The sequence below is a fragment of the Myodes glareolus genome, chromosome 8 (assembly GCF_982192425.1).
Source record: "Myodes glareolus chromosome 8, mMyoGla1.1, whole genome shotgun sequence".
NCBI classification, from domain to species: Eukaryota; Metazoa; Chordata; class Mammalia; order Rodentia; family Cricetidae; genus Myodes; species Myodes glareolus.
The window spans coordinates 33867116-34011294 of NC_142033.1; the positions used below are offsets into that span (position 1 = coordinate 33867116).

At 44.4% G+C, this 144179-nt stretch overlaps 3 protein-coding genes across 5 annotated transcripts; 2 read left to right on the top strand and 1 right to left on the bottom strand.

Moving 5' to 3' along the window:
- Positions 1-20180: 20180 nt before the first annotated feature.
- Spata18 (spermatogenesis associated 18) lies at positions 20181-51499 on the bottom strand. 3 transcript variants are annotated; one of them, XR_007227887.3, is made up of 13 exons: positions 51186-51499; positions 44272-44377; positions 44020-44135; positions 42682-42791; positions 34898-34993; positions 33063-33362; positions 31298-31574; positions 30065-30223; positions 28491-28666; positions 24448-24621; positions 22912-22995; positions 20626-20671; positions 20181-20333 (listed from the first exon to the last, which is right to left on the bottom strand). XR_007227887.3 is itself a non-coding variant. In XM_048415229.3 (13 exons), exons 1-13 carry the CDS (start codon positions 51270-51272, stop codon positions 20326-20328), a joined length of 1689 nt encoding a protein of 562 aa, XP_048271186.3. In that variant the 5' UTR covers positions 51273-51498; the 3' UTR covers positions 20181-20325. The 3 variants fall into 3 exon arrangements, 2 of the variants coding, with proteins under 2 accessions (XP_048271186.3, XP_048271188.3); XM_048415229.3 differs by having other exon boundaries at positions 24498-24621; positions 51186-51498; XM_048415231.3 differs by lacking the exon at positions 34898-34993 and having other exon boundaries at positions 24498-24621; positions 51186-51496.
- Positions 51500-56157: 4658 nt separating this feature from the next.
- Positions 56158-68748, top strand: Sgcb (sarcoglycan beta). The gene is made up of 6 exons (XM_048415087.3): positions 56158-56223; positions 59454-59663; positions 62231-62416; positions 63101-63292; positions 63570-63701; positions 66086-68748. Exons 1-6 carry the CDS (start codon positions 56185-56187, stop codon positions 66287-66289), a joined length of 963 nt encoding a protein of 320 aa, XP_048271044.1. The 5' UTR covers positions 56158-56184; the 3' UTR covers positions 66290-68748.
- Positions 68749-71343: 2595 nt separating this feature from the next.
- Positions 71344-104779, top strand: Lrrc66 (leucine rich repeat containing 66). Its single transcript, XM_048415181.3, is given in 7 exon segments — positions 71344-71483; positions 71743-72210; positions 93231-93400; positions 101262-101451; positions 102557-104063; positions 104065-104217; positions 104219-104779. Coding segments are annotated over 7 exon segments (2682 nt in total). The 5' UTR covers positions 71344-71392; the 3' UTR covers positions 104322-104779.
- Positions 104780-144179: the final 39400 nt, after the last annotated feature.

The window sequence follows — 144179 nt, forward strand, 5'->3', positions numbered from 1 at the left end:
AGAAAGAAAGGAAGGAAGGAAGGAAGGAAAAAAGAAAGAAAGGAAGGAAGGAATTTATTTAATACAAAAAGGTGAGGGGAGTAGTGATGAGAGGGAGAATACAGGAATATCAGAGAATCTGCTAGAAGCTCACAGGCCAACTAGCCTAGAAGATGAAAAGGAACAGAAACAATAAGAGGGACCCTTCCTCAGCAAGGTTCTGACTCCAGAAAGTTGATCTCTGACCTACACACACACACACACACACACACACACACACACACACACCATATACACAGTTGCAATAATAAACTTTAAAAAGATTTTCAAGTTAAGGGAGTTTGAAAATTCATGATCTGGGACCTGGGGCAGTGGCACCAAAAGTCAACCAAATACTGTACCTGACAGGCCTGGACAGCACTACAAAGAACAAAAATGTGAAGGAGAGATGGGAAAGACATACAAATGGAGTGGTGTGCTCTATTGAGAGAGACAGAACTGGAGATGGTGAAGATTGGTGTTGACTCCGGGCCAAGGCCTCTTGTCGGCGTTGGGAAACATGGCAGATGTACTTTTGCTTCTGTATTACGAGTGCACTATATTTAATCAAACTGACTTTTTCCCAGACCTCCTTTGCTGCATTAAGGCAGTATCTTGAGCATATATAAGGCCCCAAAGCCTACATCCACAGTGACACATTTCCTCCAACAAGGTCATACCCACTCCACCAAAGACACAACTCCTAGTAGAACCACTCTCCTTGGGGACCATTTTCTCTCAAATCACCATAATTTCTTAGCATACCATGTTGCCAACATTCACAGCCCCGTCGGTATTCCCAGAACTCTGACCTGAAATGAAAAGTGTTTATAGTCACTCACAGCACTTTCGTGAGCCCAGGGACAACACGTGCTCCACGAGACAGGTCCTTAAGAGAACACCCCGCACCCCTTGCTCTGCTCCAGTGCGTGACAGAGTTGCCTACAGCATTTGGAAGCATTATTCTTACTTAGAATGGCTTTTCTTAGGGAGCCTCTAAACAAGTGAGAAAACTGGACTATAAAGGGAAATGCACGTCGTTACAGAGAATCATTCCAAAGTTTTTCTTGCTGGTTTGCAAAGAAGCTTTCCAAGAACCGAGTTTTGGTTTCCAGAAGTCCTCCGTGCTATCTGACTATGGAACATTCTACTGAATTTTTTTCTCGGTGGATACATTTTGGGAAATATTCTAAAAAACACTTCCAGCGTAGCATCAGCCAAAACTGAATGACTCAGAAAAGGAAAGGCAGAAACTGCCTCTTTTCCATGTGGCCTGGACCCTGGCAAGCAGAAAGCCTCCCTACAACCGGCTCCTTGGTGTTGGAGAAATGGAATTTCATAAAGAATGAGCAGTTCTCCAGCATGACATCAGAGCCAGGATAAGCAGAGAGGAGACTTGCTCTAAGAAGCATCAGGTCTCTTTCCCCAGGATACGGAGAGCGATTCAGTCCCTTCAGAAGCTTGTCCTAGATACTGGAGTCGAGAGGGAAAGACAGACAGCACATGGCGTCTGGGGCAGAGATGGGGTCAAAGAATTTGCGTACATTCAACAGCTGATGCTGTTTAGGACTTTTTCCTCAGCACCTCTGATGGCCCACATGGAGCCTATGATGAAGAAGGCAAATATTTTCCTACAACTAAAAATATAAGTCATACAGTGAAGTGGAAAGTTTTCAACCCCATTTCTTCATAATGTGGGTGGATTTCTTCTTAATACTTTTCCCATAAAACTGCACAGTGTTTCTCCTCAGACGTCAACAGTAGCCTAAGGGCAGCTGATGGAAACTGGGGCAACCACGCCATGAGTTGGAGCATCTCTTGACCAAACATCATGTCTAGAGCGGAGCTAAGCCCAATATGTGCTTATTCCCAGGGTGGCGGTTATCCCTGTTTCTTACAGCAAAGGTTGGAAGTTGTATTTGAGTATCTTGGCCTTCATAAATTGTGGTAAATAGAGTCCTTTTCTTTTTCTTTCTCCAGTGTAATTGAGCAACTGACATCACTACTCTTGGTCACAGAAGAATAACAGAGTCAGCTGTTGCCCCATGTGTTTCCAGGGCCTGTGACAGGTTTGTGGGTCCCTTTCACAACAGCTCCAGCTTCAAGGTCAAAGTGTCCTTGAGTGCCTACTACAGTGATCTTTCTTTCCCTTTGTCTTTCTGGACTAAAACCTTAAGCTTTAGTGAATGTCAGGTTTAAAAGCCCAACCTCTCTCATTAGATAAAAAGAAAATGTTCCAGGAATTTGGTCAGCTGAGTGTGAAGGGCCTAAGCCCCTATGATGTTCTCAGATGGAGAGATAAGCAAAAACCTATGAGCATCCTCTTGGTGGGTTATCTGAACAAATATGGCTGCAACTGCACCTGGGCCCTGTGCAGTGTGGTCTCCGCGGCCAGGCCCTGTACAGTACACACAACACCCAGGTCCTTTGCAGTGTGGTCTCTGCGGTCAGCCCCTTTGCAGTGTGGTCTCCGCACCCAGGCCCTGGGCAGTGTGGTCTCTGAGGCCAGACCCTTTGCAGTGCACACTACACCCCGGCCCTGTGCAGTGTGGTCTTTGCACCTAGGACCTTTAGTGTGGTCCCCGCACCCAGGCCAGTAACGCTGCACCTCCTCTTGTTAAGAGGTCTATTCTGGCCAGGCAGTGGTGGTGCATGCCTTTAATTCCAGCACTCGGGAGGCAGAGGCAGGCAGATCTCTGTGAGTTTAAGGCCAGTCTAGCATGCACAAAGCCCAGAACTCAAGTTTTCAAAAAGATCATAGGAGAGATGGACAGGATTTGGCTGAGAAGGCCCAAGCAGGATGGAAGGGCAAGTAAAGATCTATCTATCTTAGAAGGATAACAGAACAAGAGAAGGAAGAGGCTGCTCCTGGGAGACAGAAGGTCATGGGTGTACCTATCTTCCCTGAGTGAGGAGAGCACAGCAGCCAGGAGGCCACCTTGCCCTACAGGCTGTTAGGACCGTGTAAGGTGACCTTGAAAGACAATTGGTAGAATGTTTAGTCCTTCTAGGGTTCAGCTTTCCATCTGAGATCCCTAGTTTTCTGTCTGTTGGGTTAAAAAAAAACAGTCCATTGGTCTGCAAGATACTCACCCTCTTAGAACAAAACAAGTATACCTCCTGTTCCTTTGTCTAGAGTAGCTAGCCAAGTAGGAACTGGACTGTGTTGTGGCCAGGGCCAAGAAGATGGAGGAAGGGTGGGGAGGACATTCAACACTGACCTGTTGACTAGACCACACACTAAGAACCTACAAATCTCATCCAAGATGCCAGCAGAACCTGCAAAGAGAGAGCCAAGCTAGTCAGATATCAGAAACTTGAATTATGCATCCCAAATGATGAGCACACAGACTCATGATGCCCATCCCGTACTCACTTGGGTACCAAGCAAAGGGCATACAGATGTGTAATGTCCATCCCATACTCGCTTGGGTACCAAAAGATGGGTACACAGACTCATGATTCTCGTTCCATACTCACTTGGGCACCATCTTGAGGAAGAGTTAGGGAAAGAAGAGATTTAAAATACTATAAAATTATTCTCTCAGACACCGGATCAAACATAAGTTTCAACCGTGGGTGTAAACTGGATTAGGGTCATTCCAGTCCCCAAAATGACAAGATTGAGAAGGTGCTGTAAGCGTGTTACCAGTTCTGTGTCAGTGCAGATACTTTCTCTACTCCTCTGGGTAGAGAGAGGCCATTGCAGGTTCATCAGAACACTGAATTCTAATCACCTAAGGTCTACACATCCTCCTTCTGTGACAATTCTCCTGTGTGTCTCACATAAAGTGTGCCTGGTTGGCCTTTCTATCCCCGTTGGACAAACAATAAATGGAGAGGTCTAAGTCAAAAGCTAGGAGGTGACAGGTCTAGAAGGAAGGATCTGATGTCTCTAAGCCAGTTCTCTGTGTACCCATCAAGTGAATGTCGCGAATGTCGCAGCTCCGTTTCCACCAAGGACTGCAAAGCCAGCTTGTCACAGGCCATGGGTGCTGCTCTCTAGACACACCCCACTCCTCCCAAGAGTAAATGCTGGACTGAGATGGCCACCACGCCAAGCCCATCTGCCTCTGCGCTGGTCGTCACCCCAAGCATCCGCGAAGCCCTGCTGAAGCTCCAGGCCCCGTCTCTCATGTCATTTCACGCTAAGGACGCTTACTTGGCAGTTTTCTCCCTCCTACAACACTTCCCTGGGGCTGCAGCCATGTGCTGCAGCTCAAATCAACTCTGGAAAAGACACATACTGACTGGGTCTGTAACAACGCTCCTTGGTCTTTCTTGCTATTTCCTGGAAAACCATTTTCGAACGCATATTGAAGCCAAACGACTGCAGACCCAGGCACACTATTGTCCAGAAAGGCGTTTGTCATTTCCTAAACCAGTTACAAGCCAAGTTCAGGTTCACAGGAAGCCCCTGAGGTCAGACAGTGTTTCCAAGGTTCCAAGATATGAGCTGGGCTCCCTTTAAGGTGTGCTGGAAATCTAGAATGGAAGTGATGGTTTCTAAACAAGCTCCCCTTGGCCTGTGGGCCCCAGCTGCTCCAGTTTCATTAAGGTGACTCCTCTCAGCCTTCAGATCTTACTTCCCATCAGGCTGAGCCTGGTCCTGATTAAAGTTGTGGTGAGAACCATATGGCAGTCAGAGAGGGGGAGGCTGGATAACAAGCCCCTCCAGGTTTATGCTGGTAAAAGAGCCCAGGAGCTGCCTGGGAGTTCTCCAAGTTGGGCTCCCCATAAAACCCAAGCTTGTGCGCTGCCTGTGTTCATATATTCAAGTTAATTGAGTTTTTAATTATTAAAAGTGAGAGCAGCCAGGGAAAGGATTTACCAAGCAAAGTATTAAACGATGACTAAGGTCCAGATTCTGCTGTCGTCTGTAGTAATAGGAAAACAGGGGGCGGGGCTGTGACCATTCCCTATTTTGCTAGACTTTTACATCTGCAGAGTGGAAGGAATCGCACCTTCAGCTTTTGGCTTCCATTAGATTAGACCAAATTCTTGTGCTTGGAAATACCGACATTTGACGTCAAAACTGGCTGTATGAGGAGGAATAGTGCCCTGGGCTGGAGCAGAGCAGAAATTATACCAGTCACATGACTCGTGTATGATGGGGAATCTCAGAACAGCCTCATTACTAAACGAAGTGGTACATGGATCTTTGTTCCAGTGCTCGTGAGTTCATTATGATCAAAACAGAAGTGTAGGTTCCTTCCCTCGGCGTTCTTAGCTTTTCTCCCTGTCTTAAAGTCATGCAAAGTATTTCAAAGTAGGGTAACGACATACAGCCAGATGTTCCTGCCTCCTTACTGAGGCAGATGTTTAATTTTTTTAGAATATATTTATTTTTTACTTGTGCATGTGTATTCCTATATCTGTATTTATGCGTCTGGGCATGAAGCTACCTACAGAGATCAAAGAGAGTGTTAGACTCCCCAGGAACTGTAGCTGAAGGGAGTTCAAGGGAATGTTGGGAACTGAACTCCAATCCTCTGCAAGAGCAGCAAGCTCTCTTAACTGTAGAGCCATCTCTCCAGCCCCCATTTGTTTTCTTGTTAATTGGCACAATGATTACCGCAATTTATGAGTACTGTCTGATGTTTTAATGCACATATATTGTATAATGATCAAATCAAATAAATAAGCACATCACTTCAAATATTTATCATTCCCCTGTGGTGAAACATTCAAAACACTCCCTTTGGGCTGTTGAAGGCTACTCGGCCTACCAACTGTCTGCTCTCTTTCTCATTTAAAAAAAAATTATTAAGTCCTTATGCACAATTCTTATTACTTTTCCAAAAAATGTTTTCAGTGCATCTTGTAGGAAAACCCATCTGCCATCTTGACCCGCACACTAAACTGCCCCTCTGTTCCTAAGACAAGGCCCAACCCAAGGTTAAAATCCTGGGGTCCTAAAACGGCCATGACGGTCTGTGGTCAGGAACTGCAGGCCAGAAAATGCAGAGACTGGGGGACACTAGGGTCAGAGGGCTGGGACTCGGAGACAATGGGGACAGAGGCCTTGGGACTAGGTGGAGTTTCACAGGGAAGAAAGAAAGAACTGATAACTTCCACATCTGCTTCTCTACTGTTCTGTGGTTTGTGTTTTCAGTGCATCTTTTTAGCCCCTGTTCTGTATGGGTAAATTTAATTCTTACAAACATCCCATTTTACATCAAGAGAAATAAATGTCTTAGTTTACTTTTCTATTGCCACGATAAGACACCATGACCAATTCAACTTATAAAAGGAAATGTTTAGGGGCTGGAGAGATGGTTCAGTGGTTAAGAGCACTGCCTGCTCTTCCAAAGGTCCTGAGTTCAATTCCTAGCAACCACATGGTGGCTCACAACCATCTGTAATGAGGTCTGGTGCCCTCTTCTGGCCTGCAGGCATACACACAAACAGAATATTGTATACATAATAAATAAATAAACAAATAAACAAACAAATAAATAAATAGGAAATGTTTATTGGGGCTCAAAGTTCCATAGAGGTAGAGTTGGTGATCATCATGGTAGGGGCATAGCATCAGACAGACAAGCATGATGCTGTCGCTGAGAACTCACATCCTGACCTATGGGTAGGAAGCCAAGAGAGAGAGCTAACTTACTCCCAATGACACAACCTCTCCAGCAAAGCCACACCTCCTAACCCTTCCCAAATAGTTCCACTGGTTGGAGACCAAGTATTCAAACATTCAAATATATGCCCCCTATGGCAGGGGGGCATTCTCATTCAAACCACCTCAGTAAGTCTCTGGGAAGTTATTCAATGTCCTCAAGTTCACAAAGGAGCCATGGGCAGAGCAAAAGTCTACAGATGAAACCACCTGATCCTGGTACCCAAAGGGTAGAGTTGGTTCTTATTCAATGATGGAGCTGTATGTGGCTCCAGAAGACAGGAATGAGAGTATGAGGCCAGAGAAAGTGGACAGGTTGGTTGACACCTCAGAGGCAGGGGCCAGTGTTTGTGCCTTTGGGTCTACCAGTATTTGCCACTCAGCTCCACTGATGTGGTTTAGATATGATTGGAGCATGTCCTCCAAAGGTCCCTGTTCTGGAAGCTTGGTCTGAAGCATAGTAGTATTGAAGTGGTAGAACCTCTAATAGGGAGACCTAGTGGAAAACATTTGCTCCTGGAAGATACACCATCATGAGTGACTTAATGTTTCCCCACAAAACTGGAGCAGGACTTGAGGGGCTGAGAGTAATTCTCATGAGATTTTGTCTTAGTTAGGGTTTCTGTTTCTAATAGACACCGTGATTGTGGCTACTTTTATTAAAGAAAAACACTTAATTGGGGTCGGCTTTTAGGTTCAGAGGTTTAGTCTGTTATCGTCATGGAGAGAGGGATGGTTGCATGCAGTTAAACATGGTGCTAGAGAGGGGCTGTGAGCTCTACATCTAGCAAGAAGAGAGGGGCAGTGGGCCTGGACTGAGTTTCTGAAACCTTAAAGCCTCCCTGTAATACATTTCCTCCAACAAAGACCACACCTACAAGGCCATGTGTCCTAATAGTGCCCCTCCCTATGGGTCTGTGGGGGCCATTTTCATCCAAACCTCCATACTCCTAACCTCTGTTCAGGGTTGCCTGTGAACAAAATGCCCCTAAATCTGTGACATCCTGGAGTTGCCATCCTCATGAAGGGATCATGTTACCCCACATTTGAAGCTTCTGACCTGAGGGTTTACAGTTGGCATGCACTTCTCTCAGAAGCTACTCTGAGAGGCATGGGAAGCTTCAAGAATCGCGGCCGGCCAGACTCTGAACCTTCTCTTTTTGTCCCAAGCTTCTCTAGCAGGACGCTTCTCCCAGTCAAGCAAAACCACGCAGATTCAGTCTCCAGCTTGTGTCACGTCCAGGTCTGAGGTGGGCAGTATGTTTCTGTGCTTTCCAAGAATGGATCAAATCCCATCCTGCTTGGGATGGTCCTGGAAAAGTAGGGCTAAGTTAGGAAGAAACCATCCCTGGGAAGAGGCAATATTTCCATCTCAATGCACCCTACTCTCCTAAGTTACTTGGAACCCCACGTTCCCTGGGGAGCCCAGGAGGTCTGCTGTTCTTAGAGCCCTGAAAGAGGGGAAGCGATGAAGTCATGCCCAGCTGTCTTCTCTCAACAAAGCTCGGGGATGTTCTGTTTTACATCACCCTGTCCCTGCTCCTCTGCCTTTGCTGTGCTTCCCCCAGGGCTCTGGGACTTCAGAGCACAAAGGTCTTTTGTCAAGCGGAGTCCTGGGACTGGGGCTGACACAGTAGGCAGGACTATGAGACACTGGGGTGTCATGAAGCAGGCAGGCCCCCAGCATCTGCTGATTGTGACTACACGCGCACATGTAAGAGGAACAAATGGATCACAAGACACCGAAGCAGTGACCTGGAGTTCTGACAATAAAAAAAAAAAACAAAAAAAAAAACAGGCCTCTCACCTATGGGAAATCTTGGAGAAAGGCCACGGAGGGTGTGAGAAGAGCCCACGTGGACAGCTTCCTATAAAGGACTCACCCAACAGGCTGAATTCATGCCCTGTCCCCATGTATGCTATTTTACATGCTTCAGGGAAAAAACTTAGGTGCAGCCTCACAAACACCCATTTGCAAGTCAGGCACATGCCCTTTATCTGAGCATTTGGGAGACAGAAACAGATAGACCTCTGTGTAGTCTGGTCTATCTAGTGAGTTTCAGGTCAGCCAGGACTATTTAGACTCTTTAAAAAGGAAGGAAAAAAGAAGAAAGGAAGGAAGGAAGGAAGGAAGGAAGGAAGGAAGGAAGGAAGGAAGGAAGGAAGGAAGAAAGAAAGAAAGGAAGGAAGGAAGGAAGGAAGGGGGAGAAAGAAAAGGAAAGAAAAAGAAAAAGAAATTGGTTAATGTAAGTCAGACTGAGTTTGTTTTACTGTCTTAAAGCTTAAGGAACTAAAACAATACTCTGATTTCCCCTCCCTAAACTATGTCTATCCTTTTTGAAAACAGCAGTGAGTGGACTTGTTTTATGTGAGTAGCAGCCATCCTCGTTCACGTAAAGTGAACAGCCAAGATTAGTCCTGGTCTTTATTCCATCATTTTTTTTATGTGTGTGGGTGTTTTCCCTGCATGTATGGAAGTGTACTCACTGGATGCCTGGTATTCATAGAAGCCAGAAGAAGTCCCCTGGTCCTCTGGAACTGGCAGCTGTAAGACACCGTGGCTGCTGAGACTGGAACCCCAGACTCCCTGCAAGAGTAGCCAGTGCCCCTAACAGCTGAGCCCTCTCTCCAACCCCTTTTTTTTCTGATGTTAAAAATCAAAACAGAGGCCTGCTGGCAGTCCAGTGGTTGACTTTGTGCATGGATCCTGCTGGTGACCCAGTGGTTGGCATCGTGCACAGGTTCCCATAACTGTACTGTACTTCTTGGGTTCCCATAACTGTACTGCCGTCGCTGGATATTTAGAAATTAGTGACTATATTTAAGTGCCTTTAATTGTCTGAGAAAGGGGATCTTAGCAGAGAGGAGTCTTAACTGGGCCCCTCAAGGCAAAATCTGAACACTCCTTGGTTTGGGGGCTGCAGAGTGCCAGTGTTAAGGCTGATTTTAGCTCTCCAACATAAAGTCAAAAAGACACGCATTTCAGAACTCAGCCAAGGGGCCCACAGCAGAGCTGCTCCAGCAGTCAGCGGGCCTCCAGTATCTGCCAGTATCGGTCTTTCCCACGCAAGATGTTCTCTTTCAATAAGAATGGTGAAGATATTTTACTCAAATAAGACAGCCTCTGGCTGCTGAATTCCTTCTCAGTTTTATTTACTGCTCCTTTGAAAGGTCAAGCATGCTGTTTTTAGAGCAGCCGGTAATGGCATCTGTACGTCAGATGAACAGTCAGCTCAGTGGTCAGGGTGGGACCCGGAACACCCCAGGAGTAAGGTGGCAGAGGACTGGTGGGATCCGTGCCCACAGCCGTGTCTCCAGACACAGAAACTGGCGATCTCCGTTTCTCACGCACGCCACTCTTCAATCTGGAGACAATAGAGATAAGTTACTGATAACGTGTTGTTTCTGGGACGAGAAAGTCAGTTCTTGGGTTTGATTCTGTTTCCAACAAGGCTTAATGAACAGACACAAATCAAGCGGGACCCCTCAGCCGAGCTGAGCTGGTTTGCAGACAAGGCAGTACATTCAGAGCTTGGAGAACACATTCCCGACCTCCCTTAAGATGTTGATGTGGCTCAATCTAGAGTTCTTCCATTGTTTCCCGATACTGCGCTAAAACGTTAGTGAGTTATTGCTTAAATTACCTCACTTGAATTCAAATGCTGGTTTGTTCTTCTTTTCCTAAAGACCAGCCCCCCCCAAAAAAAAAAGGAAGAAGGAAAATCATAAAGAAGCCCAGTTTGAGGAAAGTGGTTTCATGGGGATGTGGGAGCAGGGGTGCATTGGCATGGGGTGTCTCTTAGATAAGTCTTTTCTAGAACTTTGAAGATGTCACTTAAAGCGGTCCCGAAGCCTCCTCCTCTCCCCCGGGTTCTCAGCAGGTCGTTGGGCTCTGTGCATCTCCAGGGGAAACTGTTCCCACGTGGTCCTGGTCTGTCTCAACACTACCACGCTCTCCCTCTGCGGCTGCGGCTTCTCCTCAATAAGGAACCCGATTCCCAGTTTTCATCAGCTGTGTTCCTAGACAGCTTGGGGAGGGCAATTTTGGCTTGGTTTGCAGGGATTTGTTTGTTTTCAGTTGCAGTAAGACTTCTTTTTTAATATGATTTTTATTAATATTTTGAGAATTTATACAAGCAAACAATGTATTTTGATTATATTTACCCCAACTCCTGCCCCTAACTCCTCCCAGATCCAGTCTCCACTGTAGCAGCAGGCTTCTTGTTGGGTTCCAGGCTGCCCAGCTAGCTTAGACCAGAAATAATCACACAGAAGCCCTATTATTTAAATCACTGCTTGGCCCATTAGCTCTAGCTTCTTATTGGCTAACTCTTGCATATTAATTTAACCCATTTCTGGTAATCTGTACATCACCACGAGGTCGTGCCCTACTAGCAAAGTTTCAGCACGTCTATCTCCCGTGGCTCCATGGCATCTCTCTGACTCTGTCCTTCCTTCTCCCAGCATTCAGTGCAGTTTTCCACGCCTACCTAAGTTCTGCCTTGCTATAGGTCCAAAGCAGTGTCTTTATTCATTAATGGTAATCACAGCAGCACACAGAGGGGACTCCCACATCACTCCATCTATCCCCACTCCATCCCAATGTGTGTCTTTTGACCATCTGTTGAGTCTCACCATCTATCTACTCACACACTCACGGGTGGGAGGCCAGCCACTTGATGGCGATCAGTCTAGCAGGGCCACACCCCTAAGGAAAACTGATTTTCCCTCTCCCAGAAGCTATCAGATATCGACAGCTCTTCAGGGGTCTGGGCTCACGAGCCCTCCATGCTCAATGTTGTCTGGCTTGACCTTGTGCTAATTTTTTCCGTAGGGAACTATAGCTCCTATCAGCCAAGCTCTGACCCTGACAGAAAATTCCTGTCCAGAATGCACAAAGAACTGAAAAATATGGAACACTAAAAAGCTCAACTACAGTAAGGGCTATGGAACTGAACAGAGGGTGTCGGAAGAACAAATGCAGTTTGTAAATGTTCACCATCCTTAACCATCAGAGGGCACAAGTTAAAACGACTTTTAGATTTCATCTTCCCTCAGTCAGAACGGCTAAAATCGACAAAAGGTAAGTGTTGTGGAGGCTGTGGGGTTGAGGGTGAAACACTTCCTCACTCTCGGTTGGGAGTGCAAACTGGTACAGCCGCTAAGGAAATCAGAGTGACAGTTTCTCAGGAAACCGGAAGTAGGTCTCCTACATGAACCAGCTCGACCGGTGGCATAGTCCCAAAGGACTCCATGTCCTACCACAGACACGTGCTCATTCATGCTCACTGTCATCCTCATCACAGCGGCTGAGACACAGAAACAGCCTAGATGTTCATCAGCTGATGAGTGGATCACGAAACCGTCGCTATGCACAGTGGGGTTCTACTCAGCTATACAGAGAAAGGAGATTTGTAGGTAAATGAATGGAACCAGTCAACTTGATGGTAGCCCGGATGCAGACAGATGTCATGCGTTCTCACTCATACAGGAAGACAAGAAAAGTAACACTAAAGCCGAGACTGTGTGCACCCCTCTCTGTCCATGTGCCTGGCTGAGTTCTCATGCACCAGGCACGTGCAGATGTCTTTGGAGGACGGAAGAGGGCGTCAGATCCCCTGGAGCAATCGTGAGCCATGGTGTGTGTGCTAGGAATCAGCTCAGGTCTTCTGCCGCAGCAGTAAGAGCAAAAATTGATGTCCCAAACATTCCATGGCATTGTGTCTCCAAGTAAGAACTCTAGGTTGACACAATGAGGTGTTAGATTGAAATTTAAAAAAACAAAAACAAAAACTTACCCCACCCTTCCCCTTGAGCTTATAAATTTGGTTCTTTAGCCTTAAGGGAATCAAATACATAAATCCTTTATCAGGTGTTACGACATAGTTGCTCACAATTAATTTTCTGACACTCTATATTTTATATTGACCAGCTATTGTCCAAATTTATAGTGAGCTTTTAATCCAGTAATGAAGTTGCAGATATAATCTGAGGGCTTTCTACCTTCTGCATTTGAGCCATTACCTACCTCGCAAGTGTGTACCTCTCATTTCCTAAGCAACATTGCCATCTAGTGGCTCCTGTCATATATTTCCCAGGGAAATTCTGGGTCACAGGCCTGGAGCTCCCCTAGGAAATCCAGCCCCTAGAATTCCTTCCCATCGTGGCCTCAGCTAGTCAGGGGGAGAGAGGTCCTGCTGTGAACTATTACAACTTTGGTTTTCAAACTTCCCTGTCGTTTTATAGTACCTCATCACCATTGGCTAGTCAAAGGAGAAAAGCCGAACTTGAACAAAGGAACGTTAAAAAGAAATGTCATTTCCATCAGACATTTCTTATAGCGCTATTAACCCAGCCAAGCCTCACAAATGCTGTCTCGCTCAAGTTGGGGTTACCTGTGGCTCTTTCTCTAGAATCTACTTTGCGCCCCTGAGACGTTTTGGGTGGTGGGAAACTAAACTGGGCTTTGAAAGAAAAGAGGGGAAACGCTTCATTTTCATCAGGGATCGAGGCAAGTTCATTTCAGACAGTTTGGGGATCACTGGTATTTTTTGAAGTAGGTCAAGCTTTTCTACCAGGTGTCTGAGGAAATTCCAGTAATGAAAGGCCATATGGGGAGTCTGACGTTCAGATATCACTTTGCCTCCTCTAGAGACAAGCAGAGTCATCACAAGCCTGGGTCACCCAGGTAGCTTTTGGCTCCCTTTGACACGTGACATGACTGTTCAGACATGTCTACAGGGCCTCAAGCCCTAGTTATACTCCATCTTTCAGTTATGTACGCTGAACACAGATCTCTACAATGTAAGCAAATGAGGAAATATATCTTCTCAACAACAACAAAATCATCCGGACACTAAAAACAAGAAAATGCTGACCTCTGTGAAAGAGAAATAAAATTAGCATTCTTTTTCACCCTCTTTTATCGGTTATAAATGTATAGCTTATAATTTGCTTTGTGTTTTAGATGTAAGTGTAGAAAAAGATTAAATATACTCAACTTTCAGTGACGTGCATATTCCTGGGTTAAGATAAATGCTTGAACACACTCAGAGGTTTGTGGGTTAGCGCGGCATTTTCTGTTTAGAAAGTTCTATGGAAATATGTTGGGCCTGTGCCATTCTGTTTGTGGGGTTACCAAAGCCTGGCCTTGGGCAGATATTTTCAAACCTGCTTATGTGTACTGACTAGTTTTATGTGTTTTTTTTTACATTTTTTTTATTAATTTATAAAAGTTTCCATTTCCGCCCCTCCTCCCAAACCCCTCCCACTCCCTCCACTCCCTCTTCTCCTCCCTCTCCAGCCCTAAGAGCAGTCTGGGTTTCCTGCCCTGTGGGAAGTTCAAGTTCCTCCCCCCTCCCACAAGCTAGAGTCATATGAAAGGAGTGAACCGCAGTTGAGAAAATGTCCTCATAAGATCCAGCTGTAAGGCGTTTTCTCAGTTAGTGATGGGTGGGGCATCACGGTGGGTGGTGCTATCCCTGTGTTGGTGGTCCTGGGTTCTATAAGGAAGCGGGCCATTGGAGCAAGCCGGTAAGCCACACTCCTCTACGACCTCTGCATCAGTTCCTGCCTCCGGGTTCCTGCCCTATTGGAGTTCCTGTCCTGACTTCCTTTGATGATGAACAGTGATGTGGAAGTGCAAGCCAGAGAAACCCTTTCCTTCCCAAGTTGCTTTGGTCATGGTGTCCATCACAGCAAGGATAACCCTAGGGCAGGCTAATACAAATAACCCAGAGACTCTTAATAAGCTTGGTGGGAAACCCAAAAAGGCATCTCTGATGTGATTAGCAGGTGTTTTTATCAAAAGTTTGAGAAACACTAGCTAATATTTTTATTGAACTCAATGAGCTAAGAAAAACCATAGGTCAGATTTATTGTACATATAACTAGCGTTTAAATGTGTTGCTTTTTTAATACTCTAAAAATTTAAAGTTTGGAATTACTTGAAAGTTCAGTAAAATTAATGCATTATATAAATCAGGACGTATATGAATCTTTATGTGAAATGCCATTTGTTGTCTTCAATTCACTTGTACTTACATTGAAGGTTGGGGGCTAGTATTTAGGGTGAAATGAATTTTTATCAAAGAGATAAGATCAACTGAAACCCAGGGAAAGGGACAAATTCAAAGAGAACCAGGGAGAAATTAGAAATGAAGATGTAAAGATAGGGAATTTAAAGGAAAACATACATGCTGGATAAATTCTGGCATCAGCATAATAAATCAGGAATTTTATTTCATAATAGTTTCATACCACAATTTTATAATAGTTAATATATACTATATTATATATATAATTTATTATACATAACATTATTGTGTATAATATTACATACATGTACATATATAATAGAAAGTAAAGATAAACATGTATAAAGAACACAATTAAGAGATTGCCTATTTGCATCTTTTATTCAATAACTGGTTGTATTAGTACATATTTCACTATTATAATAAAATACTTGAGGCAAGTTACTTTTTTCAAAGGCTTTATTGTGGCTCAGGGTCCTGAAGGTGCAAGGTCTAAGGGACACATGGAGAGATGACCTCCTTGCTAACAGTCCACAGACAGCACGGAACACCACACAGCAGAAACTAGCGAGTCCATGTATGAGCATGTCTCTTCTGCAGCCACCAGGACTGAATTGCACCCCACCTAATGACTCTATGACCTAATACTAACCACTTCCCAAAAGCCTAACTTCTAAACATCAGAGAATTAAGATTTCATCCCCAGAATGCCTCACGGTGGGAGTTAAATTTCAACAGGCGCACACCCTGGCCATACCACTCGGCACCAAAGCGCTCACTAATCAGTGACTTGGCCAGTGTGCTTAGTCAAAGGTGTGGCTCTAATACGTTATTCACTTGTAGAAGCTAATACAATGGTTTTCAGTAATCAATAGTATATTTAATTCTGAAAAAGAAAAAAATGCACCCTAAAGACACGCACGTCCTGGACCAGGGTTTCTATAATGCTATTCTGAAAGACCTCCCCTAAAAGCTTTTTCCAACAACACGGATGCCCACCAGCACACCAGGAAAACCTTCTCGAAAGATAATGAAGGAGCCTTGCTCCATCCTACCACATGCTCAAGACTCACAGGGATGGACCAATACTGTTTTATCACAGGGCGCCAGGACTTGTTCCCTGAACCAAAGAGACAGAAGTATCAATGGGACTGTAACACCTCGGGCCCCAATGTCCCGAACATTCAAACATGGGAAGTGAGTTTCTAAGGAACCTGATTCGCAGTATGACACCCAAGATCTTCTGGCCATTGCCCAGTTACTAAGTAGTCTTTCTAGTACATTTTACAACATATTTTAATACATCATTCCCATACTAAAAGTCTAAGAATACGTATAACGCAATTTGTAATTAAATCAACAATATACCACTTGCCACTCTCCTATGTCACTCACCCGGTAGAAGGGCAAATAGATGCCCAGTTTTGATGATTAACTGTTGGCGACACTATGCAAAATGTGTTCATGCTGACCCCTGCTGGACTATTTTTCAAGTGTAAAATTGTCCGGTTCCATTTCATTTGCAATGAGAAAGCGATTCATGGTTTGTTTTTTTTTTTTTTTTAAGGCCTCTGCTCATTCCTGTATTAAGGCTAACATACCATTCTAAATCTCATTCATTCATATGACTCCTGGGCTCACAGTTCCACCATCCAATGCAGTTTGTAAATTTTCTAGCTTCTTTAAAGTCCCATAACATCTTATCCTTAACTACAGGTATGAAATTTTTCAAAGCAACACCACTAAGAAATTTCCCACCAGTTCTAGCCTTACAGAATGAGGCTGGCAACCCTAACCCCACTACAGGATGTGCGGTGTTCCTAAAAGCCGATCAGAATGATGGGCAAATGCCCTCTAACTTAAAGATACAATGGGTGGAGCCAACAGCTGTGCTAGAGGGAAACATTCAAAGCGGTGTCCTCTGTGAACTGCTTCTGCCTTCTCACACTGGCTTCCTTAACGATGCCAGGATTATAAACTCCTTCTGCCCCCGCCCCGTGTGTGTGTGTGTGTGTGTGTGTGTGTGTGTGTGTGATGTGTTCTCTATGTGTGTGCATATGGATATTGGTGCACGTATGCACCATGTTGTGTGTGGAGGCTAGGAACTATTGTCAAGTGTCTTCCTCCATTTGCCTCTGCCTTATTTTTGAGATAACACCCCCCTCCCCTCCCCGACCTGGGCTCACCTGGTCTGCTCTAGCAGGGGGCCTGTCTCTACCTTCCCAGCATGCTCAGCCTTACAGTGCTGGAATCCAAACTCAGATGTCTACAGATGAACAGCAAGCTCCTGTCTGCCCGGGATGTTCTCCCCAGCTCCACGGCTTTGTCCTGTATAGAGATATTTGCCTGATAATAGTTTGAATCCTTCAATTGACCTGTAGCATTTCTTTACTGTATTTACTGGGCCTTTCTGTGTATTTTTTTTCTTTTTCTTTGTTGAGACAAGGCCATCCTAGGTGGCTTAGGCTGCCCTAGAATTCACTAAATAGCCTAAGCTGGCCTTAAACTTTCGACAATCCTCCTGCGTTGGCTTCCCAAGTCCTGAGGTTACAGCTGTATGGTACAAGCCTGGCTTCCTTATTTCGTGTGAATTCATATCTGTTATTTACGACAAGAAAAGCACCCAGCTAGATGAGACATTGAACTCCATAAAGTCAGCCCTTTCTCTACATAGACATCCTTGGCACTGTGGAGCAAATCTGAGGTGTGTGTGTGTGTGTGTGTGTGTGTGTGTGTGTGTGTGTGTGTGTGTGAAAGAGAGAGAGAGAGAGAGAGATTTTCCATTCAAACAAACCAAGAACTAGTGTTGTGTACCAAAATAAGCAGAAGAAAATGAGACAGGGTCTTACTCTAAAGCAAAAGACATTGAAACAAGACTGTAGAGTGCACTGAACAAAAGGCTCCTTCTATACAAAGCCACAGGCGCGCCTAGCTATTGTGGGGAAATACTGAAATAATGGAAATAAAAACAGTTAAGCGGGGTCCAGGGGGCATCCTGAACAGGTCAGGGGAGCTGTGGATAAGACAAAACAAACCAGGTTGGCTTCCCCATGGGCCGCAGCTCTCAGAGTCAACCTGGGGCAGGCTGCAGCCAGTATTTACTTGATGAATGTGTGGGTTGGTGGAGGTGGGGGGAGCCTGAGAAGCTGGAGGGAAGGCGTGTCAGAGTACAGCGCTCTACTGTGGTTTCATCATGAGATGCTGAGCAATAACGCAGACACCCACACTGACCCAGAGTGCCAACCAGAGCTTTCCAGCCTCCAACACCCAGATGCCATGAGGACAGGCTAGCCTCCTCTGGGTTCATCGATGCCTTCCAAAAGATGCGTTTGACTTTCTCTGCATGGCTATAGCTCTGATTAGAAACTTGAGAAATGGCAGGCGGCTCAGTAGAATTGAGAGCAAATAACTGGACTGCTTTTTCCAAATTAGATGGCACATGTGGGAGAGGGAAGAGAGAATAAAAAAGCTTAAGATATAGGGGCCTTCTCAATGCTTAGTAAGATTTTAAGAAAGACCTTTTGTCACATAACACAAGTGACTATTGTACAATTTTAGCACAAAATTGGTTGTTCAGGGAAGCTGTAGCTGCCTAAGTTGAATAAGCCTGGCTTTTAACTGAAATGTAATCAAAAATGGCCCAGCACTTCAAAAAGTCAGCTCCAAGTGCCAAGGTGCCTCCTGGTACCCTCCTGGTACCGAGGTGCAGTCATAGCCAGTGATGTCACAGACAGACGCTGGGTAAATTCAGCACTTAGAGCTTTACTTTTTATCTTCAAGGATGGTCCTTGCCCATTATTTATTGAAAAGTTTTATTAAAAGTTGTTTATAGTCAGTATATTATGTCCTTTATTAAATCCATGTGACCATACAGGTTGTGCTAACTTTAGCCTTTATTCCAGGATATCCAAAGTAAAGTATTGAGGAGCCTGTTAGGATTAAAAGAGCTCTCATTTTCATCCAATCTGCTCATTCTATAATGAAACTGAGGCTCAGAGAAGTCAAGTGACTTGTTTAAGGCTACACAGCAAGCTAATGGTCAGGAGGCAACCACACACCACCACGGCACATAGTGTTCCTTTCAGAACAAGTCCTGGCATCAGCGAGATCATGGTCAAAAAAATAAAGTCACAAAGAGGAAGAAATCCACACCTCAGAATGAGTTGCAGATCGTAAGATTCAGGGAGCAAAGACCGGGGCGGGACAGGGCGGATCTACTCCCACCCTCAAGCAGAGCCACAAGATGCTCAGAGAGGTTTGCTTTTGTCCACCCCCACCAGAAAGCATCAGATGCTGCCTTGCACTCGGTCCTCAGAGTGACAAGCCTGTGGCCTGTGTGAAAGGGAAATCAAAAAAAGCAAAGAACCGCTGTTTACCTGGAGAGAGTAGTCGCCCGTTCCTACCTTCACTGTATGCTCTCAAGCACATTGCAGTGAAGCAGTCAAAAGAGATAAACTCGGCTTAAAATCAGCAGATCAAGCCCCTCACTTGGGGCCCTGAATGAGTGTACTCTGGCCAGAGGGCTTTCATGGGAGGTCTTCACTTACAACCAGAGAAGAAAGCGGGAGGTGAGCTTTATATTTTACACATGCATTAAAACATTGGCAGTCCCAGTGATGAGATAAATGGCAGATGGTGAACACTGATCTCACACTGATGTCTAGACACAGCACTGCTCTGTAGGAAGCCCTCTCTCGGGGCCCACTTCCGGGGCATCTTGTATCACTCAACATTAATCTATCTGTAATAAGTTGCCGGTATATATATATGCTGCTTAATTCATCAGTTCGTTAAGCTTGGTTGTTAATTGATTGTCAATCGCTAGTTGACTAAGTTTGCTGATTGATTGTATATCTTGCAAGAAAACGTGTAAAGGGGGAGATGTGGGGGAGTTTGTTCTCAGCCGCTTGACGCTAAAGCTTCTGGATCTGAGCTGATTAAATGGCACCTGTACACAAAAAGGGAAAGGAAAGAAAGAAGGAGGGAACGAAGAAATGAAGGAAGAAAGGAGAAAATAGAAAACCCCCAGGAGCTTTGCCATTCAGCCAAAGCACAGAGAGAGAAGCAAGCTAATTGCTCTGTCTTTTTAAAATGAAAATCTTCTTATTGTCCACATTTTCCTTGAAGTGAGTGTTACCAGGATGAGTTTCCCAACCTGAGACTATGGATATCCTGAAATCCTTGAGAGGGGATCAGAACACTGAAACTGTGGTTTCAGGGAGCTCAAAGCTGATGAGCACTTTTGACTGCTCTGTAAATGAAATCGCTTGTCCTTCCTTTGGGATTCAGCTGGACAATGACGTCTGCTGGCACTTCTAGAGTGGGCTCTGAAAGAGCCCAGTACTTGGGGAAGGAAGTCCTTACCTTTGTAATGGACTTTGTTCTAACGAATATGATCCTATATGCCTGTATCATTGTTTTATGAAATTAATGGGATCCGCTCCTTCAAAACGAAAGGACGTGCTATGGACCTAGAGTGACAAAGGCACTGAGCCGAAGCATTAAACTCTCTGTGCGGAGTGACACACAGAATTGCCTTTTCATTTCATGTTAAATGAGGTCGGAGGCAGACGAGGCAGGTGGGTGGAGGCACTGAGGAAGCTGGCTGTTCCAATGGGCTGTGGCAAACGAACGTGGCTGGTGGTTTTAATATCCTAGGGAGAAAAATAAACAGCTTGTTACTATGGTCACGTTTGCACATCCTTCAGAGCTGCCCAAATGAAAAGGGCCATAGCAGTTAAATCTCTGCAAGGAGGTGGTACTTCTGTAACCCATGAGACCAGCCCAGGCACCACCAGCGAGACGGCCCAGACACGAATGAATAGGGTGAATTGGTGAAGAGAGATCTCCCCGTCCCATGAATAATGACGGCTCTCCAAAATGAGGCATAATATAGAGGATATTTAAGAAGCAGAAGGCTCGCTCCGTCCTGACTGTCACACTTACTTGGCAATGTACATCTTATTGGAGAAGGACTCCGACTTCGAGATATCTGAAAACATGAAAGAGCAATGTGAATTAAACAAGATAGAGCAGATTCCTGGGACATGGGTAAGTCTTAAAAGCAGCCAGGGAGTTTCTCTGAGGTACTGCACCACATGAGTCTTCCTAGGCTTTTGAAGTAAATGTACACCTAATTTGGTTTAAATTATATCGGTGATTAGAAGTTGGGTTCGATGGTTTAAGAGAAGAGAAAACTTTTTAACATGATTAGTAAGAGCTAGAATTATGACAGAGTCAATGACTTAATGGGAGAGAATCTTTTTGACACAATTAACCAACAAAAGCTAAAATTATGACATAAACTCAAAGACTCTTTATAAAAGTTTTCGTGTCCAAATCCTGCCCTACTAAGGAAGGTCTGAGCATACACAAAAGAATGCTTTTCAGATCTTACCATTACCTTCCCTAAGCAGAAACTACCACTCTGTGACTTCACGCCTGGTACCAGCTACAAGCCGGTTTCTTGTTGTGAACTCTCAAACTTGTTAGGTAAATGCATACTGTCCAAGGCGGAATCTATTCTGTGGGGATCGTAGCCTTAATTAAACCCAAAAGGAAGGCCAATAAAAACATTTACATTTCCTCTTGGAGGTGCCTATCTTTGTTGAAGAGAGAGAGAGAGAGAGAGAGAGAGAGAGAGATGGAGATGGGCGGAGAAAGGAGATTGGCTCGGTTTCACCTTTGAAATATATTTTATGTCCTCATCTACACTTGGGTCTATGTTGCTCTCCCTGAGCAGAGAATGATAAAGAAAAGGGGTTTCAGACATGTCTCAGGACTCACTCAGTGCAGGGGACACTCCCCTTGCATAGAATTTCTACTGAGAATCCAGAGTTCAAGTCTTCAGGGCTGGAGAAGCATCTACTAATACTAGCCTACCGACTACTGTCTCCTCTGATACACTGTTTCCTCTTGGGATGGGGAGACGTCCTATTATGATGCTGTCAAGGTTCCCTTTTTCTTTATCAGGTCACTAAATGCATGGTCCTCTTTTCCACCTTCTTCACACACTTATTTATTTATGTAATTAAGTCTTATTAAAAAAACCCCAATAGCAAAAGGACCGTGTCCACTGCGGATCTTTTCCACTTCCCTAGCATTTATGTGGTTTGCTTCCTCTATAACATCAGATCATTCTAAAAGACCAAACCGAATGCCAGCTTTTATGCTGATTCCTCAACACCTCCAGGTTTTTACATCGCAGACTATATTACACCACATCACCCATGGACCTCTCAACTTGATCTGCATCATGACCATCCAACTAAGTTGTTCACGGTACGCTGATCTTCCTAAATGGTGGCCCATTCATGGAGAAGACCGCATCTGGTTATTTTTGTGTCCCTCTCACATCTGGCCTTTGAGTTATGTTTGAGAAGGAGCCTGCAGCAGGGATAATGGATGCTTGCTAAACTCCGAGGGGGTGGTCGGTCTGTTCTGCTTGGTTCTGCAGAGGAAGCCCTGCCACTGCATTGCCAGAGACATTTGGGAGATGTGAGGTATTGCCACCTGTAGTCCTCATTCGCTGCTTTCTCCTTGAGAACAAAGTCAAACACACATAGAAAGGATCTCCATTTAAAGGAATGGTAGATCGGTAGCCTGTCTATCTTGGTCCAGCCCCACTGTCAACAGATGCTGACTAAATGTTATTTGGTGAAGAATAATGTTGAGTCATTGTGATGTTTTTAGGGATGCAAATAGAGTTTCCAGAAATATTTTTATGCTATTTTAAGTTAAATAGATTAGTAACTTTTCTAAGGATTAATATGCAACGAAACTAATTTTATCTTTTCTACTTTGAATTTGGAAACAACTTGATACTTTAACTAGCCATTAGAAAATATTTCGAGCCGGACTCGAAGTAATCCCTCCAGCTCATGTGCTAATTTCTATAAAAACCAGGGCCTGTGTTCAGATCTGTGACTCAAGTGCCGCGTGTTCATCTGTCTGTTCTCTAACAGCCTGTTCAAGGGTGAAAAGAACAAACCGCTTAAATGAGTAAAGTCCTTTATTCCTTGAAAGACCTAAACAGGAAAACTGAAGACAAGCGCTTCTATTTTTCTCTAGGCTGCTAAATTGCTTAGCCATAGTCACGTACGAGAGAAAAACTCCCTGAGGGGTTGGTGTCAGGACAATCGCCTCTCTTTCTACCTATGGGTTCGCAAACACCCCTTGCACAGGAAAGTATCACTGTAGATTTTCTGCAGCAACGATTTGACAGGAATGTACCGTGCTTAATCCAATGCGGTTACGGGGGCAGACGGGGCTCAAACTCCTGCTGCGGCAGCGAGCTACAGGTCGCACAGAACTCCACTGAGGAGAGAAAGAGAGGCAGAGAAAGAGTCATGAGTTCATGAAAGCTGATCTGGCTCACCCCAGACTTTCTGACAGGACGGCGATTTCCCTCATCGCCAGAGTAAGTGACGTTCCTAGTATTTCCTGCGACACAGTATTGGGCAAGAACTTCTCCCGCAAAATCCCATTATAGTGAACTTGAGGGTATCCACATTCTGGTGCTCAGAGTATTTTCGTGTGTAAGCTGTTAGATGTCACATTTGGCTTTGGGATTCAAGGCTGTTTGTTCACTTTAAGTATCTACCATGTAAATGAAGCTCTGGGGTCGTATGTGCTACAGGGTAAATCGGTCTCGCTGAACTCAATGAGAGGCCTCTGCTGGCCAGCTTCTGAGTCCTGATGAAGAAAATTATACTCCAAGTGCATGGGAGATGTGCTGTTTTGATTGTGTGTCAATAAAAAAAAGGGCAAATGTGTGTTTGTGGGAGAGGAGATCAATAGGCAACAACTATTGGACAGGATCGTAAAAACTGCAAACGAGGAAAAAAAAATGTGACCTAGTCACCTCCTTCCCTTCCAAATTGCACTTCATTAGTAAAATCTTCCTAACAGAGAGTTGTAAGGGCAAGAATCCTGTGTTATGAAAATGTTCAATGGAGAACGTGTGTGTTGTCATATGGACAAAATCCAATTTTGATAAGGTCAATTTTTGACACACAAAACATTTTTATGGAGAAAGTTTTCACTACAACGAGTTTTTAACTTGTAAAACAACACCAACATTCTAAGTTTTTTAAAATAAACTTCTCTGTTCTACTGTGTGCAGCCTCAAAGCACCATGGCTTTCACCCAGTTCAGAAAACAGGGATTAAAACCACCACCTTGGCTTCGCTCTGGACCAAGGAACCCCCTTCAGAACTCACCTAGTCCTTTCTAGGAAAGGATGAAGTAAATAATACATCAATGTCTGTGCATATCCAAGGTCCCTGTGGCCATGAATCCCAGTACACAAACTCCTTACTCTCACACACATGCACACACACACACACACACACACATGCAAGACTCCATTTGGGAGGTTTCAAAAACATCTCTAACTAAGAACTATAAGAAACACCCCTCCAAAGCAAATAATTCCTTTCTCCCCACCCCCTCTGCCCCATTTTCTTCCGTCCTTCCCTTCCCTATACATCATACCAAGGAGAGAAAAACAGGATACATGTATAATTTCCCCCAAATGAAGAATTAGGAATGTCAAAATATCTCTAAGACGGAGCAGATAAATGAGTCATGGCTAACTCCGTCTTTAGACAGAAGGGCAGCAACAAAGTCACTGCCAGGGAATTGCAAAGAATTGTGGGACAGTCCAAAAATCAGGCCGCTGTTTTTTTCATTCTCCTTTGTATGAAATCTTATCAAACTCTATCAACTTCTTTTATAGAATCTTTGGGTTTATAAATGTTCTCGAACTTGTGAATCAAACACTGGGGATGAACTGTCACTATGCAAGGCCACCGTACAAAAGCCCCTCTCTTGGTGACAGCTTCTCCCTTCATGATGACACAGTCATTCTCCATGAGAGCAGGCCACACGTGATAAAAGACCAAGGGAGCAGTGAAATCCGAGTCATAACTGCGGCGGTACCTGTGGGAATGCACAAGAGAACACAGAAGGTAAGAAACTGCTTTTCCATGGTAGGGATCAAACCCAGAGGTTTGCGCGTGCTAGACATACATTGTACCGCTGGGGCATGGCCACCAGCTGGAAGCTAAGCATTCTGTAGCAAGGCTAGGGGGAACTCAACTGAAAAATTCCGTTTTGGCTTGGCTTAGACTTGAACAGGGCCAAGATCCTCATTCTGTGGTTAAGGAGACGGACACATTGTTAGAACAAAAGCCAGAAACAGCTAGCCTCTGGCAGAGACTTGCTACGAACACATGTCAACAAACTTCATTCCGTCTCTAGTCTTCTCAGAATCCTAAGAGCTATAATTCTAGAAAATACTAGAGGCATAGACAAAGTTCTCTGAGGCTTTCTATAATATCTCTCATGCTGTCTCTGAGAACAAAACAGCATAAATCTAGGCAAATGTTTGCATGAACAGATTGAAATGTGACTCAGTGGTCACATCTACAGAGGAACCATCAGCAGATCAATCAGTATCAGAATGAAGATGCTGGAGGCTCCCTCACAATTTCTTATGTTTGTGGATATTTTGTGGCATGAATGTCTGGGCTCTGTGTTCATGCAGTGCCTGAGGAGGTCAGATCTTCTGGAGCTGGAGTTACAGACAGCTGTGGGATGCTGAGAATTGAACCCTGTTCTTTGTTCTCCCTCTGGAAGAACAGCCAGTGCTCTTGACCACTGAGCCATCGCTGCAGCCCTCTTCATTTGGTGACAAGTCAACATATTTTTCAGTGACTTGGGTAAAATGTAGAAAAAAAAAATTGCTCAAAAGCAGGCAGAAAAAAACCCAAAACCTAGATGACGGCACCCAATAAATAGCTCAATAGGCTGGAACAGTAAGCCAGGGGTAGGAAGACAACGCAGTGTGAGCACACGAGAGCGTGCAGGTGGAGTGTGGAAAGCGGGTAAGCACACAAACAGGGAACACGGCTCTGGGCAAAGCACAAACAGCAAACAAGAGCAAGCTTAGTTTTACTTGAAATGGGAAAATGCCATTTTCATAATAAAAAAACTTCTGTAATTTAGTTAGATTGATAGAAAGGAATAAATAGGGATGGAAAGGTGCTAGTCCCTCTCAGTTGCCCACTGCAGTCTAGGTTCCTTTATCCGATTTTTTGATTCTTCCTTTCAAAGGAAAACTCAACAGAGCTCAGTGCCCAGGCCAAGGATCAGAGTTACTTGTCAAGGAGTCCCCAGTCCACATCACGTGAAAGACTATGATGCCGTGAGGCCAAGGAAAGGATTTCAGGAATGCTCCCAGGGAAAGGAGCTAAATGCCAGGTACTAAATGCTCTAATGTGTTCTGTGACTTTCTAAAACACTCTGCCCCTTTGTATTTGAGGGGGATTGCTTCAGGACCCAGCAGACACCAGGGTCGCCAGATGTTTATGTGCCTTGTATAAAATGGTCTCAAAGGCTGAATATGTGGTGTAAATGTGTAATTCTAACACTTGAGAGGCTAAGGTAGAAGGACTGAGTTAAAGTCAGTCTTATGTAGTTAATGAGCTCCAGGCTAGCTTGAGCTGTGCAGTAAGACTGACTATAAATAGATAGATGATAAATAGATAGATAGGTAGGTAGATGATAGATATATAGATAACAGATACATAGATAGATAGATACATAGATACATAGATAGATAGATAGATAAATGATAGATAGATAACAGATAAATAGATAGATAGATACATAGATAGATAGATAGATGATAGATATATAGATAACAGATACATAGATAGATAGATACATAGATAGATACATAGATACATAGATACATAGATACATAGATAGATGATAGATATATAGATAACAGATACATAGATAGATAGATACATAGATAGATAGATAGATGATAGATATATAGATAACAGATACATAGATAGATAGATACATAGATAGATAGATAGATGATAGATATATAGATAACAGATACATAGATAGATAGATACATAGATACATAGATAGATAGATAGATAGATAGATAGATAGATAGATAGATAGATGATAGATATATAGATAACAGATACATAGATAGATACATAGATACATAGATAGATAGATAGATAGATGATAGATATATAGATAACAGATACATAGATAGATAGATAGATACATAGATACATAGATAGATGATAGATATATAGATAACAGATACATAGATAGATACATAGATACATAGATAGATAGATAGATGATAGATATATAGATAACAGATACATAGATAGATACATAGATACATAGATAGATACATAGATACATAGATAGATGATAGACAGATAATGTTACATTTTTATATAACCTATGGAATTTATCCTGCATACTTTAAGTCACATCTAGATTGTTTGGCAATACTTAATACAATGTAAATGAGGTATAACAATTATTCTGTACTGTTTAAGAGATGATAAGGAAAAATAGTTTATACATGTTCAGGTTTTTTTTCCCTCATATTTTAAACCCCTGGCTGGTTCACTCAACAGTTAGGGACCTCTAGACACAGAGAAACAACAAGAGGATCACATTCAATTATAGTTAGGAACCCTAATTTCAACTGCTCAGCCATTTAGGTTTCCTCTGGTTAAAAGCATGTGGATGGAGAGACCCAACAGTTGTCCACAAACCAAAGTAGGTGGCCATCTGAATGATAATACCCATATTCCAAAGAAGAAGGAAAATAAAGATGGAAGGTGTTAAGCATCTGTGCAGAGAAAAAGACCCAACTGCAGGGCAATGTCCACACATCCAGCTCTTCTGAAGTGGATACACACTGGGAACAGTGACCTGAAAGACACTAGAACAGATCAAGAGCATGGATCAAACTAACCAGAAAACCCATTCTTGTTGTGAGAGAAAGATGCGTGGTTTCCCTCATCAGGAAGCGTTCAGGAATGCTGGGCAGCTACCTATCCTGAACTATGGCTAAAACAAAGACCCAGAGTTCATATTCCTAAACACTCACAACATGCCCGGCACCATCCCCAATGCTCCATCTGAGTGATCTTAGCTAGCCTTCTACAGGCCTGGGGAAGAAGCATTACAAACCCCACTCCTTGAAAGAGAAGAGATCTGAAGAACAGAAAAATAAAGGACCGTTCCGAAGATCACAGCGTGACTAGGTAGAGTCAGGATTTAAACCTAGGCAGCTTGAGGCTAGAGCTGGCCTTCTTTACCACTAGCTTGGCCTCTCCTCAGGTAGACAAGATCTTTCCAAATCTCAGGGAATATTTCAGCTTATTTCAGCTTCTTCTGATTAGAAGAATATTCACCGTGTGAAATTTGGCAGAATCTAACGGTTCTAGACGGGAGTCCGGCACACCAGTCTGCATGGAGTATGCCTGCTGTTTATGAACCACAGCCTCCCAAGTGCCATGCTGCAACCACGGCAGAAAACAGCGCACGCCTTGGTGAAGATGTGCGCATCCCTAACAGACGCCTGGACTGCTTCAGAGGTTGATGGTGCGCCAGTGTCTTGGAACATCAACCTCTGACCTCCTCAAGAGTGTCCGTCTGCACACATATGCACACACATGCATATACCATACACAATAATAACAATAATAATAATAATTTTTAACTGTGTTTGTAGTCACAGAATGCATGTTTTTAAATTTCCAATGATCCAGCAAGACTCCAGGCTACTCCTTAGGTCTCCCCAAAGCTAATATATTCAGTGAAGAGTGAGCCCAAGGAGGATCCAGATGATGGTCCAGAGAAACTCATGGCACGGGAGTGGCTACTGATCTCTCTACCCGTGGTTCTTTCCCATTCATCTTCCCAGGGAGCGGAGACAGTGAGCATCTTTTAGCACCTGCTCCTGTGTCTCTTACTTGCAATCATTAAAGACCTCTCCGTCGGCCCCAAATGCGATATCCAGCGGTGGATCCAAGGACTGCATTGCGAAGGCAATGCAGCATATCTCCTGGATGAAGTCACTGAGGACGCAGAAGTCAACTTCAGGAGGGAATGAGATCTTGGGGTTGACGTTCATGGCACGGATCACATCCTGAAAAACAAATGATGGCATCAATTGGCGGCAACATCCAGAGGATTCTCAATACCATGTGGCTGATGGGAGATGGAAAAGAGCATGTGCATGAAAATACATGAATCCAAAAAGGGGGCGGGTGTACCATGAGGAGAAGGAGGATGCTGCTCACTGGCAGGGAAAGAAAAGAGAAGACACAGCAGAAACAAGCCGGTAGCAAGAAGAATCCCTCTTTTAGAAACTGAAGGAAAAAAGGACAAAAATTTTAAAAACTGAAGGAAGAGGCCTATGGTGTTTATTAGTTCATATGTGTGTGGGGGGGTACATGTTGTTATGGGTGTGAGCACATATGAATGTGGAGTTCATAGGTTAATGATGGATGTTTTTCTCTATTGTTCTCAGTCTTGTTTTTTGAGACAGGGTCTCTCGCTGAACCTGATTTAGATAGGCTGTCAGGCCAGCCAGCGAGTTCCAGAGATCTACCTGTCTGCTGTGATTATAGACATGTGCCACCTCATCCAGATTTTATGTGTGTGCCTGGGACCTGAACTCAGGTCTTCACCCTTCCGTGATGGCATTTTGCCAACTGAGCCATCTTCCCTCCTGACTTTTCTTCCATGAGTAAATGTGGGAGATGCATGCCAAAAACTCTGGCTATTCCTCCACTACACCATAGTATAAGTAAAATAGCTGGCTTTTTACAATAGACAAATGGCCCGCCTCCTTTCGTGGGCCCCTCCCAGCAGCTCTGAGGCTCCCTGTCAGAGATTAGAAAGCCAGAGCACTGAGAACTTAAGTGAATGTGGAAGGCAACACAGTAGTCACGTGACAACGTCAAGGACCAATCAGTACTCATTTCCCAGAGTCCTTGCTCTTAAGAACTAAAATATTTCAACTCCCAATCTCAACAACCCACCTAAAGGATGGCAGTGTAAAGCTCAGAACATTTCCCCCTAAGATGTCTGAGTAAGGAACTAGAGATGGCTCAGTGCGTAAGGCATTTACCACAAGCATCAGGTCCTGCGTTCAAATCCCAGCACACTCAGAAATTCAGGGTAGCTGTCTTAGCAACCTGGCTAGCTAAAGTACCTAAATTGGCAAGCTAGACAAGAGACCTTGCTTTAGCAATTAGAAAGTGATCAAGGCAGATATGCAGTATCAACCTCTGACTTCCACAGATGTGTACACACCTCACAGACACACAGATACACACACACACACACACACACACACCGCTTGCATACACATACAGAAGGAAAGCAGTCAATAAGAACTGGTTTTACAGGGTAAGTTGAATGTTGTGCTCTCCCAACCCATAGACAAAATACCAAAGACACAGCTGAATTCCTAAGCGGTCAGAATTTGGCGTGTCATCATCAGTCACATGCTAGTCCTCAAAAGAGACCCAACACTTACATTAACACTGTTCTGAGAGTCGTAGAGATCAAGATGACAAATGATATAGTCCAAGACTGCGCACTCGAAGTCATTTGACCCCACGTGCGATGGTGTCAGCATCTTCCTCACCCGGATCTTAAAATGCCTGAACGCCATTTTAGCTACGTGAAACGCCTCCTGCATGTGAAAACACAGCGAGTTTATCTGACGAGGAGGTGGAAAGGTCCAAAGAAAGGAATTAGGGAGAATTCAGAATGCAACACCAAACAGGTGTCTAGATAACCAAACACGGCTGGTCAAACATGCTTTTGACCTGTTAGATAATATGATCTTCAGTGTTAAAACATTTGAAGACATGTACGTGATAACACATTAATTTTAAGACAAGCAAGCATTGTGTTGGTAACTCTGGGTTCCAAAAAGCAGTATGATGCAGACCCAAGGACCTAAGTCCTGTGCTGTGGGCACACAGCAATGTTATGGTACCGGCCAACACGTTAAGAGAAAACACCCTGTCCCAGATTTCCCAACAAGCCTTTATCCCATATCTGTTATCCCATATCCCATATGCAGTAACACTGGCAAGACTTGGTTTCTCAGGCATTAGGCAAATCCCTTTAACCAAATCACAAAGTAGCTTTAACCAAATCACTCTTAGTTACATAAACTAGGGCCTGGCAAGATTCTCTTATGAAGACCCAAATGGCAAATGCTTTAGGCTTCACTGGCTACAATTTCTGGCACTGATTAATTTTTATCATGCCTCTTTAAAAGTAGAAAACCGTTCTTCCTTCTGAGTAGCTGGGCAGTGCTTTAGAAATGAGGCAGAAGTGGCCCATGCACGTAGCTTGCTGACCTCTGACATAAATGAATAGACCCAGGATTTCTGATCTGTCTGCTCTCACACTAACAAGATGGGCTGGTGTAGTCTCACATCACAAGGGGTACACTATCAGTCGATTTGATGTGAACCCATTTGAGACAGTCCTGTGTTGGGTGATGGACACTGTAACAAATGTCTGCCAACATAAGTGCTAATAGTATATGTGATAGTTCACAGTTGTAAAAAAAAAAATGAATAGCTCCCAAATATACTTAATGAAAGGATGGGAGGGAAGGAATGGGGAACTGGAATCCCGTCTCTCCAGTGACTTCAGGATGTACCAGCCTTTTAAGATTGCACCGTTCATTTTGTGATGGATCTCCCACTGCCCCAAGAACCCGAAGTCCAGCTGCAGATGTTGCATTTACCACTGTGGCGATGTAAATGATCCGCTGCACCGTCTCCGCCCTGTCGATGCAACGCCGCAGCAAGCACTGTGCATCCAGACGGGCCTGGGAATAGGCATCGCTGAATCGGGACAGGAGAGCCGCTTTGCGAGCCACGCTGGACATTTTGGACCGGTTTGGGGATGGGCTTCTGACCTTGGCCATTGCGGTGCAGGGGCTGTTGGACCTGCTACGGCTGCGGCTGCGGCTGCGGCTAGGGCTACAGTAGGTAGGGCTAGGAGACCGGCTCCTCGCTGACCTGCAGGTGAACAAGAATCAGCTGGGCAAGACTGTGACTCCCTCTTCCCTTGTTCCTGGACTTCCTGAGCTCTTAGTCTTCTCTGCATACACTCCACAAATGACACACTAGTACCCTACAGCCTCTCACACGTGGGCAGGTGGAGGGTCTGTGGGGATGTCCTCCCCACTAGGAGTAGGCATTTTTGTCTCCAAGGGCCCCAGAAATAGGAACGAATACTCCCTATTTACCCAGAAAATTAGTAATCACAAAGCCCTTTCATCATGAGAACCCCAAGTTATATCTTCAGTCACCCAGTGTCTCCAACTTCGACTGCTGAGCATTTCACAAAGGGGGAACCGGAAGTCCTCGAGGACCAGAATCTGGAGGTACCGCCACCGAATGAGGACCGGAGTTAGCATACAAGTCAGATGCTGGAGTTTCTTAAACTGACCTGGAAGTACTCACACAGCATCCAAGTACTTCCCAGGACCTTGTGAGTGAAACCGGGTTGCTATCAAGAGCAAAGTAAACTATTAGAGGTCACAGCAGTCAGCTCCACGGCAATGAGGCCCGGAAGAGAAGTCTCACAGAAGGAACTACGCAAGTACAAGGGTGAAACGGTCATCCGGTCAGCCTACTCTGTGAGTGGGGACTGTCACCTTCCTTCCTGGTGTGGCCCGTTCCTGTGGGGCAAATACTTCCACTACTCACGCTGGCTGATCAGCACCAGTCAATACCGGCACTGCACAGAGGACAGCCTCCGCAAACGAAGGACTCAGGAACCATGGAGGCAAATGTGCATAGGCAAGCAGTTAAGGCTTCAATAATGTCACTCAAGAAGTGCCAGAGGGGAGAGGGGAGAGGGGACTAGTGCAAGTGAGAAACTACAGTGTTGGTGACACAGCTGCTTTGTCCTCACTTACCATACTCATCTCCCCATTGGGTTGAACAGCAGGGATTTCATGAAAACAACGTATGCACGGCCCATCAACAGAGTGAGAGAGAAGAGAGGTGTGGTGCTTCTTCACACCTCATATTCCACCACTCGAGACACTGAGGCAGCAGGATTGCAAACCTCATGCCAATTCTGACTACATAGTAAAATGCAGGCCAATCTTGGCTACAAAGCAGGACTGTGGCTCAAGGGGAAAAAAATCAGTGCGGTAAAATGAACAACCGTCTCTAGTCACTGGACACAGGACTCCTGGGCTTCTGGGGAAAGAGTGTCAGGTTATGGAACATTCTTACAATGTATACTATCCACTGAAGAAACAGCTCACACAAGCCTGGTTTCAAAGCCAAGACACCACCTTCATAAGTTCTCAGGCATTTTTCCTGGATAGAAGGTGCAAGTTCAAGAAAATAACCCTTTTACAAACCGGAGCTTCCCAGGCCATTGTGGTTTTGATTTCACTCTGTCGTCCTCTCCCTACTGTCCAGGCTTTTGCTACTAACTAAGAAAAACCCTGAAAGGCAAATGAAAGGATCTGGGAGAGTTTGTCAGACCTTCCCTGGAGACCGGATTTTTCAGCAGACAACACAGCTATCTCATCCTTCAGATTTTGGAGATGTTTCTCATAGTCGAACATCACCTCTTGGCCCCGTGGTTCTAAGCCCCGTGCTTCTGAGCCCCGTGCTTCTGAGCCCCGTGCTTCTGAGCCCCGTGCTTCTGAGCCCCGTGGTTCTGAGGCCCGTCCTTCTGAGCCCCGTTTGCTTGAAACTCGACGTTCAGATCTTGAAGCCTCCGAGCGCCGACTCTCAGAGTTTCTGTGACGAGCGTCTTCCTGGGCTTGAAGTGATTTAAGTCTAACAACAAAGGAAATGGGAATGAGAAAGAAAGGAAGTAGGATGGGGAAAAAAATGAACCAATGTTTTAGGAGGTAGGGAAGGGATTAGAAAAGGAAAAAAGAAAACGAGGCCACTCGCATGCCAGTGCTGCATGGGGAGATTCCGAAGGAAATAGATGTGAACACATACAATAAGCAAGGAACAAAATCACAGAGATAGGAATTCACCTCACTTCTACAGCTTCCAAGGTGGGAGGCTCCCTGAAGAAAGGCTATGTACGTGGGTCCTCTGGGAACAGCAGAGTGTTTTACAACTGAACTCAATTTTCTGGCACTAAACTCCAAAAGCATTTACCCTTCAAAACTTAGTTCAACCCTTGTATAATCCCTACACTCAGGAGCTCATCTTTTAAACGGAGTATGAAGGAAGACTGCACAGGGCTAGCTGGAGGTGTGGACTTCTAAAAACATAATGCAACATTAGACTAAAAGTCTTAGAAATGAAACCGGCATCCTCATTGTGCTCCAAAGAGGTGTGACCACTGTAACACAGAAGCAAACGCCCGAGAACCTGCGTTGATGAAGACAACAGTGGAGGAGGAAGGAAGAAGATTGGGATGTAATGGAGCCAGAGCACTGAAGGATTCAAAGGCGCACTAGAAACAATGGAAGACAACTGGGTAACATCAACCATGAGTTCAAGGTGGTGGACCAACCAGGGCATCAGAGATCAAAATGAGGCAGGGGAAGAAAGACGTGGAAAACATAACAGCATCTCAAGAAGCCTCAGGAGTATTCTCGAAGAAATTAACACTAGAACATATATAGAAACTCCGTTAAGCTACAATATATGTGAAAAGTATCAAAAGATGTGTGTCTTGGTGTGTGCATATATATACATATAAAATACACTTCCCACTTTCTCCTTTGGGGGGAAAGGAGGGAGGCTTCAAAAGTAAGAGAAGATAAAGGACATGTAGCTCATTGTTTCCCTCTAGAAACAAGCATTAGGATCTAGTCCAAAGTCTAAATTAAGGTTTACCAAGAATTTATTCTAATGTCTTTTAATCCAGAATTAAAAGTTAATATCCAAGTACATGCTCAACATGAAGGAAATTCTAGAACAATGTAAGAAGATGAACCTATTTAAAACTAACTTCTGCATTACTTTTATCTCGGTGATAATGTATGTATGTATGTATGTATGTATGTATGTATGTATGTATTATAATGAAAAGGTGGAGTCCAAAACCATATAGACCTCAATCTGCTCTTAGCTGTTTCAATCCATTAACTGGAAGAAATAAACTAGTAACGTTAAGTGCCATAGTATGAGGAGAGGGGTTTTAGGCTCCTGGATACTATGCTACATTTTAGAAATTTCCTGTAGTCAGCAAGAAATGCTTGTAGTGAGAAGAAGAAGCTAAGTATTCATAAAACGCCGCCATAATTCCTCATTCATGGTGAATTCTCACGTTTGTAATAAACAACTGAAAATCTAAACTCGGTGGCTCGGCAGCAGCTGCAGGGTTCTATGGGTTCTTGTTTTCTTACTGCTTTTTTAGCTGATTTATCTCCTCCTCTGCAGCCTTGAGGGATATGGTTGATCTGTTCCTGGTTCCTTCAAGACTCTTTCCAGTGTCAGCCAGACTGTAAGAGAAATCAGTAACTAAAACCAGATTTTCCCAAATTGGCAGACTTTCCAACTCAAGGCATAGATTTTCTAGGAAACTCCGGGCCTGAGTTATAAATTTGCCATTTAAAAAAAAAAAAAACCATCAGATTCTCAGCCCTCAGACCATGTTGTAGAGTTTACGATGGAGTCAAAGAGACCCATGCCAGCATCCTGCTTAGTTAAACGCAGGGAGCTTACAGAGCTAATCCCTAAAAGACTGTGATGACAACATTAGATGGTAAAGGATAAAACTCAGTTACTACTGAGTCCTTACATCGCCTGCCATTTCCATCCAGCCCCCAGGTAGCCTCTCCATGGACGCTCTCCATTTTCCACTATGGACCAATTCCTATTCTCAGTTTTCACTGTGCAACTTCACTTATTTTTCTCGTACTTTTTCAATGTAAAAGTAGGCATTCGTCCATTGTGCTGGTTAACTATGGTTACCAACTTGATTCTATTAAGAATCTTGGCAAAGTGAGGTTATGTCTGTGGGGATGTTTTCAGGGAAGATTAGCTGGAGAGAGGAAGAATAACCTTTAATAGAGCCAGAAGTGTCCCATGGGATGACTAGTGGGAAGTGGAAAGAGGTAGCCACTGAAGGCTAGCATTCTCCTGTCTCTACTTCCTGATCCACAAAGATATGAGCAAGCAGCTTCCAAATGCCTCCAATGCCTTGTCTCTCCGGCACACCTTTCTCTCTGTGATAAACTATATCCCTCTAAACCGTGAGCCAAGATAAATGTTTTTTCTCCTAAGTTTCATCTAGTCTGGTATGCTGGTTAATTTTGTGTCAGCTTGACACGAGCCACAGTCATTTGGGAAGACAGAACTTGAATAGAGAAAATGTCCTCACTAGCCTGTGATGCATTTTGATCACTGATTGCTCTCTGAGGGCCCAGCTCACTGTGGACAGTGCTACCCTTAGGCAGGAAGCCCTAGGTGCTATAGAAAGCAGGCTGAGCAAGCTATAAGGAGCAAGCCAGTAAGCAGCACTCTTCCATGACCTCTGCATCAGTTCCTGTCTTCAGGTTCCTGCCATGAGTTCCTGCCTGCCTGCCTGCCTTCCCTGGATGAGGTACTACAAGCTGTGTGATTAAATAAACCCCTTCCTCCCAGGCTGATGTGGGTCATAATGTCTTATCACAGCAACAGAAACCCTAGCTAAGACATCAGTTTTTTAGTCACTGACCAAAATTGGTCCTAAAAAGCAAGGCCAGTGCCGTGACTCCCTGACCAGAAGGCTCATGCAACTGGCGTGTGGAAATAATAGGGAAGAGTTTGAAACTGCAGGCTGAAGAAAGCCCTAGAAGGTTACAATTGAAGCTTAATGGATCCCCGGGAGGAGTTTCGAGGACCAGAATGAAGATATGATGCACGTGAACTGTAGAATCAGGAACAGTACCAGCTCTGATTTAGACTATCAGAACTTCACGGGGAATGGGAGTAGAAGCCTTTAGTGTCATTCTGGCTAAGAACCTGTGGCTGCCTTCTGTCCATACCCCGAGGCTGAACTTTAAAACAGTGCATCATTTGTCTGGCAAAGGGAATTTCAGGACAGCATAGTATCCAGGTTGTGGTGAGGTGATTGCTCACCGCACTTCCCGGATTTACAATGAGAGAGAACAATGGAGCATAAAGACGGGGAAAGCGTGTGGCGTGCAGAAGAACCACGTGACCCTGTCTGAGGCTACAAACAGAAGTGTGCAGTTTAGTGGGGAAAGAAATGTGGACCCAGTTCAAGTTGAAGATCAGGCAGGAAGAGGCTAATTAGAAACTTTTATGAGAAACCATTAATGAGAAACTTTGGATGCGGCACAGGGACGACACAAAAGACAAGCTCCCACCCAACAAGAGTTCCTAGGTATTTTCATGCAAATTCACTTGACAGGAGACTGCCTGAGAAAACATGGCCTTCAAGGTACACCACAGAAAAACAGCCGAATAAGAAAGTGTTTTCCTGGGTTCAGCGGAGAAGTCCCACAGGTAGCTGCACTATGGTCCAAGGGGGCTAGGTTACCTCTCAAGATGGCGGGAGAACTTTGGGTTAGGCATACGGTACTGGTTTTGCAGGTATACACGCTGTATGAATGAAGAGGCATGGAGGTGAGACACCAAGGATCCAGAAAACCAGTGAGAGCAGGTGATGTATATCAAGGTTGGTTAGCCTGCATGCAGCTGCAGACTGCACTGTGCACAAAACCGTGAAAGTACAGCTTATGTTGCAGTGAAGACCCCAGAAAGACGGGACTACCCGTAAAGCCAGCGGAGCCTAGATAATTCCACAAGAACCCCAATGCCACACTTGGAGACTCAAGAATTGGTTTTTGCTAGGTCTGTCTTGCTTTGCTCTGTTCCTTCTGTGCTTCAGTTCATACCTTTAAGGCATGAGCATGTTTACTGTGTTGCTGTATATTCAAAGTATAGAACTGACTTTTTTAGATTAGATGGGTTAATGGAGTCCCTTGAATCTCAGAGAAGACTTTGAACTTGCACTTCTGAACAATTCTAGAACTCTTAAGATGTTGAGAATTCATTCCTAGCACAATGAACTAAATGCATTGTGCAGTTTGAGATCAGCATGAGGCTACACAAGCCAGTACATAATACTATGATTTAAAGCCCTGTACTTGGGTGCCAGGCTGGTTAGAGTTGGATTAGTGATGGCTGCTTTTCCAAATTCTCTTTTCATAGCTTCTGTGCCCATGCAAGCCACAGTGCATGTGGGAAGGACAAAGGACAACTTGTGAGAGTCATTTCTGCCCTTCCAGACATGGAACTTAGGTCATCAGGCTTGACAGGAAACACCCTTTAGCCACTGAACCATCTTGCCAGCCTTGTGTCAGTCAATTCTGATGATAGAGCGAGAAGCAGAGTGTCAAAGGTGTCAGCGAGGTACTCCTTTAGGATCTTGTCCACGAAGGTGCTTCCATAGAAGATTAGCTGAGAGAGAAAGGCATTCTCTAACGTGGACAAGACCATCGGATACTTCTGGGGAAACTAGGAAAAGGAAGAAAGCCAGCACAACAGCAATATCCCCTTTATCTTCTTCAGTCCCCCAGTATGTGAGCAATCAGCTTCCTGCTGCCACAGGCAGGTGCTGCTCCTGCTACCATAGCTTTCCTGCCATGGTGGGCTATATTGCCTCCTTTACATTGCTTTTCAGTAGATATTTGGTCACAGCATGAAGAAAAATACTGTGTGTGTGTATGTGTGTGTGTGTGTGTGAGAGAGAGAGAGAGATGGTTTTATGTCATTGATTTCCACTACTTACTAAGGACAATTGTCCAAATGACTTGGTCAAATTAGTATCCAGGACTCTCTTAACTTGGAGTAAGCCACATCATCTTTCTCTGAGCAGAGAATTCAAATTTAGCCAGTGAAGGTCAGATGGATATTGGATGAAGACCAGTGGTTCTCAATGGAACAGTCCTGGTACAGGGGGACATCACAGGCTCACAAAGGGCCCACAATGTCTGTGGCTTGCCTCTCATGAAATATCTAGGCTGTTTCCATCACAGTAGTCCTGAGACTAGAGAGTATGAGTCTTTTAGTAAAAAAAAAAATAATAGGGGGTAAAACATCAGGATCTTGTTGTGGTTTGAATCTTCAATGCCCAGCGCTCAAGTGGGGTAGGTTTGATGCCTGGCTGGAAATGCTATCTGGGGTGCATGGGTCCTGCTGGGAAGATACAAAGAGCATGCCTTCACAGGGACACCGAGACTGTCCCTTCTCTCTTTACTGTCCAGCCAGTATCAAGTCAGGCGTTTTTCTTCACTGTGCGCTCCCTGTCCTGATATGCTGCCTCATCACAGTCTCCAAGTGAAGGGGCCCAGAGATCTCTTAAACCATGAGCCCAAATAACTGTTTCTCCTTTTAAGTTACATATCTCGGGTATTTTGTCACAGGGTTGGAATCTGACAAACACGGGTCTTCGCCGAGAGAATAAAGCAGACAGGGAAATAACGGGAAGAAGAATTCGTACCCACCCTACAGAACCCAGGCAATGGGTCACTACTTACACGTGAGCCCATCTCCACCTTACACATGCCACCAGCGTGCCCTCTTCCACTGAGTGCCGTTCACATTTATCTCGTAGTCATACCATAAACTACAAACTATATTACTACCTTCGGCACTTAAAGCCCGTCACACAGCTCTTTGTGAAGGATGAAATATGAAATGAATGAATAATTAAACAAACTGTCTACAGTCTAGAGTGCTGAATTAGAAATGGCTTAATACGGCTGTTGCAGGTTAAAAGGAAATCAGCTTGTTCTAAAAAATTGAATCTATTACAGATTTTTAAAGTAAATGTGGAAAGATGATTTCTTTAGTTCTCTCTTGATGAGAACTCTCTTGATGAGAGAGCTGAAGAAAATCAACAGTAACAAAAAAAATGAACCAAGAGGAGAAATATAGACAGATGAGGAAGTACTCCCCCTCCTTGCACACAGTATGAACATATATGTACACCTGCACACACAGTTCTAATTCCACACATTTGGATGACATGAGGAACAGATAAGGGGTAGAGATATACCTTCTTAAACTAGAAGCTGTTTTAGTCAAGAGAATATACTTTATTTAAATGGTTTGTGATGGCTTGGTTTGACTCTTTGAGCAAATTTCTGGTATAGGAAACACAAACTTCATCATTTGGGAGATCTTCAATAAAAGCAGAATAAGAGCCAAAGAGGTGTTAAACAAAACTAAGCAAAATAGGAACATGGCAGTAAGTATCTCCATGTAAGTTTTTGGAAGGAAAGTAAGTCACTCAGAAGTAATAAAGTAAATGAAACACATGACATAAAAGGATGGGCTGGTGTTTTGGACTCTATTCTTACAAATTTCTGTCCTGGAAGCATTTTTCAAAGACAAAGTTTAAAAAAATACATTCACCAATGTGGTGGTTTGAATAAGAGTGACCCCCATAGGCTCATATATCTGCATGTTTAGCTGTCAGGAAGTGGCACTACTTAGAAGGATTAGGAAGTGTGGCATTTGGAGTAGATATGGCCTTCGTGGAGAAGGTGTGTCACTGGGGATGGGCTTTGGGCTTTGAAAAGCCAAAACAAGACCCAGTGTCTTTCTCTTCCTGCTGCTACAGATCTGGGTATAGAACCCCCAGCTGCTTCTCAGCACCACATCTACCTGCACGCTGCCATGCTTCCCACCATGGTGACAATGGACTGAACCTCTGAAACTGTAAGCCAGCCCCAGGTAAATGCTTTCTATGATAAGAGTTGCAATTGTCATGGTCTCTTCACAGCACCAGAATCAAGATTAAGAATCAAGATTCCTAGTCCTTATCTGGTATAGGAGGTCCTTCTGTGTTTGTGTTGCTTTCATTGGTTATTAAAGACACTGTCTTGGCCTAGTTGATAGGGCGGAACTTTGGTAGGCAGAGAAGACAGAACTGAATGCTGGGAAGAAGGGCAGAGTGGCAGATGCCATGAAGCTCCTGCCTGAGACTGACAGTGGTTAGAATCTTTCCCAGTAAGTCACAACCTCGTGGTGCTACACAGATTATTGGAAATGGGTTGAATCCAGATGTGAGAGTTAACCAATAAGAGACTAGAACTAATGGGCCAGGCAGTGTTTAAATGAATACAGTTTCTGTGTGATTATTTCAGATGTAAGCTAGCGGGGCGGTCGGGACCAAAAGCAGGCCTGCTCCTCCTATAACACTTATCACCCCTTTAGAGTGGTTGTGAGACCCATGTAACAAGCAGAAGGAAGAAGGAAATTCTGTCCCCATCTATGCTGGCAGATGTCAAAATGGAACAAATCCTCAAAGCTTTCCCTTCTAACTAGAGAAACCAGAAGGTCCCCATCATCTGAAGCAGTTGCCAGGAAACTGAACCAGACAAGACCCAACTCAGAACCCAGCAGCATAAAACGCTAGTACCCAGAGGGAACCAAGGCCAGCAAAGACCACAGGACAGTACAAGACCCAAGTGACTCACCTTTGGGGATGCCTAAGCATAGATCAAGAAAAGAATCCCACAAGAGACAAACCAGCTCAGAAGGGAAATGGCTCTTGGAATTTAGTAGACACTTTACACAAAGAGGATTTATGATAAAGGAGAGAAGCCCATCTCACCTAGAAGTGGTGAACGAAAGGATCAGCTAACACGAAACACATTTGAGTCCTTCAGAGGAACTCAGCTTTTGTGTGTGCATTTGGCTACTGCAGTTGTGTGACTGCTGCCTAGGTGTGTGTGGAAGTGCAAGCACACACAGTGTGTCTGGAGTAGAGCGTGTCCAAGTGTTGACAGAGTGAGCTAACAAGACTTCCACCTTCACATTTCTGCTTCTATGCGTTTGAGAAGGAAATTTGCATTGTTTTTATTATCGAGCAAAATGCAAGATTTTCCACGTAGGGAGAAAAGAAGGAAATTCCACCAGAGAACAAGATAGAGTCACAAACTAGTCCATCCCTGCCTTTCTTATTGTCCTATCCATGGTAGGAATGAAGTGGATGCTAGGGATGGGGGGTTGTGTGTGTGGCTGTTGTTGTTTTTATTTGCTTATTTTTAAATTAAGCTTGTCAAATGGTGCCCCATATAAATTGCCAACCTTCAGACCAAAAGCCAGAAATTTCTTTGCAGTGATTCCAGAAGCTTAATCTGACTTTTTCCTGTTACCTGACCTTGCCTAACTTTTAAATATATATACATACATATACATTATATATACATATCGCATACCATATTACATATGTGTGTGTGTGTGTGTGTGTGTACAGTAGCTAGTTATTAAAAAACCTGGATTAAGTTTACAATTCTCCCAATAAAATATAGATGCTCCCCTAAGAGATAATAGACCCGGTGACCTTGACAGGATCTAGAAGGTAAGTCATATGTGTAGTGGCTTATGCCTCTATGCCATTAATTCTATCTCTTGGGAGGCAGAGGTAGGTGGATCTCTGTGAGTTCCAGGTCATCCATAGTCTATGTCTTACACAAAAACAAAAACAAACAAACAAACAACTAGGTCATAAGGCTCTGGGCATGCCTATGAGGGGTTATCTGGATTGAGGTAACTGATGTCTGAAGCAGCAGCCTGCCTGCCAGACTGAACAGCAAGGGAGGAGAGCTGAGCCTGGCATGCATCGCCCTCTGCACCCTGACTGCAAGGAGAGCAGCTGCCCCCGATTCAGCCGCCATGATGAAATTTATTTCCCCAAAATAAACTCCATGTCCCTTAAACTCGGATCCTCTGTCTCAGCACCGAGAAAAGTAGCTGATACAGGTGTCCCTGCTCGGCTGTTTTTTCTCAGTCTTCCTCTTCATCTCACCTGTCCCCCTCCAGCAACCTTCTTCTACATACTCTCTGAACTAACAGACTGTTATCTACTGATATTTATCTAAAACATGAGCCGTTGGATGAGCAACAGAGATGGAGGTGAAGAACCAAGGATCATAGAATGCAGATACTCATGCCCCAACTCAGTCATAAGTTCCCCCACACCTTCTACTCCCTCCCTCTCCCCCTTCTTCCCTTACACACACACACACACACACACACACACACACACACACACTTAGTTGCAAATCCCTACATTTTACATGACCCATTATTCTCTTTTCAAACTTAAAAAGTAATTCATTTTAGAATAATTCCATTTGAAAAAAAAGATAACTTGCATTCCTCTTACTCGTCTGGAACCTGGTTTTGTTGACTGTCGGGGATGAATTCAGTGTCTAATTGCTCTTGGTCCTGATCCTGAAAACTAGCTTCTCTCGTTTTGTCTCTATAATACGTGACCTGGAAAGAAAAAAAAAAATAAGTAGTGTGGACGTGGACAATGGCATGGACACACGACAGAAACACCGCACTTCGCCAAAGCAGCTGCCTACAAAAGAGCTTGGCTTCATGTGCATGAACGTCTCCAGCAGGAGCCCTCAGAAGCTGCTCTGGAGGTGACACAAGGCGGGCTCGGAGAGGGGTGGCAGTTTGCGAATCAGTGTAGGGAAGAGTTTTGTGTGTGTGTTCCTGGTTCAAAACTCATCTACTGTGGTATTCACTATATGTACATTACAACTCGATTTTAAGTGTAGACTTTAAAACAGCATACTGCATCACCTCTACTCCCAGAATAAAAAGATCCCTAACCCAGAATAATACCCACAGACAGTAAAATTCTAGCCAGTGTATGTCCTCCAAAAGTATTAATGACAACTGTCACCTCTAGGTAAAGAAAAGTCTTACCAGGTGCCAGGTTTACTACAAACCTGTTTGTTTTTGTATACCTACCATGCTTTAGAAATCAGGATCGCAGCATCAAGTTGGCAAACTTATTGTCCCCGTGTGGCCAGTACGTAAATGAAACATCAAAGTCTACAACTCCCCAGGGTTTCTGTCCAGCTTGGTTCTCACCGAAGCAGAAACTGTTCAACTACTGATCCTGCTCAGAACAGCCCACTCAAACTACGTTTCTCTGTAGCTTTGGGGAACTACGTCCATTTTTATAAGTCTATGCAAAGTCATTTAAACATTTGGAAGTAAAATTACTGGCTGACGTTGTATATAATATGGCTATACTGTGTTCTTCAAGAGTGTGTGGATTGGAAGTTTGGGCCCTGGCGTTCCCAGGTGACAGGTAGGGCATGATGGGAGAAGCTATCAGAACATGGGAAACCGGAAGTTCTCATGAGACCTGGGCTAGTTCCCAAGAGAGTTATTATGAATGAGCAAGCCTGGCCCCTCCCTGTGTCCTGGCTCCCAGGGATGTGCTCACTCCCTTCAGTACATATGCCCACCAACGCATTGCTGTCCCCTGCAGGAGTTTGTTGTGGCCACAGAAAACATGATGGGACTGCTGTCTTAATTTTGATATGCATCATCCTTGCGCTCTGGGTTCCAACTATCTAGAAAGTTCCACTGCCCATGGAAGTCACCAGTGCCCAGGCCTATGTGAGAACACGGTTTGCTCACTTTCCCAAACTTGGAAGTTCCAGTTTTACGCTGCCACGTCAGCCTTGTGCGTCCTTACCTGCGTAAGGGGGGCCTTGTTGTCCATAAGTTTTCCTACGTTTACAGAGCTGAAAGATGTCTCCAGCAAAGGCAAAAGGCGACCCTTGATTGTTGCCACACCCTCATTATGTCCTCCTAAGAGAATGTACATGGCAGATCAGCAGGGTGGTGGAGGGGTCCCAGCCAGAGGGCATGGACACACACATACACACAGTCGCACAAACAGAAAAGGAGAGGGGTTGAAGGGTGGGGAGGCAGAAATTGCTCTCACCTTCTTGGGCTGTCACCGTGAGGATCCCGAAGAGTTGTGCCTGCACTTTGGCCACTTGTTCGATGAGTCCGATGCAGTAATTTAGGTTTTCATCACAGGAGTTTGTCTGTAAAGTCAAACACAAGACATCCGTACAGTTCCTTGTTTCTGGAACTGGCTGCAGATAGATGTGACTGTGTAATCCAGGGGCTACCAGGCTCTAGTCTACCAAGATCTAGTCCTCTGAACGCACAGCTGGCATTTGGCGACTCTGTGATTCAACTCAGTTCTATACACCATGACTGGGCCTGGCAGAAAAAAAATTCTCCTGAGCAATCTTGTTTCTAGATTTCCAGATCCACCAGATAAATGCAGAGGAAGCATTTCCTCCCATGGCGGAGGGGAAGTGTGAACCCACAAGACTCCCAAAGCTTTTGACTTGATCAACGATAAGTGCCTGAGGAAGTTGTCTGTGGGTGTTTAACCTCCTGAGGTTTGAGGAATTACTTTCATAGCAATGATTCTACTCAGAATCCTGAAAGTTAAATTTAAAAAAAATCCCCTTATGAACCGAAGAGACAACTTACACCCCAATGCACATGGTCGCCTCATATACCTGCTTTATCACATTGTACATAACATTCAGTTCTTGATATTATATGTTCCAAGTCTACAACTCCTTTAACAACAGGACGGCATTGTGCTGGGTGCAGGATGCTATGGGGGAGCAAGACAAAAGGAGGGCCATGGCCACTAGCAGATGACAGCAGGAAATGTAAGGGGAACCCTTTCAGTGGTGAGAATGGAACTCTAGAAGGTCATGGGGGCCTCTTGGTTTTTATTCTGTTTTGGTCTTTATGTTCATAGCTAGACCTTGAAGAGATTCCAACACTGAAAGAAGGGGCGGTTATATGAACAAACAATAAACAAACAATAAAATTACATAGATGTTGGAATGATGCCCAAGTTACCCAACCTTGCTGTCTGGGCCTATTCCCTGTCTCAAATTGTGGGAATGCAAAGTGTTCGGAGAAAGAATCTAAACAAACTACCCAGCCCTTTGAGAAACAGAAGGCAGCTGTGAGGTGCAGGGCCCAGGAATCAGGAAGCTCTGGTTTCAGATCCCACTCTCCGCCAGCAAGATGAATTCTTTGGCGAAAGACGTGTAAATGAGATACTGTGACCTCAGGTTTAGGAAGGAGTTGACTTTTTGTGCTAACTCAGCCTAGATCCTCAATTAGAAGTGTGTCTGTGGTTTCCCACCACCTGCTTCCATGCCTTGTCTGCTGCCCAAAGGAGTATTTGTGTACACAACACAGATATTCACGCCTGGGTCCCAAGACAAGTCACAACATGCCCAGCTCCCCACACAAAGCACTGCTTAAGATGCTTGAGTTACAACAGGGTCACATTATCCAATTAGCCCTATCATCTGATCAGCAGAGAAAAGATGGGAATCAAATGTACCCTGTGCGGAGCAGAGTCTTCAGATTAATTTATTCGTAAGTCCCAGACTTCCTATGCCCCACCCATGCCGAAGTTACTTTTAAATTAAACGTGGTGCCTGCCATGGGTGAACTCAGCAGCTGAGGGAGAGGACGGAGAATGAGGAAGCAAATGGTCTATAAATGATCATCCCAGACTATATCAAGTGTTCTGTATGGGAAGTAAGCTAGAGGCTGAACAAAATGGGCCCTGGGGAGGGGGGAAGGAAAAGAGAGCCAAGGAGGGGAGGAGAAGAGGAAAGAGGGGAAGGGGAAGAGACAATATACATTGGCTACCTTTCCTACGGGAGACACACCAACTCAGGAAAGTAAAGTCAGGGCATTCGAAGAAAGGATGGTTGAGTTGGGCTTCTCAAAACCTCAGCATGTGAGACGTGTGTGCTTCACACTACAACACTACCCAAAACAGTAGAATCCAGACTGCTAGAGAGAGACAGGAATGGGGGTGTGGCCTTGGATGGGAGAGTGGAAGCCTACAGAAGTGAGATGACAGTAATGATAGGGAATGGGCAGAGGGCTCAAGGACCATCTTGTGTCTCAAGTGGGCTGAGGAAGAAAAGATAATTAGTAAAGAGCAAAATGATGGCAAAAAAGAAAGAAAGAAAGAAAGAAAGAAAGAAAGAAAGAAAGAAAGAAAGAAAGAAAGAAAGAAAGAAAGAAAGACGGATCAAGAAGGCAAAGAGGAGGGCAGCTCCAAGAAAGTAAGAACAGATTTCTAGGATCCTGCAGTGTGTTTACGCTCTCAGCCACTCGTTAGCTGCCTGACAACCAGGCTGGCATCACAGAACTATGGTTATAGGGCATTTCTGTTACTAACAGTCATGTACAAGACAGTGGTTTTATAGCATCATCCAGCTTGGGTAAGTACACGCTATGATACACAACCACAGAATTGCCCAAGGATGACTTTCTCAAAAGAGACCCCCATTATCAACTGATACACAGCCATGCTTCTGGCGAAAGGATGACGGATATAAATATGTCATTTCAGAGCAGTACAAATTTGTTTCCGTCCCCTGTAGCTCTTCCAGATGGCATGCTCGGACACCAGCCGTGCTCTCTCGAGGGGAGCTGAACCAGGGATGTAGAGTTGCCCGTTGACTTTTCAAGAGAAGAGTCTCCTTCCCATTGAGACCCTGATGTCTGTGAGTTTGTTTGTTCCTGCAGCTTGAACTGGTAGTAAAGAGATAAAGAGAAGCATAAAGTTCTTCCTAAGTTTACTGCTTGGATTGGACAGTGAAGAACGTGTTAGTTTGTTGACGGAGGAGTGGTTGCGGTGGTCAGGGAGTCTGTTTGAACATACCATGGCAACACCGACAGACCTCTGTTTCAACCACCAATGCTATTCTAAACCAAATAGAAGACACGCCTCAGTAAGATCTCCTGTTTGTATGTTGATGTTGACTACCATGTTTTCAACTATTAGTGAACACAGACTTAATGGAAGAGAATAGAGATAGAGAGCAGAGCTCTTGCCATCAGTCTCACATATCAAATAACTGGCCTTTCTGGGGGCTGGGGATCCACTGATAGAAGAATCCTTGTCTGTCGTGCGCAAATCCCTGATTCTATTCCTAGTCACATGTAAACTGAGCATGATGGCTCACACATGTAATCCCAGTACATGAGAGGTAAAAGCAGGAACATTAGGAATTCAAGTTCATCTCTAGCTACGAAATCAAGTTTGAAGCCAGCCTAGGCTACAGGAGATCCTTTTTGTTAAAAAGAACAAAAAACAAAGTTTCTGAATTGTGAAGTCCTACTATCTCTCATCTTCCTTTAAAAGCTATTGTGTGTCTGTAATCTCAGCTCTCAGGAGGCTGAGGCAGAGGAATTTCAAGTTAGAGGCTAACCCTGCCCATAGGTTAGCCCATAGGAAGACTCTGACTCAAAGTATATGTCATCTATCCTATCTTGAGGATAGACTATAAAGGATAGCATATTTACCGTTTGCTGTTATAATTTCAAACACACGCCTTTAGAATCGAGGCTAAGGTCATCTAACTCAGGTTAACTCCCTAGTCCACAGGACTTGGAGGGGAAATGGAAGTATCCCAGAGAGAGGAGGAATCCAGCCCAGGGCTGACCCACTGAAGGCAGTGTAATATAAGGTGTTACAACTCCAAGGAGTAATTGTCATCAGAATTCAGTTCTGCTTATAAAGGGATCCTTGCCTTTTATAGAACTGACCAATACAACAATAAAGTTGTTGCCTTGTAAATTTCCGGTATTCAGACAGTACCCTCTCACAGGAGCCTTAAGGGGCATTCTTGGTGTCTTTCATCTTGTCTGCTAAATATGCTAGGTTGATTTATTCATAAATTCTCTTGCTTCAAGTATCACTTAAGCCCAAACCCTCTTTCTAGAGATTTCAGTTTCCCCATCACAAGACAACCAGAGCAACCAGTGTGGAGTTCAATCCCAAGTGGTCCTCTTTCTGCATTGTGCTTTCAGAGTCTCCCTCTGGGCCCTCAAGCAAAGGCTGAACTCCCAACTGCCCCTCCATGGCTCTTTGACACCTGCCCCAACTCTCCACCTGCTCAGCCTCTTCTCCTTGCCATCTTCCCAGCCCCCACCAGTTCTCTCAGGCTTCCCTACTCCTTGCATACCACTCTTTCTCTTCTACAGAGGGAGGCTTGTCTTTAAGGCACGACTCCATTAGGGATGGAGGGATGGCTCAGCAGTTAAGAGCACTGGCTGCTCTCTGAGGACCCTGGTTCAGTTCTCAGCACTCACGGGGCTGAATCAGCACAACCGTCAGTAGCTGGTTTCAGAGGACCTGGTGCCCTCTTCTGCTCTCTGCCGGTACTGCACACGCGGTGCACAGGCCAATCACTCATGCATAGGAAACACTTTTTAAATTAAACATGTGTAGCCCCCAGCGCTAATCCCAGCACCTAACATAGACAGGCACACAATATGCAATTTTAAAAAATGAATAAGATGCCTTGCAAAAATTCCTGTCAGACCCCCTGGTTTTATGGCCAGTCACTATTTGCTGGATGAGTTAAGTTTTTGCCTTTGCTCCTAGCTGAACAGTGAAGGTGGGCAACTTCTGAAAGTCACGTGTTCAGACCAAGCTGTCCTTTAAAGGTACCTGAGGGGCTCACATTAAGTTCAATAGCACCCCGCTTGACAAAGAGAAGTGGGACTGTTAGCTGTCGGCTTTAGTGTTTGTTTCTTTGGGGGACTGTTGGGAAACCCTCTTTTCCTGGAGATTTTTTTAAAACACTGTTACGTAAGTAACATACATATGTATACATAACATACATATATATGGGTAGGAGCTGCACACACGGCACAGCGCACATGTGGAGGCCAGAAGACAACTTGTGGGAGTCGGGCTTCTCCTTTCATCACGTGGGTCCTGGGAATGAAACTCAGGACAAGGCGTGGCAGCAGGTGACTCTACCTAATGAACCATCTCATCGGCCCTAATAAAGATTGAGTTTAAATAAATAAGGAGTAGTTTGTTTCACGACCCAGAAGACTGCTAGGTGCTTTAAGATTAAACATAAACCAACACACACACACACACACACACACACACACACACACACACACACACACATTGGTTTTTCAAGACAGGGTTTCTCTGTGCAACAGCTCTGGCTGTCCTGGAACTCACTCTGTAGACCTGGCTGGCTGCAAACTCACAGAGATCCACCTGCCTCTGCCTCTCAAGTGCTAGGATTAAAAAGGCTTTAGGGCATAGATTGATATTTCCAAAGAAACTGAGGCAGTGCTATCTGCGGGTAGTATAGCGCTCACATATACTCTGCACAAGCTTCAGCAAGAGATGAATCAACCTCTAATACAGATTTCATCACCCTACCCCGCACACAGTCTAAAACATAGCAATTGGTTTTGTTTTGTATTTTCAGACCATAGTTGACTGTAGGTAACTGAAACTGAGAACCATGAACACATGGATAAAAAGAAGCCAAGGCACAGTACACAGTGAAGTCCGTCTTAAAGGGCAGCTACCAGGTTGTGGGAGCAAGTGTAGCACCGCCTAAATTAAGGTGGAGAGGATGAAAGAGGGGAGGCCACATGAGGGAAATAAAAGGAAAGCTAAATCAGGTATTAACTAAAAAGAAATCATTAATTAGAAGAAAATTGAAATTATGTATTGTGTTTAGGTTTGATATAAACCATTTATTTTCTTTTAAAGTAAATTTCTCCCAGGGGCCTCTAATTGTAAAGAATTATTCACGACGTTTTTTAAAATTTTAATTCTAACTAAGCCAATATGGGTGCAATCAGCAAAATCAGCCTTCCAAAGCAAATACAATTTACAGCTTTTTTTCCCCATAAATGTAGCTAGCATTTTAACTAGAGTTTGCTGCAGTGAATATTCATCTTAAGGTTTAAGTCAAAATTTCTTGGTACTAACAAAACCACTTTGGGGATTACAAGAACCTGCTTAGCAACTGACCCAAATCCAAACTACACATAGCATGATATGGGATGGGTTCAGATGTAAATTCAAAAGCAAGCTGATCTAGATTTAAAAAATCTGAGATTCACAAAGGAATGCTACATATTATTGTAATAATAAGAACTATTATTACTAGTCAATTATTATTTAATAATAATTAAAACCCCAACAGATTGAGGTGCTGAGACCCAGAGAGGCTGGAAAACATTACTTGTCTAATTGTAGCCACATTCAGACCTAGAAGTCAGGCCAATGTCTGTCGTCCCAGCTCACACTTCTCCCTGCTGACCCCTCTGTGCGCTGGGGAAAGCCCAGAGCCCCCTATTTAAGGTATTTTCATCGAATGTGAGGCAAATTCAGCTTGTAGCTGTTGGAGCCAGGGTGGAGTGGGATTAGTGAAAATTGGAGTGTGCTTCTGGGTGTGACAGAATGCTGGTGACACTGTAATTTCTTACAAAAGCCTTGGCAACACCTCCTGGAAGTCGCCCTGGTACCTTTCAGCTGCGCTGACAGCACGCAAAGGACGCAACTTTTACAAATGTCCCCTTTACTATAATAATAGCTCCCGGGTGTAGGTTTAGAAACGTTCGCTCTATTAGGATACTGGATGTCCTGAAAACTGAGAACCTTGCAGAAAGGAAACCTTGCAGGGAGTGGAAAGGGTACAGTAGAAAATAATTCCAAAGCAGGCAGAGAAAATGGGCCAGGGACGCGGAGTAAGGGGGAGAAGGGGGCTGGCAGCCCTTCTGTTGCTAGGGCCTCCGGCGTCCACGGTTACCGAACACAGGCTAGCGCTCTGTGGCCGCCTGAAGTCATCCCGCCCCAGGTGAAGGGTTCTGATAGGCATAGGACTGCCTTCTTTGATCTGAGTGGGAGTCTGAGATGCCTGTTAGGGTATCAAGAGTGGCGACTTTGCGAAGCGACCTCCCGATCGAGGCTGTGGAGGGAAACTAGGCAGTGAGACCATGGGGTCTCCCATCCGGACTCACGTTGTAGTCCTGCACCCAGAAGGAGATTCTATCCTGCAGCGCTCGTAAAGATTCGCTTTTGGCCAGCTTCTTCACGTTGTCCGCCATCGCGCGCTTTTCCGCGCTTCTGACTCTGGGAGATGGAGTGGTAGAAGGGACGAGGGGGTGGCCTGGGTAGGACGGTGGGGTGCTGTGGCCGCAAGGATGTTATTTTCTGCGCAGACTCAGAACGCAGCTGGAGTGTCCATCCTCCCCCTCGGGTCGGACCTGGCAGGGTTCGGGAAGCCGAGGGGGGAGGCGCTCTGAGCCGCAGGCGCCGCGGCTCATCCGCTGGCCGGCCCGCTGTTCAAGCTTCCCCGCCGCCGCCCGCGGGCCAGGCCATAAATACCCCGTCGATTATTAAACAAACCTTGACGTGGCGGCCGGCTGCCATGGACCCGCGGCTAGCGTCGGAGCAACGCCCCGCCCCCCACCCAGCTCACGCCCAGCCTGAGGACTTCGGGTATCTGCCAAGATCGCAGCGAGGGCAACGGGTTGTGCGACCCGCTGGGGGATGTCCAGACGCCTGGGGGCTGCTGCCCGAACCTGTGCTGGGCCTAGACCTGCCAGGAGGATAGGGGACCGATCCTCCGAGGCTACACCCGGTTCTAGGTGACAGTGTGTGCCCAGGAAAGCAAGTTAACTCCGTGGAAATTTTTAGTAGACTTCCTTGACCCTTCCTTTACTCTTTCACCTCTCAAGCATTTAATTTTCCGTTTGCCTATGTGAAACTGCGACTAAAATACCGTTTTTACTCCTTACATCTTTGGCTTCGTCTCTGGACCCACTCGGCAGGTCTAAGTCGATAGATTTGTATTCCAAACAATGACATACACAGCTACACGGTGAGATCTTTGCCCTAACTTTCAAGTCTTCCTTGGCATGAACAAGTGCAATCCCTTTGCCAACCTGTACTCTGTGTGGACACTCGGGTCCCTCCGTGTGCCATGACATGCCACTCTTGTCCTACTGATGTGTCTGGATTTTTTTTCTTTTCTTTTCTTTTCTTTTTTTTTCTTTTCTTTTCTTTCTTTCTTTCTTTTTCTTTTTTTTCTTTTTTTTTTGCGGTGCGGTTGGTGGTGTAGGGATCTGTTCAAAGAAAACCTAGCTTTGACTCTACTTGCACGAAATTGCTTTTAAAACGGAGTTTCCGCAGTGGTAAGATTTTCCAGTCCGTGAGGTGTTTGTCATGCAAGTGGGAGGACCTGGGTTTGGATCTCCAGTACACACTTTAAAACATGAGGGAGGGCGTCTCTGAGATAGGCAACTCCTGGGACTACTGGCCAATTGGTCTGGCTAAACACTGAACTCTGGGTTCAGGGAGAGACCCTGTCTCAAAAAATAAGATGAAGAGATCCAAACAACATGTCCACCCATAAATATGCGTGTGCGTACACACAAACACACACAGAGAGAGAGAGAGAGAGAGAGAGAGAGAGAGAGAGAGAGAGAGAGAGAGAGAGAGAGGGGAGAGAGAGAGAGGAGAGAGAGAGAGAGAGAGAGAGAGAGAGAGAGGAGAGAGAGAGAGAGAGAGAGAATTTCCTGGTGGTATGCCAAGACACTTTGTCCTAAGTGCCAAAGCACTTCCTTGTCCATTTAGTCGGCATCCCTTACCCGAGTGGTTTTGTTCTTATATCGGGAACTTAATTTTGTCCCTTATGCTTTCTTCCACGTAAACGGAAAACAAAAATTTCCGCTGAAGGAAGAGTCAACTAGTTCAGATGGAAGCTGAATGTAGGTTCCTCCTCTAGGTAGCAAGAAAGTCAAGGTTTCATGTGAAGTGCCAATACAGTACCAGCATGCCAGTATGCAGTCTCTCTGGGCAGGCCAGAATTACTTCCCCTCATGCACAGTTTGCCTAAGGTACAAAAAAAAAACCTACAAGGATTATAATCTACTGAAATTTTATCACTATAAAACCTAAATAAATATTTAATAAATTTAAAATTAATAAACAATAAATTTAAATACAGAAAAGAAAAATTAGAGAAAAATTGCATTGACCCAAATACCCTAATCCCAACCAAGGTTTCTGTTATACTTGAAAGGATCCCTGTCATCAACTTTTTCAACATCACTAGCTCCATGAAAAGGCAAATACACAATGCTGTGGCCATGGCCATCGAAGGGGAAGGGGGGGGGGTTCAGCACACAGACACTGCAGAGAGGAGCAGGGAATGATCAGCCTTGACAGACAGCCTCCATCCTCTCAGAGGAATGGCCTGGTACAGCAGGAAGATGGTGCCTACGATGGGTGATTTGGAAATGGAGCCTTCTCGCATTTAATAGCATTTACAGATTTTGATGATGGCCCACCCATCCACCTTAAGTATAAACTGAATCAGACTGGTTTCCTGCTCTCTGAGATCTCACAATCTGCAAGAGACAGACAAACAATGGTAGCTCAGTGTGTAAAACACTAATGAGATAACTACACAACTAGGGACACAGTGATTCGTCCTTTCCTGTCTTTGTGGAAGAAAGTGACCTTTAGAACCAGCTCTGTAAGGATGGAGGAGTCTACCAGAGACAGGAAAGTGAATGAAGAGAAATGAAAGCTACCAGGGGAAGAAATGCAGAGTTCACTGTGACTACAGAGTCAGAGACAAGCTGAGCGTGGTCGTGTGTTTGGCTCTGATGAGCCTTTTATAAGAAGAGATTGTTTATTTCATAGGCAGTGGGAAGGCAGGCAGGGCTACAAACAGAATTGTAATCGGATCTCTTCTTATACACCATGTGACAGGTTCTATAGGAGGTGGGGAGGGACTAAGGACAAGCACTTAGGAAGCACAGATGATGGGGATGTGGGCCTCATCTGCAGTATTGTACGGTGAGAGATGAAGCAAATCTATTTCAGAGATACTTGTCATTGTTTCATTCCGTGAAAAAGGCCAGTATTCAGTCATCAGAGCTATTTAGATTTATTGTGTATTTCATTCCTAACATGATCAGGACCTGGAGTAACATGTAATGACATACTGCACCCAGTTTGTAAGAACACACAGATTACTTGGGAAGAGAACAAAGATAAAAGCAAAATACCATAATTAAATATAAAGGGGATGTCATAGTGAACTGGTATAATGTCAGTTAAAACTGCTAGGAGAATTAGAGACATTGCCATTACCAAGCACATAGCATCCTCCAAATATTTCAGGGAAAAAGAGCTTCAAAATAATAGCACTAGACATGGTAGCATTAGACATGGCTCACATTATCCTTCTGGTTGAATGAATAATGAATTGATTCTCTTTTTCAAACAACAATTGGGGGGGGGGGGGTTAGCAACAGCTCCGATATTAACATCTTTTGGCTGCTCTTGTAGAGGACCTGAGCTCAGCTCTCTGTATCCATTTGGTGGTTCATAATTGCCACTTCAGTCCCAGGGTCTAATACCTTCTTCTGCTCTTCACCGGCACCAGATGTGCAGGGAGTGTATCCACAGGCAAAACAATCAAGCACATAAAATATCAACTCTTAAAAACAGCAACAACAAGACAAATTGGCCGTAAGAATAGGTGGGTGTCCTGTTAGCAATGAGGAATCCAAGGAAAGCAGATCTTCAGATAGCCAAGGGGCATCTGACTTCAGAAAATTGTATTATCAAAGCACCTATGTGAAGATAGGTTATGAAAAGCAAGGCGGGCATCTTAAAACTTGGAACACTGGGCAGCTCTGGAAGACATTTAGTAAGCTTCATTATTGTGTGTGATTGAGACATAGGCCTTCAACACTGCAAACTGAAACCCCACACAAGATTAAAAACAGAGGTCTCATACCACTGACTGTAGCCTCCAAAGGCTCCGAAGAGATATTTGATGGGTTCTTAGGGATACAAAGGAGAATGTCTTTCAGAGAAAAAGGGAAAGACCTCTGAGCACAGTAAAAGGAGAAACACAGGAACCCAGGACCAGTTAAAAGCCCTGTTGTCAAAGTTGATATGTGAGACGAGAGCCGAACTATTACAAAGACACTACTAATTCCCAACCCTGTGAGTTATATTTATGGTCTTCCTGCCTAAAATGCAGGTATGCTATGGAGATGGAGCCAGTTGGTTTCAGCAGTTGGGGAAGAAGGGATGAGCAGGCAAATGACTACACAGGCGCAGCCCTTACCCCAAATTAGACATGAGAAGGAAAAAAGATTAGAAGACATTCCTTAGGTGACAGCGTCTATTTAAAACACTCATCTGAAGTAGGCAGAACAGCGAAAGGACTGGCTACAAAAGCAAAATGACAAAGCTCCTGGAGAAAAGAAGCTGAGTTGAGCTTCTTGGGGAGGGGGGTGGGGCATGATACTTTCTAGAAGCTATTCGTGACCTGAGGAACAGTTCTTGGACGTTGGACGCTGCTCATCTATTGTTTTTCTTTCTACTTAAGGGATTGTTAGAGCAGAGAACAACCAGTGTGCACCTGTTCCCTGCACCTCCGAACGTCTTCCTGGTGTTCACTGTGTGTCAAATAGTTAGGTCCCTAAGGACCTAATATGGTCATCACGTCTCCAGCATTGTACTGGCAGACAACCTGCCTCTAATGTCTCAAAGAAAGAGTGCCAGACTTGACCACAGTCTTCCCGGAGTCTTTCTAGTTTAAATTAACTGCCTAACTTCTGTTCCCTTCGTCTGCACCCAAACTTCGCCCACGAGTACTCTCGCCCTCTCAAGTGGTCACAGCTCGGGATGGTACAGTATTCCACAGTGGGAAGTGTGTGGAAGGGAAAGACGTGTTTTGGACTTTGAGGGCGTCCTTTCCAAGGAATTTGAGGACACCCCAGAGTGCGTACGATCCCTGCCACACCCGTCCAACCCTCCGCCGCTCCCTGTCGCGAGGGACCCGCCTCCGCGGATCTGAGCCTGCCCTGGACTCCTGGCCCACTCTGGATTTCTCTCGGGGGCGTGGCAGGGGCGCGGCAGGGCGTGGCCACCGAGGGTGTGAGCCCCACCCCCGTGCCAGAGCGCAAGCGCGGGCTGCAGCGGGTCAAGATGGCGGCAGCGGCGGCTGCGGCGGCGGCAACTGAGCAGGTCTGTGAGCCTGCTGAGGCCGAGGGCTTCGGGAGCGGGATGGCCTGGTCGTCCCCACGGAGGGCGGGGATGAGGGCCCGAGGGCCGGGCTGGGGCGGCGAGGCGGGGTGGCAGGGCGGGGCGGGGCGGGGCGGGGCTGGGCGGCGGGAGCTGTCCGCAGCCAAGATGCTGGCTAAAGGCCGGGCGGGAGCCTGGACAGCAGCAGCTCCAGGCCGGTGAGGGCAGCTGTCCCTTGGCGGGAGTGACAGTCTCTGCCCTGCGCAGCCTGCGCCTGGACGTCTCTCTCCGCACCCAGCAACCGTGCGGATAAAAATAACGTCTACTGAGGCTGGGAGACTGCAGCCAAGTCATGGTCAGCTGTTGCCTGGTGTGGATTGGGGCCAGATCGTGTTTCTGCCATGCCCGATGTGCACACAGCCCAGGTTGCCCCTCCCACTTTGCTTTCTCGGAGATTCAGTCACCAACATAAAACTGACCCGTGTCCAGTGGGCTTAGGATTACTTTTAAGAAATGTATTATCAAATATTTCCTGGTCCTCCTTGTAAGCCTAGAATAGTTTAGAAGGCGTCCCCTCAAATAGCAAGATGTACTTTAGCATGTGCATACGTGTATGTGTGTGAAATGTGTGAATGCATGCCCATGTATGTAGCTGCCAGAGTCACTTTATAATCAAAACGATTTTTTAGTCACTTCTTTAACGTTGTTTCCCTTTTAAAATAACTAGTCAGATAGCTTCTCTTTAAACGTCCCATTCTTCAACATCATTGATTTTTTAAAAAGTGAGTCGAGTTGCCAATACTTAATTGGCTTTGGGGAATTTTTTCTTAGGTGGCTAACATTTTAGAGATCTGTTGTATATGTTCCCGGAGGACTCATCTAAGGGGTAGAAAAAATAGACATGAACTCTTTTCTAGTGCCTAAAAGTCAAACGGCCAAACAACATCAAACAGTCAGCTGTCGACAGTCAGCTGTTTGACAGGCAAGTGCAGAGTCACAACAGAATGTCAAAAGCTAAAAGTCACAACAGAAGCTAAAAGGGGGCAACGTGAACTGTGGGGCTGAAGCCATTCCCGGCTTTTCCTAGTTTACACCGTAGCTAAATCATCCTCTGGGGTAGGTAGGGCTGTTGTTGTGCGCATGCGTCTTGATGCTCTGAGGGTCTGTGCCGACCATTAAAAGGCTACAGTCATCTGTTCATGTGGCTGCCCTAATGCCTCATGAGCAGGACTGTCTGGTCCTGAGAGCCTCGGGCTTAATGACCTGCTTTCCTCAACTCTATATTTGAACAGGGGGACTTGCTTCTGTGCTTGGGGTCCCACAAATTATGTGACCTGTTCTGTTTGGAAGTCATGGTAGATGACTTTGTGTCAGTCACTGGGTCCTGGCAGTTCTGCCACTTAAAGCTTCTCCCCCAGCTTCATCTCCAAAGCCAAGGAAATGAGGTGGCATCTTCTCCAGCCCTTCTCATATGGGACATGATTTCACGTCCATGCAAATGTCTTCAGTAGGGGCTGGCAAGTTGGCTTGGTGGAGGAAGGTGCTAGCCACGGAGCCTGACAACTTAAGTTCCTGAGTTCAATCCTCAGAACCCACATGGTGAAATAAGAGGACCAATTCCCAAAAGTTGTCCTCTGATCTAAACACACACACACACACACACACACACACACACACACACACACACTAAATAAAAGAATAAAGAAAGAAACGCAAAAGAAGAGGAAGATTGGAGGAGTGGAAGGGGGAGAAGGAAGATGAGGATGGAGGGGGAAGAGGAGGGCACCAGCGGCAGCGGCAGCAGCGTTGGCGGCAGCAGCAGCAGCACAGCACCTCAGTAGTTCTGCACCGCCCCAGGATAAAGCCCATCTTCTGTACAGTGGTGCTTATGTTGTCCGCATCTCTCACTTCATTTCCCCCTTCACTCATGTATCTATCCCTCCTCAGTTTATTCCCTCATTCCCTCAGACCTCCTTTCCTGCATTATCTGAAAGAGCCTGCTTATCTCTGTCAAGTGTCATTTAACCTTGAGTATGCGGAAACATGCGTCTTACGCTCAGCATCTGCCAGTGACTCCTGAACACTCGAGTCTCTACCCTGCTAAGAGCTGTCTCAGCCTGGCTCCGCTTTCCACCTCTTTTCTCCCAGTGTTGCCAGATCTCACCCATTTGCTCCTCCCACTTTCCTAACAACTCCAAAGTGTCTCAACTGCTCCTTTTGAACTCTGAAGCACATATTGCCTATACTACTGATTTTGGCACCCGGACATACAGAGTGTGTGTCATATAACACACAATGCAGGTCTGTAATACCTAAGATAAGGCTCATGTCCTCCTATCTCATGCTCCTACTTATTGTGATAGTGTTTAAGCATGCAGTTCTTAGTATGTGCCTCCTGCAATGTGAACTGTCTCAGAACTCTGAAAAATATGGAAGCTGGGCAGCGCCCATTTCTGCTGCTGCTTCTGTGTTCTTATCACATGACTGCTTAAAGTCACTTAGCTGTGGTCAAGCTCAGAAGTTCCCAAGCTTTCTGATCCTAGATTATATTTGTACTCTTAAATACCTGTTGATATTTACCATATTAGAAATTAAAACTGAGAAATTGTGAAAGCATAGGAATGCCCAAGCAAACATTTCATTAACTCTTAGAACAATCACGCTGTCATAAATGGTCACCTAGTCTCTGAAAACACCATTATTCATTCAAAAGAGTGGCAGAGAGAAAACAAATATTATTATTACTTTTAAAATGTGTCTGACATTTCAGACCTTGAAGAGAGTTCAGTTGGCACCCCCAAACATACATACTCATGCGACTGCCCCTGAACATTTTGAAAATTGATGGTCTAGAATAATGTAGTCAGTCTTTAATTGGTTGAGTTACAAGTAGCAATCTGTGTCAGCCATTCCAAATTCTTTTCACATAAATGAAAATATGTAAGTAAAAATTTAGTAAGTCTTAGTAAAAACAAGAATACCCACTGCAATATGTGCACATGCCAACTCTGCCCAGAAGCTGGCTGTGCCCACATTGACACTAGGATGACGGAAAGCAGAGGGAGCGCGTCCTGTGTGACAGCAGCCTTGACGTCTACGGTTCAGCCTGGCTTGCGGTGTATTCGTGGAACATCTGTCAACAACCAGTTCTGCTTTCTTTAATTGTGAGCTTGAATTTAATAAATACATCAACAGAGAATGTAGGTGTTCCATTCTCTCTTGTTTTGTTTTAGCAAAGTTCTAATGGGCCAGTGAAGAAATCAATGCGGGAGAAGGCTGTGGAGCGAAGGAATGTTAACAAAGAACACAACAGCAACTTTAAAGCTGGCTACATTCCTATCGATGAAGATCGTCTCCATAAAACAGGGTTGAGAGGGAGAAAGGGCAACTTAGCCATCTGTGTGATTATCCTCCTCTTTATCCTGGCTGTCATCAATCTACTCGTGAGTATGTGGGCAGAGTATTAAGTTACCTTGGGGAATTTTTCATCTTTTCCAGTGAGATCTGTTGAAATAACCAGGCTAGCTAAAGGATACAACAATTATATTTTTATTTATTATAAGGGGAAAACTCACAAAACAGGAAACGAGAAATCCAAGCACAGCAGTGTCCCGTGGGAATGGCGCGGGGGGCGGGGGGAGAACCTGGCCCGTGCACAGGTTTTTCCTGGGGTCCCAGAAAACCACACCTTAACTGGGCTCCACCTCTTAAAGATAATTGACTAACAAGGTTTTCCCCATCAGAGATCATGGATTTTGCTTGTGTACTGTGTTCTGGGACAGTCTTGTCTTCTGCTTTTCTATACTGTTTTATCTCCTATTGGACTTTAGTTAATGCTTTAACATAAGAATCGTAATAGGCTTCTCTCCAGTCCCACAAAACTAAGTGAAGAAAATTTAAAAAAACTCTTAATAATATAATATCCATATATTAATCTCATCTAGAAAAATATTGGTGGATTATCCCTTTAATGGAGTTGTCTTTACTAACAACTGTGTAAACTTAGAGGAAGAGAACTTCACTGCAACCTCGTTGCCTTTTTCCTCTCCTAAAGAAATACAACTTCATTCAATTTTTCCTATATGTTGATTTTAAAACATAAGCACTCTGGTGGCCCTGAAAGTCTGTGTCTGGTAGCCTCAGTCCGCAGTGCTGAGATCTGAAGGCTCCGCCAAGCCCATTCTCACCGAGGGGTCGAGCCCTGGCCTGCGCCTTCCCAGCGTAGCTACTGTTTTGGGGAGGGGGCTTTTTAATATGAGATTGTAACTCTGGCCTTTAGCAGTGGAGCCTGTGGCACCATCAGTGAATGGCACCATCTGTCCAGAGTGAGCCACGGATTCTCCTCCACTGCCTCCCATGCTCTTGAGCCTTCATTTGCACTCCATGTACTTCCAAAGCATCTGTGTCTATACCTCACCACGAGAAGAGCTGGCATGTGCCTTAAGGAAGGCACCAGAAATAACTTCACTGGGAGTGTGCACTCTGAATTTATTGTGTCTTATGCATTTGCTTTATTGGAGATTTCTGGCAAGGATAGTAAAATTAAGACATTTCTGCCCTCTTCTCTAAAAAATTCAACTTCAAAGTAACAGTGTCAGAAAAAATACATATATTTGAAGGGAGAGAGAAATGGCTGAAATCCTAAGGCATAAATTATGAAGACAAATGAGGAGGAAAAATGGCAGATAACTTCTCAGAGTCTTAAGACAGGTCACACGCGCTGGAGGTGCAGGTCGGCGGTTAAGAGCACTAGCTGCTCTTGCACAGGGCCCTGGTTTGGTTTCTAGTACCCACATGGCAGCTCACAACAGTACAGTTCTAGAAGATGTGATGTCCTCTGCTGGCCTCTGAGGACACTGCATGCATGTGGTACACAGACAATGCATGCAGCAGAACAGCCATTCACGTGAAATAGAAATAAACAAATCTTTTTTAAAAGTAAATATCAACCTGCATGGGTGAGTGGGCAGATATTAGAAAAACTGAAGCTCTTTCATAGGGTTCTACAAAATCAAAGTGTCAGCCTGGGAGCTTTCTGATAAAAGGAGATTTGGAAAGTGAGAACAGAGAGAAAGGAATCAAATAAAATGAATTAACAAAATTCTCCAAAGCCCAGTGACATGGTACATACCTTTAATCCCAGCACTCAGGAGGCAGAGGCAGACAAATCTCCATGAGATCAAGGCCTGGCCTGCCTGTTCTACACAGTGAGTTCCAGAACAGCTAGGGCTACAAATCTTGTTGCAGAAAAGAAAGAGAGAAAGGTAGGAAGAAGGAAGGAAGGAAGGAAGGAAGGAAGGAAGGAAGGAAGGAAGGAAGGAAGGAAGGAAGGAAGGAAAGGAAAGGAAGGAGAGCAAGAGAAAGAAGAGAGAGAAAGAATGGGGGAGAGATGGGAGAGAAGGAAAGAAGGAAAAGAGAAAAGAAAATTCTCTAGAAAAATTGAAACCATTCTGGGTTCAGTGTGATATATTTTAAGAGAGAGGGCAGCAGAGGCAGAGAAACAGACAGATCATGCTATCACTATATCCAGTTTTGAGAAAACTGGAAATAAAAGATTCAAAACTTCCTAGAGAGGAGAAAAGCATGTTGTGTAAGATGAATCCAAAAGCAAATTGGCCCTGGGCCTGTTGTGAGCGTTAGAAACAACAAGGTAATAAAGCCTTTGCCTTCAGAGCTCAGAGCTCAGGTCAGAAACATGTCTAACCAGATCATCCCACAAATGTGAGGAATTGCAGACAGTGTTTTACCATATATGTGCTCCAAACAGCCACTGGGCTGCCAATAGAAAGCTCTACAGCAAGCACTTCCAAGGTAGAGATACAGGAAGCTGGGGCATCTCACGTGGGGGAAAGCAGGAGAGGAAAGGAAAGTTCCCAGTTCCATCACATGGGCAGCCTAGAGACTGGCTGTTCTGGATGAAGTGAAAAGGCCAGGTCCAGGAAAATAAACCAGAAGAGAAAAACAGAGCTGACATCATCTGAGCAGCTCAGTAAACGTGTCTCTCTTTCAGATTACCCTTGTCATCTGGGCTGTGATTCGCATCGGGCCAAATGGCTGTGACAGCATGGAGTTCCACGAAAGCGGTCTGCTGCGGTTCAAGCAAGTGTCGGACATGGGTGTCATCCGCCCGCTTTATAAGAGCACAGTGGGAGGAAGGAGGAATGAAAATCTGGTCATCACTGGCAACAACCAGCCAGTAAGTTTCCCCACTAAGGAAGTGTGTGGATGGTAGAGAGGTATAGACAGTATTCCTCATGAAAACCTACAGTTGAGTACTGGAAATACTATCTTCTTGTTTAAATTATGTATTATATGCACAAGCATATCCACATCTATAAATACCCAATGGCCAATAACATTTAGCTGTACAATTTCACTAGAGTTAGGTACTTACTGTTCTAGATGGTTTTTCCCCATAGGAAGCACTGACTGATGTAGTTGGTGTAAGAGCATGTAGGTCACTGTTTACTCTCCCATGTGACACAGCCATTATAAAAGCACCTTCCCAGGTCAGAAAGTCCTGGTTCCCGGAATCCGGGAGAGAAATGCTGCCCAGTGGCACACAGGCCCAGTGGCTGCCAAAACACAGACTTTAAACTAGATGAACCTCAGGGTGTTTCCTCACCTCCGCAGTGGCCATCTGGGGCCCAGCCCTGTTCCTATGACCTGTGTTTTTGTGCAGTGGGTCTTATAACAGCAAGGGAGGGTGCAATAGCCAGTCTTATGGACAGGTGCAGTTAAAAGAATTTAAAGTCTGGCACTTACTGTCCTTTTTGTTTCTTAGCCTTACTGTTTTGTAGTGTTCTAAAAATAATAGTCTTCGTGAACTTTGTTTGTACATTCTTTGAAAAGATACTCACAATAAAGCATTTTTCTGAAGATTGTTTTTCAGCAAGGGACAACCAAACTGAGCGTAGAAAAGAACAAAACATCTATCACCAGTGACATTGGAATGCAGTTTTTTGACCCAAGGACACAAAATATCTTATTCAGCACGGACTATGAGAACCATGAGTTCCAGCTGCCCAGCGGAGTGAAAAGTCTGAACGTTCAGAAAGCGTCTACTGAAAGGGTATGGTTATTCTTTCAGCATTGCTAGCGGGGAATTTGTCTGCAGCTATTCTCTGGGGGAGGGTTTAGGCTGCCTGCGAACACAGCCTCCAGACATCCAAGGGCTGCTTCTAGCCCTGCCCTTAGCCCGCCTGAGTGCTAGTAAGTCCTCTCTTTGTGTTAACTCCCACAATTATAAAACTGCCCTTTATAGCCCATAGCAAGAACTTTTACTTCTCTGTGACAATAATTCTCACCTTAACTGACAAACTCTTTTCAGCATGTGTTTTCATCTTTAGATTACCAGCAATGCTACCAGTGATTTAAATATCAAAGTTGATGGGCGTGCAATTGTGCGTGGCAATGAAGGCGTGTTCATCATGGGCAAAACCATTGAATTTCACATGGGGGGTAATGTGGAGTTAAAGGCTGTGAGTATTGCTTTGTGTATGAATTTAAGAAATTATTTTGGAGTAGTTTATAATTACATGTTGAATAATATATAATTGTAGCATGAATAATAAAAACCCAGAGTCAGATTTTGGAGTTCAACCTGAAGGTCAGAAAAGCAAAATAGCCATCCGCTGGCTCTTACCTCTACCTCAGTCCGAAGTGGTAATCCTCCCTCCAGGAATCTCAGACTGAGACTGTGTGTGAGAGCTGTCTCCTCCCATCTTAGATCCCTCTCTATTGCTGATAAAAGGCATGCACCACTACTGCCTGGTTTCTATTTCAACCCGTGTGGCTTCTGGGATTAAAGGTGTGTGTCACCACTGTCTCGTCTGTAAGGCTGACCAGTGGGGCCGTTTTACTCTCTGATCCTCAGGCAAGCTTTATTTATTAAAATACAAATGAAATATCACACATATAATTACTAAAAATTATTTTTGTCATGATGAGATGTTTCAAATGGATTGTAAAATAAAAGGTTATAAAGTAATTAGTAAAATATTTCATTTCTTTCAGAACATGTGCATGTTTATAAAATCTGAAAGGATGTAGAAAAATGTTAACAATATTTAGCTAAGAGTGATAGAATAACAGATGATTTAATTTTTACTTCTGCTTGTTTGTATTTTTTATATTATTTTAAAGGGCAGTTGACACTAAAGGTCGGAGGAGTGAGTCTGAGCCATTTGTGTCCAGAATATACCTAAGTTTCTGAATCTTCTATCTGCCCACCAGAAAATGCAAACACTATTCTGCCTTGTCCATGTGACAAATCTTAAAATCATCTGAAGTAGTCGTACATACTAGTTTCTAGTATTGAAAAGATACTTAACTTTGTAAGTCAGTTGATATCAATAGCTATATTTAAAGTATATAAGCTAATCATTAGCAATAATTTTGTCAAACTAACTTTTACATTTTATTTTTAATGATCATATAATATACATATTTATGGGGTATATTTATGTTTTTATTCATGTACTAATGATCAGATTTGAGAATTAACATACACATCATCTCAGGTATCTGCCACCTCTCAGATTAAGAGCATTCAGAATGGTCTCTCCTGACTATTTTTACCTCTACAAACTGTTAACTTAGTCACCCTATATTACAATGTATTGAACACTGTTACAGTTTTAAAAAAGAACACTTAAATGACCACAAGATGGCAGCATGGAAACACAATTTGAAATGGATCCTTTACAACTTGGAACTTTATTTCAGAATAATATTGAGTGCTTTATTCTGAAAATTTGAATGTTTGCCCAGTAAAATCTATGCAGATACGCCAAAACAAAATAAACTCAGAAATATGAAATGGTTCTCTTCCAAGCATTTCAGACAAAAGCTGCCATTCGGTCTGTATCCAGCAGTACCCTCCTGCTGTTTTACTGCCAGCTCCCATTGATTGAAGCCCCTCCCTAAAGGGACGACTTTCATGCTTACAGCTGGAGGGCACTCTATAAGAACACGCCAGTTGCCTAGATAAGGCTGGCACATGGCAGTATTTAGTAACTATTTGTAATGTGAGGGAAGAGAAGAAGGGAGCTGGGAGAGGAGTAGAAACTTAGTGATCCCTAAAAGAAAGGGTCTCGGGAGGCTGACATGGCTCAGTTGGTGAAGTGCTTCCAAACCATAGTGTGGACCTGCCTTCAGAACCCAAATAAGATGGCAGTGGCGTGTGCCCATATTCCTGGTTCTCAGGATACAGAGGCCGCTGGGTCAGACAGCCCTGCCTCCCTGCTGAGCTCCAGTTCCAGTGAGGGAAAGACCTCACCACATAAAGTAGGAGAGCCATTTACAGACACATGTTCAACCTCTGACCTCCATATGCACACACGCACACACACACACACACACACAGAGAGAGAGAGAGAGAGAGAGAGAGAGAGAGAGAGTCTTAAGAGCCTACAGTATAAAATGACTCTGTAGCTACGAGTTAAAAGAAGAAGCCTTCAGTTTCTTTGGAAGTCTGGTCTAATAAATTATATAGTTTTAATCTTTAATTGAATTTCTATTAACTAAAATTAGTTTCCTATAAGAGAACACCCCCCCATATCAACATTAGTAACTAAAAAAACAAAATCTCTGGAGTCAGAAAGTGAAATTTACCCGAGACTGTCCCCATCAGTCACACTGTGCGAGGGAGGTGATTTGACTAGTGTTTGCATATTTGTTGACTCACAGTCACTCTTGAATCCTCCGTGTGTTTGGCTTTGCGATGGCCAAGGTTGTTCTGATGGTGACTTTACTCTCCTGCTGCTCCCCTTCCCCTTGATAGTCCACAAGTTTTGTCTAGTTTAATAACTTTCTTCTGTGTCCATTTTGTAGAGGTAGCTAAACCATATTCCCATCCTCCTAGGAAAACAGCATCATCCTCAATGGAAGCGTGATGGTCAGCCCAGCGCGCCTGCCCAGTTCCTCCAGCGGGGACCCGTCGGGGAGTGGCGACTGGGTGCGCTACAAGCTCTGCATGTGTGCAGACGGCACGCTGTTCAAGGTACAAGTGACAGGCCACAACATGGGCTGCCAGGTGGCAGACAACCCTTGTGCAAACACTCGTTAGAAGATCCACCTCGGGTCAGTGTGTTCCGATCTCAACTTGATCTGTTCTTTGTAAGAATGCATGGGAACCATGTTTTTACAGAGTTTGCGATAACCTGTAATTATTTTGACTGGGGAGCACCACTGTGTGTATTATGTACTCTCCGTATTTAAGGGATTTTTGAGTGCCTAAATTCTAATATGCTTTAAGTTGCACTGATACAAAAGTGACAGTTCTCTAAAATAATTATGAGAAATTAATAATATCAAAAGTAATCTTGGAAGTATTTTAATATCTTTTGACTAAAGGACAAAGGACTGAAGAGGTAAAATTGTCAGTAAGCCTTTGGTTATTTTTAATTAGGGGAGAGATGTTTGGAGGGCACAGTGTCACTGTCTGTGCTCTGTCCTTGACTTTTAAGGGGGAAGGCACATGTTTTTGCATTAACCCAAAGCCACATTTTCACAAACAAGTCACTGAAGAACCTTCCATATGTGAGCTGGTAAGAAGCTATGTTTCCTTAGCTTTGCACTAAAGAAAATACTCTGTCATGGAATGTTTACTTGAAATAATGGTACATGTAAGAACCTGAGATGTGTAAACATTAAAACCCAATCCCAGTTCTCGCTGTTCACGGTGACTGTTGCTGTCACCACCGGGCCTCTTCTTCCCCAGTGCTGTCCTGCACATTGTGTGCACAATCTCCAGGTCTCACTGCACCTCTCTCAGTAAGTGCTTCAGTTCCAGCTTCACCCATCAAGAAACCGAAAGTCAGAGAAGTTGTGGAACCTGCCCCACACTGCATAGGAAAGGAGGACTCGGGATTGGAAGTCAAGTACACTTCTGAACTAGATGAACTTGATTCCAAATGTGTTCCTGTCTTTTATACTCTACACTGAATTTTCAATTATTTAAAACTCTCAGAAGATGGAAAAAGCCTAATTCCTATTTACCTAATAGGTAAAAATCAAACATGTGTGCTATTCTAGTTAAAATACTAACCTATTAGCAAAACATGACCAATCACTGTCAGATTTTTAACTATCTTGAGCCAATTCCAAGTTGTGTTTCAACAGACAGATCCGCTTGGTCTGCTTGCCATATGGGCGCACCTGAATGAGTTGCAGAGAGGTCAATATATTTTCCCTTAAGCCCCAGGAAGCTGAGTGGGAAGCGGGGAGACTAGGCCTCAGCAGGCCCCGCTGCCCCTGCATTTCCTCCAGTGTCCCACACCAGCTCCATCCTTTAGATGTAACAAGTACACAGTAGGACAAAGGGTGCAGCAGCCGGAGGTGATGCAGGCGCTTTCAGCTAAGGTGTAAGACCTTTATCTCTGCTCCTCGTCTCTCTGTCTCATTTTAGCTAGTTACAGCCCTCAAGCTACTTGGTTCTTAATGTAGTTTATACTTGGTCTGAAAGGAATTTTCTGGTATTACCAAGATACATGGGATGAGGACCCAGAACACATAGCTGTAAAGTAGACAGCAGGGAGATATGATGGACCTAGCTACACAGGCTGACACTTGCATTCTGTCATGGTCACTTAGAATGGCATGGATAAGAAAATCAATATATAAAACAGTGTGTGTTCAATATTGTCACAGTTTTGTCAAATGGAAAAGCTGAATACCTTATAGATTGTGGACTCAGGCTGAGGTAAGAATTGAATTGAGACCTGAAACTAAGTGCAGGTTTTAGATGTAAAGAAAGAGAGTGATTTATACCTCTGGATATATTCAAGTATTGTTTAATAACTAAAAAATTATGTTTGGTGTTCTCATTTTCAGCTCAGTGTATTTTTAAATTGTGCATTCGTTATGTATTCTCTTTAAATTTGTTTTGAGTATTTCTTTAAATAAGTATTTTTACTAAAACCACAGAACACTATATTACTAAGTATTATTTACTAAATACAATTCATGACAAAAATGTATTTTTGCATTTCCTTGAGAAACACTTGTGTTTCAATATGTCTCCATTGAGCTCTTTGCTGTGGGAGGGCATCCTGGTGTTCTGTGGAGACTGGGTACGGCGTTTTAGATACACGGCAGGTGGACCCACCCACAACCTGGAAGCTCTGCTGAGGAGCCAAGCAAGACCAAGTCCTCTTGGTGCACAGCGAGGCCACGCTGCTCACGCTGGCCGCCAGGCGGCGCTGCCTGCTCATCTGTTCATTTCTTCTGTTTGAACGGACTACAAGGAGAGGTCCTGCTGCAGTGGTCTCACGGGAAGCAGATGCAAGAAGAAAACATACAAACATTTCTTTGAGTAAGGACAATGTTTTAGAGGTGGTTTTCAACGCGAAGAAGCAGAAGAAATAAACATAAGTTTCCTTAGAGACTGTCCAGTGAACAGGGAGGAAAATACACAACCCAAAGCAGGACCTGGCAGCCATCTTCTGCAATCCTTTAAAATATACTGTATTGGTAATCTTTTTGCATTGCAACAGAAGCAAAATAAACCTCGTGTGATAGTTTTAATGATGGAAGAATTTCTGCCTGGTTTTGACGAGTGTTTCTGAGGGGTTAGAATGATGGTGTTAAACTTGAAGAGGAGACCACTGAAGGGCTGGCTGGTCACTTACACTTTTGAAAGATGTAAGAGGACCAAAGGTTACAAACCCTGCCACACCAAAATAACCCTATACTGTGTTTCAGATTGATGACCTCTGTTTACAGTACAGTTCTGTGAACTTTGCTATCAGTTTCTTAATGACTTTATTAAGGAGCTTCTACTTTAACACAACACAGATTCTAAATATAGCTGGAGACTGGGCCTCTGTGATCTGTTTATGTGGCCGCTCTGGAGTTAGAAACCTGCGCATTTCTGGATGAAACAGTCTCATCTTCTATGCCTTCCAAAAGGCTTCCCCCCAGTGGTCCAGGAAAGGGTATTCACCCACTAATGCAAGAGCCGGGAGATGAAAGGGTGGGGGCTGGCTGCAGGGCTGGGGCACGTGGGCGGGGCCTCAAGGGACAGATCTAAAATCCCCACATGGCTTGATCAACTGGAGACAGAGCAGTTAGAGACTTCCTGAGGATCCTGAGGTAGGCCTGGGGCAGAGTCCTGCCCTCCTCGTGTCTCGTTACCCGGAGAGCCCCATATTTGATTCTCTTTTCCCACTTTCTTACAGAAGAATTCATCTCTAGTTTGTCCTGTCATCTTCTCCGTCTCATTCTGATGTGCGCATGCCCCAGTCATTTCTAACTGCTTCCTCATACTTCAACTTGAATCAGTCTAGATAAAGACTTAACAGTCTTAGTTACAGACTTAATCACCTGTACCTTCCCCACAGTTCTCACTGTTTCCTTCTGGGGCAGGGGTTGCTTTTGATTTTGCTTTTGCCTCACACATAGATACTTGTATGTATTATAAATAATGTTCCTTAACATTAATCCTTTCCTTTCTTCCTTTTTGTTTGTTTGTTTGTTTTTTGAGACAGTTTTTCTCTGTAACAGTCCAGGCTGTCCTGGAACTCTGTAGACCGGGCTGGCCTTAAACTCACTGAGATCCGCCTGCCCCTGCCTCCTGAGTGCTGGGATTAAAGGCATGTGCCACCACCACCCATTGGAAATAAAATTATTCTAGTCTTCTTTTTTTCAATGTGAATCTAATCATACATCAATCTCTTTACCTTGAAAAGGGCCAAATTATAAAAATCTTTTACTTTCATTCCCTCTTCCAACCCCATCACTTCCTTCACTGTTACAAAGGAATGAGCATATTGTGCACATTTATGATAAATTTATTTTTTGCTAATATTACTTTAGGTTAGCATCCAGTTGTGTGTTAACGGTGGCAGCTTTAGTGTTGAAACACATATCACTATGACTAGAAAAGTGAGCTTGGTGTCTGGTATTGCATAAGGGGTATATAATAAATTACTCCTTACTCTAGGTAGGGCACCTTTGCAGTTTGTGTACCTAAATTTAGATGCCCTCTGAGATATGGGAGAATTGACCTCCTATGAAATAGACGTTTAGAAGTTACAGCAAAAATGCCCTTCATTCTGTGCACTCATTCATGCAAAGAGCACAACCCAGTGACAGGCTCCAGAACACTAAGCCTGTTCTAAGTTCTAAGTGAAACATGGGTGGGGGAGATTCTTTCCCTCTTTTGGCTTTTTGTTTGAAAGACACAAAGCAGAACGCTAACACTGTGTGATGGCGTTGATACTATCAGATTGGCTGGTACTGTGCGTTCATTCAGTATTTGCTGAAAACAAAGACAAAATATTGGCTAACTCAAGAAAGAGGGGTTCGGATCATAGGAATTGAGTGAGACTTGAAAGTGCAAGACGCGCACAGAGGGCATTGGCACTGACCCTGGATTAGGGGCAGATGGGAAACTCCTTTAGTGTGAGGCGGACACACATATGCCCTGCCTGGCTACATCCTGCAGTTACCCCACACAAATCTGTCAAACTTAGCGCACCACACTAGCTAGGCTATGGGAAGTTCAGAATGCCAACTTGGGGATTCCGACTATAGGCAATTAAAGGAATATTTCAAAATTTCGAAGAAAAAATCCACAAGGGAAATGGCATTTTTGAAAAGACAATCCTTTGGAGTTATCTACAATGTGTGTGTGGGTGGGGGAGCCAGGGCAGGAAGCTCAACAAAGCTATTCCAGTACTTCAGATGAGACCAGAAAGGAATGGGTGATGTGTTGCTGAGAAATGTTATTTGTACTCTGGTTTTGTCTTCAAGGAGTTGAGCTTAAAACAAATCTCTAGAATCCATTTGCCCCCCCCCCCCGTTGCAGTCCCTTTGCTAGATATATTCAGCCTCTGCAAATTGTTTCAAAACCTACAGTTGCTCAAGACTGACATGAAAAAAACTTGGCATTCCAATATTTTATGACATCTCCGTGGCTTGGGGAAAGGACACCCTTTTCTTACCACTTTTATTTATTTTGTGTATATTAAAAGGATTTCAAAATGATGTGAAAAGTAGTAAGAGTCGTAAAGGTAAAGCTTATGGTTCTAGTCAGGAAGGACACGAGCGTCCGTCCCATGAGTTGCACTTTCTGTTCGTATGAGGAGTGCTCTGTGGTGTAGCTGTGTGCCGTTCATGTCATAAACCACATGACGGTGTTGGAGATAAGCGTAACAGACTTTGCCCCATGCTGGTGACAAGCGACAGAGCAGAGAAGTTGGGCTCACTCACTAGGAAGCAGACTACGGGCGGGAGAATCCTGGGAAGGCAGTGGAGAGGTGAGGCTTTGGTAAATGTCTATTCTATGAATACCAATGGGAATCTTTCCACAAAATGTACATTCATCTCATTTTACTTTATAGTTACAGCTTTGGGGAGAGCTACTTTTCAGAGGTCAGTTTCTAAGAAATCAAATATTCACTTCTGTTGATAATTAAGAATGCTTCCTAAGTCTTAAGATGGAAATTAAGTTTTCTGCTTTTTATTTGCTTTTTCCATGTTACTTTGAATGAATCAATTTACTTACCTTTTTCCCAGGCATTATGAAAGACTTCTACTTCAGAGTTACTATCGTAGTTATAGGTCTTTGCTTTCGGGGAACAGCGACAAACCCATCAAGAAAAAGCAGTACTTTCCACAATTCTGGGTACCAGCGGGATGGGCATCTTCTGGCAAACTGGTCTTCAACAAGACACACCTCACAGATGACAGAGACCGTGGATAGGAGCTCCCGTTTCTTTCGAGTCCTCTTCCAGTCTCACACGAGAAAGGAATGGCAAATAAAACATCTGGACCTGAGTAGCCGTAGCATATCGGAAATGACCCTCAGCCCACTTGCTCCTTTGCATGCTTTGGAAGTGCTAAACCTCAGCGACAACGCCATGCGCTCCCTCTGGCTGGATCTGCCCTTGGCTCTTCCCTCGCAGCGAAGCGGTGCCCACAGCAGACTGCCCCATCTAAAGGTGCTGCTACTTCAAAGAAATCAACTCAGTGGCACTCCTAAAGGTGAGCACTTTTAAAGAAAGGATGAGACAGAAAAGCAGTATGTGGGGAGCTGGTGTTGTATGTCAACAAGAGTTCTGTATTTTGTTCAGTTACAAGGGGGCAGCTGAAAAAGCAAAGTGGTCTGACCGAGCAAATACAATAAAGGCGTTTCCTAGTGGCGCTGCCGGCCAGAGCGGAATCTACAGTTAGTGCTGCTTAATCTTCTACTTGTCTTACTCCCGTTAATGGTTTATGACTTGGTCAAGAAACCCTGGGACTCCCCTAAGTGCTCCATAATAATCTCTAATGTATTTAGGTTTGTTTGGTTTTGAGGCAGGGTCTCACTGTGTAGTCCAGGCTGACCTGGAATTCCCTATGGAGACCAGACTGGTCTCAAACAAATAGAAATCAGCCTACCTCTGCCTCCCAAGTGCTGGAATTAAACATGAATGTCACCATGCCTGGCTAAGCTATCTATCTTGTTTGCTATATATATTTACTAATATGTGAAAGCCCTGAGAACTAGTGGATACAAGGTATTTTTAATATATAATATAATTCAAATATGTTATTATATTTATAATCTTTTCTTCTTAGAATCCATCTTGCATTTTTAGTTGTCCTCCAAATGTAGACCAAAAATACCATACCACATTATCCTATATTTGTGTGTAAAACTTCCTACTATGAAACCAAAATCAGAATTCCTTGCTGAAGCTTAAGTTGAGTTCTGGAGATGCACCTTCAGTTTTCTGGAACAGAGGAATAAATTTCTGATTCTGAGCCCGAAGTAGGATGTTTCCATGGGTACATACAACATTCTCGGGCTGGCTGGCCCTCCTCTGCCCTTTCTAAGTCTCGCTCCACAGCTGGGGTAGAATTTTATGTTCAACCAAGGCATCAGGGAGTGTGTGTATGTGTGTGTGTGTGTGTGTGTGTGTGTGTGTGTGTGTGTGTGTGTGTGTGTGTATCTGTCTCCCTGACCCCCTGTTACTCAAAGACTAGCCTTTCTCAGTCTCTCAGATTGGTGGAAATCCCTTCTCCTTTCTGCTTCTTCAATGCCCTTTGAGAAAGGCCTAGGGATTCATTCCTCTGAGATTCAGTACTCCCAAACTCCTCTGCCTCATTTTTGCTGGGCACAGTAGCACAGGGCCTGCTTTGCTTTTAGAATGGAGACTACAGGGAGCCACAGGATTAGCAAAGGAGAACACTATCCTAAAATGAATTGAAATGTGACCCTCCCTCCTGAGGACAGATGTGTTCTCCAGAGGGCTTGCAGTTACGGCTGATACCAACTAATTTCACTTCAAGGTCAAAGGCCCAGTATAGACACAAGCTTCTTCCTCTCTGAGGTTAAACTTCTGCCTTCCAGACTGTAAGTGGGGAATGGTAAACGCATAGAGAAAACAGCAGAAAAACAAAGTGAGCCACTCCTGCATCTGGAATTCCGTTAGAGCCCTAGCAAATGACGCTGTCAAGAGAGGAAGGATGCAAACATAGAAAGTCCGTGGAATGTGTGGATCGATTGGAGACATCGCCGTCATTTTACCCATGTCGCTATAATGCTGTAAGCCACGTGCAGTGTGGGGCAGCAATTAAAAGATGTGAAAGGTTGTTTGGAAACCTGAAAGAGATTTGCAAATATTAGTTTTTATTGCTCTCCCGGCACAAATTAAGAACAACAGTATATGTAGAAACAAAGAATTAATTTGCTTCTCTCTACATCTCACGTTGCCTTTGAAAACGTTAAGTCGTTATTGCCATTGAGGGGACCCATAACCTACTACAATCCACGGCAGGGCTGTTGCGTGTCTGTTTAGATGCGCTCTACTCATTCAGAACGAGAATAAATTAGAAACACCCCAGAAGGCAACTCTCAAGCCACTGACCATGCAGCACACTGCGCTTCATAGCCTATGACTTGTGTCTTTAACAGTGACTGTTTATAGGACACTCAGAAAATGTCCTATTTTTATAATGTTGAAACATCATGCTGACTAATCCACTGTCAGGCGTGCTCCTGTGTTGAGTCAGCTGTGACGTCAGCAATAAGCTTCGTGTGGAGGAAACACCCTGCTTCGGTGCTGGGCAACACAAAAGAGAAGCCAGACATGAATGCAACCTTACTGATAGCTCCACCTTCCAGCCATAACTTTGGAATGGTAATAACTTAAAATCAGTATATTGGGTCTTTTTATTACTGTAACAAAATGCCTGAGTTGAACAATTTAAAAAGGAAAGTTTTGCTTTAATTCACAGTCCGGAAGGCTCCAGTCCATGTCAGCTGGTTCTGTTGTTTGGGCCTCTTTTGAGCTGGCAGGAACACATGATAGAAGTGTCTGATTTCACAGTATCAGACAGTGAGAGAGAACAAGAACCCAAAGTACAACAGTTCCCACCAGGGGCATGTCCCCAGTGGCTGCAGACCTCCTGGTAGGCACCACCTCTTGAAGGGTTCACTCATTTCAGTAGCTCCAAGCTGGGGACTAAGCCTGTAATGCATGCCATCCTGGGGCCAGGTGCCCAGGCCATAGCAACCAGTATTTTAGGAGTTGAAATCAATGGAGTCAGCCTCTAAGACCTTCATCAAGTAGGATTTTCAGTAGCTTTCAAGGTAGCTGGAAATGTCCTGGGACAAACACCTCATGCTGGCTCCAGGGAGATTGACAGGTCAGACTGGTATCCCTCATGCTAACCTGCCAAGTTTCAGACTAGAGTGCTGCATTAGAGACGAGGTGAAAGAATAGCTGAGTTTTGAAATGAGAAGAATTAGAAAAGAAAGAAAACCCCATGTCTTATAAAACAAGAGCTTTTTGTATTCTTTTACCTACAGGGACAGCTATTGGGTTTACAGAAATACAAATAACCATTGTTCTCAAAGACAACTCAATTTCTAAAGAAACAAAATGTGCGGACCACATTAAGCCAAGAGAGCAGGACTTTGAGTGACATACACACCTTGGTCACAATTAGGGATGACATATTAAATAAAATGTCTCACCCTGGACCATTTTAGACCCTACTCCAGTTCCTAATACTCTGAACTTGAAGCCATAACTACAGAATGGCGTTGTTGTTGTGTTCTCTGATGACCACACATGAGAAGGCATGCAGAAGTTCATAGTTCAAAGACAGTGTTTACTAAGATGGTGGCTAGACACCCTCTCCTGCCCTTTTTACTTAGGGACTCTAATATGATTTCCAGGAAATAATAAGACTGTGTCTGGCCTCTTAAATACTGGGTGATTAGATTCCACCCCCTCATAGCTCAAGCCATCATCAGAATAAAGTTCCAAAGTTAATTCCATTCCCACAAAGTCACTTCTGACTTTTCCTCTCAGCCCTGAATTCTCCCTGCTTGAAACATGGAATCTAACTGCCATGAGATGTCCCAGTAGTTCCCCGTGCCTTACAGTTTCTGCACACTTGACTCCGCATCATCAGTGGCTCAAAGAAGAAACACATTTCCCCCCATTTAGCTGTGCAGCCTGGATATGTAAATGAGTTACTTGAATGACCTCACTCCATCTTGGGAGACCTTCAACGGTCAAGGTCATTTGTAAGGACCACGCTAGTGCCTTAATAAAACAAAACCTTAATCCTCTAAAATTGGAAGAAGCTTATGACACTCAGTCCCAATTCAGAAGAAATTTACCCTTTTGGGGTATTCGTGGATTGACTTTATGAGGGAAGCTGAAAAAAAAATCTTACATTACTCTGTTTCCTTAATAACTCACCTTTGATAACTCACTTAACATGAAAAGTCATATTTCTGAGAATAATGAGTATACAGGATCAGCAAATAAGTATACACACAGATGCTATCTGAAGCCTGGAATGCAGAGTGAGGTCGTACATAATACCTTAGCCCAGTCAGCCACCTTTGGTGCTGTTGGATTGCCCTGCAGCTCTAATTGTGGGGCCCACCACAGTTTTCTTCTGTCCTTGTCACTTCTTTGTTCAGGTACAATAGAATATCAAAAACTATTTTCTGGCTGGATGGCGGTGGCACACACCTTTAATCCCAGCAGAGGACTAAATGGGAGGCAGAGGCCAGGTGGATTTCTGTGAATTCAAGGCCAGCCTGGTCTAAAGGGTGAGTTCAAGGATAGCCAGGGCTGCACAGAGAAACCCTGTCTCAAAAAACAAGCAAACCAAAAATCTTGTACAGAAATATTTGACAGAGGGAAAAGATAATAGTTCAGGCTGTATAAGGGCAAATACTTATTTCAAAAAACAAAAGCTATTCTGAGTGTCTTCAAATGTTCAGAGTATTTGTCATTTGTGCCATTGCTCTGTTCACAGTTGTGTGGGTCTTTACAGTGTTAGAGGCCCTACCCTTCCTTGTTCTAAGCAGTCTTGGATCTGTGCCCTGATTCTAAGCCATTATGACCTGTAAGAAAACCATCCCCACTATCCAGATACGACCTAGAGATCACTGTGGAAGTTTCTCCAGAACCTTTGGATAATCTGTCTTTCCATTCTTCTCATCATCTCCTCAACCCAGGGAAACTCTGGTTTCTCTCCTGGTGTTGCAAGCTCACTTGAACTTCCTGTTCATTTATATGAACAGAACCATACAATATAGACAGACCTTGACTTATGATGATTCAAACTTAATGATCCTTTGGTTTTACAGTGGTGACTAAACAATACACATTCAGTCCTTTGCATTTTGTTTTTGTTCCCCTGGGGCCTTCGATACATACTGTGGTGTTCTGTATGATACTAGACGGTGGCAGAGTCATGGTTCCCAGTCAGCCTCTGGATCCTGTAGGTAAACAGTCAGTGACTCTGTGTACTGCATTATTACGCTAGGCTATTTGGTGGGTTAGTTATATTAAAGGCATTTTGACGTGATATTTTCAACCTGTGATGGATTTATTAAAATATAAGATCTTTGTTTATCAGGAAGCATCTGCTTACACTTTTTGCTTTATTTCAGCTTCTCTATTTCAGTGCAATTATTTGGATGTTTACTCGCATCATCATATATATTAAATTTTTGTTATTTTTCACTGCTGAGTGTAAGTTCATCATTCACCTGCTGACAGCTAGGCTAGTATGGGGGAGAGGCTCAAGGTGCTGCAATGAAGATGGATGGAAAAAGATAAACCACTAGATAAGCACTAACCAAAAGAAAGGCAAAGGGTGTGTGTGTGTGTGTGTGTGTGTGTGTGTGTGTGTGTGTGTGTGCATATGTTGACTTCAGGTGCTTTCCTCTATCACTTTCCATCTTAATATGTTTTGTGTGTGCGTATGGTATGCATGAGTGCATGCGAATGCATGCTTGTGTTATGTGTGAACCCACATGTGTGTGAACTCATATACATACATGTGTATGTGTGCACATGAAGGCCCAAGTTTGGCACCGAGTACTGTTCTAGTTTCCTACTGCTGCTTTGATAAAATACCCGGTACCAAAAGCAACCAGGGCAAGAAAAGGTTTATCTGGCTTTAACTTTCAAGTCACATTCATTATTGAAGGAAGTCTGGGTAGGAAGTCAGGGTAGAAATCTGGATGCAGGACTCATGGAGGAATCCTGCTTGCTGGCTTGCGTGCAGGCTTATATATAGTGATATTTTATTCGTGGCTTAGTAAATAAAGTTTGCCTGAAGATCAGAGTGCACACTAGTTAGCCATAGAGGCCGGGTGGAGGTGGTCCACGCCTTTAATCCCAGCACTAGAGGAATATAAGGTGGGATGAGACAGGAACTCGCTCTCTTAACAGTCTGAAGACTTCATAGAGGTAAGAGCTCTCTGCTTTTCTGATCTTCAGCTTGAACCCCAATATCTGTCTCTGAGTTTTTATTATTCATGCTACATCTGGTACCCAACATCTACGGTACAAATTCATGAAAAAAAAAGTTTGCCTGTGGCTTTATAGACACTGGCAAAAGCCAAAGCTACATGCGGCCAGAGTCACCACCCTACCTGGTAGGCTTTGCCCGAACTCCATTCTCAGGCTGCTGCCTTGAACTCCAGTCGGGCTTTTATTGCTCTACACAGCAGCAATAAGCGTCACATATTTATCGTTATTGGTGGCAGGTTTGGTGAGAAAATTGGGAATTTTTAAAGGGAAGAGTTACTTAAAAGGGAGAGCTTTTTACCACATTAAAAAATGGGAATCATAATTATGATAGAGAAAGTTAGGTCTTTGTATGATTACATAATGCATGATTTTAAAATGGAACAACTAAATGAAAGAATAATCAACGTAACCAGGATTGACTTTCTGTTAATTAATATTTTAATAATCCTTGCTGGGTTGTTTGGGTTTTTTTTGATAATTCTTGGTTTATCTCTTAAAAAGTTGTTTGATTTGACTGCCAAGGTACGAGTCTTGTAAAAACTTAACAAAACAGATTATAGAGATATTCAGATCTAGACAGAGGAATTTAATGGAGAACCAACTTCAGCAATGCATTATAAGGTTAGAGGGGAACAGCCTAAGATTTTCAAACAATCAACTTTAATATACCCAGTAACCTTAAAGGAATTGCCAAATGATAGAGGTTTTGTACGAAATAATTGGACTCCTGTGTCAATGCTAGATTTAAAGAGATTCAAGAAAGTTGTAGTCTCATGTGGCATGCATACACCTTTTATGAAGCAAATGTTAAACCTGTGGTCAGTTTGTGATAGGATTATCCCTAAGGACTGGATAGACCTGGTTAAAGCTGTTTTAGAATCTGGTCCACAACAGAGCACCTGGTTCAGAGAAGAGGCCAAGACCATTAAACAATGGAGGGAAGCGAGAGGTATGGAAACCTCCCAAGATCAACTTCTTGGAGAAGGAGATTATGCTACTATATAGAAAGGCCATCTTTATATGTTGAATATGCCCTGGATTTATGTAGTGAGCAGCTGCGGGCAGGCCTGCTTTTCGTCCCGCCCGGCTCCTGCACAGCTAGCTTAGCCCCGGAAATGACAACACACAAATTGTATTCATTTAAACACTGCCTGGCCCATTATCTGTAGAGAGTTAGTTACTGGCTAACTCTCACATCTTGATTAACCCATTTCTAATAATCTGTGTAGCACCACGAGGGGGTGGCTTACCGGGAAAGATTGAGCATGTCTGACCTGGTGGCTGGCTCCATGGCGTCTGCCTCATAGCCCTCTTCCCAGCATTCTGTTCTGTTTACTCCGCCTACCTAATTTTCTGTCCTATCAAGGGGCCAAGGCAGTCTCTTTATTGACCAATGAAAATAACACAATAGACAGATAACCTTCCTCCATCAGATTTATGCCATTCAGCATCTTTGAATTCTTGGGACAGAATTGGAGAAGGAAAGAAAACTGGGTCATGTACTAAAGTTATACAGGACCCAAAGGAAGCTTTCACAGATTTCTTACAAAGATTGGCTTCAACAGTAAATAGAATGATATCAAATTCAAAAGCTAGACAAATAGTAGCTGAATCTCTAGCTTTTGAAAATGCTAATTCTCAAAACAAAAGGATAATTAGGCCTTTAAAGGTGAGATCATCATCCCTGGAGGAATGGATCCAAGATACAATCAATATTGAATCTCATGACCATGATGATACTTGCATAAGAGAAGTGATTTCCAGAGCTTTAAGAAAAAAAATCACATGTCAAGTGTTTCAATTGTGGCAAACAGGTCACCTTAAAAGGGACTGTAAACAGAGAGTTCCTACAAACAATGTTTATTCTGAGCATAATCCAGAGTGCCCCTCCCTTCTGGATTATGCAGAAGATGTGGTGAAGGCAGGCATTGGACTGATGAATGTAGACAATAAGAGATATTCAAGGTAACCCTTTGCCATTGGGAAACTCCTTGAGAGGCCTCTTGCAGGCCCCTATGCCAAATCTGGTTCAGTTGTTTCCTGCCATCATAGAGGAAACTCCTTCCTAGAGCAGTTAAAGAACCTGATGCATATTATAAGAAGCCGTATTGCTCTGGATAATAGAACACTTATTAAGGAGAGAACAAAAAATTAGGAGAGGCCATAAAGCAAGTATTTTGGCAAACTTCTATAAATGAACAAAGACCAAAGTCAAAAATGTGAATAAATGATGTCATTGAAGGTCTGGTAGACACAGGTGCATATGGAACAATAATTTCACCAGAATCTTGGCATCTAAATTAACCTCTTTAGGGGGTAAATGTCCAGTTTTTAGGGATCGGAACTTTATCGCAGGTAAAACAGAACACAAGATAGGTGAAATGTATAGGATTGCAAGGACAGAGAAAAAAATTAAAGCCATATGTGATGAATATAGCAATAAATTGTTACAGCAATGGAATACTCAGATTAACAGTCCCCCAATCTTAGAAACAAACCGTAACTTAACTTACGTTTCTGGGGAAAATATTACAAGGTATTATAAAGAATAGTCAGTCACCAAGCATTCAGTTTGTATGAGAACAGGGCACAACAGCTGCTGATATTTCAAAGGCACCAACAGCCTCTACCATTAAAATGATTGACAGACCAAACTGTATGGATTGCACAATGAGTTTTAACAGCAGAGAATCTGTAAGCTTTAGAACAGCTAGTACATGAGCGACTAAATGATCAGCATATTGAAGAATCAACTAACCTTTGGGATTCTCTATTGACAATTAAAAAGAAATCTGGAAAATGGAGAATGGTAACAGATTTAAGAGTTGTGAATTAGATGATTCAGTCAATGGGCTCTCTACAGTCTGGAATTTCTTTGCCTTCTCTATTGTCTAAAACATGGCCTCTTATTACTATTGATTTAAAAGATTGTTTCTTTACTATACCTTTATAAGAAAAAGACAGAGAAAAACTTGCCTTCGCAGTACCTACTTACAATAATTCTCAACCTGTTAAGAGGTATCAAGACACAATTTATTGGCTGATTCAAATGTAGATACTTTAGAAAGAATGTTTGAAGAAGTAAAGAAAATTTTACCTTGTTGGGTATTACAAATTGCTCCTGAAAAATACACAGAGGAGATTCTATTAATTATTTAGATTATAAGATACATTTGCAAAAAATTAGACTTCAAAAAGTGAAAATTACAGCTGGGTGGTGGTGGCACACACCTTTAATCCCAGCACTCGGGAGGTAGAGACAGATGGATCTCTGTGAGTTCAAGGCCAGTCTGGTCTACAAGAGCTAGTTCAAGTGTTACAAAGCTACAAAGAAACACTGTCTCAGAAGAAAAGTGCAACTTAGGAGAGATTGATTGCAGATGCTTAATAACTTTCAAAGTTTGCTTGGAGACATTTTGAATCTATGACTAACTATTGTGATAAAACCTCATAAACTGATTAATTTAAACAAAACAAGGTAACAAGGACTTAAATAGTTCCAAGAAATTATCAAGAGAAGGAGAAGCTGAAACTGAAAGAGAATTGACTTTGATAGAAAACAAATTACAGGAGGCATATGTTGATCATGTGGATCCAAATTTTAACTGAGTTCCGGGCATATTACCCTCCAAACACTCCCTTGCAGGAATTTTAATGCAGAGAGAAGATATTATCTTAAAATGGATTTTTTTTACCACATAAACCAAGAAAAAATTAAAACTTATGTGGAAAAGATCTCTGAGTTAATTCTAAAAGGAAAATTGAGACTTCATCAATTAGCAGAAATTACAGTGCCTTTTAATAAGGATAAAATTGACAAATTATGGACAGAAAATTAACCCTGGCAAAGAGCTTGTAGCAACTCTTTTGTGAGAGATTAACAAAAGAATCCCCAAAACAAGAGAATTCACATTGTACAGGATATACCAATAACTAGAGCCCCTACGTTCTTTCTTCTTTTTTTATTGATTTTTATTGAGCTTTATATTTTTCTCTGCTCCCCTGCCTGCCTCTCCCATCCTCTTCAAACTTTCCCCAAGGTCTCCATGCTCCCAATTTACTCAGGAGATCTTGTCTTTTTCTACTTTCTACTTCCCATGTAGATTAGATCTATGTATGTCTCTCTTAGGGTCCTCATTGCTGTCTAAGTTCTCTGGGATTATGATTTGTGGGCTGGTTTTCTTTGCTTTATGTTTAAAAACCACTTATAAGTGAGTACATATGAAAATTGTCTTTCTGTGTCTGGGTTACCTCACTCAAAATGATGTTTTCAAGTTCCATCCATTTATCTGCAAAATTCAAGATGTCATTTTTTTCTGCTGTGTAATACTCCATTGTGTAAATGTCCTTTTCTTAGGTCGAGGGGGAATTTAAGTTGTTTCCAGGTTCTGGCCAAGACAAACAATGCTGCTACAAACATAGTTGAGCACATGTCCTTGTGCCACGATTGAGCATCCTTTGGATATATACCCAAAAGAGTCCCTACATTCTATACTGATACAAATAAATCAGGAAAGGCATGTTGCAAATCAGAAAATTTAAATAAAGTGGATCAAAGCCCTCATTATTCTGTTGAAAAGTCAGAATTATAGCTATTCTCATGGTACTAGTGAATTTTAAAGAACCCCTCAACATAGTTACCAATTTGCAGTGTGCAGAAAGAGTTCCTTTGCATATTGAAACCACTGAATTTATACCAGATAATACAGAATTGACTTTATTATCTATTCAGTTACAAGATATAATCAGGAGTAGGAATCATCCCATGTATATAACACACATTCAATCCCATAGAGGTCTGCCAGGTTCTCTAGTACAAGGTAATGCAGAAATTGGTCAATTGTTGATTGGAAATTTCATAAAAAATATTATGTCAATAGCAAAGGTTTAAAAAAGACTTTTTTTATTATGTGACAACAAGCCAAGGAAATTATAGGGAAATGTCCTACTTATTTTTTTATACAACAAAACACCACTACCTGCAGGAAGTAACCCAAAGGGTACTCAAAGGAATAAAATCTTGCAGATGGATGTGTTCCATTTTGTAGAATTTAGAAAACTAAAATATGTATAGCAAACCATTGATACCTATTCAGGTTTTCAATGGGCAACTGCTTTGAGTTTGGAAAAAGCTGACTGAAGATATGGCCATTATGGGTATCCCTGTACATATAAAAAAGACAGACAATTCTCTAGCATATATCTCTAAGAAAATGAAAGCGTTTTTTGCTTATTATAGTATTAAGGCATATTATAGATATATCACACAATCCTACAGGCTAGGCAATTATAGAAAGATCAAATCAAACTCTAAAGGACATGTTAAATAAACAGAAAAGGATGATAAATACCCCATAAATAGACTGAATAAAGACTTATTAATTTTGAATTTTCTAAATGCTAATGAGAAAGGAACAACAACTGCAGAAAGATATTGGATAGCAGAAAAAAACTATGAAATTCAGTCACTATACTTTTTTATTTTATTTTTTATTTTTTCCATTCAAATATTTACAATTCCTTCCCTCCTCCCAATCCCCTCTCACTCCCCCACATTCCCTCCTCCCTCTCACTCCCTGCTTGAGAGAGGGCAGGGAACCCTGCCTTGTGGGAAGTCCAAGGCCCTCCCCCCTACATTCAGGCCTAGGGAGCTGTGCATCCATATAGACTAGGGTCCCAAAAAGCCAGAACATGCCATAAAAACAAGTCCCAGTGCCTTTATCAATGGCTTCTCAGTCAGCCCCATTGTCAGCCACAATCAGAGAGTCTGATTTGATCACATGCTCATTCAGACCAGGTCCAGTTGGATTTGGTGAGCTCCCATTAGAACAGGCACACTGCCTCAGTTGGTGGACCAAAGACCCAACCAAGAATGAGAATTAGAGACAAATCTCGCTCATGAACATCAATGCAAAAATTCTCAGTCAGTATACTTTAAAGATGTACTGACCTCAGAATGGAAACCAGAACATGTGTTATATTGGGGAAAGAGTTTTGCTTTTGTTTCTATAAGAGAAGGAAAGCTATGGATACCATCAAAATTGATAAAGATTCTATTTGAACAACAGACACCTCTTAATTAGGAGAAATTATATAGTTCATCAGACAGCATGGTCATTTAATCTAAACTAACCTATAAAACTAACAAATACTTTTCATTTGATCATATATAACTAGCCAAAAAGAGAAGCTCCCAAAAATTTAAGGTTGGGGAAGGATTTTGTTTTTGTGTTTTCAGGAGAATAAAGGCATCCAGTTAAGGAATCCAAAGACAACTGGACAAGTGAGACATCTGAAGAAAAAAGATAAATAATCCAGAAAAAAAGTCCCAAGAAAAAGAATTGGCCTATCGGTATATCACATTTCCAACAGGAAAAATTTCATAAATCTTCCCAAATGTTTGTTTCTGCTGTTCTCTGCAGATATATAATGCAAAATGGTCCTTTTGTAGTCCCTGTTCTACTAAAAATTAAAGCTGGCTTTGGAGTTGGAACATGGCTCTCTCCTTCTCTAAACCCAAGAATGTTTGCTAAAATAAAATCCAAAATCTCTGTCTCATATCAGAAGAACAATCTGATATGGAACAGAAGAAAAACAAAATTAAAGGACTATTTTATTGCCACTAATCTCATAATTCTTTGATTCTATTTTGGGTCTTTGAAGCTTTTCTAAACCTCTTTGAGATCTGCTGCACATGATATTTGTTTAGGTTTTCTGCAGTGGATGAAGACCATGCCTAACAGTGACATTTGAAGTCTCCGAAAAGAGGATGGGGCCCTACAGTGACAGTTTCTCCAGGACTTTGATAACACCACTAAGGTGAGAAACACCACCTAAAGATCAGATTTGGACTACAAACTTCTCAGAACAATTTTGAGGTCATTAGCTGAGATGATCCAGCCTAACAAAGTACTCTAGGCAGGATTTGAGATAAGTCCTGCACTTTCCCACTATGCAGAGATTGGACAACAAATGATAAAGCTACCTCTCCCAGGACTTGACAACTCAATTTTTCTTTTCAGGATCCCCTAAAGATGACATCACCCCCAGACAACAGGAGGTAAATTAAGAATATGACATCCACATTCCCAAGAGGTGGGGATTGTGGTTTTTGGTCATTCAATGGGTTACGGCTATTTGTCATTGTTTATGGGGGTTGGGATGGTTACAAGTTGTTATTGGTTACAGTCAGGAGGGAAGCTGAACAAAGGAGATTGAAATCAAAGTTCTTGTTTTGAAAAGAAAAAAAATGGGGACATAAATATGATAGGATAAAAGGGTAGAATATTGAATCTACTCTGAACAAAGGGAGGCTAAGATATAAAAAGGTATCTATCTATAAAAAGGTATAAAAAATCTATAAAAAGGTAGATTATTAAATTCACTTTTAAAAAGCAACTACTAGTTTTAAATATCTTACATTAGATTGGTTTTTATATATTGTACACCAATTTTGTATATTGATACAAATTTGAGATTAAGTTTGTTAGAACATGCTGTACATACATTTCTAATCTTGTTCAAGGTATTGTACCTATCTATACATCTCATTTAACAATGCAATGCAAATTTCTAGTCATTGAAAATTATTATTACCAACTATTTAGGATAATAAGGAAATGCAGGTTAGTAATTAGTCACCTATTACAATCAAACTTGTAGTCATTATTAGGTATGTTTTCAAGGTCAAAAGATATATATTTTAAAAAGACAGATCATCTTCAAATACTTCAGAGATCTAAGAATATGGCACTTAAGATGTTTTAATAGCATAGGTTCTTTTTTATGACAATAAAATATGTCTGCTCCTGGCAGCACCAGTCTACTTCAGAGAAGATAATAGACATCAAAGAAACTCCACATAGAGTTTACTTCTTTTTGGCAAAAGTAAACCACTAGGCAAGAAAATACCCTTGCCTCAACTGCTGATAGTATGCAGTCCTAATTGGACAAGCAGGACACAAAAGAGAGCAACTGCCAAACCTTGTCAAGACAAGAGAAGAAAGTTCTTCAAAAATCCTGTTTCATAGAAAAGTCTAAGCATTTAGGCTGAAGATGGATGCCCCAACATCAGAGGAACTTTGGGGGACTGGCCAAGCAGCCAATCATTTCTTTCATTTCTCATAATTTTTTTTAAAGCGTTTTGCTTGTACTTCCTGATTACTCAGTTAATATTATTTCCTTCTTGGGTCGCTGAGATAGTTGAAGACTAGATAGTTACAGTTATAGTTTTCCTTGTTGTAAGACTCAGAAAAGAAATTAACTAAAGAAGTACAAAGTGCATAAAGTTGAGAGATATCTAAAGATAGTAACGCAAATTATGATTGAAAGTAAATTAGGTACAAGGCTTTGAACTTGCCAAGATAAGAGAGATAATTAAGTATTTTCTCTGAGTTTGTTAAATGGAAATGGACTAGATATTGTTGATGTACTTATTGCCTGTATATATTGTATATACCTATTATACTTATTGTATATAGTTTTTTTGTATACTTATTGTATATAGTTTTATTGTATATAGTTTTTTAGTTATAGTCCTCTTTTTATTTTAGGTAAATAAAGGAAAATACAGTAGTATTTTATTTATTTTTTTAATAAATAAAGTTTTCCTGAAGATCAGAGTGCCAAGTTAGCCACACTAGTCAGCCATATAGGCCAGGCAGTAGTGGCACACACCTTTAATCCCAGTAACCATAATAGTTAGCGATAGACGTCAGGCAGTGGTGGTGCATGGCTTTAATACCAGCACTAAAGAGAAATATAAGGTGGGATGAGACCGAAACTTGCTGACTTTCAGTCTGAAGATCTTGTGAAGGTCAGAGCTCTCCAGTGGTGGCTGCTTTGATTTTCTGGTCTTCAGCTTGGACCCCAATATCTGTCTCTGGGTTTTTGTTTCTCTTGCTACACTTATGCTTAGCTAGCTTCCTTTCACATCCCCAAATCACCTGCCCCAGAAATGGTGCTGCCCAGAGTGAGTTGGGCCATCCTGCATCAGTCAAGACAATCCCTCACAGACATATCCACAAAACAATCTGATAGACAATTACTCAACTGAGACTTTGCTAGTGTGTGGCATGTGAACAATTCATGCTAAATATGACAAGTGACTTCTTTGGCTGATCTCCACCTTACTTTGAGGCAGCATTAATCAATGAACCTTGGTTTGCTGTTGTGGTTAATGGAGGTACCCAGCTTGCTCTAGAGATTCTTTCTCCATTACCTCCCATTTGCTAAGTTTATAGGTGGATACCACACCTCCAGACTTCTTTTATATGAGGTCCACACTCTGGTCTTTATGCTTGTATGACAAATGCCATACTCACTGAGTCATCTCTCCAGCCCCCACCTTATTTTTCGAGTCAAGGTCAAGATCACTCTCTTTTAAGCTAAAGCTCACTTTTGGCTACATTGGCTGGACAGCAAACTCCTGGGACCCGCCTGTCTCTGCCCCTAAGCAGCGGGATTACAGAAACACACCACATGCTTAGCTTTTATGAGAAGGCTGGAGATCTGAACTCAGGTCCTCAGGCTTCCACAGCAAGCACTTTATTCACTAAGCCCTCCCCCAGACCAGAGAAGGTATATTAATTCCAGACAAAGAATTTGAAACAAGAAAAATTATTAGGATAAAGAAGAGTCCTAAGTCCTAAGATAAAGGGACTAATTATTTTAAAAATAATGATAACCTATAATAATCCTAAACATAAATACACTTAAAATGAAACATAAGAAAACATGAAAAAACTGATAGTTCAACATCCCTCATCAATAATAGATCAAGGAGACAAGCAATCAGTAAGGATCTAGGTGAAGTGATAGTTTAATCAAAAATCTTGATTCAGTTGGTGCATACAAAATGATTCATCCAGGACTAGAGTGATGTCTCATAGGTTAAGAGCAATTATTGCTTGCACAGAGAAGCAAAGTTCAATTCCCAGCAACCACATGGTAGCTCATAACTATCTGTAACTCCAGTCCCAGGTTGTCTACACCGTCTTCTGACCAAACACCTTCCAAAGGCATCAGGAAGGCACATGCAGGCAAACCATTCATACACATAAGATAAAAAAATAAGACATAAGTTAGTACTAGGAACTGGGTTGTTGCTGTGACAGGACTGACCATGCTGTTTGTTCAAGGTTTAAGGAAGACTTTGGGACTTTGAACTAGAAAAGCAATTGCACACTTTAAGGAGGGGGCTATTGGGCACTTCTAGAAGGAGCATGGAAGACACGCATAGAGGACATATGTTGAGGAAAATTTGAACTATGGAGGACCATCTCAAGTTTCAGAGGAGAATAATATTAGTAAGTGGCCTCGAGACCATTGTTACGATATTTTGGCAAAGACAGTGGCTATGTTTTGCCCTTATCCTGAAAACCTGCCTGAGGCTAAATTGAAGCATTTTGTATTAATGTCCATTGATGTGGGATTTGCCTCTGTACGCTATGGATATGTTTTATTACCATTCGTTAATAAAGAAGCTTCTTTGGCCTATGGCAGGGCAGAATATAGCAAAGTGGGAAATCCAAGTAGAGATAGAGGAGAAAAGAAGGCAGAGTCAGGGAGACGCCATGTAGCTTCCCAAGAAGCAAGAGGTAACAAACTACGAGCTTCATGGTAAAATAAAATAATAGAAATTGGTTAATTTAAGATGCAAGAGCTAGCTAGAAATACACCTGAGCCATCAGCCAAGCAGTGTTGTAATTAATATAGTTTCTGTATGAATATTCCGGTCTGGGCAATCAGGAAGCAAAAGTAGAATTTCCGTTTACGGTCCTTGGAGGAGATTTCCAAACAGCCTAGTATTGACTGTGTCATATGATTCCTAGTGGCCACTCATGTGTAGATTTACATTGAAAAGGAGCAAGAAGGGCAAGGAGAAATGCAGAATGTATAGTTTGAGGAGAAAAGAAGCACCAGGAAATGTAACGGAGCTAAATCCAGTGTTCACAGAGACTAAAAAGTTTAAAGAAAAACCTAATGCTAAATGGAATAAAGGGAGTGATGACCTTTGGGCAAGAACCCACCCAACTAAGCTTCAAACTGGTGAAAAGAAATGAAAGAAAGACTTAAGCACTGAAGGAAACCGTCCACAATAGAAAGCTGGAATATAAAACTGGACAAGGGAGCCAAGTTTCAGCTCCAAGCAACAGAACTTGGTAGCTTCAGCCTTATGGTTCCAGCTTTAGAGTCAAGGATACATGAAAGTAATTGTTGAATCTCCACCCAAGTCTAAGGAAAGTCACTGAAGCCAAACATATGTCAAGGGTGTCCCTGAATGGAGGTCCAAAGGGGCCATTGTGTTAAGCTGTGAAGGTGAACTCTGGATTGCCTTGGAGACCCCAAGATGTTGGAGATGCCAGAGCCTTGGAAGGCCTGCAGAGGAGAGCTGCTAACAGGGAGTGGAATCAGTCCAAGAAAAAGAAGTATGTTGCAGTCAACAAAGCTGAAAGAAGTTGGATATCTGAAGAGCACTTTGACATCAGACATGGAGATGCAGAGTTTGGAATTTGCTCAGCTGGTTTTCAGTCTTGCTTTGGTCCAGTATTTCCTTCCTATGCTCCCTTTTCTCCCCTTTCAGTTGGTAATGTATATCTTGTGTCATTGTATGTTGAAAGTATGTGATTTGCTTTATTTATTTTGATTTTATAGGAGGCTATAGTTAAGTGATTGCATGAATCACAGAAGAGACTTTGAACTTTAGACTTTTAAACAGTGTTGAAACTGTGATAGACTATGGGGATTTTGAAGCTTGACAGAAAGCAGTTTTGCATTATGATATAGCTACAGTCCTATACGGACCAGGGAATGGAATAATTTGGTGTTTGAATAAGAATATCCCCCATAGGCTAATAAATTTTAATGCTTGGTCACCAGGGAGTGACACTATTTGAAAAGATTAGAAGGCATAGACTTGTTGGGGGAAGTATGTCACTGGGAGTGGGCTTTGAGGTCCCAAAAGCCCATGCCAGGCCCATCTCTCTCTGACTGCAGATCCGATGTGAAACTCTCAACTCCTTCTCCAGCACTATGCCTGCAAGCATGTGGCTATGCGTCTCGCCATGATGACAGTGGGCTGAACCTCTGAGACTATAAACAAGACCCCAACTAAATGCTTTCTTTTGTAAGAGTTGCCTTGGTCATAGTGTCTCTTCACAGCAATAGACAGTGACTAAATCACCCAGTGCATTCTTGGAGAACCACACCCGCCTGTCCCCTTTTTATAGGCAAGTTCCTTCAGTATCTGCCCCTGTCTGTTGTATTGGTGTGTCTACTGTTGGGGCACAGTTACAGGGTAATGAATGGTTAAGCTATCTGGACTTTGCTCCAGCTCCTTCTATCCTGTCACTGGGCAAGCCTTGCATTGGTGTTTTCTTTGTAAATGGTGAGAAGCCCCAGGACTTTGTGAACATCAAAAGTGAAAGACTTGTGTAATGCCCAGAACATAAAACGTGTGTGATTAAGCAGGAGCTTCGCATAGTTGGTTCTCTGTCCTACAAAGCTAGTGTGTACTCTCCCTCCACCGAGCTCCTAGAAACTTATTCAGTTCAGTTGAGCATTGAGTTATTTTAGGAAGCATGAATTCACATTTCTAAATGGGCCAGACAAGTATGAGGGAGATGCAGGGAACCTGTAGTGCTTTTCCTGACGCTGTCTTACATGCCCCACCCAGTGCCCTATGTTTGCACATTTAAACACGGGAGAAGAGTTTCTGTACAAAGACATGTTTTTCTTTAGTGGTTGTGTTCAGCTCTAGAGGTTGTTGACAACTGGCCTTCCCCCCTCAGCCCCCGTTTGGATGTCTCCTGGTGCTAGAACAGAGAAAGAGTCGAGGGGGAACTTGGGAAGAGATGGGAGAAGTACACTGAACAGTGGGGCAGCACACACAGAAATGTGGGAGTATTTTACACATACATGTGCTAACTGAACATCAGTTTTGGTTCACTCTCATTGCTTTTTAAATATAATTTTCTTGACCAATTTTTAATATCTATCTATCTACCTGTTCCTCGTGCATGCGTCTCTGTGTCAGACACACACAGAGTGTGCCTATTCCTAGAAATAATAGCTTTCTACAAGCTCATGCCCCGTCTAAAGAAGGCAGCCTCCATTCCGCTCTAGCCAAATGTCATACACCAGATGAAACTTTGAATCTTTCCAGAGAAACCTGAGATACAGACTTTTGTACTGAATCCTTAATGTTGGCTCAATGCTTTTGCATCTCTGTGTAGGCCAAACACTACATCCCAAAGTTCACCTTATTCTGCACAGAAAAGATTTGATCATTTGCCGGTCAGGAGGATGAATAGTCCACTGTACAGTGGGGCGCTATGGACGATGGCCAGCTCTGCCTGACATGTAACTTTTATTGTCCGTGTGTCTTATTGTGCCCCCACTCTGAGCTTCTGGGGTAAGGATTTGTCATCAGTACCATGTGCCTCCATCATAATCTTTTGATTGATTCATTTCTTTAAAGTTCTCTTGCTTAATCTGTGCGACTCAAGTGCACGTATGACGAGCCACGTGGTGCAGCCATTTCAGTTATGTGCCCTGCTCTCTTCAGAATCAGTCAATACCTTGCAGACAGTAAGCAAGGGATAAACTTGGCTCTGGAACAGAATAAGCTTGATCTGCTACCCAGAAATTAGAGACTCAGCCCACGTTTGAGAACAAGGCTGAAGAACGTGTGAAACTGTAAGCACCTCCCTGGGAGGCCCATCTGGGAATTAAGTTTGCAAGTCTGCTGTGCCTGGCACTTTGTTCCCAGTCTTCCTTCTCAGGGCCAACGGGACCTTTCGCGTGCTTCCCCAAACAAAGTGAAACACAAAGGCAGAGGCCAAAACTCCATCTGATTCTTGTGCTGGAAAGCCAAGTCTACCTGTGATCCCTTTACCTCCGAAATATCTGAGGATACCTAGAAAATAGTTATAATATCAACGGCAAACAGTTACAAGAATGCAAATGGCTAAAAATAAAGATGTGCGTGTGTGATGTAGAAGTAGAATTAGAACCCTCCAACTGAACAAAGGGGACAGGTGGGGAGGGATGGGAGGTGGATACACTCAACATACAATCTACACTTGCACAAACATATTCTTTTGCAATACAGGACCATGTAGAATGAATATACACAAAGAGAACCCTAAAAAAAGAAGCCTTAAAAACTGAATAAGAGGGGCTGGAGAGATGGCTCAGCGGTTAAGAGCATTGCCTGCTCTTCCAAAGGTCCTGAGTTCAATTCCCAGCAACCACATGGTGGCTCACAACCATCTGTAATGAGGCCTGGTGCCCTTTTCTGGTCTGCAGACAGAATATTATATACATAATAAGTAAATAAATAAATATTTTAAAAACTGAATAAGAAACTTTCAAAGTGGAAGAATTCATTTATGTAATGATAAACCTCAGGGTAAGTTTCTCCCGTGTTATCACAGGGAGATCTTTCGGTTTTACTCCCGGTTAATCAAAGCAACAGTTATCTGCTCATCAGATATCTTACTCAATCACAGTTAGAATTCTAAAAATTGATTCTTTAAGAAGAGCTCACACTAGACTAGAAAGACAGCTCACCAGGAAAAGAAAGGTGATTGCAGACAAGACTGATGATCTGGGTTCAAATCCTGCCCCCCAACATGGTAGGAGAGAATGGCTCCTGACAGTTATCCTCTACCCTCCATACATGTACTGTGCCATCCACAAACAAATACACAAATGATAAACGTTAAATGAATGTGTGATAAAAATAGCACATGCTCATTTGAAAGAATGAGCCAATATATATAAAGTTAAAGTTTTCTCCAAATCCCTCAGCCATCCTACACCAAACTGTGATGACTGTTAATTTCACTCACTACCTTATTTCTGCCCACACCAAGTACATACATATCTATGTTTATACGTGCATCCCCCTCAAGTACATACGTACCTATGTCTATATGTGTATACCCCTCAAGTACATACCTACCTATGTTTATATGTGTATCCCCCTCAAGAACATTATCATTATAATCTGTACTGTTTTGACTTGATTTTTTTTCCTTCCTTCTCACTAAGTTCACAGGCTTAATTGGCCTCATCTCTTTTAAGACCACTTATTTTTCTCATTCTTAATACACTTTGACAACTTCCCACTCAAGAGCCATTAATATCTCCGACTTCCCACCACACGCTATGTGGCAGCGAATAGCACCAGTTTAGGTTTTAATTTGCTTTTCCTTTTCTCAGGACTGTGGAAGCTGAAGTCGCTGCAGAGTCTGGATCTGTCATTCAACAGGATAGTTCGCGTTGGGCTGTCTGATTTTCACAGCTGCCTGCAGCTGGAGAGCATCTATTTAAAGAGCAACAAGATAAGCGCGGTTCACCCTGAAGCCTTCAAGGGCCTCAAAAAATTACAGGTTCTAAAATCATTCTTGTTACTGTCTTAACTCTACAGTCTTGCGACCAATTAGATTAGAAGGCTGTTTCTTTGTAAGGGTGTCTCCACGTGCAGGGCTATGGGCTGTTAATCAAAGTATGTGAGTCTATTTAAGAGCTTCTAAAACAACCAAAATCTGTTGCTCAAAAATCAAAGACCACAACCGTGGGCACAAACTTAGAAAGAATTCTCAGCAGCAAGAACTCACATTATGGGGCTGTAGACGTGGCTGGGTGGATAAAGGGCCTGCCTAGAATACCACAAGTCCTAGGTTTGACCCCAAGCATACACATGTATTTTGGGAGTTGGGAGATGGAAGTGGGGGGATCCTTAAGTTCCAGGTGGTACTTACCTGGAACATATCAAGTTAAGGCCAGCTCGCTTGCAAGAGGCGCTATCTAAAACTGAAAGAAAGAAATTGGCATATTATTTTTTCTAAATCAAATCAAATTCAACTCCAAGTTTCCATTTACCAGTTGGCAAGAAAATTAAACGTGTTACTTAAGAGTTTGAAACCAGTCTACATAGGGAGCTCCAGATCAGCCAGGGCAAACTGGAGTGTTTGGGAGATCCTTCTGACACTGTGGCCAATGTTGAGGTGTCATCAGCTCAGGACCATGTGGGTCACTGCTGGCCAGGGACCCTGCAGTTTTCATAGCCAAAATATTCACGGGCAGTAAAGATGACAGTGATAATAGTGCACCCACGTGCATCCCTTACCACAGGCCACGTGTTATTCTAGACACCAGTGGCATTCCTAGTGGGGCGTGTGGGTCTCTTTTCAGAGTAGTGAGTCTTGCAAATCGTCTCCTTGATAGGGCTGAAGCCGAGCAACCCCAGCCCCCTTCTCCATGTCCTTCCCTTCGATGAAGACAGTGCCATGGCTCCTCTCAGTGGCCTTCAGACTTACCAGAGGGACCACCAGTGAAGCTGAGAGACTCTTCAGTCTCCATCTTCAAAACACCTCCATCTTACACACACACACACACACACGCACGCACACGCGCGCATGCACACACACACACACACGTTCTTCTCTAGGTGGCCGCTCTTCACTTGAAACAAAGCTGAACACACATGCAATTTCAAATGCTCCGGTGGCCAGACTTTAAAAATGAAACCGAGGGGCTGGAGAGATGGACCAATGGTTAGAGCATGCACTACTCCTCAAGAAGACGGGAGTTCAATCCCCAGCACCCACATCAGGTGACTCACAACCTCCTGTGTCTCTAACTCCAGGCCACAGCTCTCTAGGCACCCGCACTCACCTGCACACACTCTCACTAAAAGTACTAAAACATAAAAACATTTCCCTCTTTAAAAAGGGAAATGATGAGCTTCCCCTTAATAATGCACATTATTGAACCCAATATAATAGCTTTTATAGGTATAATTAGTATAAAATTATTAAGGTGGTATTTTGCATTCCATTTAAAAAAAAAAACCTTCAACCTCTAGCGTGTGTTTCCTGTCTCCATCTTTCAATGTTTAGTGGCAGCACGGGGCTAATGGCTGTCATATCAGGCAGTCTGGCCAGAGAGTAAGGATGCTTCCCCAGCATTTCACAAAGTGCTGTTAAAAACAAGCCTCCACCTCTCCCTTTCACCCACGATGGCTCCCTGAACCCTCCTCGTGGAAGGGAGACTAAGAAAGCAGTAATGAGGTGGGGGGCCAGAGTGCTTGGAATTCAGCCTCGAGTCCACCACTTTCTACCTCCTCCCCACGGGCAAGTTACCACGCGTGACCACGTCCGCCTCTGCGCCCTGGCCTCCTGTCTGTGTAACAGAAAGCAGGCAGCTCCCGATGAGAATGGGAAACTTAACTACAAAGGAGCACTTGGGGGGGGGGGCGGCGCTGGGGTGATGTGCATGCGCGCTCACCTCTAATACACAAATCTAATGGTGTCGCTCTTAGAATCCTTCCCAGATTTCACAGCCAGGGCCTGGGGCTTCTGCCCACCTTTCCAGCCGCATTTCAAACTGCTGTCCCTTTGTGCATTACTATCCTTCCTGCTTGCACCCCAGGACCTCGGGACTCCTCCACCCCCACTAACTTCTCCCCTTTACCGGCAAGAACTCGGGCTATGAGTCCTTCAGGCTTTGGTTGACTCTCACTTCCTCTTTGTTAGAGCCCGTGGGGCCCAACATAGATAATTATTTTTCCTAACTGGACTGGTACGGAGCCGCAAGGAATAATCAGACACAGCTTACACGGTCATCACGGAAGGGCATCTCAGGCTTCTTCCTCCTGAAGATCTCCCCGCGTTTATTATCCAAACACTTTTTATACCAACACATAAACTGAGCGGGAAAATACACCAGACCTGTCTCCTAGGTAACCAGGTGAATGACGTTTTGTCACATCCACATCTACCTCTCTGCTATGTATGCTAGCTGTCACGTCGGCTTGAATCAGCATCTCTAGAAGGTATCCTCACAATTACAAAGAAAGGAGCAACAACATCCTGCCCCTTTGTTAGGCAGAGACAGCCTGTCTGCAGGGCTATGTGCCCACCTCAGATCGGGCCCATGGCTTTAGCGCCTGGCTGCCACACCATATAGAAATATGGGCCTACACCTCTTGAAGGCGTTCTTTAGTCTCCCTTTTGGCGAGCTTACAACGTGGCTGCACGTTTCCTCCTTGCAAGGCTGCCAGCATGGCTCCCTGTTACAGATGATGGTTGTGGTTGGGTCAAGGGAGCCCAGGCAGCCTCACTCGTCCAGGGCCAGACCTAGAAGGACAACTTGGGAATTTTCTGGGTTTAATGTCTCCATGCCACTATTTGCATGAGGACAATTGACTGCCCAGTGTCCTTCCCTATAGCATCTTGGACAAGATCTCGCAGAACCAAGATGAGGATTAGGGCATGCTCAGGCCCAGTGACCAGTTCTACCGCATTTGAAACACAGGCCTGGTGGTTCTCGAGCCCGGGGGCCATGGGAGCAGCACAGATGGGGGGGGGGGGTCTGTCACCTCGGCCGGTCGGAGAGCTGTGGCTAACGTGTGAAAGTGATTGCGGGCTTTGTCATTCCTTGCATGGTGCACCTTAAAAGCCAACTCTAAGACTTCTGCCTGCGGGGTCTAGGGGCCTTTCTCCAAATGTCTAAGTTTAGCCTTAATGTCAGGATAGCACTGAGAAAAGAAAATGAGTCTTGAGTAACTGTCTGCCTTCCATGGTTTCTGGATCTAAGTTAGTGTATTAGTGTATAGAGCTTTAGTGAGGTGTTCCAAAAATGCAGAAGGATTTTCCTTCGTATTTTGAATGTCCCCTGAGAGCTTATTATACTTTACTGGCTTGAGGGCAGCCTTCCAGAGACCTGCCAGGAGGCAAGTCAAAAACCAGTCCCTAGTTAAAATCCCACCTGAAGTGTTATAGTACCAGTAAGGTTTCTGCCACCGGAGGGTGTGTTGTATATGTTTGGTGAATATTGTCTGCCAGTAGTCTGGCCTGCTTCCAAACTTGCCTGCACTCTTCAGGAAGTAAGTTATTAGATAGGATCATATAGATATCATGAAAGGTGAGACTATAAGACTGGGTAATATATTGAAATTGCTTTATGAAAGTGGTAGAATTAGACATATAGAACCCCAGTTTTTGTTCTATATAGGAAAATTCTGAGAGGGAGAAAGGAACATGTACCCTAATCAATCCATCTACGCCAGCCACCTCTCGCAATGGGAGAACTGCAGCCAACTTGGCTTGGTCAGGGTTGAGTTCCATAGCAGCACATAAGCGTGTGAGGAAAGGGGTAGAAGTGGGTGCCAGAGCTAGGCGGCTGCTGAGGCCAGGCACCTGAGAGGAAGGATGGTCCAGCAGGGCTGATGGAGTAGTTAGTGGGGTGGGGGGAGCTGAATAGGGCAAAGGAGCAGAAATATCTGTCTGCTGAGGTCTGGATGGTGTGGACTCCTTAGTGGGGTCCAGAGGAGTAGCTGAAGAAATGGGGGTAGGAGCTGGAGGAGTGGGGGTGTAAGCTAAGGGAACAAGGGTAGGAGCTGAAAGAATGGGGGTATGAGTTAAAGGAATGGGGGTAGGAGCTGGAGGGATGGTGGTAGGAGCTAAAGAAACAAGGGTAGGGGCTAAAGAAATGGGGGTAGGAATTGAAAGAACAGGGGTAGCTGCCCGCTGAGGTCAAAAAGGCGGGGGTTTGTTAGCTGGGTCCAGAGTGGAAGTGGAGAGTTCTTCCGGTACAGATGGCTTAGCCAGGAACCTCTGAGCAGGTGGACAGCTTGCAAGGACAGAGAGCTTAGGCTGAGAGCTTAGATAGTAAAAGGCTCGGATCTAAGGAAACTCCTTCCATCTGCCTGTGCGCTGACAGTAGTCAGAACCGTAAACTATCAAGATCAAAGGTGCCGTTAGGCGGTCACTTTAAATTGTTATCTAAATTGTAATGAGGCCATTTTTTGAACAAAGATGAAAAAGTGTGGGAATCTGTAAGTAGGACATTAAGGCCTGGGGTTTTAGGGCCTCTAAAAGGCATCCTGGGGGGAGGCTGGATTGATGGGCTTGGATGACTTGCTACCCATAGCTGAAACTGTGCAAACCCACGAAAACGGTGACACCGCAAGGCCTATAGGAAGATGTCTATCTTCTATAGAAGGGGTGTAAATCAGAGGCGAACACCACAGTGTTTAAGGACATGAATACCAGAAGGTAGGATCATGGGGGACCACTCTGGAATCTGTCTGCCATGTTACTAGAGCAAAAGAGTCCAATTCACATGACGGCGCTCGCCACTTTGCTGGCGAGAGATCGGCAGATTGTGAAGGAGCCTTAATCAGTGTGCACTGGTTATGGGTACAGCTGTATGCGGAATTTGTCATGCGCGTTGCTCTCCTGTGCACTTTATTGTACTTGAGGAGTCTTTGAAGTTTGAGGGTTAAAAAAAATAGCAGAGGAAAGCTATACATCAGCTCTGAGCATGTTTGGAATACAGCCATAGTCCCCAGCTCACCAGAACTGGGAATGCTCAGAGGTCCCTGCTCAGCATCCCCTTCTGTGTGGTTGGCAATGACTGCAAACACTGGCTGTGGACCATGATGAAGATGTTTGGCACCACAGTGGTTGGCTTTTTCCCTCCGGAAGATGGATTTCACATTCGCACTGCTGTGTTTCTCTTCCCTTCCCGTGGGGGCACCTTCCCGGAAGCCAGATCGATTTTTTTTTTCTTTAAACATAAATCCGTCAACATACTTAAACAGGATGAAGTAAATTTCATGGACAGTCCAGATTAGCTTGTCTCTTCTTAATCTCCTCTCCTTCTTCTTAGTTACAATGATTTGTGCAGCAACACTTTGCCTGTCTTCTGGCCATCCCGGAATATGAGCACCTTTCAAACGCCGTAGGATGAGTATTTCTTTTGCTAAGTTACAATTCTGTTTCCATTCTTTTCTCAGAAAGTATTCTTCCTGAATTATTCCATTCATTTGTCTTTTCTCCAGACTGACTTTTAGTCCTATGATTTGTAATTTAAAAAAATGCTAGGATGTAAAAATACGCCAAAAAGAAAATAACTCCTCAAAAAATGTGACAATAACTCAGTGTGATGCTGAGACCAGGCACCAGTGGGGGAAAGTTTCTGTCCCTGGACCATACCAGGCCCAAGTAAGGTGCTTTCCCTTCTTATCCAAGCCTCCTGCTTGCTGGTTCCAGGAGCCTTTCCCGAGAGTCAGGACTGCATAGAGGCTCTACACAGGAGAACAGGCATTAAGTTCATGAAAAACTCGATTGTATTTCTAGTGATTCTGTTTGTGGTGAAGGTTTTTTGGTTGTTAGACTTACCTCATTTTAGGGATTTGTATAACCTAATATGTTTATTTAGAAATTGGCCTTGATCAAGGGGCTGAGCAAAGAAGGTTGCCATGAGTTCAAGGCCAGCCTGGATTACATAGTGAAAATTTGGCCATTCTTGGGGGACTGGAGAGAAATGTTGTCCTTCCTAGTTTTCACCCGTGTCCTCTTTAGTTAAAACAAGGTTGGTGTTTTCTGTTTTCCATTTTCCAGTTCTGTTGTTAACACCTGATGTTCTTCAAATGTCTCCTTCACACTAATGTGGTAGCTCAGAGAGGGTGTGTTTTGAAGAGAAGACACACAGCCAGGAGGCCAGAGAGCATCGCAACTCTGTCATTTAATTCTTCAGTGTCTCCATTTATACTTGTCACCATTGTTTGGGACAGATTCCTATGTAGCTTGGGATGGTCTCAAACTCGGTATTCTGTCTGACCGGTCTCTTCTGTCCTCCTGTCTCTACCTCCTATGCTGTGGGACTGTCAAACACCACCACATCAGATTTACGGTTTCCATTATGTCCTGAGTGCCCATTCTGATCCAGACCCCTGTACCAAGGACATTCTGTATGGGATGCACTGTGTGAAGGGGAGCTACGGAAGACGCTGGGGGAATCTGAGAAAATGTATACAGAGGCTCAGAAGAATGCCTGGTGTGCAACACTGTAGCCACAGCCATACCTAACATAACTTCTCCTGCTGGGTCATGCATTGCTGTGCCCAGCTCTAGCACACCCTGGCCTGTCACTTGAGCTATTGAGTGATTTCTATCCTCTGGTTCTCCACGTATTTCTTTTTTAGGTGGGAGGGGGGTTGGGGGTGTTCAAGACAGGGTTTCGCGGTAGTTCTGACTGTCCTGGAACTTATTCTGTAGACCAAGCTGGCCTCAAATTTACAGAGATCCACCTGCCTCTGCCTCCCGGGTGTGTCTGGGATCTTGCTTTGACAAGTGTACCACTTTACCAGGGTAGGGGCATGGGGATGAGAAAAGTTAGCAAAGGGTACAAAGACACAAGTGAAAATAATAAAACAGAAAACATAGGATAGTACCAGGAGGGAGTTCCAGTAAATACTAAAATTCCTGCGTTTAATTTTCCATACACTTTTATACCCCAATACTGCAGGGGGAAGAAGACAAAAGACTGCCTTAACATGATACAAAGGACAACCAGAACAGTTGTTTGCTTCAATACTTTGAGACATCAAGTCAATAGCATTCTGTTGTTTAGGCAGAGAACCCACCCTAGACTAAGTATCCTGAAGGCAGCGGCTTCCTAGGTCAAACCTCCTATCTCAAAGAAGGAGCAGAAATATGCTTGAATATTCTGACCATTGGTCAGGGTAGAGTGGATCTACCTGTATGGGCCATCTTAATGGAAGAGACCAACTAACCACACCCTAGGTCAGGGTGTGTAGACACTCTTGTAGTCAACAACTTTGAGCAACCTCACACTCTCTGACCTGCAGACAAGGTGGAAATAGGCTCACATTTTTGGGCCCCCACATGGGTGCTGGGATTAACGGGGAGCACCCCCAGTGCCCAGCTTCGCATCTCTAACTGTGCAGGAGAAGCCAGTCATCTTGCAGGTTCTGAACAGCCACAAAGGCACAAAGAACCATGTGCTACTCAGAGCTTTAACCACACACAATTCTCCTGTGTTTCGTGGTCTCATGGTTCACATCCTTTGCTATTTCCAAGATGATGATATTTTGAGAAATTCTTGACCTGGATCCGGTTCTGAACGATGATGATAGCATGTGAGTCTTAATATGACAAATAAAGGTGAAATGCTTGGACGTCTGAAAGGCTTTCACAAGTTGCATCTAACCCATGGACGACGCTGGGCGGTGGTCTCACAAAAAGCAAACAGTTGCCAAGACGCAGAGACTTTGTGGACAGGGCAGGGATTTAAACCCAGTGTTCACTGACTTTCATGCCAGGCTTGAACTTGTATTGCTTTTGAAGAGCTAGGAATATCTCTGTGGTAACTCCTTGTAGCTTTTTCCCTCACTGTCTTTGTACACAGACTGAACTACCTTTGCTTCTTTTGGAGCAGGTGGTAGACCTCAGAAGCAATGCCCTGACCGCCCTGGCACCCATTGTGACCATTGCTCTGGAATTACCCCACCTGGAACTTGACTTGGCTGATAACCAGTGGCAGTGTAGTGACAGCAGTGCCAGCCTTCAGAACGTCACCTCTGCATCCTGGAGGGAGAAGTGGGATGCCATCTGCAACACGGCTGTGGGTGAGTGAGTGGCGTCATTTGGCCTGGAAAAGCATGTAAGAAGGCAACCTCCTTAAAAGTAGCGACAGTCTCTCAAAAGACAAGGATGCCAGTCCCCACCCCATTCAGCCTTGGACTGCATCAAAAGACAGTCCTAACACTTAGCCCTTTTCCTTGGCTTTTGACCGTTTTTTTTTTTCACATGATCAAAGAAACATACAAATGAAACAGTTCTTTAACTAGAAAAGAATTTTGCCTGGAAGCCCCCAAAATGTCACAAAGTTCATCCCAATTCTTAATGATCGATTAAAGAAGGGGTTTTTAGCATCGTTCTAAACGCTTACTAACTTCTAAAATGTGACCCTCTGAGTTCAGAAGACAAGCAAGCACACGGATTTCAAAAGTAAAGTTTCATTTGGTCTGATCCTCATCCCTCCCCACGAACAGCTGACCCTGGTGAGGCGGGACAGTCTGGGCAGGTTTCAATCCCCCTGCTGTTCTCACTAGCCTGAAAACAAGATTCAGGACAAAAAGGCCTGGAATCTGACTGCTTTGGGCTTGCCATTAAAGCGGTGTCATGGCCATGGCTACTGAGTGTAGAAGATACCCGTGAAGAGCAGAAGGAAGTCCTCGGCCAGGACTGGCATCCTGAGTGTGTAAGGACTGGCATCCTGAGTGTGTAAAGCAGAAGAAGAAAGTGGGGGTTTTACTGCTTAGCATAACTGGAGAATGGTGAGGAACTAATATTCCAACCTACAACAAGTAGGTTAGAAGCAGATACCATAGAGGGTTGATAGAATGTTCTAGCAAATGCAAAGTAGCTGAGGGTATGGAGGAAGGAGAAGCCATGTGTCAGCTCTCCCATCTGATTGCTTTACTTATGGGCAGTCGTTGGGCAGGAGGCCTCAGAAACATACCCTCTGACATACCATCAGGTCAATGTCTCACAGAGCCACTGTGGGCAATGAACAGGAATGAACATGTGAGTGAATACATAAAAATTACCTGTTACCTGATACATGCTTGAAAACATGGCTAGCTAAAGTTTGAGGGTTCACAGACTCTCTGAAGCTTGGTGTCTTATTCCAACATCTGGTCAGTGTGTTTCTGCATTTCCCTCTTCCAGAAAACGAGAAACCATATTTGGAGACCCCCCGGATCAGAATTTCCAGGGAAACACACCTTTCTGCTACTCCTAGTCACATGAAAAGCCTCATGCAGAGCAAAGCAGAGAAGCCCCAGGAAGGAGTGGATGTTCACCTTTCCGCTCTGGAGAAGGCAGCCCAGGTGGGTTACGATGACCTCAAGAAGATACAGCCACAGCCCCCCGCAGAACTCAGAGACTCTCAGGATGATAATGTCACTGACAGAAAGGACAATGATTCTCCAGACCTTGTCCTGGTCATCTGCCTGTCGGTGTTCATCACGTTCGTGGTGGCTTTCTGCCTGGGCTTCTTCGTGAGGCCTTATATTGACAGACTGTGCCAAAAAAGCTGCCTGAATAAAAAGTCTGGCTCAGGAGATGCCTATTCAAATGAGGGCTTCTATGATGAAGTTGAAACTTCCCCACCAGACCAGCACCAAGGGACAGAATCACGCCAAGCATCCCTCCAACTAAAGTTTTATGAGAGCCAGAACCCTTCCTGGGCAACAGAGCCAATGCCATATGATATTGTGATGCCAGAGGGGGTACTGGGGAGTGGCAGAATGGATCGCAGTCATCAACAGAACCCGGTGCAACTCGGGGACAACACTGGGGCACGAAGCAGAGATGGCAATGTGCTTCCATGTGGCCGTGCAGCCCTCTCTCCTCTCCATGGACTTCCAAACGCTGGTACTCATGGGCTGATTTCAGCGGCTCAGGATTACTATGAAGCTTCTGAAGAATTACCTTATGACACGGTGGTCCAGGAATCTTCTCTCTACGATGATGTTACAGATAGGTCTTCCATTTCTAGCTCTCTGGAAGTTGTCCCCAGCTCCTCCGACGGTGAATGGGACGAACTGTGCCTGTCACAGTCAAGAGATGTTGTGGCTCCCATCTCCAAAACTCTAGCACATACAAATACACAGGGCTCTGAAGAGAGGAAGGAAAGGGAGTGCCCTGAACCTCTGGGAGCTATGGGCTCACCGATGGAATCTTCTGAGGAAAGGCAGGCGAGAAATTTCGTTAGGGGGCTGGCCACATGGGAGAAAGCCGACACTGAGGAAGGAGTTTCCAATGTCTATGATGAGGTCCTACACCAGAACCCAAGAGATGTAGACCCACCCTCCCTGGTGCCAAGATGGGCCAGTGGCCCTCATGTCACTGAGGAGCCTAGGCTGAGAGATGCCCCTTTTGACTCTCTTTATGACTTGGTGACCAATTATGATTCTGACTCTGACGAGGGCTCTTTGTTTACCCTTAGTTCTGAGGATTCTGAGAACCCAAGGAGTTTGTCTGAAGAACAGGCATCTGTGGACAATGGGGGGGCCAGTCAGCCCCTGCCCGGCAGGGACTTGGGAGACGATCAGGACGATGTGACATCAGCAGCAAGTGATGAGGACATCACCCCACAGAGGTCTCTGGAGATGTGTGAAATCCGGGACGCTCTCTTTGGAAACCTCTTCATTTCTGCTCCAGACTCGTTTGTGTGAGACGGACCTGGAAGGAGACTCGAACTCTATCATCCCTGAGAATATAGCAACTTGGACCCAACCCCCGGGTCAGAAGCTATCACATCAGGAGACCTCGGACACCATTGTATGTGATGGTGACATAGCACCCCAGTTGGAGGCAGTAGACTGGCCTTAGAGACCTGGAATCCCCAAATGTGGGTCCTTTACCATCACTACTGCAGTCCGCTGGAGATCGCTCAGCTCCTGAGGAGCCTGCCACCAAAGAGAAGTAACCATTGGTAAAGGCCCTCTTTTATGGCCTGGGGATAAAGCTCTGTTGGTGGAGTGTAGAATCCAGGACTCACCATGCACGAAGTCCTGGGTTCAATCCCCGGCATTGTACAAACTGGGCACAGTGGCCTGCACTGTCCTCCCAGCTCTCAGGAGATAGAGACAGGAAACAGCGGTGAGACTGAAATGGATTTTTCAGGATGGGAGACAGAGTGTTCTGGCAAATGAGAGCCCTGTTGATCCAACAATCAGCTTGAGACAGCTGCCAGATCTTCGACAAAGCCTAGTCCCCCACTGAGACTCCAAGCTCACATCCCCCAACTGTAATTGTCCGGATCCACATGGATCATCCTGGAACCTGAAGGTTATCGCCTTCCTTCACAAGGATGCTCTCCCAAAGCCACTTTTTGAGTCACCTTATCACGGTGTCAACCCAGTAAATTCATTCACAGTTGTCTTAGTCTTGACGTCTCTTTGATTTCCTGCATCTGCTTGCTAAACAGGAGCCCAGTGTGAGCTCCTGACTGGCTGTGTGGTGAGACAGTTGGCAGGCAGTCTGGAGCCGGGCTAGACAATTTTCATTGAAATAGAGTTTGCATAGAAGACAAAAAGAGATGGAGTTTAGGGTAGACACCAAGAGTCTCCCCGTCCACCTCATGGCCTCACTACTGGTCCTCAGGGTTCTAGCTTCTCAGTCGCTCTCACAGAGGTCCCGGACACAATTATCCTGTCTTCTCACTTGGCTCACCTTCCTCTGTGAGAGTTCTCAGATGTCGGGGCTGCAGAAGACCACCTACCTCTCCGCTAGTCTTACTTATTTCTACAAGTCTGGCTCTGAAATCTTTTCAAGATTTTATGCTCACATGCAGTTGCCTATGTAGTTTTCAAGTAAATGTATCCACACTAAAGTTTCTTCTGTCCCCTCATCCCAGCCACCCACCAGATCTGGTCCTTCATGGCATCTTCTCACTGCTCACACAAGGGCTCCATTAAGATATCTAAGGACATAGGTATCTGAATGTTATCTCCATGTTCCCTGTACGTAACTTCTTTGTCATTAAATACAGCCAGCTCAAGGCCCTGGAGACCCATCAAGTCTATTCCACCTTCCCTGTCCATTCTGTCATGATTTTATCCCTGACTTGGTCGTTCCCACGAGGTTGATCACAACATCACACATCACACATCAAACTACCTCCTCCAAATCCTGTATTAGCCAAGAATCTCCAAGGAAACAGAACCAATGTGGTGCCTAGAGACAGAAGGAACGGTTTTAGGGTGGGAAACTGACACCCGTGAGGACGGAGGCACGGAAGTCCCACAATCTGTTCTGTCCAAGCTGGTGCCCATGCAAGCCAGCAATACAGCCCCATCCAAACAATGCAAGTTAAGAGAATGTACATCTGATGTTGCAAATCCCAGTCTAAGCCCAAAGCCTTAAGAACCAGGAGCACTGATATCCGAGTGAAGGAAATGGTGGCCCCTAAGTATGATAGAGACTTTCTAGTCTCAAGCGGGCTTAACTCAGTGGTCAGAATCATAGTCACTAAAACCTCTACAGAACCAGTGATATTCCAGGTTCTTGGTGGTGCAAACGCAAAGGGTAAGTTTCACAAATAATGAAAAGTAAATTCAAGCCAACAAGGAGCTTTAGTATAGCGAGAAAGCACGTAAAGAAAGTGAAGGGTCTTTGTCCAGGAGTTAGTAAGATTCTTGACTAAAGAAGTCGATAAGTCCTTGAAATGACTGGGCTGAGAAGTAAGGAGGCATGGACTGGTCAGCCCAGCTGGCCCAGTCATAGATCCCCACAGGGTGTCTCTCCACCCTGGTGACTGGCTGAGATTCTTCAAGGACCAGTGAAGTATCTCTTCATGCCTAGCTTCCAGACAGCTGTATTTGTTGGGTTGCTCTGCTATAGAAGAAAGAATAAATAGATACCTAAATGACCCAGGACATGAACCAAACCAACGTCTCCTGGCCAAAACATGTCTGACATTTTCAGCCAAAACAGAACAGCCATAGAGCCAAGGCTATTCCTGACTCCTGGCCAGGAAAGAGCAGGTTGATTTTAGAGGTACCCACCCTTAACTACCTGTCAAGTTTCGATCTCCTCATCAGAAGAACATGAAAGTTCCAGTCCAAGAAGCGAGAGATACTCCTCCTTCCTCTGCCTTTTTGCTCTTCTGGATCCCAGTGTAGACTGGATGGTGCTGTGCACACAGTGAGAGCCGAGCCCTTCACTGGATCTACTGACTCAACCGCTGAGCTCTTCCTGAGACCGCGCCTGGGCACAGCTGGAAGTGAAGCCTTGCCTGTGGTCAGGCCATCCCTTTGCCCTCCAAACAAAAAACGCACCACCACACTTCCCATCCTGCATCAGGAGGATGGCTGAGGTGCAGAAGTGACCGACCGTGTGGCTTCTCCACCCACCTGCTTCTGTAAAACTCCAGCTAATTCTGTTTCCAGACCTTTGTCCACAACATATCTGCCCACATCCTCCTTCCAAAGTGTCCAGATAAGCCTGCTTTAGCCGATTGGTATCCACACAGGTCTCAGCTTTTGTGTTACCTCCTTGGGGGATTCTCGGACCCTGGACTAAGTTAGATTTCCCTCCCACTACTCTCACTATACATCATTAACTTCTACATAGAAGACGCTTATCCTGCATACAATTAAATAGCTGTACGATCGGAAGCTTAATCTCTGCCTGCCACTTCTATATTAAAAGTTCCATGAGAACAACAACAATGACAAAAACTCCACCACAAATCTGTCTCCCTGAGAATTCACATTTAGTAGATTCTCAATCTATGTGTTTATTGAAGAAATAATGAAAGAGTGATCTTTGTAACACAGGACCGGGAATTCCATGATCAGGTCCTGCTTCTCACGCAGCTTGCTTGCTGTTACCTCCTGCCTGCTTCGGACCACCCAAACCAAGCAAGCCAGCCATACAAGGTGCTCATGGTTACAAACACCAGCCTATGTCATTCGCTGCTCTTGGCTGAGCTGCAGCCTACTTTTGTGTTGTTCGTCTGGTGTTCCAACCCCTGGCATCTATGTATTCTTCATCCAAGCCTTGGTTCAAAGCGCACCTCCTCCATAAGCCTTTTCCCCCTCATTCCACTGAGGCAGAAATGACCACTCCGCTCCCCACTTGGGCCTTGTAGTATAATTCACGTCTTGTGGAAGCAACAGGGTTTACTAAGCTGGAACCTATGAGGCTCTTTTATTAGTCAATCTCCAACTGCTGGTGGATTTTGGATTCAGTGAGTGTCCAGTGGGGTTTTCAACTTCTTGTGTCCCAGAACCAAAACCTGAACCAAGAGACACATGGGTAATAGCAGAAGTGGCGATAGCTTACCGAGAAACAATGTCCTTTCAAGAGAAGAAAGGGGCCAGAGCTGGGAGGACATCGACAAAAACTGTACAAATCAACGGGATTTTTTTTACGGCCCAGGCTCTGGGGTCATTCACACAGCGTGAGCCTTTCTGCTCATGCTCTGTTTGCTACACATTGGCCTTTGTGGCAAAGAGGCTCCAGTCTCTGTGCCAACTGTGTCTTTAATATGCTAATGTCGACCTCACTCTCCATGCAACTCCCCTGCCTCACAACAGTTGGGCAGAATTCAGCTTCAACATGGAATCAATGGAGACAGCCTTCACCTCAGAGCCCGCAGTTATGCATACGGTGAAAACCTGCCTTCCAAGCCAGAAGCACATAGAAAATTGTCTATGGGGCTTTGGTTTTTCAATCATTCACTTGGTTTCTTTCCGACTTCCAAAAGGAGCCTTCGTAGTTGTGGCAGAAACAGCGCAGTCAGCACAATTTAGCGGCCCAATTTCCCAGCAAGGCCCCTGTCTTTTGTGAAAACACATTTAACCCCCTCTCAGAGTGCCTGCTGTCAACTTGGACAGAACTGGTTGACGGAGGATTGGAAGCGTACAATTACAGATTTTGAAACTCACAAATCTCTGACTGAGTTCTGTGGAGCCCTTTCTCTCGGCTTCCCCTCTTGATTTTCTCCAAGATTGTGTCTCTAGTTTGTATTATTCCACAGAGGACTTTCAAAACAGCCTAATTTTATTCAGACCGCCCTTTTGCATGTCTATAGCAGACCAACAAATTTGCCTCAGCCAGGTCCTAGCAGATCTAAGTTCAAGAAACACTTTCAAGAGAAGTTTCTTGTACGATTTACCTTCCAAAACTATGAAATAATTAAGTCTTGGCCCAGGGCTGAACCCCCAAACATGAAACATTGCAATTTTACTCTCTCTGAAGATGAGTAGGATCATAAATGATCTGTCTCTTACGACCTCCTCCCGGGAGTCCTTCAGTTCAGTGAAGTCCCTTGGGGATCTGACTGACAGCATTTTTTCCCTCATCCTCTAGAAAGGTACCAGGTGTGAGGTCTGGGGCTCCCTCTTCTTCGGGCCAGGGCAAAGTCACAGGAGTAACCCAGGTAACCAGAAATAGCTGCTGGAAACACATAGCCACAAGTAAATGCAGACCAGTAGACACTTGTTCATATATTTCTGGTCTACTTCAAATTAAAATCCACCCCTCCCTAGCCTGCAGGTTGTCCTTGAAGCACTTCCACGTGCAAAGAGACAGAGACAGCAGGGTTAGAAGTTCCCCTGTGTGAAGAGGTTCCACGAAGGTCAATAGTGCCAACACTAGACCCAGCTGCCAAGCAGAGACAAGTGGCAGGCTGACAGCCGTGAGGAGCCTGTCTGCTAGTGCACAGGGGAAAAGGGCCCAATGCTGCACTTTCTGAGAATCTCGTATTTCCTAAACGTTCAGCAAAGACCTATGGCTAGCTATCTCTAGCTTTTGCACAACCTTTGTCCAGACTTTATGTCCAGATTCCTACTTTAATGTTTCCCTAGTAACTGCAAATTCCAGGTGATAAGGGCGGTGAAGGGGTAGCTGTGTCATAAGACTTCTCAGACACTCATAATAGCTTAAAAAATGACAAGTACTCTTCCGTCACCACGGTAGCCTAGGACATCCCAGTGACTGACATGAAACTGGCTCAGCCTTTGACTTTTTCACCTGCCTCTGTGTGTGTATGTGTGTGAGCGTGCGTGTAAGTGTGCTCATGCATATGAGTGTTTTTGTGTGTGTATTCATAAGATTAAATATGAGTAGCATCTTTATTTATTTGAATAAATAAATTCAGTCCAAATGTAAGTCTTCGTGCTTCAAAAGAAAATTCTCATTATTTTTCTTTAGCTATCACTACTGACTAGCTTTTTACAGCTCAACATAATCTTAATTAACCATAATTTTGGTTTTATTTTTAGATGTTCTAATGTTCACAAACAGACCAATAGGCTCCCCCTTACGCTATTTTCTGTGTCTTTTTTCTGTTATTCCTAAAGCATCATTGCTTTTTCACAATAAATATTCCAATGAAGTCTAGAATGTTCCTCAAAATTGAAATCACTCTCAGCTCTGCTTTCTTTTAGTGGAGATAATAGGTTGATTTTTTTTTCTGCTGTGAAATTTGCATCCCTGAAAAGCCTTGCATTCTATAAATCACACGCTACAAGCCAAGGGCAGATCAAGTTGAGGAAACTATGGACAGGTGAGCCGAAGCAGAGCCAAAACAAGCTTTGGGGTTGGTGCTTTGCTAAGTTAATGCATTCCTTTGCCTAGTAGTTGGAAGGATGTTAGATACAGAGATAGGGGATGGATGGCTACTAAAGACAGACCTCTAGATTCCAGATCTGTAGCACTGATCTCCCCATGGTCATGAAGTTCTAGCTGGTCAATCAGCCTTATGAAGTCGTCAATGTAGGTGTGGCTTTTTTTTCCTCCTTCTGGGAACTTGGGTTTGCACCATCCACCTCCAAGCTCTGAGAATTCATAACAAGTCACTGTTTTGAAGCTGCTCATTTTATGCACAGTTAACCAGAAAATAGGCCAATATTGTTTTGGCTGATCTTGATTGACTATACTGGGAATTGCCATGGAGACTAGTGAGGCATATCTCAAGACCCTGATGTGTCTGTGGAAGCATCTCCTGAGATGAGTCGATCATAAGGGTTCTGACCTCATTACTGGGCTTATTCCATGATGGATTAAAATGTCTAGGCATTATAGAAAGAATGGGAAAGATGAGCAGTGAGATCTTGTTGGAGTCAGCAGACCAGTGGGGGACAGCCTTTGGGGTTTATGCCCTAATCCACTTCTGTACTCCTCTCTGGGCTTCCCTATCAGTTGAGATGCTCTCCTACTGCGACGGTAACTGAGCGCTCTGAGACCGTAAGCCAAAACAAATCCTCCTTTCTTCTTAGGTGTTTATGTCAGGTATCTTATCAGAGCAATGAGAAAGGTAACTAAGGGAAATATACAGTACTAGAGTATTAAAATCAGGTAGGAGGGCACGATAGACTTGAGTGTTGAGTTGGGGGTGCAGAGCTACCACAGGGGTACAGCTGGGAATGATCTGCTTGCAGGCAGACATGAGTGCACATTAATGTTTACTAAGTGTCATCTGTAGTCCGTTCTGTGATATACCTAATACAAATTGTAGCTCCTTCCCAGACCCTGATTTAATTCCCTTTCTTTTACGGTTTGCTGAAAAGTATGGCCCCCGTCTCTTCTCCCCTCCCCCGAGCTGAGCCTTCAGCAAAGCTGGCTAACTGATTAGAACTTCAGTGCTGTAGAGGGGTTAAAATGCTGCAAGTCCAGAGCCACTTTACCTGGGAGCATCTTTAGACCTTTAATAGTCATTGACTGTCCTCCTCTGTACAAGGAGAACGTCCTTGTGATGCTTAGGTAAGCCCTTTGGAATGCACAAACGGAACCCCTAGTGTCCAATCAACCAATGGACTAAAAATGCTGTCAGATGGCATCTGAGGCCTACAGTGGGTGGATTCCTTCTGACAGAGAGCTGTGTGCTATTCAGTTTTATGACAACTTGACACAAGTTAGAGTCGTATGAGAGGAAAGAACCTCAGCTGAGAAAAAGCCCCCATAATATCTGGCTGTAGGCAAACCTGATTTTCTTAATTAGTGATTGATGGGGGAGGGCTCAATCCATTATTGGTGGTGCCATCCTTACACTGATGATCCTGGATTATATAAGAAAGCAGGCTGAGCAAGCCATGAGAAGCACTCCTCTGCATCAGAGCCTGCCTTCAGGATCCTGCCCTGTTTGAGTTCCTGCCCTGACTGCCTTCGGTGATGGCCTGGGATATAGAAGAATAAGGGAAACAAATCCCTTCTTCCCCAGGTTGTTAGAGCTGCTAGTGGTTCTGTTTCCTCGCAGCAATAGAAACTCTAACAAGTCAGGCTGCACAGCCAATGCTTGCCCAGGTACTCAGACACCACTGAGGCTGTGGCCAAGGAGCCCCAGATACTGCGCACGCACGTTAGCAGCTGACCTTGACATCAGCCATGTGACGCTGGTTTTGTAGGTATAAAGAGGGAGTTGCAGGATCATGAATGATACAAGGCCAGGCAGCATGAGGCAAGGTTAAAGTCCCTGCAGCTGAGATGCACGAAACTGTAAGGCTGAAGCCCAAGCTGCAACAGAGTCCTCAGAGTGTTGAAGATGCCAATAAAGGGATGTCTGTGGAGGAAGGCCATGGGCAATGAGTGGAGTCAACCACGAGAGAGACTGCCCATGTGGAGTGGGCTACCTGTGCTCATTGGGACTCTTCACGCCACCGCACTCTCCAGATGATGGGCGTGGGGCTACAGGACTTAACGTCTGGGCTGCTGGGTTTGGGTCTTGCTTTTGTTCAATCCCTCTTTCCTGTTCTCTCGTCTGTCCCCTTTGGGGCATTATACTCTGGCAGTATTTTATACAGCCATGCAACTAAAATTCCGCCCTAAGTCTCAGAAGAAACAGAATTTGAACTCTGCAGAAATATTAAAACTGTTAAGGTTTTGAAAATGGTCTGAAGGCATTTTGCATTATGAGATGACTTTGGTGATTGGAGGCCAGAAGAAGTATGGTTTGAATACAGAATATGTGCCTTGTGTTTTGAATGCATATCTTCCCGATGTCAGTACTCTTTGGGGAGGCTGTGGAAACTGTGGGAAGTATGGCCTAGAAGAGGTACGTCACTAGAGGTGCACCTTTGGAAATCCATCCGGTCTCCAGTATCATCACTCTCGGCTGCTTATTTGTGATGCGATGAAGATGCTCCTCTGTCCCCTGCTTCTGTTGTCATAGTTCTCTGCTTGAGTTCCAGTAACCGTAGCCGGAACCTCTGAAACCATGAGCCAAAGTAACTGTGTAGTAGGAGGAGCTGGGCCCCTTGTTTGTTCCGGTCGCCCAGCTAGCTTCACCCCCGAAATAACCACACAGAAATTGTATTAATTGAATTACTACCTGGCCCGTTAGCTCTAGTCTCTTGTTGGCTAACTCTCACATCTTGATTCAACCCATTTCTAATAATCTGTATGTCACCACGAGGTCATGGCTTACCGGGAAAGATTCAGCATATCTGACCTGGCAGTTTCATGGCAGCTTGGCTCCATCTGCTGCTTTCTTCCTCCCAGAATACAGTTCTGTCTTCTCTGCCTATCTAAGTTCTGCCCTATCAGGCCAAGCAGTTTCATTATTGATTAACCAATAAAAGCAACACAAATACTGAAAGACCTCCTACACCAACTCAGACTCTTAAGTTGTTTCTGTTTGGTTTTTTGGTCACCGAATACAGATCCCAAAGTATAAGTGAAACCTACCCCCCTTTTGTAGTATACTCTATGCTGTATTCAAAAAGAACAGAAAAACACTGCAGTTCTGTTCTTTACAGAACTGTATGAAGATCCCCTATATAGTAAGGTAAAGGTCATCCCTGGAACCAATAAGGTGACTCTTAGGTTACTGCAATTCATACCATGCAGCATTTAGGTATGGAACTCACTGGATGTCCTGGATGTCTTTTGTCAACTTGAGACAGACCTCGATGTATTGGGGAAGAGAAAATGCTTCACTGAGAAAATGTTTCCATAAGATTGGCCTGTAGGTAAGTCTGCGGGGCCATGTCCTTGAGTAATAGTTGAAGTTTGAAAGCCCATCCCACTGTGGGTGGTGCTGCCCCTACACAGGTGGTCTTAAGTTGTATAGGAAAACAGGTTGAGCAAGCCATAAGGAGCAAGCCAATAAGCAGCACTCCTCTGTGGTCTCTGCTTCAATTCTTGCCTCCTGTTTCCTCCCTTGAGTTCTTAGTTTCTTGCCTGATGTCCACCATCTCAGTGATGGGGTGTGACTTGAGAATGTGAGTCAAATAAATAAGTCTCTCCTTATTAAGCACAGTGTTTAATCACAGCAATGGAAACCCTGACTAAGAACTGGGTCAGGCTCAGATTGGATACCTTTCTCTTGCCCGTTGTACTCCAATGTCACATACAGAATCAAACTTAAGGAAACAGAATTTCATAGACTCTTGCCCATAACTTACTGCTTTCAGCTGAAGTAGAACTGACTTCTCAGTTTTACTGAAAAATGGTGACACTGTTGCTTTAAGTAGACAAGGAGAGTCTGCAGAACTTCCTCCAGCCTTTCAGTCATTAACCCATTTATCACAACCCACTCAGTGAAGACGGAGCTGGGATGAATAGACCCAGGAGTCCCAAAATATCAAGCCAGGACTTGGCATAGAGGTTAGCAATGCTTCCAAATCAGATGGGAAGTTCCAAACTATGTATCTTTGCGGAGCATGGCTGCTTATGAGTCCTTGACAGTTTCCATAAATTCCTTATTTTCATGTGAAATTTCATCCTCTATGAGAGATGTCCTTAACACCCAGTGCAAATATTGCTATCATTTTTATATCTCAGTTATGAATTTTTTATTCAAGTTCTATTTATTTGACTGCTTAGTAGTTACCTAAATGCACCTATAAAGAAAACATAGAGTTATACCTTCATTGACTGTGACAATGCTTTATGATAAAAATATCGCTTCCACTCCAAGAGCTGGAACTTTTGCTGGTACAAAAGTTAGGTCTCGAGGTCTTAAGACTGCGCTTCTACTGTGTGCTCAGTCTGTTTGTTTAACCTGCCTTGAGGAGAGCAAAGTAATGGCCAGCCTTACTTGTCTGGAATTCCCATGTAATCAACTTTTACAACCTTAGCTAACACACAGCTGCAATCTGAAACTACTTACTCTTCCATGCCCCTGGCCCAAGAGTAACACATTTGAGTTTCAGTGTGTGTTATGGTCATTATTAGCTGAAAACAGCGACCATAGGTGGAAAACAACCTTATAAAATAAATGCCCACCAAAAACATTGAATGCGATATCCAGATATTGCTTGATAAACAATGATGCTTGCAATATTGTTATTAGGTCTGTTGGAGTCAGTAATCTAATACCTTGTAAAACTCTTTTAAATATTTCTGTAAAGTGTTCCTCATTCCTCCCCATGTGACGCTTTCTGTACTCTACAATAAAAGAGAGAGCAAAGCCCTTTGCAGAGACAGATTCACAAGCCAGCCTTCAGGCAGGCACAGATTCCTACTTACATAACAGACGGAGAGGGTAGAAGGAAGACACAGGGAGAGCTAAGAGAATTGAAATCTTGGTTCCCCTTGACAGTGAGAGGAAGTGCTTTGATTTGTTTCCTTAATGTGGCACTAATGCATTATTGGTGACTCTGCATGCATTATAAATGTGTTCAAAATGACCACAATTGACCGTGCGATTTTTTTCTAAATTTATAGCCGTTGTGTTGCTGGTGTTCAAAGCCAGGGCCTCCAGGATGCAAGGCCAACAGTGAATCCCTGAGTTACATCCCCAGTACTATGGACAAGTTTTGGATTTTCCAATTAATATTTTCCCAGAACTTGTGTTCTTCTCTCTGAATATATGTTTCTGTCTCTGAAAAACAGTATTCATATTTTCTATATATACATAAATTTGTTTGCTTGTTTTTAAGACAGGGTCTTGTAATATATATAACCCAGGATGACTTTGAGTTCAGGCTTGCTTCAAATTAGTGGCAATCCTCCTGCCCCAGTCTCAGGAGTGCTGGGCTTACAAACCTAAGCAGACACTCCTGATTCATAAATTTTCATGTAATAAATGTTGTATACACTCATCAGTTACCGATAAAAGATATGCATAACACCCAGAAGCCTAGGCGAAGGCACATAATGTTAAATATTTTCCATCTGAAACATATTATAGGTGTTTCCAGACTCTTCAGACACCTTGTCAATATGGTAATTGCCTCAACATCAATTCGTAAGTGTTTATCACATCCCCTGGGTACCCTCCTCACACCCTTCAGCAATTAAGGAGTAAAGTTCTGATGCTGGCAGGTGGAGAGAGATGTGAGAATTATGCAGAGGGTAAGAACACCTTGCCCTGCCGCTCTGTTTCCTGGCTCGCCCATCTGTTCTTTCTTGCAGCTGATGTAGTACCTGAACTGACACTGGCGAGGTATTGTTCCGGCTTGCAGCAGCTCCCAGTGGAACAGCGATATCAGTCTGACCTAGCCAGCCTCTGTTCTAAGGATGAGGAATCTGAACCACAGACTGTAACGTGTTGTGCCCAGGTCACCTAGTTAGCTCTTGTTTCCAACCAGAATTCCCTCAGAGTGCCTGGCATCAAATGCATCTGCCCTACCCTTTCTCCTCGCGGCCACCGCCCTTGCTGTTTGCCTGCCCACTGGACCAGGTGACTTTAAAAAGTCTCTGCAGGATGTCACAGCATGCTGCAGACACTCCTTCCTGAAGGAAGCAGCTCTCTGTGGTGGCAGATGGCCCTGATGGCCCCCTCACTGTGACAGCTGCCTAAGTCTTGCAGGTGGAATCCATCCACAGTTGCCAGCCTGAACCATCACGTTTCTGCCATATGAGATGACCTTGGAGAGCCCATCTATTTCGCATGCCAGGGCTTCTGCCTGCCCCTCCTCCTCCCCTCTCCATAACATCTTCAGATGCAGGGAGCCTTGTGGATCACTTCCTCCTACTTCCTGCAATATGCCACTACTGGGTTTCCCCAGGTTTACCTGGACACAGATTTATACCAGGCAGCAGCCATGACCATGAACCAGATGCATCAAGTGGCCCCTCCCCCTTCCCTCTTAATTTTAGCAGCTCACATGTGCTTATTCTGAAATTGTTACTGTCTTCAGCAGTCACAAGGCAGCTAGGGGAGGCCCTTCTCCCGCTAACAACAGTCTGTCTGCCTCCTTATCCAGGTCTCTGTCAGCCCAGCCAGCATGACTGTCTATACCCAGCAGGCCTTGCTCCCTTTTCAAGGAAAGACAGAGCAGTTCAGAGGATGCTGAGAAAGAAAAATGTTCCATCAATTCCCTTCTGTTTCCCAAGGGAAGCATTTAGCTAACAGTGCTGGCTGCAGCTATGGTTTGCTTTTTTTTTTTTTTTTAAATTCATGCTGCCAAATTTAACAAATAAAAATACAGGCTGTCCAGTTAGGTTCCCATCTCAGATAAACAATGCTTTCTTAATCTTTAAGCATGTGCGATGTACATTATATCATGCGCTGCTTATTTGAAGTTTGAGCTCAGCTTTGTGATTTGTATTTTATCTGGAAACCCTATTTTAATATCCAAGCAAACAAACTGGGAAACAAAACAAAACAAAAAACAATGTTTTTTTCCATGCAATGTGAGAAGCCTTTCTGCACTTGCAGCGAGGGTGGGAGAGAGAGAGAATCATGAACTTCCCTTGCTGTAGCAAAGAAGTGTTCAGCTATCGGGATGACCTACATGTGGCATTAGACATGCCTGCTTGCAGAAATGCCTCTGTCAGAGTCTGAGCAATGACTCACACAGTAGTTAAAGCAGAAATTCACTCACACCCAGACCCGTGTGGGGAATTTCAGAATATCAAGTCCTCCCTGCAATTGCCAAGGAAAAACAAAAAATGTGACAAAAATGAAATATTTGCAAATGTGATTGGTCTCTTGCCTAGAAGCAGAGTTATTCAGAGAGAGTGGGTCAGGTAAAACTGGCAGTTTGCAAAGAGCTTTCCCGAGAGCCCCCCAATCTATTAAGTTCTAACTAAAGACATCAAAGTCCATCCGTCACCTCCCTGTGGACCTCATGGCTTCAAGATGCATCAGTTTTGATTCTGCCTGACTCAGCAAGCTAGAAGGGATTACCTTCCACCATTCTATTCACTACACAACATGTGGAAAACTACACTGTCTGGCTGGGAACGTAGCTCACCTTGGCAGAGTACTTGCCCAGCTTGCAGGAAGCCCTGGTTTGATTCTCAACATCACATTAACTGGAATGGTGGTGCATGCCCGCAAACCCAGGAGGTGCATGCCCGCAAACCCAGGAGGTGCATGCCCGCAAACCCAGGAGGTGCATGCCCACAATCCCAGGAGGTGCATGCCTTCAGTCCCAGGAGGTGCATGCCTGCAGTCCCAGGAGGTGCATGCCTGCAGTCCCAGGAGGTGCATGCCTCCCTGTAATCACAACACTCACATGCCTCTAATTCCAGCACTTAGGAGATGTAGGATCAGAAGTTTAAGATCATGCTTGGCTAAGTGAAAACCCATCTCAAAGAGAAAAAGGAAGAAAAACCCTACACTACTATAAGTATTTCTTTGACTTGCTAAATTATGTGCACAGGTGTTGGGAAGCCCTCTGGTATTTATCAGTCAATCAAGCCAAACACTTCTAATGTGCATGGTGCCCATATCCACAATGCTCCTAAACCCTAAGGATGAGGGTGGGATGTAAACGAGGCAGGATGTAAAGACTAGACCAAGTCAGTGCCTCCAGAGACTTGGATTCTTAATATTAGTGGGAGAGACTTTCCAGAAATCCAGGCATGTACCGTGGAGGGAGATCAGCTTCAGGTTCGGGAAGGAAGGAATGAGGAAAGGGGAGTAGGAAGGAAGGGAGGTGGAAAGCTATGTGCTAGACTGCTGCTGGCATTTTAATATAATTTATGGATTTATGCAGAGGGAATGCCAGTGTATTGTTTAAACCACACATCTAAATAATAGCAGTAAAATTGCATGCAGAAGAAAATGGGCTACAGGCCCACTTGGGTCACTAAAAAGAAAATCAATTTGCAAATTCATGAACAAAATTCTATTTACATTTAGTTATGAAGATCCAACAACTTCGAACAATCTAAATCTACAGATGGAAGCATGCAGAAATTCTGTCTTTGAGCATGTAATATTCTAAAACTCAATATGTGGGCAAAATTCAGCACACTGGAAGAAATGAAAATGTACATTCATTTGTATATGAATAAGATTACCATTAAGCGAGAAATAAAATAATTCCTTTAAGAGCACTGTGAATTCTGACCCCGAGGCGAATGCACAGATGGCCTTTCTTATGCTCCATTTAAGCAGCAGAGACAATTCGTTTCCACTGGGCAATCTGAGCAAGATGCTGCCCGATAGAAAACCTTCTAGCTCAGCTTCTCCCTTGGCCCTTGCTTGTTGCCCTGGCCAGCTCCACCCTGGCCTTATCATTTTCTGTTCCCCTTGGTGCAACATTTAGGGTGCATTGGCTCCTCTCTGATCCTGGAGCATGGCAATTGCTTCACCATCTTCTCAATATTGGATGTATCATCTGTAGTTCCTGCGTACGGTTCCATGTGTGTGTGTGTCTGTGTGTGTGAGTGTGTATATTTGTATATGTGTGTGCATGAGGAAGCCAGAGGTCAACCTCGGATGTCATTCCACAGTTTCTGGTTATTTTGCTTCTTTGAGACAGAGTCTCTCACCGAGACCTGGGCCCCTCTAATTAGGTGAGGCTTGCTAGCGAATCCTAGGGATTTTCCTGACTCCACCTCTAATGTGCTACTATTACAAACTCATGTACTAGACTTGGATGTGGATCCCAGGATGAACTGAACCCCTGCTACAATAAAAAACAAATACAAACAAACAAACAGGTTTTATATTGTAATGAAGATCCCAGCTCACATCTCACCTCTGCACACAAGTCTTTCTATCCTACCATGTCCAGGGCAGTAAATCCCACACATTCTTCATCAGCTTTGGTGTTTACTGTCTTTGCACTGCCCAGAATGTTGCACAAAATGACGCTTTCTTCCATGACTTTCCAATAAGGACAAAAACCTTATGTGCTATAGCAGACAAATACAGTAAGCCAGCATTCTCAGGCTTGGATAGTGACTGACATACAGTAGTTAATCTATTATTCATATTTACTGTTTGAATAAATAAGTCTTGAATATGAATGAACCAAATAGAAATGGCACTTTCGTTGGCCCAGGGAACCCAGAGAGGAGGGAAGTCTGCTTCTTCTATACCAAGTTGGTCTATGTTTGGGGTGATGTCACTTCCTCCCTCATGTTCCTACCTGGAAAGTGACCTGGAAGAGGGATAAGAGCCCCACATTCATTGGATGCTCACTAAGGGTTTGCAGGGAATTGAATGGCTGTCACCTTTTCCAACAGTGCCACCAAGAACAGGACTCAGAGTTTCTTTCATTGACCCAGGAAGACTTGGGCCCTTGATGCCCAGGCCATAAAGTTGTTGAGGAGGGAGGCTGTGAAGAGATGGAGGGAACGGTTAGGAAGCTGCCCCTTCCAGTCTTGGAGAATTGTGGAAGGCGGGAAGAAGAGAGTGGGGTGCAGATCAGAGAAACACTGGGACACTCCATGAGAACTTGGGGGAGGATGCACTGGGACTACCTCAGAGGCTCCACACACACAGCAGCCAGGGCGAGAACAGTTCCAGGACAGCCTCTGTTGCTATGTGATAGCGCAGCTCGGGCTCAGGCAACTGTGCAACGAAGTGACCCCACCAACAGGTTTAGCCAGAGAAAGTTTCAGACCTTGACTAAGCAGACACCGCTGCTTTCAGCCTGAGAGTGACAATGGGATGAGCAGCCACTGGACAGTCCAGAGGTAACTCCTGTCATTCTAGATCTGAAGATACTTCTCCACAATAGCCCCTCAATAGAGTGTGGCTTATCTCCTCCGACCTGAGGGAGAAATGGAGGGCGGGTGAACGTTGCAGAGATAAATGTCGTCCTGGTGAGACTGTCCTAGTAGTGTTGACAAAAAGTCAATTAATTTTTAATAGATTACACTTTTGAATAAAATGTTGATAATTTAGATGGAAAGAGCTAGGACCAGTTCTCATTGCCCAGCTAAGTCACCCCTGCTACTCCAAGTGATGGGAATCAGGAAAAGATACATGAAATAAAGAGATGGCCTTTGCCTTGAAGGTCTGAGTGCCAAGTGTGATTCAAAGACTCTGATGCAATCCCCTGAAGTGATGGAAGAGATCCTTAGCTGTAGGCCAAGATCACGGTGTAGTCAGACATTTTGTCTCCCACCCACCTGCTCCCAAATTACCACTCAGAGGCTTATATTCATTACAAATGCTTGGCCAATAGCTTAGGCTTATTGCTAACAAGCTCTTACATTTAAATTAACCCATAATCCTTATGTATGATCTGCCACGTGGTGGCACCTTTGTTAGCGTGGCACATTCATCTGCTCCCTCTGTGTCTGGCTGGCGACTCCTCTGACTCCACCCACCCTTCCTCACCCCACCATTCTCAGTTTGGCTTTCCCACCTAACTGTATCCTGTTCAGCTACTGGCCAACCAGCTTGTTTATTAAACCAATCATAGTGACACATATTCGCAGAGTGTAAAGGAATATTCCACAGCATCATAGAGATTAGGGGGCCCAAGATGACCCTGGACAGACAGAAATTGGCCATGCTGATCTGCTACTTGGCAATGAGGCTAATACTTTACTTCCTGTCTGTCTGATCAGATCCATGATTGTAAATCAGGGGCTGCAAACTACAAATGCCTATGAGGACCAGGCGAGTAATATAGATGGGTGAAGCTGGTCAGAAAGAAATCAGCAGGGTCTTGTGGGGGAGCACACTCTGCCTTGTCTACACAGGATGGCGACAGTCTGATTCTGACAGATGGGAAAGGCAGTGTTTCCACGCTGGATTACCATGTATTAACAAGTATTAACAAGTAGCTGATCTCATTCGCAGCTCACAGTGTACCTACATGGGAGCTGCTGTCATTGGCCCTATTTTAAGATGAAGAAAAGACTGCATTATTTCAACCAACGGGTCAAAGAACTTGAACACGGTCCGCCAAATGGGAAATGGCAGAGTTGGGACTCAGACTCAAGCGATCTGGCAGCAAGACACACTCGACCATTACAGTGTACACTCAACCATCATGGTACACTTTATCAAGTACCCCATTTACTCAGAGGTCAAGTGTGTGTGTGTGTGTGTGTGTGTGTGTGTGTGTCTTTCCCCAGATATTCACAACACAGTTTAAACTCGCAGTTTCCCTTAGAGTACCCAAGTTGGGATACCTGGAAATGTTTTTCTGATAGAATTTCCATTGCCTAAAATATTCCCAGATGTCTTCTGTTAGAATCACTTTCAAAGAGGTTTACAAATCCCTCAGGCTATTTTGCAGCTATAAACTGGCATCTCCTGGCATGGTCCCTGTCATCTTCACCAGGTGTGGCTCTGAACCACTTCTGCCTGGTTTCAGAATCCACATTCATCCAGACTGTACTGTGTTACACTGCCTAGAGAATCATTTGGCGGAGGGTAGTCCAGGATCCATGGAACTTTGCTCAGAGCCTTCAAGGCAACAACATTTAAAGATACACGTCCATCCACCCATTCTTGTTTTTATTAGTTAAAAAAAGAAAAAATGAAAAAAGAAGCTGTTACGAATGTGAGTCTCCATCCACCTCATTAATTTTACCTGGATTGGAGAGCCTGGATCACACTGTAATATTATGCCTTGTAGATTCTGCCCTATGAGATCCGTCATCTTTTATTCTAGCGCTGAGAATTGTCCCCAAGGGACAGAAGCTTGAAGGAAATGATGCCCACAAAAAGTGCTGTTTGATACAGCACTCATCAAACATCAGAAGCCTGAGAAGGAGGATCCATGCACATTCGGTCATCTCTGCAGGCTTTTGCAGTGCTGGTGGCTGTGTGTGACATTGCAGTATCGGCAGCATCTGTCCTGTGCAGCTCCCCCCTCACTCCTGCGACCTGGAACACATCCCGGTATAGTTACAGGCCACACAAGAAGTGCGGCTTCTGTAAACAATTGAGGCAGGGAGAAATGGAGAGACTCTGAGAGACAGTCCATGGAACAGATCATTCTGTGACTTCTGGCCTCACTGGAGGTGGGGGTGGGGAGAAGATGGGGCTACATTGGAGTTGTCCGTGTCTATCCAATAACCACTGTAGATCAAAGCTGTTAGGAGTGGCTTTAAACCAGGCCACCTAATAATCATTCAGTCTCTTTTTAAATCTGTGTTGGGATAAGTTCACTTTCTCTCTTTCACTTTTCTCTGTGATGCGGGAGAATTGTCTGTATTCTGTCAATCATATTTTAATAAAACGCTGATTGGCCAGGCAGGCAGTATAGGCGGGTCAACCAGACAGGAAGTAGAGGCGGGACAATGAAAATAGAATAAGGCTACGGAGGAGGAAGGTCCCTCAGGCATTCCTGTGTAGACCACCGAAGAGACAGCATGTAACCTGCCCAGCTGAAAAAGGTACGGAGCCATTATGGCTAACATAGATGAGAATAATGGGTTAATATAAATTATAAGAGTTAACAAGAAGCCTGACCTAATGAGCCAATCAGTTTATAATCTTATGGAGTCTTATGTGTGATTTTCTTTGGGGCTTGCCAGTTGTGGGGTACTGGGCGGGACAGATACCCCAACAAGCCGGCCCTCATGCTACATATTGTTTATTTGTGTCTGTGTATGTGTGTGTAAGTGCACATGTATTTGTAGGGGTGCATACAGAGGACAGAAATCAGCCACAAATGTCTTCCCTCAGGCTCTAAGCACCTTGATTTTTGAGACCGAGCCTTCCCCTGGCTTGGGAATCTCTCAGTTGGCTAGGCTGGCTAGCCAGTAAGCCCAAAAGACTACCCATCTCCATCTCCTCAGCACTGAAGTCACAAGCGCACCACTGGTGACAGGCATTTTGATGGGTATCCCAGGCATCAAACATGGTTCTCCTGCTTGCAAGGCAAGGATTTTATCGAGGAAGCTGCCCCCCACGGCTCTCTCTTCCTAAAGGTTCTCTTTTGATCCCCGACAATACTTGAGGGATGGCCTGTTCTTTCCTGCAGAATCCCTCTACTCTTTTCTTGTAGGTTCCTAAATTTGAGTTTGTGACATGAAATTTGTCTTTCATTTTAAGGAGGTAATGGATGGAAATAGAAAATACTTTACTGAGTGAGGTAACCCAGACCCAAAAAGAGGAATATGGTATGTACTCACTCATAAGTGGATTTTAGCCATAAATAAAGGACATTGAGCCTATAATTCGTGATCCTAGAGAAGCTAAATAAGAAGGTGAATCCAAAGAAAAACATATAGTTATCCTCCTGGATACTGGAAGTAGACAAGATTGCCAGGCAAAAGTTGGGAGCTCGGGGGTGGGGGTGGGGTGGGGGTGGAAGTAAGGGGAGATGAGGAGAGAGAAGGGAGAAGGGGAAGATTGGAGAGAGATTGGGGGAATGGGATGGTTGAGATGAAGGAAGGGTGGATATGGGAACAGGGAAGTAGATATCTTAATTAAGGGAGCCATTTTAGGGTTGGCAAGAGACTTGACTCTAGAGGGGTTCCCAGGTCCAAGGAGATGTCCCCAGCTTGTTCCTTGGGCAGCAGAGGAGAGGGTGCCTGAACTGGCCTTCTCCCATAGTCACACTGATGAATATCTTGCATATCACCATAGAACCTTCAGCTGGCGATGGATGGATGGAGATAGAGACAGAGACCCACATTGGAACACTGGACTGAGCTCCCAAGGTCCAAATGAGGAGCAGAAGGAGGGAGAACATGAGCAAGGAAGTCAGGAACGCGAGGGGTGCACCCACTCATGGAGACAGTGGGACTGATCTAATAGGAGCTCACCAAGGCCAGCTGGACTGGGACTGATGGAGCATGTGATCAAACCGGACTCTCTGAATGTGACTCACAATGAGGGTTGACTGAGAAGCCAAGGACAATGGCACTGGGTTTTGATTCTACTGCATGGACTGGCTTTGTGGGAGCCTTGTCTGTTTGGATGCTCACCTTCCTAGACCTGGATGGAGTGGGGGAGGACCTTAGACTTCCCACAGGACAGGAAACCCTGACTGCTCTTTGGACTGGAGAGGGAGGGGGAGGGGGAGTGAGGGGAGTGGGAGGGAAATGGGAGGAGGGGAGGAGATGGGAATTTTTAATAAATAAATAAATAAAGGAGGTAATATAATGATAGAAAGTTTTTTATTTAGGAGACTCTGTGTGTGTGTGTGTGTGTGTGTGTGTGTGTGTGTGTGTGTCCCTGAGACAGGATTTTTTTTTTTTTTACTATATAGTTCAAGGTTGTCCTTGAACTCGAAGAGACCCTCTGCCTCTTCCTCCTAAGTGCTGGGATTAAAGGTGTGCATCGCTATACCTGACCAAGTAAGAATATTTTTTAAAGATGACCTACAATTGCCATAAAATAAAAAAACAATTAGCTTAAGCAGAAAATGGAAAGTGAAGAGGACAAGGAAGTGACAAACCTGCTTACCCATGCTTGTAAACCTGACATCCGGGAACAGGAGGCAGGTGGGTCTCCAGTCCAAGGCCATCCTCAACCATACAGCAAGTTTAAAGGCAGACAGTGTAAACAATGGAAAGGGAGGATGGGGAGTGAGAGAAATGAGAGAAATGGAGAGTGAGTGAGAGAGAATGAAAGCGAGAGCGAGCGAGCGAGAGGAGGGGTAGTGGTAGCACACACTTTTAATCCCACACTCAGGAGGCAGGGGCAGGAGGATCTGTGTGAGTTCGAGGCCAGTCTAGTCTACAGAGTGATTTCCAGCACAGTCAGGGCTACAAAAAGGAGCCTTGTCTCAAAAACACAAACAAAAAACCCATATAATCATCTATATAATCGTATCTGTTAGGACAGTTACTGTTAAGAAGACATGTAAAAATAGCAAGTATTAGAAAGGAGACACAAGAGATACTGGCATGCTTATGCACAACCAGTAAGGACATTAAATGGTTCAGTCACTGTGAAACACTGGGTGCAGGCTCCTCAAAACAAGGAAAATGTAATTATCATACAATTCAGCCATTTTGCTTCTGGATATAGATGCCAAAGAACTGAAAATGGAGACCCAGGTAGATATGCACAATCTCTGGAACACTCCCACAGGAGCCCAAAGGTGGAAGCAATTCTATTGTGTGCACATCGACAGAGAAACAGACGAGCAAGGGTAGTGTGTGCGTGCAGTGGAATATTAGTTGTCCTGGTTAGCCTGATGTCAACTTGACAAGCTTGAACTTTCCAACACAAGCCACTTTGGAAGGGAGTCTTAACTGAGGAATTTTCCAGATCAGATCAGTGTCTGTGGGGGTACTGTCTTTATTATTAATTGATGTAGAAGGGCCCAGCCCACTATGGGTGGCACCATTCCCTGGGCATGTAGTTCTAGGTTATAATAGAAAGGTAGTTAACCATGAGTCTGCAGTCCAGCCAACAAGCAGTCTTTCTCCGTGGTTTCTGTTTCAAGTGTCTATTTGATTTCCTACCCTGACTTATCTCAGGGATGGACTATAGTCTATAAACTGAAACAAACCCTTCTTCCCCTAAACTGCTCTCAATCAGAGTGTTCTATCATAGCCACAGAAGGGAAACTGAACACAAATGAACCTTCAAAAGGAGGGGAGCTGGGTGTGGTGGCTGACAGACCTGTAATCACACCTGTACTCCCAGGACTCTGGGAAGCTGAAGTCAAAGTACCATGATGGCTAGCCTGGGCTGCCTTGCGAGGTCCCGACCAGTTTGAAACACAGTCTTAGAAGGGGAGGGTGGATTCTGACTGGCATGTGTGAAGGAAATGAACCTGGTGCATGGCACAGTAAGGGAGCCGAGATGGTACACAGCAACAATGCCATGTGATTCCACTTACACAAGGGCCCAGAATGATCAATTTCATGAAGACAGAGGGGACATGGTGATCGGCAGGGTCTGGGTAAGGAGCGAACTCAGAGTTATTTAGGGACTAAGAGATTCGGCTTCCAGTGCGAGAAGGTTCTGGAGAACCACTGCCCATCAACGTGAAGCAGCACTCCCGGCTACTTCTGATGAAGGATGAAGGTTTTATGTCGTGTGTGGATCACTACAAGTGAAAGCAAATGAAGCCACCAACCTCCTTTTAAAAAGTAAAGCCTTCCCTGACTCTGTCCCCCATCTCAGCAGGCCGACGAAACCTTCTTGACACAGGGGCACTGCCCCAGCACCTGCTTGGGAACCTTTGGAACGAGAGGCTTCATGCCTATGATACTGGCTGGCAAAGACACAGGGCAAAGCAGCCGGCCTCAACCAGAAAGGAGCACAGTGCCCGGGCAGCTCTGTGGGAGGAGCCTTGGCATGTGTCCCAGGCAGGGCAAGCGTCCGTCTCTATCCATCCTCGGTTCCAAGAATTCTGAACACCGGGAATACATGATTTTATAGACAGATGGCAAATGAAACTCTACTCTTCTGAAAGCTAGGCACAAATCACCTGAATGGGTGCTTGCCACCTACTAGCAAAGTGATCGAGCCACTGAGCCAGGTGCCCCACCATTGACGAGGGCCTGTCCAGGGGAGAGGAGGCTGGGCATGGATGCCAAGGTTTCACCATGGTCAGGACCACTGGAGTTATAATGGTGGAGAGCAGTTCAATACCAGCCTTATCTTTTAGCTTCTTAACTAAGGTCACTCTGTAAATTCCCTAGCCTGCTGCCGTGGACCAAGAGTCTGTTCTAGCAGGTGGATGACAGAAAGCAAAGTGGCCTGAAGCACCAGGAATGATGGAGGAGGGCCATCCAGCAGCTAGCCTGACTGGAAAGCCAGGGAGGAACAGGTAAGTTGCAGTAAGGATGTAGACATGGAGGAGGAGCCGGACGGAAAGCCAGGGAGGAACAGGTAAGTTGCAGTAAGGATGTAGACATGGAGGAGCCGGACGGAAAGCCAGGGAGGAACAGGTAAGTTGCAGTAAGGATGTAGACATGGAGGAGGAGCCGGACGGAGAAAGTGGAAAAACACCTCTCCCTACCCTCTGCTCAAGGGCATCCACACAAGCCTGGCATAAATCATTAACTTTACAAACTTTTAAGGTAAGGACAGCCTCCGTTTTCTCCCACCACTCCAGGGGAGCTTATACGGAGTTGTAAAGTCTGGAAGCCAGCAAAGCCATAAAATAGCTGGCTGCCTCAGGGAAAAATTAACATTCATAGACATTCAGCTTAGCAATGTCCGGGCTCCCAGGTTATAGTCTCAGGGTGACCAGTCTCTCCTTCTTTCAGACAGAAAGAAGCACAGTGATGGGGTGGGGGAAACCACCTCAAGAGCTGGCTGTGGGTGGAACTCTGTTAGAGCCTTTGCCTAGCACTTTCCAGGCCCCAGGTTCAAGCCCAGCACCCAGCAAGAAAAGAGCAGGGCACAACCCTAAAGAACACAAAGAGCCTACAAGGACGGAGTGGCAAGTGTAATGCCTTCCATGGAGAAGCCCTGGGTTTCATGGTTCAAACTTCCCCACACCTAATGGAGCTGAGGCGGTTGTACCGTGCATACCAGTGTCCAGGCATAGCTGTTCATACTTTGCTGGTAGTTAAATCAGGTGTGCAGAAAACATCTGATTGCCAGAACAGCACACAATTAACGGAGGACTCAACAAGAAAATCCAGTCTCCTGCAGTAGCAGAGCCGTCTGGCCGTGCTGACTTGACACCCACCTTCCTCTCTGACACATTCCCTCTTTCCTCGACTCATGCGCAAGACTCATGGTTTCAAATAGGATTGCAATATAGTTGGCTTTGAGAAAATTATCACAGCAATAGAAAGGTGTGGGGAAGTGGACGTCAGAGGGATTACCCAGAGCACGGCAGGGCCCCTTATGATGTCCGTTGAATGAATGAGTGATGGGGTAATGTGAGAATAGCACGGAGGTTAGCTAGGTACGATGTGTTATAACAAAGTATCAACTGGGTAGTTTATAATGGTTCTGGCAGATCTCCTGTCTGGGGATGTGTGAGGGCCCACAGAGTTGTGAGCCTGTTCCACCTTGACTGGAGGTCAGAGAGTCGGAGCTTACTTTGGCTCTCTCAAAGTTATTGACAACAGGTGTGGCTACAAATAAGAGATTCTGACCTAGGGTGGGGTTCATTCTGGATATGGGGTGGATCCTTTCCACCTGGACCTAAGGTCAGAGAATTCAAGTCTATTCCTTATATCATGTTAATGAAGTCTTCAGCCGCCCCTTCCCGTTTTGGAGGGAAGTATATAAGCATGTGGAAAATAAATGAGGTGGATTCAGTATTCACTGAATGTCCCTCCCGATGATGTTCTGTGTTTCTGTCTCTTATTTCTCTCACATCTCTGTTCCTTTTGCTTAATAATTCCAGTCCTCATGCTCCCACCCTGGAACATACAAGTTTTGTTGAAGCTGATCTTAGACTCTAGATTTGACACCTCTATGGGTCTTCAGAACACTGAAGGGCTCCAATCTTATTCACGTTAGAGGGTGATCCTGACACCTCCCGTAGTCCCCCACCCAATGATTATGATACAGTGGGATCAAGTCTTATTGTAGGCGTCTGGGTGGAGCATGTGCTCAGGTCTCGGCAGCGACAGATACTAGCAATCTGTAGAGGATGGACACTCTGCCCCACCTTCATGGATATGGTGCAGACATTAATTATGTAGTACTTCTCACGGCAGCCAGAGAGGGTAGACACAGCTCATCCCACTCTATGAATGGGAAAGGTGCAGAGGCAATGGGCAGATATTTGACATTCAACCTGGGGAAAAGAAGTTCTGACTTGTTGTGTTTGCTAAGTTTCAATCTAGATGTAACTGCTGTGATCTGTTGACGCACTTATGTCAGGGTCCTACCTGCACACAGGGAGGCACATTTAAGAATAGATAAAATAGGTAAAACTATTAGGTTTGGAATGGGGAGATTACTCCATAGTTAAAGAACTTCCCACAAAGTTATGACCTCTAGAGTTCAGATCCCCTAGAACCCAAGTCAGACGCTGTGTGAGTCTGGCAACTGCCTGTATTTTCAGCCTCAGGGGGCAAAGACAGGGATACTGAGAGCAAACTGGCTTGCAAGACTAACCGTGTTGGTGAGCACTGAGTTTTATTAAGAGGCTTTTTCTCAGCAGATAGTTTGGAAGAGCAACGGAAGATGATTCATCCATATACACACATATGCCTACCACCAACTCTCTCTCTCTCTCTCTCTCTCTCTCTCTCTCTCTCTCACACACACACACACACACACACACACACACACATATGCACACACGCACACACGTGCATCATTCCATCAAGGCAAACCAGTCTTGCTCAATCGGGTTCCTCCCCGCCTTGCCAGCTAAGCAACCGACAAAGCTCTTCCCTGCTCACTGTGACGGAATCAGAGCTCAAGGGGGAATCTCACTCCCACATCACCTTCTTAGCCAAGCACTCTAGCATCCAAAATCAAATGACCGCCCCCCCCCCCCCCCCGCCTTGGGGTAGCAGCTATGCCGAAGGAAAAGAGAAGGATGAGACGGGGCTTGTCTGTTTGCTATGTTGGGAAAGACAAATATTTTTCATTTTTCTCATCTAGGAAGTTTGGGAACTCAGAGATAAAAGATCAACAACCACTTCACATCCAGCTGCTGAACAGGGGAACAGCAGCTCTGAGCTTGTCAGGGGAGACAGAAGTTCCTCCTGTGCGGAGGCATCTTTGGGGAACTCTCTGGAGTCTGACAGAGCCCCTTCAGGACAAGGGGAGAGAGGAGCAGGTAGTAGAATTCCACCTATGCCAGGAGAGCACCACATAGACGGCAGCTCTATGACAGCTCTCGGGGCCACACGGTTCAAGAGTCAGGTTTCTGTAAGTCATCCAATGCCACGTACAATGATAGTGTTGGCATCATCTCTGGATCCTTCCACATGCTTCCACACTCAGCCTTGGACACGCAGCAAAAGCCTTGGCTTGACGGAGGCGATGGACACCTGGTTATTTGGTGCTTGGTTTAATATCCATGAAGTTCCACGTGACTCACTCTTAACAGCTTTGGATTACATTCTAGTTACAGCCCTGACCGGTGCCGTAGCGACCTTGGTTCCAGGACACTGCGCTTGTTTCTGCCGCACAAAAAAAATGGACTAAATCATTGCCCAAATCCTTTCTTGTTCTAAAAGGCTGTGATTCTGTGACACTTTACTATTTTCAATTGCTAAGTGATAGACTCCGGGCAGAAGCTGACGAAGTGAAACTTAGTTGCAAATAAAACACCAGGAACAAGAAACATCTGCCGGGAGCAAATGCTTTGCCCGTTGGGAAGGTTAAGGGGAGCTCTGATCTGAGCTACTCTCTAGTGTGTGGCCCAAGGCTTTCCCTCTGCATCTTGTCCTGACTGACCCCATCCTGGAAGAGAGCAGCATGCCCCACTGTGAGCATGGATGCTCAGCAGAAAGACTTTGTACGTTGTTTGTGTGAATAGCCATGATCTCCCCAGCATAAACCACAAGATGTAGGCTGATCAATAACACTCACACAAATTAGCAATGACTGCTCAGAAGCAGATGGACACAAGCCAGGCCTGTAATGGTGTTATCCCCCTCATGCGGGACTGTAAAAGAAGGAATACCTCAAGACTGAGGTGTGGCAAGGATGCTGACCCATCACCTAGTCATCACAAACTTCATCCAATGCTGGGAGCTGTGAACCCCCCAGATCCTGAATTTCTGGTAAACAATGTGTTATGCTTGCATCTGCTCTGAGCACAAGACCCTCAGGAGTTCCTGATGGCAGGGGAGTGGTTTCTGGTGCGTTTGGCTGGGGCATGGCTATCAGTTAAGGATCCCTATATAAACTGCCCCTGGATACAATAAAGGAGACATTATTGGAGCATTCCTGTTTCAAGGATGACTCGTGTCTCTGTCTGTGTGTCTTTGTGTGTTTAAATCTCCAGGCCCTTGCCTGGGATGGTCCTGTAGTGGAGGCGCAGCAAGGCAGGCATAGTACCATAGTTGATGTAGTAGTACGGGCGCCACAATCCAGAGAAATTATCTCAAGTAAAGGGCCTCTCCTCTGGTCCCTGGTTCCAGCTTGGGTTCCGTTTCTCTTGCCTGGGACAAAACCTGCTCCAAAGTGACATTTGAGATGGCTGGCATCCATCTGTGTATTGGACGACTCTGTGCTCTAAAGAGCCCTGAGCCATGTCCGTAGAGACCGCACCTATGGGAGAGGCAACTGCCGTGTGGTCTGCCGTGAGTTCAAGAACATGATGCGCTCATCATTGTCCCAGGCGACTTCTCTGGGGTCCCATTATCAAGGAGATGCTTGAGGGATGAAGGGACATCTTTCCCAGCAGCTAACGTAGAGGAGGCTGACTCCCTCTCTCGCAGTTCCTTGACCGCTCCTCCCCTGCCGCAGGCTATCTGGTGAGCGCTTGGAAGAGGCCAAGGAGACAGCGTGTTGGGCTGCTCTTCCAGCGTCCCCCTGACTCCTCCACATTGTACTGAGTATCTGAGTGGCAGTCTCACCCATCTGAATGGAGTCCAGAAGCAGCTGCTCTGCTCACAGCCCACTCTTCCTCGAAAATACCCACCTCTCTTGGCTTTCAAGTCAGCTGTTGGCCTGGCAGCCCGGGCCTTCTGTTGGGCTCAGGAAGAGCTGAATGTGAGGATCTTTCTGGCAGCTCATCCCTTACCATAAAGTCTCCGAATGTTCAGGAACATGCCCACAACAAGCCGACTGAGTAAAATGAATCAGCAGGAAATGCAAATGGGAGAAGAGTTGAACCATTGGCAGGAGTGAGCTCTTGGATGCTAACCCAGGCAGTGGATTGAGCCGAGAGTGGGGGTGCAGACGGCTGTGGGGTTTCATTAAAAGCCTTTGTGAACGACTCAGTCCATGGAGCCACAGTCACACTATTTTGGTAAAATGGTGGTAAAACTGTTGGAAGGGACAGGAAATGGCATTGTCACTAAGCCATGAGTAGTAATCAAAGGATCTCAGTTACACACTGTTGGGTCACTGCTGTTGTTCGGGGACAGTGTCGGTCACTAGGAAGAGGGTCAGACTCCTGTGTTAGCCTTCGAAGAGCCCGTTCATTTATTGGAGCGAACTTAATGGTACAAGCGCTGGGCGTGCCCATCATTTAATCTCCCGTGCTCACTTTAATCTCCATGAACTTAACCTGAGTAGGTTTAGGAATGGACGGGCCCCCTGTATGGACATGCGCTGGCCCCTAAATGGCAGCCTCAGGCATCCTTTGTTGGAGAGGAACACTGCTACAGGTGATACATCTTCCTCTGTTCTTCCTTTTCAATCTTGGCTGCTCTGATTTCAGCTTCGCTCTCACAGAGACGGGAACCCGCCTTTGGTTCCAGCAGTATCAGAAAAGAGCCCAAATTGTTAAGAGAATCTGAGTCGACTCCTGTCCAAGAAACAAATGTCACAAGCCAAGGAAGTGCTGGCTCTTGTACACTTGGCGTTTCTAAGCCTGGGCTTTATCAAATTGAGGATAGGGGGAAAAAGAAGTTGGAACTTGGTTGTTACACTGACTCAGTATGTTAGGGTATTCTTAAAATCGGTTGTTACATAATTAAATTGCCTGAGATGAGCCATGAGTAGGTCTTGTGTGTTGAGATCATTCCTGGGCAGTGTTTACAAGAGTCTGGGTGACTTCAGCCAAGCTTCATTCCAGCGAATACATAAATGATCAGCTACCTGCCGGTGCTCAGTTGTCACCTGGGCTGGAAGAAGAGTGCTCAGCCAGCCTGGCACCCCCATCAGCCTGAGCCAGGTCATGGTTGTGGATGTCTTCTCTCTCAGCACTTTCTCTGAGCAAACATTTCCAGAAACATGGGATCGCACAAAGAAATGAGTCAAAAGCATGAGGTGACATTTGTCATCTAGCAAACTCCCCAAGCACCTTCCATCTAGTTTCTTAGACAGTCATTTGAAGAAGTCATTAGCTTTTGCCTACTGGAAGATGAACTGACCAAGTGGATGTGAAGCTTTGGAGGTGCAGAATGTCCTTAATGTCTTAGATTGGGGGACAGTGTCCAAATCTATGCCCCACATTCCTGCACTGGCCCAGCGGCGCATAGGAGAAACAAGCGTGGGAAGCAGTCATTAATTTCACATACCCAAATATATGGTCCAATGAAAGCTAAAAAACCTGGACCAAAAGAAACTGTGTGGGGAGCTGCACAGAGGAGAGTCGAGGGAACTCTGATAGTGAAACCTCTCTCTTTCCAACTTATGCAGGAGTGTGTGTGTGTGTGTGTGTGTGTATCTCTGTGTGTATATATGTCTGTGTGTACCTCTGTGTGTGTGTGTCTGTGTCTATGTGTGTCTCTGTGTCTGTGTATATGTCTCTGTGTGTGTCTGTGTCCATGTGTGTCTCTGTCTGTGTGTCTCTGTGTCTGTGTCTATATGTGTCTGTGTGTGTGCCTGTGTGTTTTCATGTGTGTATTTGTGTCTATGTGTGCATGTCTATGTATCTCTGTGTGTGTGTGTATGTGTGTATAACTGTGCCCAGTTCATGCACCTATAAAAGCTGGAGGAGGGTGTTGCATGCCCTATCACTCTCCACCCTATAACTTTGAGAGAGGGTCACTAAACTTGAAGCCTGTTGTTTTGGCTATGCTGGCTTCAGCAAGCTCCCAGGATACTGCTATTCCTGCATCCCCAGTTCTGAGCCATGCACAGATTTTTTTTTACATATATACTAGAGATTTGAACTCAGGTCCTCACATTTTCACAACAAGTGCTCTTACTTACCAAGCCATCTACTCAGCCCCCAGTGTCTTGAGCAGAAAAGCGAAGATTCTGTGACTATTTAGAGCTGGAATGTCACCTAATTTAAAGGTTTTCTATGGCTGTATGTATTATATATCCATACATAATATAGTATCTGTGTGTGTGTGTGTGTGTGTGTGTGTATGCACTCATCTGTGCACATGTGTGTGGAGGCCAGAGACCCAGTTCAGATGGTCTTCCTAGATCTCTCTCCACCTTGCTTGTTTTTGAGACAGCATCATTTGCTGAAGCTGGCTCTCACTGGCTCATCTAGGCTGTCTAACCATCTGTCTCCACCCCCTCCCTCAGCACAAGCGTTGCTGAAGTGTGTCACTGTGCCTGACTTCTCACATGGGTGCTGAGGATCGAAACCAGCAACCCGAGCTTGCACGGCCAGAACTCTACTGGCTGAACTTTCTCCTCTAATTCAGATAGTTTAGAATTTCAGTAAAAATAGACAATTGCGTAGTCTTCTCATTGCTGAAGAGCTCTTCCACGGAAGTAGAATGGATATTCCAGGAAGGGCAAAGGTGTGAAGTGTGCAGGCACAAAACAAAGGAATCTGTATAAATATAACCCTAGAGCACGATCATTATCAGAACCTTAGAAACCCACCACACCCCCTATCTAGATGCCTCCTGTCCGGACTCCTCGCACGACAGCTAGTTTTACCCTTTTCAAACCTTATAAAAATGGTATGACAGAAAATGCATTGTGTCTATGTTCTTCCATTCGATATCATAGCTATGGCAATGATTGCTGAGACAACAGGTAGGTGCTTTGCTTGGCATATAATTTCAATGCCATTTGGTGTCCTTAAAGCAAACACTTCTGATATGTATGTATGTATGTATGTATGTATGTATGTATGTATGTTGTTGGTTATTCTTTTTCACTCTTCTTGCTCTTTTGGGAGCCCACCACCCTGCTCCCAAATAGATCACACATGAAGTCGTATTATTACTTATAAATGCCTGGCCTTAGCTTGGCTTATTTCTAGCCAGCTTTTCTTAACTTGAATTATCCCATCTACCTTTGACCTCTGGACTTTTTCCTTTTCTTACTTCTGCAATCTTAATTAATCTTAATTTTACTCTTCCTCTCTGGCTGTCTGTGTAACTATGTGGCTGACCCCTTTTCTCACTCTTTGACCTCTCTCTGTCTCTCTCTCTCTTTCGGTTTTGTTTTGCTTTTTCGAAACAGGGTTTCTCTGTGTAACAGCCCTAGTTGTCCTGAAATTCATCCTATAGACCAGGCTGACCTCGAACTCCAAGAGATCCACCTGCCTCTACATCCCGAGTGCCAGGATTAAAGGCGCCTGCCACCACCACCTGGCCCTTGACCTCTCTTGCTCCCAGATTTCTCCTTCTGTTTTTTCTCTCTGCCTGCCAGTCCTGCCTATCCTTGTTACTGCCTTGCTATTGGCCATTCAAATCTTTATTAGATCAGCAGGTGTTTTAGACAAGCAAAGTAACACAGCTTCACAGAGTTAAACGAAGCACCAAAGAATGCGACACATCTTTATATCATTAACAAATGCTCCACAGCATAAACAAATGTAGTACATCTTAAAATAATATTCTGGGGAAATAAAGAACTGTAGGTGTGTGTGTGTGTGTGTGTGTGTGTGTGTGTGTGTGTGTGTGTGTGTGTGGTGTAACTTCAGCCCATGTTTCCAGATAATTCAGTCTTCCTTCCCACATGTACTCATGACAGCCACACACAGGGTTCCAGTCATTCCACATCCCCACGCAAGCCTGGTATTTCCCATCATTTTCCTTAGTGTTTAGTCACCGTGGATAGAAGCACAGCACTGGACTGGGGTCACCTTTTGTCTCTGCAGATGACTTTGTTGAGATCGGGTCTCACTCTGCATCCCAGGGTGGAACAGGACAAACTACATAGTCCTAGCTGTCCTGGAGCTCACAGCTATTCTCCTGTCTCAGGCTCCTGAGGGCTTGGATTCCAGATGGGAACCGATTGCATAGCCTTTCAAAAGTTAATCCAAGTTTTCATTCTTAGAACTAACCTAATTTGATGATCTTTATATTTTTGTTCAATTTAATTTCACAATATTTTGCCAAAGACTTCTATACCTTTTTGTTGTTGTTTCATCAAACATAACAAAACAAACAAGCAAACCCTTGGGCATGCTAGTCTTTAATATAGTTCTTAGCTTGCAGTGACATTATCTAAAAGGACTTCAGAATGCTTGTGTCCTTGCCTTCTTAAATGTTAGACTTTGTTGATGAGGCCAGTGGGGCTGGGTGGTTTTCTCTATTGTATTTTGTGAGCAGATTTTGGTGTTATCTTACGGTCTTAGTTAGGATTACTATGACTGTGATGAAACACGATGACCAACACAAGCTGGGGAGGAGAGGGTTTATTCAGCTTATATTTCCACATCACTGTTCATCACCAAAAGCAGTCAGGACAGGAGCTCAAGCAGGGCGGGAAACTGGAGCTGATCCAGAGGCCATGGAGGAGTGTGTGGCTTGCTGGTTTGCTCCTCATGGTTTGCTCAGTCTGCTTTCTTATAGAACCCAGGACCAACAGCCCAGGGGTGGCAGTACCCACAATGGTCTAGACCCTCCCCCATCAATCACTAATTAAGAAAATGCCCTAATGCTGGGCAGTGGTGGTTCGTGCCTTTAATCTCAGCACTAGAGAGACAGAAGCAGGTGGATCTCTGTGAGTTTGAGGCCAGCCTGGTCTACAGAGCAAGTTCCAGTACAGGCCCCAAAGCTACAGAGAAACCCTGTCTTGAAAAACCAAAATAAAAAGAAAGGAAGGAAGGAAGGAAGGAAGGAAAGAAGGAAGGAAGGAAGAAGGAAGGAAGAAAATGCCCTAAAGACGTGCCTACAACCTGATCTTATAGAGATATTATGTCAATTGAAAACAGAAGTTCCCTCCTGTCTGATGATTTTAGTTTGTGTCAAGTTAACAGAAAACTATCCAAGACACTTACTAAGCAAAACATACAGGAATGCGCACACAGACTTGCTAATGCAATACATTTTTGATGGACTGAATACAGCCACATGACGGGCATCTAGACAGAGAAAGAAAGCACTGCAGCACCCCACGTACTCACCTCTGGTCTTGTCTCAGTCCTCACTTCCAGGGCTGTGGCTGCTTGACTGAGAATGGCCCCATAGACTCACATGTTGGAATACTTAGTCACCAGGGAGTGAAACTACAACACAAATTCTAATTATTCTTAATAATAAAAACCCAGAGACAGATCAGAGAAACAGAGTGGCCAGACACCAGAGTTCTTACCTCTACCAATGCTAGACCAAAGGGGTGATCCAGTCTCTACAAATCCGCAGACCGCATGCTCAGACTGCATCTGAACTCCTGTCTCCTCCGGCCTGATAATTCTCTCCCCGCCCAGCCATGTTACTCTTGTCTCTACCTACCTAGTGCTGGGATTAAAGGTGTGAGCCACCTCTGCCTGCCTTCTATGGCTAACTAGTGGCTTATTTCTCCACTCTGATCTTTAGACAAGCTTTACTTGTTAGATCACAAACAAAATATCACTACATGAAGCTGTTTGAGAAGAATTAGGAGGTATGGATGGCCATATTGGGCTAGTTGTGTCCATGCTGGAGGAGTTTTGTCACTAGGAGTGGGCTTTGAGGTTTCAAGGCCTCTGCCAGCCCCCAGCATCTGCAGCTCAGGATGTGAATCTCTCAGCTACTGTTCCAGCACCATGCCTGTCTGCTTCCTGATGTGTTGACCAGGAACTAAGTTTCTGACACTGTAAGCCAGCCCCCAGTTAAACGCTTTCTTTTCTGAATGCCTTGGTTGTGATGTCTCTCCACAGCAGCAGAACAGTGACTAAGACAATGGCCAAATGAAACTACTACCCCAGCGTTTTATTAGGGTTTCTATAGCTGTGAAGAGACATCGTGACCACGGCAACTCTTGTAAAGGAAACCATTTCACTGGGACTGACTTACAGTTCAGAGGGTTAGTCCATTATTATTATGGCAGGAAGGACGATGGTAAATGGGCAGACATGGCGCTGGAGAAGGAGCCGAGAGTTCTACATCTTGATCTGTAGGCAGCAGGAAAGAAACTGGCTTGAACTTCTGAAACATTGAAGGCATATGGAAATGATAAAAAGAAATGACCTGGACATCAATGGGTCTCTTTTCTGCTCCACTGCTTTCTGTCTCCCAGTTGTCCCTAGGGCCTCATGAAGGAATTACCCTGCTATCTATGACAATGCAATAGAGATTCAGGTCCTTTTTATACACAGCTTTTCTTGTAATGTGTAGGGCCCAGCTTAAGGAAGTCAGCTGCATCCCCTTGCCCCTTTGTGGGACATCTCTGAAGAAGTGGCAAAACTCTTCCAAAAGGAGAATTACCAGACATGTAGTTATGGGAACTACGACTAAGAACTTGGCTGGATGATCAGAGACTTGGGGGCAACAGGAATGTAAAATCAGAGTCAAGGAAATGGATGGGCAAACCCCAAATTAGGTACATCCTGGGTGGAAGTTACTAAAGGTGACCTCAGCAGAGGAAGATTTGACAATCAGGTGAACAGCTGATCTTCCCTATGGATACCAGTCGGCCTTTATGTCAGTCCTGCCATTGTCCTGTTGACTGTGGTAGCAGAGGTGGCAATTATTCATGGGCTTAGCAACCAAGCGGCAAAGCCCAACACTGAACATCAATAAGCAGCAGTCCTTTGGGGTGATTAGTGAGCCATCTCACGACAGGTGAATCACGCTGGACAGCTTCCATCACGGACCGGACAACCTTTTGTTCGATCAGAATAGACCCTTGACTCTGGATATGCATTGGCCTTCCCTGCATGCAGTGTATTCGCCCGAGCTTACAGAATGCCTCACTTACCCGTCAGTGGCACGCCACACAGCATCGCTTGCAATCAAGAAACCCTTCTCACGGCAAAGCAAGTACAGCCATGGGCCATGCTCAGGGAATTTACCAACTGTTTTCCCACCATCCCAAAGTGGCTGGCACAATAGAACTGTGGAACGGCCCTTTGAAAACTCACGAGAGAACGGTACTTTGCAGGGCTGGGACAAGGTTTCCCACAAGGCCACACATACTCCAAATCAGAGGTGCTCTTTTCTGAACGCCAGGCTTCATGGGTCCAGGAGTCAAGAGGTGGGAAAGGGAGCGGCACCATTCATTACAACCCGTTGTGACTCACTTGCAAAATTTGCTGCTTCTGCCCGTGGCCTTTGCTCTGCTGGCCAAGAAATCTTGCTGCCCAAAGGGAAAATGTTTCCATCGGAAGGCAGAACAACAGCTCCATTGAGCTGGGAGTTAAGACCGCCGATGGCCATTTTGGAACTCTCATATCTGTAAATTGACAAAAGGGATTACAGGTAGCTAAGGGTCACTGACCCTGTCAGGGAGAAGCTGCACTCATTTCTTCTCAACTGGGAAAACACATTCGGCAAATTCCATGAGCAAGGCCCATGGCTGCATTTGTTTTGCTGAGGGATGAGTTCCTTGATCGCCAGCAATGCTGTGTGCACCTGCCATTGTTGGTGCCTGAGGCATTCTGTAGGTGCACAAAGAAAAACTCCACAGTGGAGGCAAGGGAAGTACGTCGAGAAGACAGGAGATCCTTTAGGCATATGTCTCATAAGAAAGGAGCTGGGGCTGTAGCTCACGGGGAAGAGCTCTTACCTGGCATGCACAAAGCCCCGGGTTCAATCCCCAGCACAACATAAATTGGGCACGAGAGTGCACACGTGGAATGGCAGCTCTTGAGAACTGGAGGCAGAAGGATCACAAGTTCAAAGTCATCTTCTACTACATAGCGAGTCTGAGGCCACATGTTGGCTCCTTGAGACCCTATCTCAAAATAAAATAAAAATATTAAAAAGGAAAACTATGATCGTCCAGCCCGGAAAAGACTATTAATGGCATGGGGCTCCAGGGATGAAGGTCTGCAGTGCGCTCCCAGGTAGAGAACTGTGACCGCTGACATGCTTGCTGCGGGCAAAGGAGACGCAGCATGAGCTTACAAACGTCAGGCGTAACCACGTGACCAGGTACAGACATGAGGACTGAAATTGTCACCAGGATTTCCCCCTCACTATCAAAATTGGTGTGTGTATGCCAGTCTTATCAATAAAGGCTTCTATAACTAAATACAATAGAGCAGGTGCTTCATAAGCAATAAAATGCCCCTCCCATGGCCCTGTAGACTGCAATCCCAAGGTCAGAGCACGGGCCCAGTCAGGTTTCATGGAGCACCCTTTTCCAGACTGCACACTGCCAGCTTCTCCATGATTTCTCCAATGGCAGAAAGAAAACTCTTTGGAGCCTTTCTTATAAAGATGCTGATCCTTTCATGGTCCACTTACCTCCCAATGCCTTCATCCTGGGAGCTGGGATTCCAACAATCAAATGTGGGGGCAGCCACTAAACCTCCCTCCTCCTCCTTCCCTCCCTTTCACCTTCTCTTTCCCCATTTCTCCCTTTTCTTAGTCCCTTACCTTGTAACAAATGTGAAGTCTATGACATAGCATATATATTAATTGTATATCTAGTATTCAAGTCAGGGTCTATACCAAGGAGAATAGTTACTATAGGATTCCATTTATAAAGCATTCTGGAAAATTCAGGGAGGGAAGGAAGCATAGATAAGAAAGGCTTGACAGAAGAGAGAACTCCTGTAAAGGGTGTGTGAGATCCTTAAGTGAACCGATCAGCCCACAGAGGTAACCCACTCCAACCTTCCTAGCTCCCGACAGATGTCTGTAGTATCCTTAACTTTCCTACCAATCAGGAATGGAGAGAAATCTCAGCTCCCCAATTGTTCAGATAAAGGATTTAACTTAGAAAAAAAAAGATATATTCTGTATTGGAAAAAAACTCAATTTTTTTTCCTAAGAAATCCTTACAACACAGATGGTGCTGGCACAAACACCGGCGAGACGTCCTGTAATTCAATTTTGACACTGTTTCCTAGAGACAGCATCAGATCCTGCAGTGGAGGCTCAGTCCCCAGGAGGAGGTCAACCCCTCCTTGACTTCCAAATGTCAGTCATGCTTTACTGGCACTTTCCATTGGCTGGCTATTAGAAGGGTTTCCACACCTGCTCCGTGAGTTAACTTGTGTAAGGTCACAGAACTTGGGGGTACACTTCTATTTACCAGTATAAAGGATGCTACCAATGCCATTAAAGGGGTTTCCACACCTGCTCCCTGAGTTAACTTGTGTAAGGTCACAGAACTTGGGGGGTACATGCCTATTTACCAGTATATAAAGGATGCTACCAATGGCAAGGGTGTGGAGCTCCCAGGTTCTCTCTGGGACCATCACACCCCAGTAACTGCCAATGTTCAGGTGTTGAAGAACTCCTTTCCTTTGGATCTGGCCAGGCTTTAATGAGGCATGGGGAATCGCATTGAAACGGGATGGGAGAAGTATATAATCTGGCATTAGTGGGCTGGGTTGAAACACAGCAAGGCCTGGCCAGATTCCTCTTGGTCTCCAGGACAGAATTCTTCTCTCCAGGTTATGGGGAAGCTCTGTTTTAGAGGAATAGGTCTATGACTATCAGACAACATGGCTAATCCAAGACCAAGAGGGAGGGAGGAAGAGCTTCCATGACTTGAGTAAGAGATATTCTAAGCTTGTAGGGCCTGCTTTGGGGAGTAGTTCAAGAACCATGTAGGAAAACCAAAAACTAAATACATCCCCCTCTTTACCCCATTTTCTCTATCTATTTCCTAAAACGTTACAGGACAGCCAAGAGACCAGTGTAGGGTACTGCCTGGCTGACTGTCCTGTCTTCAGGAGGCAGCTGTTGTGCCAGTACCACCAACCAGACTCAACTTCATCTGTGAACTCACAACTTGCAGACAAGCAGACTGCACACTAACTAGCCAAGCTAGACCCACATTGTTCATCTGACCTCCGAGGAGACTGTCTATGCATCCTCCATGTATCCCTCCGCCTACACAGCAGGGTGTCTCAGCTGAGCAGAGCTGTGTCCTTCTGGTCTAATGTGGGCTAGCGGCGCATGCCCACTGTGGTGGTTTGAATGAGAAATGTCTCCCATAGTCCCGGACATTTGAACACTTGGTTTCCACTTGATGGTGTTGTTTGGAGAGGATTAGATCGTGCCACCTTGCTTGAGGGAGTACGTCACTTGGGGGTGAGCTTTGACAGCACAGAACCTCAGCCAGCTTCTACTTCTCTGTTCCCTATTTGTGGTTAGGAACGTGACCGTTCGGCTTCCTGCTTTGGTCACCATGACTGCCTGCTGCTATGACTCCCTGCCATGATGGGCTCTTATTCCTCTGGAACCACAAGCCCAAATAAACTCTTTTGTCCATGAGTTATTTTTGGTCGTGATATTTTATCTCAGTAACAGAAAATAACTAATAACCCCTGATTTAGGACTGCACTCAGAGGTCCATAGCACAAATTCTAATCAGTCTTAATAATAAAAACCCAGAGTCAGATATTGGGGGGCAGGGATTGAAAGTCAGAGAAGCACAGCAGCCAGCCACTAGAGTTCTTACCTCAGGCTGAAAGGCGGTCCTGTCTCTATGAATCCTCAGACTGACTCTACGAATCCTCAGACTGAATGTCCGCTCTGCTGGCCTCTCTCCTCCCACCTTATATTCCTCTCTCAGCCCAGCCATATCTCTTCCTGTCTTTACCTTCCTAGTGCTGGGATTAAAGGTGTGAGCCATTACTGCCTAGCTGTTTCTTTTAGACTGGATTTTGTGTAGCTCAGGTTGGCCTTGAACTCACAAAGATCCTTCTGCCTCTGCCTCCCTGAGTCATGGGATTAAAGGTGTGTGCCATCACTGCCCGACCTCTACGGCTAACTAGTGGCTTAGTTCTGCACTCTGATCTTCAGGCAAGCTTTATTTGTTAAATCACAAATAGTACCACAGTGGTCCTCTCAAATGTCAATTTGTTGAATTTCAACTTTTTGGACACTTCTACACATTCTTAACAATTTCTCATGGATATTCTGCCTAATACACAATCGGAGTTTGACAGTTCCCCTGAGAATCTGAAAATCGACCTTGAGGTGGAAGAGTAGACGTTAAGGGCTCACGAGCACTGAGGCCTGCAGACAGGCTGCCGGGAAACGTGTGCCATTTCACTTCAGACTACCAAAGGATTACAGCTGCAGCCAACCAGCTCTCAGGATGGAACGCAAAGGAGCCACCACAGGTGAAGGAGCGCAAATGAATGACTAAGTGCAGAGAAAGGACACAGAGTGTGGCTTGAGAAGCCGGCCCACTCGTGATGCAGTTCACTGGTGGCAGGGACAGCTGCAGCCTCTCCTCATGGACCCATTCTGAGGAACATGAGTATGTCATTTTAGAACTGCAAATTGGGGCAACCCCAAAATGTCACCATTAAAGTTACTAAAGGGGAAAGAAACACCCAGAGCCTGGAGAGCTAACTTTCCCACAGCCCAGACTCACCACAGAACTTTTATTTATTTATTTATTTTTTGTCTAGAGTGCCTTCAAAGGAATTTGAGCACTAAACATTTCTTTCGGAGATGGGACTCTTACGTGCTCTTTACAATCTCCCAGTTTCTTTTAGTTTCCAATTCTCATCAGGGCCTCTGTAATATCTAGAAACCTACTTCTTTTCTGTTAAAGTGATTGGAGATTAAACACCAGGAATGAATTTAAACCAGAAAATTAAACTCTCCTGCTGAAAGTAGTATGTGTGCCCTTGTTGGGTGGCCCTCTGCCTCACAAGCAGTGGTTGGGGTCAGGAAGCCCGAGGTGTCATGTCCACATGAGTCATTTGTTGTCTTTCTGGCTGACAGAACCAACTGCAAAGACAAGTGATTTCTAACAGAACTGGGTACACTTTTCTCTGAATTTCTGCATAAAAGTTACTTTTCATAGAAGGATTTGGAGCTATAAGAATTTGGTATTCTCTCTCTCTCTCTCTCTCTCTCTCTCTCTCTCACACACACACACACACACACACACACACACACACACTACAACATCCATGAAAACTGCACCATGCCTTTCTTAGACATAAACAGATCACACACAGTACCAACTTTT

Coding starts and splice junctions, on each gene's coding strand:
- Spata18 (XM_048415229.3), bottom strand. CDS start 51,272: ATGGCGGACAACGTGAAGAAGCTGGCCAAAAGCGAATCTTTACGAGCG. Junction 44,136..44,271: donor CACGGTGACAGCCCAAGAAG/GTGAGAGCAATT, acceptor ACATTCTCTTAG/GAGGACATAATGAGGGTGTG. Junction 20,672..22,911: donor ACCGCATTGGATTAAGCACG/GTACATTCCTGT, acceptor TCATGTTTTCAG/ATATCTCGAAGTCGGAGTCC.
- Sgcb (XM_048415087.3), top strand. CDS start 56,185: ATGGCGGCAGCGGCGGCTGCGGCGGCGGCAACTGAGCAG. Junction 62,417..63,100: donor TCACTGGCAACAACCAGCCA/GTAAGTTTCCCC, acceptor ATTTTTCTGAAG/ATTGTTTTTCAGCAAGGGAC. Junction 63,293..63,569: donor AGAAAGCGTCTACTGAAAGG/GTATGGTTATTC, acceptor TTTCATCTTTAG/ATTACCAGCAATGCTACCAG.